Source organism: Prionailurus viverrinus, chromosome X (assembly GCF_022837055.1).
Source record: "Prionailurus viverrinus isolate Anna chromosome X, UM_Priviv_1.0, whole genome shotgun sequence".
In the NCBI taxonomy this organism is placed as follows: domain Eukaryota; kingdom Metazoa; phylum Chordata; class Mammalia; order Carnivora; family Felidae; genus Prionailurus; species Prionailurus viverrinus.
In genome coordinates, this window is record NC_062579.1 from 29,700,898 (window position 1) to 29,816,852 (window position 115,955).

The window sequence follows — 115,955 nt, forward strand, 5'->3', positions numbered from 1 at the left end:
ACTGAGGGAGAGGCCACCAAACTATATTAGCCTTTGTCTGCTGGGCCATGGGCCTTCTCGAACAGCAGCATGCCACACAGTTCCTTTTTGTTCATAGTGGCCCTGAGGCATCTAGTGTATGCTGGGCCCATCCACACTCTGAGATAGGCAAGGTAGAAGCCAGTCCCTCAGGGAGCCCCCCAAAATCCAGAATGGTGGAGACATGTTCCAGTCTTCTCTTCCCCCACTAAAAGAGAGGCTGCTGAGTTATGTCATCTCTGTCTATTGTACTGTAGTTCCCTAGGGTTTTAGCATGCTCCAGCTCATTTTTGTTCTCAGCAACCTGAGAACCAGGCACCTAGACTATGCCAGTTTCCCATCAGTGTTCCAACACAGGTGAAACAGAAGCCAGTCCCTTGGACAGGCTCCTAAAAGTCAGAACGTTGGATGGTTTAGTCTTCTCTTTCACTTCCTAGGTAAACCTGGAGCTAGGAGTTTGCTGCATATTGCATGGCACTGTGCCAGGGAGAGGGACTGTGGCCAGAGCGTACCACAAATGCTCCTATGGACTTCAGTGTCACTGGTTTCATGCTTGTCCTTGGGTGCAAAAACCTCCTAACTGGCTTTCTGAGTTCTCACACGGGGAATTGGTTCATATATTGCTGTGGAATCTATTTCCCTGGGAGGGAGGAAGGTCTGGGGCTTCTATTCTAGTATCTTATTGACATCACTCTGTATCTGTGAGTCTTTTAATAGGTGAGAGAAATTACTGTGCCTAAGTTTTAACATATTTTTCTTCTTAAGCAGCTAAATCTAATCCTAATGGATGCAGATAGATGCCTACTTTAGGTGGTAGGTAATATTATACAAAGTCTTAAAGCTTTATAAACATAGGAAGATATAAATCTAAGATTCAAAGTATTTTTCTTCTCACAAATATTTTATGAAAAAGAAGTTTAAAAGAACAATGAAAATACATAAAAGTGCAGTTCTCAGGAAAGCAAATCCTTCTCTTTGATTTATTTTTGTTTTTACCCATAGGAAAACAATGGTTCTCATGCTGTTTTGGTTAATTAGGAAGAAAAGAACAGACATCCAGATGTTAATCCTTTAGCCAGCCTCAAACTCCACATTTTTTGGGGGGGGGGGTCTGGATACTTAGTCTGCACCACAAACCAGAGTGAGCTTATACTAGATAAATGGCTTCATTTTATTTATATTTAATCATTTGGTAAATGAAATAAAGCCCTTATAAGAGATAATAGACCTCAGATTTAAAAATAAATATTGAGACTAGATAAATATCTCTGCTTTTTCATGACATTTATCTGGCAGCAAGAACCTATTAGACTGTCATGATGTTCTATTCCATTGACTGATCTTCGGGCTCCCTTTTATAGAAGGCCAATCTTTTGGATGCTTTTACACTCATCATTTATATGTACTTACCTACTTATCTCTCCTGAATCCACTAGTATTCTATATCTGAATTCCAATTTTGTATGTCTCAGGCAAAACACAAAATCCAAATGCACAGTGGTTTTGACAAAAAGAGGCTAGGTGTCACCATCTGAATAAGAACCAATTTTACTGAGTAGTGGTGGCCTAGAGATTCAGTTATGTGAAGGTTCTAGTTGTGAATTTCAAGTAACTATGGTGAGCTACTTACCTGCATGTTAAATACAGAGATAACATTGACAACTTTCTGAAACATCTTAATTGAAAGAGAAAATATAATTAAGAGACTGAATAGACTTACTTTTTTCTTTTTTCACTAAGTTTGGGTTGTACAACTTCTAGCCAAGAATAAACAGAATTTCTCTGTCAGTCTTTTCCGAAGTAGTTCAAATAACCAAAGCAACCAAAGACATCTTAGGGTTGTTTCAAAGTTGTGAGAGTTTGGGGAAGTAGGGAGAAAGTTTGGAAAGCTTCCATTGTACTTAAAAGATTGAAAACCAGTGAGTCAAACATCCCCCTCATACAGCGCCCGCTTATCCTCCTTTGCACATCTGTTCTCCTCCATGGCTTTATGTCATATGTTTTTACTTTCCTGCCTACTCTTAGCCCTGCAGAACCAGATAGCTTTCAAAAAGATTAATTTTATTCTGTCTTATGCATCAGCAACAAAATTTGTCAACTTGAATCTTTATTATTAGCAATCACATCAAAGCTGAAAAAACACAGCATGATTTCTTTTTCTACCTTAGAAGTTGAATTTGTCACACTAAAAAAAAAAAAAAAGAAATCTTCAGGCTTCTAAATGGAACATGTTTGACTTAGGAATCATTGAGAAAGAATAGGCAGGCAGAACAAATAAACAAACAAACCCTCCCCCAGCAACTCTTTTCTAAGGAGAACCAACTTAGAAAAAGAGGAAGATACAAGAGGTTAGGTGGTAATCAGGCAGCAGGAACCCACTTCTTGAAGCAACTGCATGAAGAATAATAATGATTTTGGACAAATGCTAACATTTATTCAGAGCTAGACATCAAGATAAACCCTTTATAGGCATTATCCTAACCATCCTATGAGACAGATTCTCTTATTGTCACCAACTTATAGATAAGAGAACTGATGGTAAGGAAAGTTAAATTACTTTCTCAAAGTCACACAGTAAGATTTGGTGGAGCAGGAATTTGACATCAGGTCTCATTTCAACACCTCCACTCATTCATTGCTGAAGAGCTGTTCTCAGTCAGTTCTTGTTCTCAACCATTCCCCCAAACATGACTTCTAACAACCTTTCTAAACATTTTTCTTGCTTCCCTCCCTGCCTACCCAAATTCTCTAAACAAGTCAAAGCAAACTACTTTAAATTATCAAAAACGCCAATTAGTCCAGACTCCTTTCTTTTGTAAGTGACAGACACCCACTTGAGCAAAAGGGACATATGGGATCCCATAACTAAACAGTTCTTCAGGTGAAGCCAGGCATAGGTGTACCAACAGTGTCATTAGGTCACACTTTTTATCTATGGCCCACTTTTTATCTACTGCTTTCCTCAGTGTGGCTTTAGGCTCAGCCTGCATTCTCCTTGCATTCATAGCATGGCCACAAGCAGCTGTAAATTTAATCCTGCTTTGGCAATCCCAGCTTTCCTGATGGTTCTAGTCTCTCATAACTGCTTCTCTGTGGGCAGGTCTGGGATATATGCTCACCCTTGGGGACACGGGAATGGCTTAGCTCCCTTCAAACTACATGTTATGGGAATGAGGAATGGCTGTTTCTCAAAGGAAACTCAAGATATTAAGGTATCATTGATAAAAGAAGGGAATGGAAGCTGGGTTGGCAAGCACAACAGACCTTGCTCTGAAGTCTAGCTGCATGCCTTTTCCCATATTTTCACTATATGAACCCATTTCCAAAGCTTACTCTCCACCTCTCTAATAAGACTGAAAGCCATACTCAAAAGTTTTAAAACTGAATTAGCCACTGGTCTCCTTCTCATACCTCATATCTGTTCTACCACCTATATCCTTTGACCTGGTGTATAGCACCTCCACTGGCCCAATTGGCCAGAGCAGAAACCAGCCATAATCACTGATTTTCGTTCATTTTTCTTCCTTACTCCCACATCCAGTCAGTCACCAAAGCCTGTAAATCCTACCTGCTTAATATCTCATGACTCCTTCTAAGTCTCTCCATCCTTCCTGCAACTGACCTAGCTCAGATTTCCTCATTTCTTGACTATTTGGCTTATCATTCTGATAAATCTTCCACTTTTCAAATATAGCCTATAAATTCCTAGAAAAAAAATCTTTCTTTTTTTAAAACTGTTTTTATGTTTGTTTATTTTTGAGAGTACGCACATGAGAGCGGGGGTGGGGCAGAGAAAGAGGGAGACAGAGGATCAGAAGCAATCTCTGTGCTGGGCTCAAACTCACAAACTGTGAGATCACGACCTGAGCCAAAGTCAGATGCTTAACCAACTGAGCCACCCAGGCACCCCAAAAATTGATCTTTCTAAAGCACAGATATGATCCCATCACTCCTCCTTCCAATCATTCAGTGACTCCCTATCGTATGACTGCCATGGTCCCCAGTTTCCTCATTGTTAGAGGAAAGGATTAAATTGATGATTTCTTGGATCTTTTCAGCTTCACTATTCTGCTCACCTTTGCTAACCCAAAGCACTTAGCTTTCTTTCGTTATCTGGTAATGGATTTTTCTGCCTTTTGGACTATAGGCTAGGACCCCAGTTCCTTCTGGATATCACTCCTAATTATATCTCATGAGAATGCTGGGCCAAGTTATCTTGAGAAGTCATTTCACATTGAGGACAACTGGAAAAGTGTGAGCGTGAGCATTCCAGAGTCATAATCAGTATCAATTATCTAAGACATATCTGATCTTTTAACTACCACTTCTGCGTTCATGCAAATGTTTAGCAATTTTATCAGAGAAAAACTCTATATTTCTAACATCAGAACTTCTTTCAACAATAAGAACTATAGATGTAGAAGTAGAAATATTTTTTATCACAAGACAAAAAGCAGGAGTATTAATTAATTAATACATTATTCATTACCAGGTCATTATTTGACACCTGTTGAACTATACCACCATAGGGGTTCTCAATCACTCCTTTCCTCCTAATCCTGAATATTAGAGGAAACCTTAAAGATGACTACATATAGGAAACTGTTAAAATTTTCAAGTTAAAAAATTTACTCTGGCCAAAGGAACACCCCTATCTTCACTTGCCAATTTAAGGTAACTTTACAGAGATTCATCAGTTTAAAATAGAAGCATTTGTGTTTTAGTACTGCCCTGCACAGCAATAATTGATTATAGTGCATTCTAATCACATATCCACACACATACATTATAGTACCCAAAGGTATAATTGACACGTATTTTTCTCATATCCAGTAAGGTAGGGTGTACATTATTACTTGTTCTTGACCAATGTGACTGATCACACTGGGCTGTCCCTCCTTCAGATAGAGTGATAGGTGACAGTTTACTTACTTGTGCCTGGTTCCTAATCTGCCATTACATTGTGTACTGGCAATCATGTTTGACATACAATAGCTAAAAAAATGCTTAAAATGGATAATGCTGGATGTAGAGAAAAAGAGTCAAAAAAGAAAATCAAATCTCATGTTAAGAATGCACATTTTTTAGGACTGCTTGTAAGAGGAGCACTATCGAGAAATTGATCAAGAAAGCAGACAGCAAAGCTTAGCCATGAATTAGGGATTGGTGGAAGTTTTTGACATTAAGAAGGGTATCACAGACATCAATAAATACTTACTGTGCAAATATTGTGTGCCAGGCATTAATCTAGGTGCTGGGGATAAAGCAGGGAACAGGGACAGAAATTCTTGTCCTTCTGGGGATTACATTCTAGTAGAGGGAGAGATACAAGAAACAACATAAATCAGTAAAAATATATAGTTAGTAGATACTATGGTTGGGGCAAAGGGCTGTAATTTACATGATAAGTTATAGGGGTACCTGGGTGGCTTAGCTGGTTAAGTGTTGACTTTGGCTCAGGTCATGATCTCAAGGTTTTTGAGTTCCAGTCCCACACAGGGCTCTCTGCTGTGAGCACAGAGCCTGATTTGGATATTCTCTCTCTCTCTCTCTCTCTCTCTCTCTCTCTCTCTCTGCCCCTCTCCTGCTCATGCTCTACCTCTCTCTCAAAAATAAATCGACATTAAAAATTTTTAAATAATAAGTTGCAGAAGACTTCATTAACAGAGAGGTGAAGGGGCAAGTATATCTTTTGAAGAGAATTCCAGGAAAATAAAACTGCAAAGAAAACTTTCAAAGTTTAGACTCGTACTAGTTAGTAGGTTTGAGGGCTATCAAGGCAGCCAGTGTGGCTGGAACTGAAGGAGCAAGGGGAAGAAGAAGAAGAGGGTAAGTCAGAGAAGTAACAAGGGCCAGATGGCAGTGGACCTTTTGGGCTGTCATACAGGCTCTGGAGTTTACTTTGAGGGACAGATACAACATTGACATCAATCAGAAGATAGGATCTGACTTATATTATTCCAGCTGCTATTTTGAGAAGGGGCTCTAGGGGGCAAAAGAACAGAAGCAGAAGTCTCTAAGGTTTAGGTAGCTGAAAAATCAGAGATGCATTTCCAAAGAGAAAGTAGTATAATGACTAGACATAGCACTGACTCAGTTATCTAAACCATTTCCATGATGCACCCTTTGAGCAAAAGTTTGGAAAACTTTCTGAAATTTTTTTTAATGTTAATTTATTTTGGGGACAGACAGAGAGAGACAGAGAGCGAGCAGGGGAGGGGCAGAGAGGAGACACAGAATCTGAAGCAGGCTGCAGGCTCCGAGCCGTCAGCACAGCTGACAGGGCTCGAACCCACGAACCCCGAGATCATGACCTGAGCCAAAGTTGGCTGCTCAACCAACTGAGCCACCTAAGCACCCCATCTGAAAGTGTTTTTAAGGTGGTTTATACCCTAAGATGTACTAAACCTTAAGTGTTGAGATCTGACAGTTATAAAATTACTGATGTTTTTTCACATTCAGCCTTAGACGACAATGATTTGCATAAGATAAACCCTTTGATGTTAATATTTTCTTTCTGGATAGTTCGGCATCATTTTTATGTGATTTCCTTGACAAACCCACAAAAACTATTTTTCCATCCAGAGTTTTACATAATCTGAATAAGGAAATCCTGAGGAAGCACTAGGAACTGGGCAATTCAGCAAGATCACAGAAACCATGTGTTGGGAGCTGCTCGTCAGCAAATGCTGCCAGAGATTCTGTAAAGATCAGGACAAATCTCGCAGATAAGGGCAAAATAATTGTCTTTGGCAAGATTTTGTATAGGCTGCATATTTCTTTGTGGGGTCACCGCTACTTCTAAAGAACCCAACTCAAATTATTATTTTGGGACACAATTTTCTGTGTGCCTGAATATTTCCTGTCTCCCTGTCCAGAGTTCCCCCAAATATTCCTCTCCCCAACTATCTGCTGCCCTGTTGCATGAGCACTATTGATTACAGGGGACTTTATGGCATTAGACAATGGGAAGCTAGCAAGATACTCTGGTTACCATTGCCATATAACAAATTACCCTAAAACTTGGCAGCTTAAAACAACTATTTTATTTTGCTCCTACTATTGTGGGCCAGGAATTCTGGAAGGGCTTGGGATGGTGGTTCTCATGGAGCTTCTATCATCTGAAGGTTCAACTAGACTGCACATCCAAGGTAGCTCACTCACCTTGGGTGGCTGGCAACCCAAGAACCTGTAAGTGGCCTCTTCATGTTATCTGCGCTTCTTCACAACATGGCAGCCTCAGACTAGTCAGATTCTTACAAGGCAGTTCAAGGCTCCAAATATGAGTGCTCCGACATAGAAGATGGAAGCTGCATCTTTTTTTTTTTTTCAGCTTTGGATGTCATGTAGTATAGTTTCCATCACATTCTGTGGGTTATAAGCCCACTCAGATTCAAGAAGAGGGGGCACATACCCTACCTCCTAATGAAAGGAATGGCAGGGTCACATTGCGGAGGAGCACATGGCAGAGGAGATGTTGCTAAGGGCGATATCTGGAAGATGTAATCTCCCACACAGAGTTAGTAAAACCAGATTGTGTGAAGTCACTGGAAAGTGTACCGGCCACCAGACTGTGGAGAGACCAAAAAAGGAGGTAGAAACTGCAGAATGTTTACATTCTTACATTCATAACAGCAAAAAGGAGCCAAGAAAACAATGGGTAAACTTTCAACAAAGGCTTCATTATGCATTCTACACTCCAGGTTACTTTGCTATGATGCTCTCATAGTAATTCGTTTACCATTTCACAAACTATTATTGGGTGCCCACTACATGTGCCAAGGACTGTTATAGACTCTTGGTGCATATGAGTAAATCAATGTAACAAAAAGCCGTATGCTCATGGAGAGTGTTTTCTAGTGGAGTCATGATATGAAAATAAAAACTGCTTACAAATTAAGTAAGTGGCAATTGGAGGCAAGGCCTCGTGTGGCCTAAAGAGCTAGCTCTACCCTGAAGGATGCCCTGGACTGAGGTTTTGCCAGGTACAACAGACCAAGTGGTGAGGTCTTTGGGAAAGACATTTGTAGGTAAAAGGGTTAATGTGTCCTGTGAGTTTAAGAGGACTTCCGGATGCCACTAGCTTCCTGCTTCTCCCAAATCATGCTGTTTCACATCCATCTTGTGACCTTTGTTCTACTTGTTGGCATCACTGTCCAAACACCTAGGAACCCCAACACTTCACCCCACCCTGTAAACACACCCGTTGTCATGTACTTTGGAGTTCCATACAGACACCCTGTATTTTTCATGTGATTTGCTAATAAATTAAGGCAGGTAAGAATGTGCCAGTCCTAAGACCAGACCTAAAGAAGTCTTGCATGTTTTCACTTGTGCTCTTGCCCCGGTGCCACTGCCATATAGGCATGCTGGGGTTGGCTGGAGGATGAGAGACATGTGAACTAGACAGAGCCCAGTTACACCAATCACCCCAGGCAACAGCCAGCTCGCCCCCAGACACATGAACGAGCCCAGCCAAAATCCCAGATGCATGAGCAATGAACTTATTGTTACAGGCTGTAAGAGCTTGTGGTTGCTTGCCATGCAGCATTTTGGGGCAACAGAGGAGGTGATGCAACTGGGAAAAGGCAGAGCTCCCTCTCGTGGAGGCCTGCTTACAGTTTTATTTTGAAGTCAGGCGGCACGAATCCCTGCCATTGCTGCCGGGATGTATAAAAGGATAATCAAAGTCAAAGTTAACAGAGTTGCCTCTAGATTCATGACAAGGGGGAAGCGTGGAGAAATGAAGTAGAATAAGGCTTCATTTCTGCCTGTGAAGGTTTTCATTTTATGTCTCCTTGTCTGAAGGAACGAAAGTCACTCCTAAATGCTTCCTACGCCTGAGGGATGAGGAAGAAGCCCTACGGAGAAACTGAACATTTCAGTTGCTTCTTTGATACCTTTAACTCAGCAAGCTCCCTGCCTAAAAGTGGACTTAGCTTTTTTATTGTTATAATTAAAAATAAAACCTGTTGGGGTGCCTGGGTGGCTCAGTGGGTTAAGTAGCCCACTTTGGCTTAGGTCATGATCTTTCGGTTCGGGAGTTCAAGCCTCGAGTCGGGCTCTGTGCTGACAGCTGAGCCTGGAGCCTGCTTCCGATTCTGTGTCTCCCTCTCTCGCTGCCCCTCCCCTGCTCATGCTCTGTCTCTCAAAAATGAATACATGGTAAAAAAATTTTTTTAAATAAATAAAAATAAATGTGTTTTGGCAGCGTTTTACAGGATGGATGGAGGCCATACCATCCACTGTGTGGACGCTTCAGTCCTGGCAGTAATCCTGGCACACAGAGCTCCTTTTCCAGAATGCATCAAGCAAGGACAGAGGGGCAGGCCATTTAATCTCTGCTTCCAGATCATTGTGACAATTAGCACTTTTGAGGAAAAAATTGCCTCCAAACAAAAACTGGCCTTTCAAGTAAGTTGCTCTCCCCACAAAGTGTCAGGAACGTTTCTACCAGTACCAGGAGACACTTATTCTTTTGTGTCCTGCACAGTCCCTATCCAAATGCAAATACCCCTGGGAGAGGAAACCTTTGGCCTTCACTTGTCAACACTTTGGGAAAGGAAGATTTTAAAACAGCTGAGCAAAAGAAAGGCAACTTGTTTGTGTAAGTGCTCATCTTCTTTCTCAGCGGACTACAAGCTCCAAGAGGCCTAGGACCACCTCTACTTTGTTTATCCATCTATTTCCACAGTCCAGGACACATAGGAGACCCTCAATGACCCCTGGTGGAAGGAGTGCAGGAGGGAAGAAACACAGGGAGGAAGGGAGGAAAGAGGTACCTAAGAACAAAGGGTGAAAAGGCCTAATTCAAATTCTCCCGCAGTATTTGCCCTTATATTACCTAGTTACTGACGCTTACTATGCATGCATGGGAAGGAGGGGTCTCTAGAGTAGGAGAAAGACAGAACCCCCTCTCTCTTACCTTAGCCTGGTGTGGGTCTTTGCATTTTTACTCCTGTACGCTCCGAGAAAGGCCACGCGATAACCAAGGCCAACGGGGTTTTCCTATGGGGGCCTTCCACCGATTCCATGCTTGAAACGTGATGGCCCCAGCCTTTGGGATTGAAACATTCAGAATGAGAACTCCAAAGTGACCAAGATGAAAAAACAAGTTTCAGGAGGGCGCTCCGTTTTTTCCTAGTTCCCCCCCTCCCCCAGCTCAGTGGCTTCTCAACCTTTACTGTGCGTGTGAATCACCTGGGCTCCTGCTAAATATGCTGATTTTGATTCAATAGGTTTGGGACGAAGTCTGAGCATTTTTAACACGCTCCCAGGTGGTGCCGATCTGCTGACTCGAGGACCACGCTTTGAGTATACTGGGGACTCGAGGTCTTTCACCTCCACCGCCAGGTGCGTGTGTACGCCCAGCCTCAGCGTTCCGGATCCGTGTCCCGCGCGTCCCTGGCCTTCCGCCGGGAAGGGAGGAGTCGGGGGCGGAGCGGGAGGAGTGGCGCGGGCCCCGCGTGGGTCCTGCCGGAGATCACCTCGGCCCCTTGGAGAGGCGGCCGAGCTGCGGCGGCGCAGGAGGGGGCGGGTTCGGCGAGGGCGCGGCCTCTCGGAGGGGGGCGTACGACGCCATCCCCCGCGGCCGCCTGGGCCACTCGGGAGCTTCGCGGCAGCCGGGTGCCCCACTTGGCAACCCGCTCCGTGCTTCTTCCTCGCGCCCGCCTCCTCTTGTCACCTCCCGTCTCAGCCTCCTTGCTCCATCCCCGCCGCATCCACCGCCGGCCGAGCGCCTCCGAGAGCCAGAGGTGGTGCGCGGGGCTGCAGGGCGCGCCCTCAGGCGGACCCCGGCCCGGCATTGGGGGGCACGGGCGGCAGCATGGACACCAAGCGCTGCTTCGCCAACCGCTTCGATGACTACCAGGGCAGTCTGCTGGCGGGCCAGTGCGAGGAGGCGGTGGCGCCCTTGGTCACCGCCACCATCGAGCGCATCCTTCAGGAGCTGCCCCCGCTCGGGGGCGGCGCTGAGGCCCGGGGGGCGGCGGCCGCGGCCAGCAGCTGCCAGGGAGGGCTGTACGGCGGCGTGGCCGGGGTGGCCTACATGCTCTACCACGTCTCGCAGAGCCCGCTCTTTGCCGGGGCCCGGGAGCGCTACCTGCGCTCGGCCAAGCGCCTCATAGACGCGTGCGCCCGCGCGGAGGAGTGGGGCGAGCCGGACGCCGACACCCGTGCCGCCTTCCTGCTCGGGGGAGCGGGCGTGTACGCCGTGGCCACGCTCGTGTACCACGCCCTGGGACGGTCCGACTACGTGCAGCCGTTGGGCAAGTTCCGGGCTCTGTGCGCCGTCTGCGCGCCGGTCTCCTTCCTGGAGTGCGGCTCCGACGAGCTGTTCGTGGGCCGGGCGGGCTACCTGTGCGCCGCGCTGGTGCTCAAGCAGAAACTCGCCCAGGAGGTAAGAGGCAGCCCCGGCCGCGGGGGGGCGCTCGCCGCCTGCCCGGCCCTTCCCGGGACTCCTGGCGGCGGGAGCAGCGTTCCCTGGGTCTTCTCTTGGCCACTCTGTTTGGCGCTGTCATTTCCTTAGTCTACAGAGGTTCATCTCCGGTGTTTGTCTTCCCTTCTCTCTCCTTCAGTCTCTCATTTGTTGGGATTCCGCGCCTCTGCGCTTTGTTCGTGTTTTGCGCCGAATGTGGTGGCCTCCCCAGGTGCCTCTTTGCGCAACAGCTTTAGGGAAGCCCTTTGAAGTGAGAGAAGAAAAACTCGAAAATGAAAGGGATTTCCCTTTCTTTGACCCTCCTGCCAAAAAAGCTGAAGCACCCTCGAACCTTAAGAGGGCTAGCAAAGTACTGGAAGTTTTGGGGGCTGGATATGCTATCATTGTTTCTATCGCTAACGTGGAGGTAAATTGCTTTGGCGACCGACCTCCCCCATTCCCTGCGCCCCGGGTCTGTAATTCAGAATTCCTGCCCAGCTGCGGGTCTCCTGTGCTTACTGTTTGCTTACTATTCAGTTCATCTCAGGGCTCTTTGAAAATGTGTATCTGATGGGGCTGTCCTCTTTTAAATACATAAATGCAAACAGAATTCTACCCCATTGTAATAGAATGTGCATTTTTTTCATTTTAAAACGCGTAGTTAGGGTTGTCAAGACAACAGCATACTTGACAGGGCAGGTTTTCTTAATGAATAGCTTTCCAGTGGCTCCTTGAAGTGAATTGGATCTCACAACTACATATGGGTTTTTTTTTTTTCTGGATCCACTTTGAATACAGCATGTAACTATTAGAAAAGAATGTGCCAGTTCCTGTGGTGTAGGGGGGAAAAAAAATCCTCCAAAGGATCATAGTAACTAGAACGGAAAGAGGCATTTCATTCATAATCCACTGGAGCCAAATATTGTTTTAGGGAGGAAGTGACACATTTAACTTGACTTTATTTGGGTGAAACAGGCGTTTGAAGAAAACTTAAAGGTGCACAGAGTGTTTTAAAAGTGTAATTAGATAACTTCCAAGATAACAGGAAGACTTGATATTTTTTGTTTATTTATAGCAGGTGAGGTTGATCCAAGTGAGAAAAAAAATCACTAAAGACTGTGCACTGTGCTAGCAGGGCAGCAAAGATCTGCGTGACAAAGTTGTCTTGAAATAGTTCACTCTGCTTCTGAGTCACTGTAGCTGCTAGCAGTTCCCTAAGGGCCCTTCCAATTGTATGAAACCTTTCGGAAGGCCACGGGGCTATTTACATATCATTTGCATTACATTTGCATCTCCTCAGACCTTGCTGTCTGGTGGTAGGCAATTTTCAAATTCGGTTTTTGCTTCTTTCCTTTTCATGCCTTGGGGCCTTCTCTCCAGAATGGAGTGACAGAGTGGGAGACCCATCAGGTCATACAGGTGGAAACAGACCAACAAGGACTCCTTGCCCCAAAACTGGTGACCCAGGGCCAGTCTGAAACGCTGATCCAAAAAGACATTTATTAAGACCTCTCTTCTGCCTTCCTGCCAAGCCAGATGTATCTTTTTATACTAATCAATTTGAGGTGCTTTGGCCCCTGCTCCCAGGAGATAGAACAACCTCTGAGGGTTAACATACATACACACACACACACACACACACACACACACACACACACACGCACTCTTAACCTGAGCAAGGAAGCCAGTCTCCGTGCCAGCCTCAGCTGCAGTAATCTGAGAAATTCAGGCTTGAAAGGTGCAGGGCAGGGGCTAAGCATGCCTGGCTTGAAGCCCTTATGAGGGGAAAATAGAAATCTTCTGTCCCATCCCCACTCGCACGTCCTAGCCAGCATATGGCTTTGCCCTCAGTAGATGATCCATAAACCTTGATTAAATTGAGTTGCGGACTTCTGTCATTTCTCTCTGAAGAATCTGTTCTTCTATCCTGGGTTTCCTTCTTTTCAATGTCACTTATATGCACTTTCCTCTGGCAGTTCCCTCAGTTCTCACCCTAGTCTAGATCCTCCCCACACTACTTGGCACAGCCCTGGCACCTAATAAATAGTTGAACAAATGAATCCCCATTTACTAGGATTAGTGCAGTGTACTCTGGGCTGGATTCTCTCAAGAAATTGCATGTACCTCTGAGAAACCAATCTTAAAAGTACTTCATTATGTTATTTCCCCATTCAACATCCTGCGGTGGCTCCCTATTACCTTTTCTCCAGTGGCTTCTCATCTTTTTTAGAGCTAAGACACTTAAAATGGCTGACAGGGTCCCACATGATCTGGCCCCCCTGCATACCTCTTCCACTTTTGCTCACTCTGCTTCGACCACACTGGCCTTCTTGCTGTTTCAGGCATTTATTGTCTCGTGATATTTGTACTCGCTGTTCCCTTTGCGTGGAATACTCTTCCCCTAGCTATTTTTATAGCTAGCTCTCTGACCTTGTATAGGTCATTCCCTCATCAGTGAGGCTTTCCCTGTTCACCCTGCTTAAAACTGCAACCTCGTCCCCTGACTTCTGCCCTTTTCTTGTTTCATTTTGTTTATGTTCTTTCCCAATTAGAATATAAGCTCCGTAAGTGTGGAGAGTTTTTGTATTATTGCTATATTCCCATATTAAGGTGGCGCCTGGTACATATTTAGTTACCTCAACCTTTCTTCTGGTATTATTGCAAATACTGTTTACTCTGTGGCTTGCTTTGCCACTCATTTTTAATGGTGACCCATTTATCAATATTTTCCTTTATGGTGGTGGCTTTTGGTGTTCCATTGATAGGAATCCTTTCCTACCACCAAGGTCTCAGCAAATCTGTGTTGACTGAATAAGTGAATACTGGTCTGTTAGAAATTTTTTTGGCGTAACCTTTAGACCAGTGTTTGTTGAACTTTAATGTTCAGAGGAATCACCTGCAGATCCTGTCAATAAAATACAGACTGATTCAGCAGGCCTGGCATTGGACCTGAGATTCTGCATTTCTACCAGGTCCCAGGTGCTCCTGCTGGTCCAGGGACCACGCTTCGAATAGCAAGGCAGTCCAGTGCTGCATAGGTTTTGGCGTTATACCAGTCATGCCTGCTAAGAGATAGCATAAGATACCTTTCTCTGAAGCTTGATCTATTTTTTTCTAAGGTTGTAGTTGAGAATACTGATTACTGTCTCTATCATGCTCTTGTTGTAAGGATCCACAAGGGGAATTTCTCTCAGTACTTAGACACAGAAATAGTTGTACTCTTCCTGGAAATTGATTGAATTTTTTAATCTTCAGAATATGTCACGTAACTGACATGTTCCTCGCTTGATGGTGGCTACTGGGAGGCATATGGCAAGAATTGTCCAAATAAGCTTGGGTAAAGTGCCTTATCACATGTACTTTTGTATGCTAGTGTTTACCCGGGGGTTTATAATTTTTTTCTTTCTTTACTATTTTCTGAATTTTCTTTCTTACATTTGATTTTATTGTTGGCTTTTATAAGATTCAGAGAGAAGAAAAAAATGTGTGTATATGCATGTAGAGAAAGACAGCAAAAGGAAGTGTCACTCTTACCAGGTAAGATATTTTTGTTCAATTTAGCTCTCCTGGAAATACTCAAGGGAAGTAGCTTTGATGGTTTGTTAGGCAGATATCCTTGAGCGGTGGGACACTAAAGTCCTGTGAAATCACACCATAAAAATTTGTACTGGGTCCATTATGCTTTCCAGATTGGTGAAAATGTAGCAGGGAAAGGGAAGTTAGAAAAAAACGGTGGAGGGATAAAGGGAAGGCCTAGGGGCCACAGTTAAAATAATTTTGCCACTGGAGACCTTGGACAAATAATTTGACATCTCTGAGCCTCAATTTCCTTACTTGTAAAATGGATAAATGATAGCTTCCTCATTAACTTATTCTGTCGTTTATTCCGTGAATGTCAGGTTTCTACATGTTCCAGGCACCTTGCTGGATGCCAGGAATTAGTAGTGAACAAAAATCAATATAATTATGTTATCGCAAGTGCTCTGAAAGAACTTAACAGAAAATAACTGGGGGCGGGGCAGGAGAGGGGAGGGGTGCTGCTTGGCAGACATTAGCCAGGAAGATTTCTCTGTGGAGGTGATGTCCTGGCTCATCACTGAAGCATGAGAATGAAGTGGCTGCTTTAAGAGCAGGCATTCCACGCAGAGGAGACAGCAAGGACGAAGCCCCCAAGGTGGGAATCCACTTGGAGATTTCACAGAAATGGAAGGCTGCCAGCATAGTGGGAGCAGAGCGAACAAGGACTAAAGGGATGGGGGAGCTCCAGACCAGGTAGGGGTGGGGAGCACGGTCAAATCAGATCCTGCAGGGCCAGGTCAGTCAGGCGTTAGCACATGCTTCAGGTGTAAACGGTAATGTCTGTATCTTCGTTACCTTTGAAAAAGATCACCCTAGTTTTCTGTATGGATAGTGGATTGAACAGTATTAAGAACAGTCATAAAGGGGACTGGTTACAGGGGTCCAAACCCCTTTTGTGCCAAGGACTCCTTTATAAATCTGGTGAAGCCTTAGTATTTTTAGATGGATAAAATTAACACGTAGGACTACAAAGGAAACCAATTACATTGACATCCAGTTACCAAAACATTTTTAAAATTGTGATGCAGTAGCGTATGTGTTTCTTTATCAGCACGTTAAATAACAATATTTTGCAGCAAGCCTAAGGATTGTGGTACCTTTGAAACAGTGATGAGGGTCAACGATGTTTCGAGCTGCCTTCAACAGCTGTGGTGTGACAGGAATATATCTGTGATTTTATAGGTGGCAGAGTCACAAGTACTTTGGTAGTTTGTGGTCTTCATTTGTAATGAAAAAAAAATGCTAAATTGTTTAAATGAGATTTGAGAAAGCCCAGATGTGATTTTATTTCCCCAACCAAAGGGAACTGTTCGGGAAGTTGCTGTGGTGACTCATTTTAGGTAAAGTGCCTAGTGTAGTGCTGGGTGTATAGTAGCTGTTTAATGAAATCAACGTTACTCCCTTTCGTGTCTACTAACAGAAAATCGAAAGTGATTCTGAATAGCCCATAGAAAATTACATGCAGTAATTTGAAGGAATCTATCTTCTTGCCATGATTTAAAAAAATATATATGTATATTGCTGGATTGTTAATTGGGTCCTTGGCTCACTCCTAAGGCGGGTGGTTGGCAGCTGTGTAAGTGGGGATGCTTTTAGCTGCAGATAATAGAATGTCCAGTAAAAAGTGATCTAAATAATGGAGACATTTATTACCTCACTTTCTTGTTTTTTAATTTTTTTTAACATTTTATTTTTTTTGAGAGAGAGACAGAGCATGAGCAAGGGAGGGGCAGAGAGAGAGGGAGACACAAATCTGAAGCAGGCTCCAGGCTCTGAGCTGTCAGCACAGAGCCCGAAGCGGGGCTCAAACTCATGAACCGAGAGATCATGACCTGAGCCGAAGTCAGATGCTTAACCAAGTGAGCCACCCAAGCACCCCTATTACCTCACTTTCTAAAGGGTGTCAAGCTAGGCCATTTCAGGTTGGTCCAGCAACTCGAGAAAGTCATCAGAACCCCAGCCCTTTCCAACCTTTTTCTCTGCAGTTCTCAGCATCTGAGCTATCTCTCTAGGGTTGTAAGATAGTTACTATCATTCCAAACATTATGTTCCCTTACACCTGAAGTAGAAAGGAAGGATCTGAGGCTTTTTTCTTTTTTCTTTTTTTTTTAATTGTATAAAACGTTTTATACTTGAAGAATTTCCCTTCTGTCTCATTGTCCAGCACTGGCCACTTCTGGGTTCAGGGGAGGCTGGGAAGACTAGTGTCCTCCATTTCTAACCTCTGTCATTGGATGAAAGTTCTGACCAGAAAGAAGAAAGGCAAGGGAAATGGCTGTTGAGTGGTTACCAAAATGTCTACCTCTTGACACCCCTCGACAAGGTCTGTCTTATCACCTCCCGCTTCCTTGGCTATTGTGAATACTGTTGTAGTGAACATGGGGATGCGTACATCTTTTTGAGACCCTGTTTTCATTTCCTTTGGATAAATACCTAAAAGTGGAATTGCTTGATCATCTGGTAGTTCTATTTTTAGTTTTTTGAAGCACCTGTTTTCCATACTGTTTTCCATACTGACTGTATCAATTCACATTCTCACCAACAATGCACAAGGGTTTCCTTTTCTCCACATCCTTGCCAACACTTGTTGTTTCTTGTCTTTCTGATGATAGCCATTCTAACAGGGGTGAGGTAAGATACCATAGTGGTTTTGATTTGCATCTCCCTGATGATTAATGATGTTGAGCACGTTTTCATGTACCCGTTTTGGCTATTGGTATGTCTTCTTCGGAAAAATGTCTGTGCAATTCCTCTGCCCATTTTTTTTTCCAACTTTTTTTTTTTTTTAATTTCTTTTTGGGACAGAGAGAGACAGAGCATGAACGGGGGAGGGGCAGAGAGAGAGGGAGACACAGAATCGGAAACAGGCTCCAGGCTCTGAGCCATCAGCCCAGAGCCCGATGCGGGGCTCGAACCCACGGACCGTGAGATCGTGACCTGGCTGAAGTCGGACGCTTAACCGACTGTGCCACCCAGGCGCCCCATCCTCTGCCCATTTTTAAATCAAGTTTATTGAATTGCTAGGAGCTGTTTATATATTTTGGATATTAACTCCTTCTTCAAAATATGGTTTGCAGATATTTTCTTCTATTCCGTAGGTTGCCTTTTCATTTTGTTGATGATTTCCTTTGCTGTGCAGAAGCTTTTCAGTTTGATAGAGTCCCACTTACTGATTTTCACTTTTGTTGCTAGTGCTTTTGGTGTTGTATCCAGAAAATCATTGCCAACACCAATGTCAAGGAGCTTTTTTCTTTCTTTCATGTTTTACAGCTTCAGGTCTTATGTTTAAGTCTTTAATCCATTTTGAATTAGTTTTTATGAGTGGTGTAAGATAGAAGTCCAGTTTCATTCTTCTGCATGTGGTTATTCAGTTTTCCTAGCACCATGTATTGAAGAAACTATCCTTTCTCCATTGAATAGTCTTGTTCCCATGTCCGATATTAGTTGACCATGTATGTGTGAATTTTTTCTGGGCTTTTGATTCTGTTTCGTTGGTCTATATGTCTGTTTTTATGCCAGTACCAGACTCTTCTGATTACCATAGCTTCATAATCAGGAAGTGTGATGCCTCCAGCAGTGTTGTTCTTCCTCAAGATTGCTTTGGCTATTTAGGGTCTTTTGTGATTTCATATGTATTTTAGGATTCTGTTTTTTAGTACCATGTTGACTAGCAGTGGTGAGCATGAGCACCCTTGTGTCTTGTTCCTGATCTTAGAAGAAAAGCATTCAACCTTTTATCATTGAGTTTGATGTTAGCTGTGGGCTTCTCTTATATGGCCTTTATTATGTTGACGTATGTTCCTTCTATACCTAGTTTGTTGAGAGTTTTTATCATAATTGGATGTTGAATTTTGTCAACTGCTTTTTTTCTGCATCTGTTGAGATAATTGTATGATTTTTATATCCTATTAATGTGCTCTATCACATTTATTGATTAGCATGTGTTGAACCATCCTTGCATCCCAGGGATGAATCTCTTTTGGTTATGTTGTATGATCCTTTTGACGTGTTGTTGAATTTCGTTTTCTAGTATTCTGTCGCAAATGTTTGCATCTTTATTCATTAGGGATATTGGACTGTAGTGTCTTTATCTGGCTTTGGTATCAGGGTAATATTCCTTCTTTTCAGTTTTTTGAAAGTGTTCAGGAAGGACTGATGTTAATTATTTTTTAATCAGCTTGGTTGAATTCTTTAGAACCAGTTGGTCCTGGCCTTTATTTGATGGAGGTTTTCAATTACTGATTCCATCTCCTTACTCCTTATTGGTTTGTTCAGATTTTCTATTTTTTCATGATTCAGTCTTGGTAGATTGTATGTTTCTGTGATTTCATCCATTTCTTCTAGATTGTCCATTTTGTTGGTGTATAATTGTTCACAGTAGTCTCTTATCCTTTGTATTTGGGTGGTGTCATTTATAATGTCTCTTTCTTTCTGATTTTATTTATTGGAGTCTTCTCTTTTTCCTTGGTCTAGCTAAAGGTTTGCCAGTTTTGTTTATCTTTTCAAAAAAACAATTCTTAGTTGATCTTTTCTGTTGTATTCCTAGTGTCAGTTTTGTTTCAGCTCTAACCTTTATCACTTCCTTCCCTCTGCTAACTTTGGGCTTTGTTTTTTTTTCTTCTTTCTCTAATTCCTGGAGGTTAGGTTGTTTGAGATCTTTTCCCTCCTGGTTTTTCTTAAAAATTATTACTGTCCTCTGGGCATCTGTGTGGCTCAGTCGGTTAAGTGTCTGACTTTGTCTCAGGTCATGTTCTCATGGTTTGTGAGTTCAAGCCCCATGTCGGGCTCTGTGCTGACACCTCAGAGCCTGGAGCCTGCTTCGCGTTCTGTGTCTCCCTGTCTCTCTGCCCCTCCCCAACTTGTGCTCTGCCTCTCTCTCTCTCAAAAGTAAATACACATTAAAAAAATTATTACTGTCCTCATATTCACAAGGTAAAACCAAACAATTAGAGGATACAGAAGGATACATAACAAAATGAACATCATTGTTAATGATTTTTTCTTTTTTAGACACATTCAATGTAAAATACCTATATCTTTATCCATCTACACAAATGATCATATTATATATATTCTAGAGTTTATTTTCTTTTTTTTTTTTTTAATTTTTTTTTTCAACATTTATTTATTTTTTGGGACAGAGAGACAGAGCATGAACGGGGGAGGGGCAGAGAGAGAGGGAGACACAGAATCGGAAACAGGTTCCAGGCTCTGAGCCATCAGCCCAGAGCCTGACGCGGGGCTCGAACTCACAGACTGCGAGATCGTGACCTGGCTGAAGTCGGACGCTTAACCGACTGCACCACCCAGGCGCCCCTCTAGAGTTTATTTTCTTAATGTACCTTGGACATCTTTACACATGACTGCATAGAGAGAGGTCTCATTCTTTATACTGGTTTGATTACATGGCCATACCATAATATAACCATTATTGATAGACATGAAATGGATTTAAGTTTTTTTATTTTTTTGCTGTCGAAACCAATGCTGTAAAGCACATACACAGATAACAAGCGTCTATACATACACGATACTTACATGTAATGTGCACCTACATACATGTCTTTTTATACATGTATAAAGGCAAAGCCTTCTGTTGCACATATATACATGTAGGTTAAAATTTTTAAAACACAATTGCTTAAAGTTTACAGATACTTTTCATTTGCTAGAGATTATCAAAGCTGCTTTTCAGAAAGATTTCATCAATTTCCTTTCCCTCCATGAGTGTTTGGGAGTGCTGGTGTTTTCCTCATTATTTTTGACGTTGGGTTTTATCAGACTTTTAGTATATGACAGACTGATGGGTGGAAAATGAGGATGGAAGTTTCTAGGGTAGAAAATGAGTCCCCTTATTGTTCCCTTCAACCCCCACCAAACAGAATACATAGGCAGGATTTCACTCAGTCTGGATGTGAGTGGTCTCTGTTTCTAAGCGGCTGTGTACTGCACCCCACATCAGCAAACCCCTGAAGTCTGGCTCGATATGACGGCAAGTTGGGGAATGTGGATTTTTGTAGGCTGAGTCCAGTTCCTAATCGCCTGATCATAGACTGCCTAGGAAGTGGGGCACTTCTGTGGATTATAGCTTAGATCTTTTGTTACTCTTGAGCCAGAACCCTGTAACTGCTAAAAGGATGTAAGAACAGTGATGGATCACTTACTGCTTATGCTGTTGTAAGCACTTTACATATTTTATGTTATTTTATACTACCAGCAATGTTATGACTTAGGTACCATTACACTCTCCATCGTACCCAGTCAGGAACCTGAGGCACAGAGAAGTTGTGGAAGTTGTTCCAGGTTACACAGCTAGTCAGCAGCAGAAATAGGGTTCTACCCTCTACAGGCTGATTATCAAATCTGTGCTATCAATTAGTGCTTCTCACACTTTATTTTTTTATTATTTTTATTTTAGAGCCCAAATCTAGAGGGAAGAGAGAGAGAATATCTTAAGCAGGCTCCACACTCAGCTCTGAGCCTGATGCAGGGCTTGATCCCACAACCCTGGGATCATGACCTGAGTGGAAATCAAGAGTCAGACACTCCACCGACTGAGCCACCCAGGCGCTCCTTTGTTGTGCAGACTTTCATGTGCACACAGATCTCCTGGGGATCTTGTTAAAAATCAAGTTTTGATTCAGCAGGTCTGGGGTAAGGCCCAAGATACTGCATCTCTATCAGGCTCCCAGGTGGTATTGCTGCTGGCTCATTAAGCAGACTTGAGGGAAAGCTCCAACTCACTGTTTTTCTTCCAATTTTATGGGATTGCCTATGAACAGATTTGACCGAGTCCCCCAAAACTTCATGATTTTCATCATTTGTCTTTTGTACTGAAGATGATTTCCATAAATGCCAGAATATTAGCTTTTCAGTTTGCAGTTAATGCTTAAGGAAAAATACCCTGCCTTGGCCCATCCCCTTGTAGGTTTAAGGACTCCGTTAACATCTGTGAATGAATGCATGGATTTCCTTTTTTTTTTTTCTGGTAATTATACTTTCATACTATATACCCCAAAGTTTTTTTTTTCTTAGAATTCCTTTAAAGGCTCAAATAGACCAAATTCCAGCAGTTTTAAATTACTTCATAATAATAGAAAAGATACTTTATTACAACATTTCCAGACGAGATAGAAAATATGATCTTGATGCTCATGGAACCACTCCCATTTTAGAACCATCCAATGTAATTTACCCATGTGATGTATTGCTGCCCTACTCTAGTTCACATGGAAAATGCTAGACCTTTTCCCGTTTATTTTTTACAATACGGTGATTTAACAAACCTACTCAGTAATGCAGATTTTCTTAGATAGAATTTATTCTTAGCTTTCATCCAGTAATCCACATGCCACTAAAACCTAAAATTTCCGTTTGTATTGTAATTATTTGGCAAGAGCATGGTTTGTAATTTTCTTATTAATGAATACATTGGGGAAAATGTGCACAGTAAAAATTCTTTTAAATGTATTGAATTATTCATTTGGCCAATAACTTAACCTCTCTGTGTTCTCTGAGGAGGTTGTTTTTATGGAATTTCACTATATTGATTGGCCTCTGAATGTGAAAGTGATAGATTGTATTAATTTTTTATTAACTTGGCTGTTTTCATTTTTGCTGGTTAATTTAATGAGTGATGTTTGTCATGTGACTGGCTCCTACAAAACACACAGTAGATTTCTTTCGAGTGTCAGGGAGTTCCTTTAATATCTCCACATGGTGATGACCTTTTGGCAAACTGGCCAACAATCCATGATGTGGTCAAGTTAGTGTTTTTCTTCATGATTCACTTGTACTGACTGATCTCTGACCTGTATTCATTAAGTACAACACCTCGGATGTGTGGTTTGTCCCAAAGAAAAAAAACATGTTCTCGTGCATTATTTGTATATGTCTAAGTCCACTTATCTTCTCCTAATTGTTTTCTTTATGGATTTAGTTACTAGGGAAACCTACCAAGTTAACAGACTCATTACTCTTGGGGTGCTAGCCACTTGGACAAATTAAATTTTCAGGAAGTCATTTGATCCATCTTTTAGCAAGCTGAACAAAGAATTTGTTCTGTGTAAGATCATATTTCCTTTTCTGAATAGCTTTACCCATTCAACAGCCCAAAAATATAGGACTTTGACACGTTCAAGTGCGAGTATTGCTACCTGGCCCATAAAGAAGCTGTTTCTCAGATGAGAGGCAGTCTTACATACTTCATGGGTGAGAACATCATCTAAATTAGAGGTGGCAAAACAAATATTGGTCATAGCACTATGTGCAGTTACCTGTCACTGTGCCCATCTGCTGGCTCCATTGCTTTGCATGGAATGTATTTCCCTGTGCTCAGTGGTGTGTTGAAATCTAGTGTCCATGGCAACCAAAACATTACCAGTCTCAAAGCAAGCACTGTGGGGACCAGCTGAATCTCCACTTATACAATGACTTTAGGAGGGAGCTACATTCCTAGCAGACTTTACAGCTATCTAAGGCTGAATAGATCCAGTGCTCAACCAGAAAGGAAGTATTATTCTCATGCACGTTCCAAAAATATAATCTTACTATTTGAAATGTTCTTTTCTTCATGAAGCAAAGAGAAGTGCACATGCATCACGAATCACAACTGCTGAAGTAGGTTGGTCTCTCAATGAAGGCATTAGAACATAGTGGTCAAGGGCAGCCCTTTCAGAGTCCAATAGCTGTGGGATTGAAGCCTGGCTCCACCACAGTACTTGGTTGATCTTAGCCAAGTTTCTTAGCGTCTTTGAGCCTGAATTTCCTCATCTGCAAAATGCGATCCAAGCAGCACTCACCTTGCAGGTGTGTTATGAAGATCCATGGTGGGGGGCACCTGGGTGGCTCAGTAGGTTAAGCATCCAACTCTTGATTTGGGGCTCAGTTCATGATCTCAGGGTCCTGAGATCGACCTCTGTGGTGGGCTCCATGCTGAGAACTCCCCTCCCCCACTCTCTGCCTTTCTCCTGTACTCACTGGCTCATCTCCCCCTTCTCTCTCTCTCTCTCTCTCTCTCTCTCTCAAAAAGATCCACTGAGAATGTGCATGTAATATGCTTAGAGGGTCTGTTAGGCACAGAGTAAAGACTGTAAGTCAGCCATTATTAGTATTTTGAGTATTATCATCATCAATGTGAAGTGATACTCTGTGTTCGCTAAATAACATAGGTATGCTTTTTGGACATTGAGCCAGTCTGTCTAATATTCCCTGTGGTGGCATTCAGAGCCTCTGTGCCCCTCCTCCCCCGCCCCCAGTCACAGCAACAGACCTTTGAGATCTTCATACAGAGGCCATAAAGGGCTGGAGGGATATCTCTGCCATGCCATGCAGGATTAAGCTGAGCAGCTCAGAGAAATTGTGTGTCAAAGTAAATTGAGTGGCTGGTCATCACCCCTAAGACCGGAACTTATGTGTGCTGCCCTCTGCACTTTACTTTCTCTGGGAAAAGGGCTGTCCTTTTCTTAAAATTTCAGGCTCTTTGTGGACTTATTCTAGGAATTGGCTTTCTTGTGTCTCTGATGTGTACTCCTCAGAGTAAATCACCTAATTGGCTTTCAGTGAGTGGAAATTGCTATGCAAGTGATGTTGGAAATTTCTTGGTCTGTTCCCCTAGAATCTGAGTGGCAGATTCAGGGAACTCTCTCTTGCTCTTAAGTTCTCTTCTTCTAAAGATCATTTGCTTGCATGGCACTAATTCAGAATTTGAGACGAATTTCAATAGTTGAATCTCTGGTGAAGTGACAACATCAAATGAGTTTTCCTCAGCAAATGTTCCAGATCATATATATTTGGTAGCTTGTTTCAGAAAAGGATTAATACAATTAAGGATTCTTTCAAGTGTTTCTTAAGCTTCTGGGCCCAGAAATTACGTTTTTCTTGCATTAATGCACTTTTCTATTTGTGTTTCAACACCACGTCACATAGGCTCACTGTCAATTCTACGAACTTAAATCAACCTTTTTCTCCTTAGCTCCCAACTCCTGTTTATATTCATTTATAACATAGTCTTAATATTTACATTGCTCTAATAATAAAAGTATGACTTACTCCTATCCCTGATCATCAAGTGGTTATGTATGTTCATTAGTGGTGCTTACAATCTTCAATACTACCAACTGGCTCTAGGTCTTGGACTTCATCTTTATGGGGGTCTGTTATATTTTTCTCTGATCTGTGGCCTTAGGTCAGTATTTCTCACATGTGAGCATGCATTAGCACCCCTGGAGGGCGTGTTCTAACACACATGGTTGGGCTCCATCCCACTTTCTGATTCTGTAGGTCTGGAGTAGGACCTGAGACTTTGCACTGTTAACAACTTCCAGATGCTGCTGCTCATTTGGAGACCACATTTTTAGAACCACCGCCTTAGACTATTCCCATAACCTTGAGCAGACCTCTCAGAAATGTGGGAACTAGGTGAAGGCATAGGGTGATAGCACCCCAAACCTTTAATCACCACCAGAAAATAGCTCAAGGACAGGACTTACTATATGACAGGCACTGTGATCAGCATATTATATCCATTTTAGGGGAAAAAAATTATGACTGAGGGAGGTTCAGTAACTTCCCTGTCATCACACAGCTGGTAAAGTTGTTGAACCCATGTTTGTCTGACTGTAGAGCTACTTCACTTCCAGGCCTTTAAGTCAGGTAAGACTTGTGCATGTTTTTCTACTGAAGAGGAGAGTGAGTTGTACCCAAACATTTGGAAGAATAGACTCTATGAAGCTAAAGTTGTTACTGAAGTTTAACTTAGAATTGAATAAAAATGGGGGTGCCTGGGTGGCTCAGTCAGTTAAGCATCCGACTTCGGCTCAGGTCATGATCTCGCAGTCCATGAGTTCGAGCCCCGCGTCAGGCTCTGCACTAACAGCTCAGAGCCTGGAGCCTGTTTCAGATTCTGTGTTTCCCTCTCTCTCTGACCCTCCCCCGTTCATGCTCTGTCTCTCTCTGTCTCAAAAATAAATACATGTTAAAAAAAATTTTTTTAAAGAATTGAATAAAAATGGCAGTACAAGAAGGTGTTCTACAATTGTCACAAACTTCCAGAAGCCTCAGCTTTCTGGAACACGAGAAAGGTCCAGGAATGGGAGGTTCTCAAAACCCATGGTGGTAGTGTGGGGGCTTGAGTCAGGTCTGAAATAGAACTAGCTGCAAGTAGCATAGCATGGTTAGATCTCTGGATCCTTTCCCAAACCCAAGCAACTAGATTATGGTCTTGGGCTAGTTCTCCAAGATCTGACTCTGGGATGTAGATTGATGTGGAAGTGCTTCATCAAGAAAGTGTGTCTAGGAGAATCCAGCATGGGGGGGAATGGGGGGTGAGAGTGAAGGACAGGAAGCCAAGCAAAGGTGTGATTTAGGTTAAGTCCCAGCTCTGTCTCCTCCTGTAGAGGAGCTCTGAAGTGTAAGTTACATCACAGAGTTTGTCCTGATTAGAGGCCCACTCTTACACCAGAAATTCACTGCAGCTGGGGATGTGGGCTGGAATCTTCACAGGTATGTCCATTCTGTTGGCATATGGCCAATGTGGCTCTTGTAGCCTAAAAGTTGAACCCTGGAATAAGGCTGCAGGTGAGGGTTGTTAGAAGCAAAACACATGGACCCTGGGGGGGGGTGGATTCATAGATTCAGTGGAAAGGATCTGAGGGGATCTGGTAGGAACACACAGACCTCAGTAGAAGCCTTGATATTCACTTTCTTGACAGATTGAATTAGAGAACTCTAGGCTTTGAGGCCCAGGTCACAGTCAAGGGCAGAGATGAGGTACTTCACTGAAAATAGCAACATTACATGCTGAATGGTGAGACATCTCCCCTGCCCCCCACAACACGCACACACACACACCCTAGCCTCTTCCTTAACCCCCAGAACACTAGGAGACACGCCCACCAAGTGGCAGACTGAAGGAGGGCTTATGGTTGTGAAATAGATTCAGCAAAAAAGAACCACAAATATTGGCATCTGTAGATGTATCCCCTCCCAATGACAAAGCAGTTACACTGCCTTGTCACCCTACGGTAAATCCCACCAATTGGCTAGCATTCTTCCCCACCCAGAGTTCCCAGTTAGCTTTTTAGGTTGAGGCTCTTAAATAAGACCTGTCAGAAGACCTTTGAAGAAAGCATCTGATGTGAAAGACAGTGATCATAACAGGAAAACCAAACTTGGAGTAAATAGTTAATATTGGGAGCAGAAGAAAGTTTCCTGAGTGCCCAAATCTATAATTAATACTGTCAGAGAGGAAAGCGATCACATGTATGAAGTAAAGGCAGGATGTTATTGAAAGCAGTATTCAGAGGACAGAAAAAGAACTCTTTGAAATTAAAAATATGATAGCAGAAGTAAAAATAATTCAGTAGAAAGATTAGAATATTAAATTGGGGAAATGTTCCTTAAAGTTCAGCCAAAAGACAATGAGATTGATAAAAAGAGCAAAGACTGATTAGAGGAAGTCCAGCCTCTGTCTAGTAGTCCCAATAAAATAGAACAAAGTAAATGAAAGGGAAAGATGATGAAAAAGACTCAAAAATAGTTTCAGGTGCAAGACCTGAGTTGTCAGATTTAAGGGGCCCAACAACATGTTGAATGGAAAAAGAAGAAAGAGCTGCTTTTTTAAAAAATTTAATTGTCAGATTGGCTAACATACAGTGTGTAAAGTGTGCTCTTATTTTCGGGGGTAGATTCCCATGGTTCATTGCTTACATACAACTACCCAGTACTCATCCCAACAGGTGTTCTCCTCAATGTCCATTACCCATTTTCCCCTCTCCCCCCCCCCCATCCATCTTCATATGGTTCTCTGTATTTAAGGGTCTCTTATGGTTTGCCTCCTCCCCTCTGTGTTTGTAACTGTTTTTTCCCCCTTCCCTTCCCCCCATGGTAAAGAAGAAAGAGATTCTAAAGACTTCCAAGGAGAAAAAAACAAAACTGGTTCTGTAAAAGGATTAGCATTGGGCTTTGAATAGCAATTGAGGAAGCTACAAGACAATGGAGCAAGGCCTCCAAAATTCACAGAGAAAATTACTTATCGGCCAGAATTCTATAGCAGCCAAAATGATCAAGTGTGAGAGTAGAAAAAAAAATATTTGCAAGGTCTCAAAAACAATTAAAATATTTTTTCTTTCAAAAGCAATTTTTTTTTCTTTCAAAAGCATAAGACCTAAGTACTCTAGGCTCACAGAATATATGTTAAAAGAATTTAGAGGCCAGAGGTTCCAAGTAAACCAGCCACCATCTGGAACACTGCAACAACTTTTTAACTGGTAAAAAAAAAAATTATTTTTGATCTATTGCAAAGGAGGACTGAACCAAGAAATAGGACAATATGGGAATCTCAAAACCTGGAGCCCCAATGCAGGTGGAATCATAGGAAGCTCCCAGAGTGATGGTAAAGACAGCCCAAGATGACAGCTGGGCTTGAAGGCAGCCTTGAAGGCAGCCAGTGAGTACTGAAGCAGGGCTAGAGCTGGAATGTTGACAAGAGAGGGGAAAAAATTAGGTGGCCTACCTGATGTGTTTCCATATACTTAAGGGAGTTTTGTAGGTCAGTTGGAAAGTTCGGGCATGAATTTGTTACAGGAAGAAAACCCAACAACAATAGAAAAAGAAAAGACCATTATTAACCCTGAGGTGGGACCAAGTAGGAGAAAAGAAATGGTAATCACTGTGCCTAGTTTTGCTCAGTGAGTGTCGATTGAACCAAATATTGTTTTGGCAAAAAATGTAATAAAACTATTTTGGGTGTTTGAGAAAGGAAATGTATGTATGGAGAGATAAGAGAGTTAAACCTTCATCTTCCATGTTAGGAGATTAATAGCACCTAAAATGGAAAATTCAGGAAATCGCTGTATAAGAAGAAATATGAAGATAAATAGGTAGCAAAAATACAGGTAATTTTTTGAAGTTTTTGCCTCAGAGGAGCAGAATATGGATGGAGAGGGGCGGGGCAGGAGCCTGATACTCCTTTTTAAAGCAATGCACGTGTTTTTTTTTTTTTTTTTGAGAACTCTCAATACCAAGAAAATAACTCTTTTTAAAATTAACCTTGTGCTTTTGAGTTGTGATCTCTCCATATTCTGTTCTGTTCTTCACATTTATGCTGTTCCTGCTCAATGATTCAAAAATGTGCTGAGAGACCGTTTATGGAATGTTACCTAGTAATGGAAATAATGTCATTTATAGGTAAATTTTGTCAACAAACATTTCCTCGTCAAGAATCTGGCTTGATCTATCCCTTATATCCTTAGAAGTCCTACTAAATTAAGAAATAATGGTGTTTCATTCGTTTGAATGGTCAAATAGCTTTGTGTCTGTTAAAATCTTCATGTGGTTCAATTTAAATAGTCGTGCCTTCCTTAAGCCTAAAGTATTGGCTTTATTAAGGACCAGAGCTACATTTGAGCTTGTACCCAGGAAGGAGGAGGAGGAGAGAGCCCAGTTAAAATAATTACAAGTGAAAAGATGATTAGAATATGATAAAGACTGGTTGAAACACTTATGTAAAGCAGAACAAGAATAAAGTGCTTCCAAGTCATTGCAACCAATAGTAACTAATAATTATATAGACCATTAAGTCTTCTCAGTACTTTTCACATAAGCTATCCCATTTAGTTCTCACAATATCTCTTTAAGTTAGGTATTATTACTACTACCATTTTCAGAATAGAAAATAGAAAACCTTGCAGAGAGGTTAAGTAGACTTCTCAAGGATAAAAGGTTGATAAGTAGGATAAAGATAACATTTCCAAGTCCAATACTTTTGATAGGAACCAACCAGTTGGAAAGAGACAAGAGATAGAATCAGAGTTTACCTATAGGACTTACGGCTCCCAATTGATAATGGACTGAATCTAGTCGAACTCATGTTCTCCTCTGCGGTCATTGTCTGCTGCTGTGGGCTGGCGGTACCATTAATGTTAAAATTCCCCATTCCCTAAATATACTAATCACTGTTCACTGAATGGCAGATCATCATTTCCATTCATGGAGAGAACCCTTGAAGGAGTTGGCAGAGCCCCTAAATCGGCCCTGGGGATCCAGGACTGAATTAGTTGCTCATTCCCACCCCCGGTTCCTCACAGCAGCTTGGAAAGTCAGAGACAGGAGGTGTCTGGAAGGCGTTCAGGTGCCAGTGAGACGTGCCCAAATAGAGCATAGTCCAAGAACTGGTAGTATGATGTTGAAGACCAGCATGGGCAATAACAGGTGAGGATGGAATGTAGATGGCAAATTGTGAGATAAATCATCCTTAGCAGAAAGTTTCTAACACCACATTTGTTATTTTTCTGAGTTTCTTTTGTTATTTTTCTCACAAGCCCTTTTTCTTAATCATTCCCTTTCCGTGGCATGTCTGGCTGCCCTTTTGGGTGTACCGTTCACTGCACATTTCATGTTTGTTTTCATCTTACACGTTTCCGAGGGAACCTTCCCTGCAGCGTACCTGGGGCAACTCCGAGCCGTTAATCTCCACTCCCTTCTTTCTACTACTGAGCCGAATAATAAGCACAATCCTGGCAAACAGAGGATTCTTAATACTTATTTACTGAAGGAAGGAAGTAATGCAGATGAAATGTTTTTAATTTCATAAAAGTAATAACCCCCTTTATTTGAAGCTCAAGAAGGAACAACCCATGTTTTAAAAGCAGCTCTTACCTAAATGTGATGTAGCTTTTATGGGTCTGACAGCAGAGCCACTTAGGATTAAATATTTGATGGACAGGATACTTGGTTACTCGTGAATATTGTCATATTTTCTCTCACAATCAGCTTTGTGACAGCCAGAGGATGGTAAAATTCTACCACTTTCACATTACAAAATGAGAAATTTACCCAGCTTGTGACAGTTCGGAATGATCCACTTCGGCATTTCTGGGCTGACACATAGTACTCTCTGATTGTTAACATTAGACCTTTTAGGAAACTATAATTTTGGACTTGTACAGTACCTGACATCTAAAAAGGTTTCTCTTTTGCTTTTTAAAATAATCTACTTTTATATTCATGTGGGTGATAAAACCTTCTGTATGTTTCTCAATCTTTATCTCCCCCCGTTGTAAGTTTGCTTTGTGCTTGGTAACCACTGACAGATGTAGACACCTGATCAGCTATTAGAATGTCTTTTTTGTTTGTTTTGAAGGACTTAAGCTTTTCCTGTAAAGAAGAAAATAACTTACAGCAGAGAACTGTCACTTTAATTGCATATGAAAATACTGTTACTTAAGCAGTTGTTAAATATTTATGAACCATGTATGTATAAGAGTGGAAGAGTGCAGGCACTTTCTGTAAGTATACTTTTACTATAGCTAAGAAATGAATGCCTCATCAAATCCTTGCATAGTGAATCAACAGATAGCTGAAGAGATCATTGAATCTAAGAAATTAGAAGGAAATATGAACCTGATTTTTTATACAGCATCCTATGACTTAATATTTCTCTTCAGCTTAGTGTGAGCTTTTAATGAGCAAGATGGTACCCGGTATGGCACAGCTGTTTCTGATTTCTGCTGTTGAATATAGACCAACGTGTAACTAACTCCCCATCAGCATTTGCAGCAGAGAAAAACCCTCAGTTCTTCCTCTTGGTGCTTGTGACTTCTTAGAGATTCTAAGTAAAACTGTGTCAAATGGCTTTTAACATTTAACTTTCAAGCTTAAAAGCATTCTGTGTTTTCCATCAGGCAAGCTGTGTTCCTGTCCAAATGTGAATCAAGGGCAGAACAATACCGCTTTGATTTTTGTTACTGCCTGGCATTTTGGTTTTTTTCTAGATTTCAGGCCAAACGTGGTACCTTCTGAGGAGTACCTAGTTCTGAAGTTCTGTTCTCTGGCAGTTAAGATGCTGTGATGCCTTCAGTGTGTTCGCAATGGATTTTGATTGCCAGGGATTTCCGTTTTTAGCTTGGTTCAGTTTCACCATAGTGTGTCCAGAGTAGATTTCATTGTAATTCTCCTACTTGTTTCTGTTGTGCTTCTTGTATTTGTGGATTTTTGTCTTTAATCAGTTCTGGAAAATTCTCTGCCATTGTCGTTTCAAATGTCACCTCTTCTCCATGTTTTAACAACTTTATTGAGAGATAATTCACATACCATACCATTCACACATATGGAGTACACAATTCCATGCTTTTAATATGTTCATAGGGTTGTGCAAATATCACCATGATCAAATTTAGGTTTTTGTCGCCCCAAAAGGAAACTTCGAAGCCAATTAGCAGTCACTCCTCCATTGTACAAAACCCTTCCTCCTACCCCCACTGCCCTACACAGCCACTAGTCAACTTTTTTGTCTTCATGGATTTGCCTATTCTGAACATTTCATCCATACAAATGAAATAATATAATATGTGGCCTTTTGTGACTGCCTTCTTTCCCTTAAAAAAATGTTTTCAGAGTCTGTCCACGTTCTGGTGTGTATCAGTTCTTCCTTTTTATTGCCAAATCATTTTCCATTATGTGGGTGCATCACATTTTATTTATCCTGTCATCAGTTGATGGACATTTAAGTTATTTCCAGTTATTGACTACTGTGAATAATGGTTCTGTGAATATTCTTGAACAGGTTTTTGCTGGACATAGGTTTTCATTTCTCTTGGGTATATATCTAGGAATAAAATTTCTCAGTCAAATGGTAACTTTAACATTTTATGAAACTGACAGCCTGTTTTTCTAAAGCAGCCGCACCATTTTCTATCAACACCAGCAATGTATGAGGGTTCTAGGTTCTCTACAGTCTTGCTAACACTTGTTATTATCAGATTTTTTTTTGATAGCCACGTCAAGTGGGTGTGAAGTGATATATAATTGTGGCTTTGATATATATTTTCCTGGTGACTGTGATTTTAAACATCTTTTCATCTGCTTATTGGCCATTTGCAAATCTTTGGAGAAATGTCTTTTGGCCCATTTTTAATTTGTAATTGAATTATTTTTTATTAGCGAGTTGTAAAAGTTGTTACATATATTTGTGTTGTATATATATATATATATATATTTTTTTTTTTTTTTTTTTGAGGGAGAGTGAGTGCATGACCATGGGAAGGGCAGAGGGAGGGAGAGAATCTTAAGCAGGCCCCATGACCAGTGCAGAGCCTGATGTGGGGCTAGATCTCATGACCATGACATCATGACTGTGAGATTGTGACCTGAGCCAAAATCAAGAGTCAGATGCTTGACCAACTGAGCCACATAGGCCCCCTGATTATATATTTTGAATACAAATACCTCATAGAAATAGGATTTGCAAATATGTTCTCCCATTGTGTGGGTTGTCTTTTAACTGTATTGATGAACCACAGAAGTTTTAATTTTATAGAGCCCAATGTATCTAATTTTTCATTTGTCACTTGTGCTTTTGGTGTTCTAAGATGAATACCTTGAGTTCACGATGCTTCCCATTTTTTTGATACCGGGGCTTCTCTACCTTGGCTGCACATTGGAATCACCTGGGGAACTTAAAAACTCCTGAAGCTCAGGCTGTGCTCTAGAACAATGAAATGAGACTCTCCTGGAGTGGGGCCTAGGCATCAATGGTTTTATAGTTCCACAGGTGATTCCAGTGTGCAACCAAGGTAGAGAACCAGGGCTCTGTATCCCTCTGGGATTGGAATGGACGTACAATATCTTTTGTATCACTTCATATTGCTTATCCTCTCTTTTACATTTGCAATTTAGTTATTTCTCTGTGTTACATTCTAGGCAACCTCTTCAAATCTGTCTTCCAGTTCACCCGTTCTCTTGAGCAACATTTCACCTATTTCGCCCATCCATTCAGTTTTATGTCTGTCAATTTTGTTTTTCTTTTTTGTAAGTTCCAGGTGAGCCTTTCTTAAGATTTCATGTTGCTTGTTAAGTTTTGTGATTTTACTTTTTTTTAGAGCTTTTTTTTCTGTTTTATTTTATTGATCTAATTTAATGTCAAACTGGCTAACATACAGTGTGTAAAATGTGCTCTTGGTTTCTGGGGTAGATTCTAGATTCCCATGGTTCATTGCTTATATACAACACCCAGTGCTCCCAGCAATAGCACTACGTGGAGCTTTTTTTTTTTTTTTTTTAAGTTTATTTATTTAGCGTGAGAGAGAAAGAATGTGAGAGCAGGGCAGGAGCAGAAAGAGAGGAGGAGAAAGAGAATCCCAAGCAGACTCCGTGCTATCCGCACTGAGCTCCATCTTATGAACTGTGAGATCATGACCTGAGCTGAAATCAAGAGTCTGATGCTCAACCGACTGAGCCACCCAGGAGCCCCAACCTTTTTTTGGAGCATTTAATGCATTGTTTTGGTATATAGTATCCGTTAATTTAAGTATTGGAAATCTTTGGTGGTCTAATTTTCTTGTTTGTTGTTTCTGCATATTGTCACTCATGGTGGCTTGTTTCCTTGGGTTTTTACTCTTTTACCATGCACACATATTTGGTTGATTTTAGTAAGTGGTGCCTAAACAGGATGCTTTCTTACAGAGATTTGTGTTTGTTCTTTCTGGGATTCAGGAATACCCCCAGCCTGGAACCACTTTGGCCTTTTTCCTGAGTCCCCAGCTTAATACAAGAGATATCAACATTTGCCCTCAGGGCAACCTTCCCTTGCTTATCACATATACTTCAGCTCATGTTTTTTGTTTTGTTTTACTTTTTTAAGGGGGACCTTGGGACTTCCCCTTATTGTATTTGAGCCTAACTATGTATTGGTAAATAGGTCTTGTGAAGGATATACAGTATTAAATCGATTATAAGACTTTGCCATTTATATGATGCATTTTTCTCATGTACCAGTGAGAAAGAGCAAAAACAGTCCATTAAACTGACAATACTTTTTTATTTCTTAAAGAGTTCTTTTTAGAGTCATTTTAACATTGACTTTTATCATAGATCACTCTTGTGTACATCTAGAAAAATATAAGCAAAATAAATTTGTTACGGTATTCATAAAACTTTCTCACATTCACACTCCAACAGGTCTGAATTACTGTCTCCTTTGACTCACTGATGTCTGTGATTTTTCAGCAAATACAGTCCCCTGTGCCATCAAAAGCATTGCAATGCAACATTTCTTAAAAGAGTGTTCTACTGGCATTTTTTTCCAAATAGTTGACATCCATTTTGGATGTTTTGATGCACATGCACAGACCACGTGAGCCAAGTCCTACTGCCTCCAGACAGAGAGTGATTTGGAGATACATTCTGATTTCAGAGATGTTAAAATGTAGAAAATAGGTGCATCTTAGAATTGATGAAATTACATTGTTCCTTTATTAAAAGGAAAGGCCTTTCTGAGTATTTAGACCAGTGCCACTCAAAGAGTATCTTGCAGGCCAATGCCATTCTGTAAATGTGTTACTGGTCTAAAAGGGTATAAGTACAGAAATTGAAAGTAAGCACTTAGGGACTTCTTTAGTAATTACACCAAAAACTTTTGTCAGTTGGATCTAATAATAAAAAAAATGGACTTGTATTTAATATGTATTGTAATTTAATTTTCTGGCAGTGGATCAGTACGTTATTTTTTTTAATTTTTAATTTTTTTTAAATGTTTTATTTTTTTAAATTTTTTACATTTATTTATTTTTGATAGGCAGAGAGAGACAGAGCACAAGTGGGGGAGGGGAAGAGAGAGGGAAGGAGACACAGAATCCAAAGCAGGCTCCAGGCTCCGAGCTGTCAGTACAGAGCCCAATGAGGGGCTCGAACTCACAAACCGCGAGATAATGACCAGAGCTGCAGTTGGACGCTTAACTGACTGAGCCACCCAGGCACCCCAAATGTTTTATTTATTTTTGAGAGAGGGAGACAGAGTGCAAGCAGGGGAAGGGTAGAGAGAGGGAGACACAGAATCCGAAGCTGGCTCCAGGCTCTGAGCTGTCAGTACAGAGCCTGATGCGAGACTCAAACGCACGAACCGTGAGATCATGACCTGAGCCATATTCGGACACTTAACCAACTGAGCCACCCAGGCACCGACGTATGTTACTTTAGAAATAGAAAAGCAAAATGGGTCCTTCACCACTGATACTCTGAATGGCATTGATCTTAATAGTTCTCAAAGTTTAGCTTCCAGCAAAATCACCTGGAGAGCTTGTTAAAAGACAAGTCTCTGTGCTTTGGGTTAAGTGTGGGATGGGATGTGAGAATTTGTATTTCTACCAAGTTCCCAGTTGATGCTGATGCTGCTGTTCTAGGAACCTCACTTCCGGAAACACTGCCTTGGACCACCACACTGCTAGAAGCAGAAGTATTTCCAGCTCGGTTTATAGGGCAAGAAATCCTGATGTTCTCTTGGAAAATGTCTGCTTCCCGTGAACACTCTTAATGAATTTAAAATAAGCTCTCTCAACTTGAGTTTCATCTCCTTTCCTTGATACACTGTCGAGAACACCACTGACTGACACAATCCATGGAGGCTGCGGGGTACATGTGATTTTATTTGATTAGATGATCACACTCTTAGTAGAGCAAAATGTGCCTTTTACTTTTTAAGCAAAGTGGTACCATGATTTGGGTATACATAAGCTCCCAGTTCTTAAATAATGCTGCGGACGATCTGTCAAAGCATTCTAGGGTCTGACCAAGTAGCACAAGTGCCCAGGATAAACCTTCGTGGTGGCATAGTGGCATAAACCAGACAGCACACCAGGCTTCTGGGATATTTGTGTTGCTTTGTTGAAGTGACAGGAGGAAGCATCTTTATGAGACGCCTGTCTTGCATATCCACAGCATAGCTCCTGGCAACAAGTGTCATCTTGAAGAATGTGTATTAACCTTAGAGACCTTGATAAATGACCTTTTAGGGGAAAATTAATATCTTCAGACCAGTTGAATATATTAATCATTGGTGCCATGGGCAGAGTAAATTTTTTTTCTGGCTGCCATGGCAAATACTATAAATCTTTGCAGCGTCCACAGGCAACATTTATGGCCCACTGAATGTTAGACGCTGCCTGCCATTCGCTGGCATGGGAATACTTTACATCCCCTGAGTTCTGGTGTTGTAACGTGCTAGCGACGTTCTTAGAGTTTTAAATCAGTGTTTCTCCAACTTCGATGCATCTGAATCACCTAGATAACCTATTAAAGATCTAGGACAGGACCTGAGATTCTGCATTTCGTAGAAGCTTCCAGTGATGCCATTGTTCCTGCTCTGAAGACCACACTTTGAGTGGCAAGATGCTAAACGCTTTTGAACCACCTCCTTTCAGAAGGGTACCCCTTCTTTCAAACTAGCAAGTGGGGTCCTGGCATAGCTCTTCACCCAGAACGTTAGCCTCCTCACCCAAACTAGTCATTGCCCACATCCTTCTGTTCACTTAGAACATTCTGCTTACTCTGTGGACAGTCTTCTCATCAGGAACCACTCCTTTTATGTCTGTGTCCTTTAAGGTCTTTTTGCTTTGGTCATTAAAGATGTCAACTTTATTCCCATCAGAAAATGCTGTTGAGCCAAGAGTTGTGATGAGTGTCACCCTGAAAGTAACCCCACAGCATCATATCAAAGGAACAAACCCCCAAGTCCCAAGGAGAAGTGTAGGATGCAGGCTCTGTGCTGTGCCACCTGATGACGTCCTCAGAAGGCTATAGTTTTCACGTGCAAATCCAACTTAGTGATCAGTGGTGCATGGAAGTGAGTACCGCTTTAATAAGATAGTTTCATTGCTTGCTTTGGTCTTGAGGGGGGCAATAGAAGTGATGAGAAGAGATATTATTAGAGTCTATGTGCAGCCATTGCTCACTGTGAGGCCCTCGTATGCTTTTGTTCCCAAGGAGCAAAGGACAGTATTCTAACAGGGATTATCTCAAACAAGGAAATCTACTCAGATCTGAACGTGAAAGCTGGATTCCTCTCCTGGCGGAATGTATCAGTGATGCATTTAGTTGTGGTAGCAAACCTGACTCACAGTGGCTTAGGCAGATGGGGTTTTTATTCTACCATGCAAACAAGTCTGCAGTTAGGTGGCTGCTGGCATGCGTGTGAGAGTTGGTGGCGTACCTCTTTGCCTTTCCCACCTGAAGGTTGCAGGGTCTGTGGTGAAGCTCCAGATACAATGTCTGTGTTCAAGGCAGGAAGCAGAGGAAAGGCTGTCCTATGACTGGACCCACCAAGGAAGCAAAATCTGTCCACGAAATCTCCAGCAAATTTCCCCATCTGTCTGTTGACCAGAACTGTTGGCATGACCACACAGAGGGGCCTGGGAAAGCTCGCGTTTATCTGGGCCACCTTAAAAGCTGTTGGGGTTCTGTTAGGGGGAAACAGACACTGGGTAGGCAACTAACCATATGCCATACCTAACGTAACCAGAAGCAAAATTTTTCTGCCTTCTGTGACTAAACTTTGCTCTTTTCTTAGAATCCGATATTCATTACTAGGAAATAGGAGAAGTGTATGCTGGGAGGGAGGCTTGGTACAGGGAAGAAACAGCCTTTCGACACCCAAACTTGATTCCTTCTGAGTCAGATACATATGCACATTGGGTTTTGAAGGAACAGATTACACCTAAAATTGAAAGGAATGGTAAACGGACATTGTGCACACAAAGTAGCTTGGAAATTCAAAAACAGAATTTCCAAAGTCATAAATATGCAGTACCCCTTATCCTACAGTTTTATTAGCAAGTTCAAGTATTAAACAGCTTGTGTTGTCAGCTTAATGAATCCCTAATGACTCTGAAAGAAAACCTTGTACTATTAATTATAATTAGAATGCCTCTTGGGACCCTTCAAGATTCACTTCTTGATAAGGAGCAATCAATAAGGTGTTTGGATAAAGAATAAAGCAACCTGGAACATGAAAATCGTGAGAGTATATTCCTTTTAAAAATGTTCCTTGGACATTGATTCTTAAGTAATAAACATCTTACCAGTGATGTTACTGTGTTTGCTGTTGATTTTTAGACAACATTTTGTATCAAGTAGAGTTAATTAGACCTGTGTGAGATTATGATTTTCCACACTTTTGAGCTGGGTAACTGCCTTTTCCCCCCTCTCCTTCTTCATTTAACCTTATTAAAATAATTTAGTTGCTAGAAGTTAACTCTTCTTTTGAAGATGAAGAAAAACGCAATTTTGAGGAGAGGGCGATGTATTTCTCTTGATTAAAAACATGGTGCATATGGTCAAGATCAGGCTTTTCAGGTTGGCTTTGTAACATTTTGAAGGTGATTGCCTTGTTTAATCCCCTTTCTCCGTGTTTTCTGGCTCTGAATTAGCTCAGACATTTTTATCTGTAGCCTGGTCACTGGATGAAAGGGAATGATGATTTCTGTCTTGTGCAGATTTTAGAATTTGGAGGAGAATAGTGAAATAAAAGGCAACGTTTAATTTTATTTTACTCATCTAGAGGAAATAGAAGTGTTTCACAGGCTCCTGTACAAAGTCTGGCAGGAGATGGTGATTGTGAAAAGATATGGGTGGGGCCTCCTTTACTCTGTCTCGAATCCGGAGATTAGTTCTTAGAATTCCCTTTCCTGCTTCCAAAAAGAGTATAAAATAGTTCATGTCCAGGTCTAAAGGATGGGCAGGGTCTCGGTAGGATTATGTGGCGGAGATAGAACAAAGGAGAATTTCAGAGTTTTTCATATACTCCTCTGAGTGAATGAACAAGACTCCAGGTCCCTGGGAGCTATGAACAGTGGGAGGCTGGGCTCTAATTTCACATCACATTAGCTCATCTGCCCTTTTGACATACTTGTAAGTGTTATCCCCTCTTTCGTGTTTGCACAGAACTTGGAAACTGCTTCCACCACGGCACTTGGCACTTTGGGTCCTGAGCTGTGCCAGGGCTGAGAGCTCCTCGTGGGCAGACCCAAGAACTCAAACTCTAGGGGGCAAGGAGTCTGTGCTGTCTTATTTTCTGTCTTCCTTGGCACCAAATAAATAGATGCATGAATGGGGACACCTGGGTGGCTCAGTCAGCTGAGTGTCCGATTTCAGCTCAGGTCATGATCATGGTTTGTGGATTTGAGCCCTGCGTCGGGCTCTGCGCTGAGAGCTCAGAGCCTGGAGCCTGCTTCAGATTCTGTGTCTCCCTCTCTCTCTGCCCCCACCTGCTCGCTCGCTCTCGCTCGCGCGCTCTCTCTCTCAAAAATAAACATTAAAAAATTAAAAAAATAAATAGATGCATGAATGCAGAATTCCACTGTGATTGTTTTTATGTCATTTTATGATCCACATTTTCATTGGAAAGTCGGGCCTGCTTTCACTGTACTTACTCAACTTGTTTTGAGAGAATTCTCGGTATGACTTTGAAGGGTACTTGAAATATCTTGACCTTTTCTTTTCAGAGCACAGTGATTAGAGGGGATACCTTGTGCAGCAGTCAAGGGAAAAAATGGAGTTGAAGAGAATGAAAAAGGCGTTGAGGTTGATGGGCATGGACACATTCAGGTTTTGAATTAACCTTACACGTTGCCGCCTAAGAAACATGCAGTAAAATGGGCAGCTCTGTTGTTCTTGGGAGATGAAAATATTCTCTCAGCTCTGCACAACGAGGCTGTAACATTGAAACGCTGCCAGCCTCCCCACCGGGCAGCCTGCCCATGCTTCACCCAGGCACTGAGTTCTTTCTCAGCTGCTCTGGCGTCTGTGCCCTTCCTGCCGTTCCCCGCTTTGCCAAAGGCCAGCCTCCCTGAGCCATGCGAGAATCTGCCCTTTGTTGTACTTGAGCAGAGATCATTTCCAACATTTCAATTGCTCTTCCCCTGGCCAGCCAGAGAGAGAGAAGCAGTGTGACAGCTGTTGGACTCCAAAGTCCAAATGGAAGGGCTGTTTGGAAGTTAAGCATCCCATCCTGGACGTGAGTGGCCTCCCTCCAGGTCCTCCTGGGTTCAAAGTGGTAGTCGGGTGGGCCTTTGTCCTAAGCGATACTGCGAGAGATTCCGCAGTGCTTTTAGCTCTGGAGCTCCTGTTATGAGTCATCTGGAGAATTCTTTCAGAGACACTCAAGCTTGGGCACGTGTGTCAGTTACCAATGCAAAACAAAACTGCTTCACAACTTAGTGGTTTCTGTTTTGTTTGTTATTGCTCCCCAGTCCATCTGACAGTTCTGATCTGGGCTGCACTTGGCTGATGGTGCTGATATATCTGGAGTTAGCCGAAAATATATATGTACTCTGATATATCTGGAGTTAGCAGCTAGAACTGGCTGGTGGGGGATGGCCTCACCTGTGTGCCTTTCTGTTGGCCAGCTGTTGGCTGGAGCTATAAGGGTGACTGGATTCCAGGAGTGGGAGTAGAAACACGCGACGCCTCTTGAGGCTTAGGGTCGAAAGTGGTGCTTCATCACTTCCGCTGCGCGTTGACTAAAGCAGGTCAACCGGTCACATGACCGGTCCACTTTCAAAAGATAGACTGTTGGACTCCCTTCCCCCATTGCTGAGAGGAACTACAAAGGAAAATTGCAAGGGCGTGGATGCAGAGAGGGAAAGGCTTGGTGTCAGGCTTTGTAGTCTGTCACAGTGTGTGATGAGAGAGGCAGCGTGAAGCAGTGTGTTGCGCCTGCATGTGTGGATGTGTTTTCTAAGGCTTCTAGACTTCTGGGAGGCACAGGCAGGTGTGTGTGACAGAGAAGGTGTGGGGCAGGTGCTGAGTTTTCCACACACCCCCACAACCCCTTTTCCCTTAACAGGTCTCATTGAGGCTGCCACAGGTAATCACAAATACCTTTCTTCACCTCACAGGTATCAGACCCTTGATCCCTCTGCCCCTCTACATGGCCAGTGCAGGGTATTAAATGTATGTAACTGTAAGGTGAGGCCTGAATGATGCAGTGGTGCTCAGTGACGTGCCTTTGCTGTTTGCTGCTCACATGAAAAACAAAAAAGAGATAGCAGGTTTTTGTCTTTTTAGAAAAAGTATCTCTAGTTTTAAATTTTTTTAACTTTTATTTTCAAAGAGTGAGCACAAGTAGGGAAGAGGGGCAGAGGGGGAGAAAGAAAACCCCAAGCAGGCTCCACACTAAGCGCATGGCCTGGTGTGGGGCTCGATCCTATGACCCTGGGTTCATGACCTGAGCTGAAATCAAGAGTCAGATGCTCAACCACCTGAGCCACCCAGGTGCCCCTGGATAGCAATTATTAATCCCAATTATTAAGCTATTATATGGTGCTTTGGACATAATTCTTACCTTAAGATTGAAATACAGTGACTCAGCACCTGAGATTTTCCTTCTCAGACCAATATAAATTCACATCCCACCTAATAGCTATGCACGTCCCTGGTATGTGTATTTTTGTATATTCACCTCACCCTTGACTTCCTCTTAGTTATCCTACTCTAATTTTTATTTCTGTTACCCTCATGGTGGCCTATGAGGCCCTGTATAATGGGCATCCTCCCTTCCTGGCCTCACCTCTCTGACCTCATCTCCTCCCTATCTCCCCCGGCTATCACTACTGTAGACACACCAGCCTCCTTCTGTTTCTCAAACACCTGGTCACACTGCCATGTCAGGGTCTTTGTGTGAGCTGTACCCTCGTCTAGAAAGTTCTTCCCTCACACATCACTTTGGTTAATATCCTTACCTCCTTCAGGTCTTTGATTAGATGCCACCTTTTCAATGAAACCTACACTGACCCTCCCGTTCAATACAGTATGCTCAGCCCCTTCACCACAACATCCAAACCTCCTTCCCTGCTCTACATTTTCTTCTTTCCTTAACACCAAGCACCTTGTAGTACACTAGATAATTCAGCCATCTATAGTATTAATTGCATAGTGTCTGAACTTCCTCCTCTTGGGTGTTGGGCGTCCCCAAGACCACCCCAGGACCAATGATTCACTGGGAAAACTCAAAGGACTCAGTGTAATAGTTATAACCATGGCTATGATTTATTGTAGCAAAAGGACACAAAGCAAAATCAGCAAAGAGAAAAGGGGCCTGGAGTGAAGTCTGGAGGGGGAAACTGGATGCAAGTTTCCAAGGATCGTCTCTCAGTGGATCCAAAGGACATGCTTAATTTCCCTAGCAGAGAGTTGTGACAACACGTGTGAAGTGTTGCCCATCAGGGAAGCCCATTAGAGACCAAGTGCCCAGGGTTTTCACTAGGGGCTGGTCACGTAGGCACGCTCTTCCTGGCATGTCCCAAAACTCTAGCCTCCCAGAAGGAAAGCAAGTGTTCCCAAATAAACTATATTGCTTGCTTGCACAAATAGTTTAGGCAGAGCAAGACACTCTTACTAGTCCTGGGAATGGTTGCCCAGAAATCCAAGTTCCCAAACGCCAGACGAGGGCCAGTCTTGGAAGCAGGACTTTCTAATGATGGCAGTCTCAGGCCTGCTGCGATAACTCTTCTGTCCACACCATGCAAGAATATGAGCTCCTTGAGGACAGAGATCTTTGTTTTGTTCCATGATGTATCCCCTGGAACAGTGTTTGACACATAGTAAGGGCTCAATAAATCTTTACCAAACGAAGAGATGGAACCCAGACGCTTGAGTGAACTTTCTCTCCTGATGTACCCTAGTGAGGCTTTACCCGAACCGGCCGATGCCTATACTCCCACCCAAGGCAACTCCCTGTCCGGGAGGCTTGAAATACACTGAGCTTCCACATCCTAATCGAATTGTCTTGTTTCACGTGTAAGTCCATCTCCTCCACAAAGTGTCATTCTTATGATGGGCTCCTGCAGCAGAGGAGCTGGAAAGGACCTTCTCCCCCCACGAGTCCATCTGTGCAGGAGCAACGAGTGCAAAGCAGCCTGGTTAGTTGCTTAGTGAAGACCCCGGTCTCTTGATCCCATTTTGCCCCTTTAACCACATCTGCTTTTTTGCGGTAGCACAGTGCTAAGTAAATGTTATATTGTCCTTGAACATTGTTAGCTGGTTTGGACCAAACAGTGGCCCGGGTTGACCATTTGACTTGTGTCCAGTTGTGACATTTATGCAAGCAATGTCTTAGTTTCTTCTCTTAATGTTTATCCTTGAACGCAAAAGTGCCACGTTAAAGGACTTTTCCCCCCACACCATATACGTATCCTTGCTTTTCTGTGTTTCCAGATCCCGAAACCATTTTTCACTGTGACTCTGTAAGCTCTGTAGTTTACCTATTATCACAGACTCTTCAGGTAAAAACCTCATTTTTCATTTCCCGCTCCCTCAGTAATAGAAAGATTAAGCTAATTTCAAAACTACTTGTGTCAGGATTTCATCCCACCTGGAAAATCTATCTATTTCATCAGAAGCTTGCTTGTCACATTCCGAAGTTTGACAAATGGATGGAATGAATCATTTCTTGAGATTCAGCAAGAGGCTCCCAGCCCACGTTCTGTGTCTCCACTTAGGATTGGTCTCGGCTCAAAAATACCGAACTGAATTTATTAGCAGGAAAAGATGAAAGGTTTTCAAAAGGAGTATCATGGTACCCTCTTGCCATATAAATCGTACGTAACATTTGCTATCAAAATTAAGTTTTGATATTATTGCAAGAATGTGTTGAAATACCATTCCTACTGAGAGAATATGCCAGGTTGGCATCTTAATAACAATCCTACCGAATGCTGAGTCACTTTTGTACAGGAAAATATTCTTCTGTATGGAAGGGGAATTATGAATCTATTTTTAGGACAAATAAAAAATAATTGCACATCAAGGTTCCTGGACTGATCAGATGAATTAATATTTCTGGCTAAGAAATGATAAATTCTGAGGGAGATAAACTGTCAGGGAGCATTCACCAGCAACTTTAACAAATGACTTCATCTTGACAGAAACGTTTTAAATACTGCTTCTAGCTGTTTAAAGTATTTAGTCATTTTGACAAGATTGGGTTAGCCTTTCCTGAAACTTTAAAAAAATCTGACATGAAAAAAAAATGGAATCATATGCCATGACATTACAGTACTTGGCTAGTGCTCTTGAAGGCAGCGACCTTGTTACTTTCTACAAGTGGTAAGGACCTTAAAAGAAGTTCTGTCCCAAGTTCTTCATTCTAAAGGTGAGAAAACTGAGGTCCGGAGAGGTGCAGTGTCTTGACGAAGGCCACACAGTAAACTAATAGCAGAGTACAGAACAGGACTCAGGTCCTTTCAATTTCAGGTAACTGTACCATTCTGATCCAATTTTATGCTCTAAAGCAGTGGTTCTCACAACCCAGCAGGCCTCCAAATCACCTGGAGGGCTTGTTCATACACAGGTTGCTGGGCCTACTACAGAGTATCTATTTCCAGAGGTCTGGGCTAGGGGCAGGGAATTTGTATTTTTGTCAAGTTCTCAGGTGATGTTTGATGGTCCTGATGTCGTGACCATACTTGGAGGACCACTGAGTTAAGGGGTAGAGGGAATGGTCAGGAAACTAAGAATAAATGCAAAATTTTCTTGGGGTCGGGGCGGAGGTGGAGAGAGGAATGATCGATTTTAGCTAGTCCTGAGTATCTTTGTACTCAGACAATGGAAGATCTGGTAGTAATTTTATTTTTCCCATTGCACTTGTAATTATTATTAAATAAGGTTTCTACTGTTTGCACAAATAGCTGGTAAATTGCTTACCTGACTTAGAATTATGATGCACTGGGTGCCTGGATAATGGGTGAAAGGGACCATAGCAAACCAATGCCAAGGAAAAGAAAATACCTAAGATCTATCTTAAAATATGGAATGATGGCTAATTGTAAACAACTCTTCAGAATCTAAGTCCTCACCAGGAAATCCTCAAATTGTCTTTATTCATGTTGAATATTCACATTCATGTCGGAAAAAGGAGAGCCAGAAGTGATGACTGAAAACAAAATCAGGTAATTGAGTTGACAGAGGGAATTGAACTTAAAGCAGAAATTGGATCAAATTGCCAGAAATGCGCTTTAGGTGTTCCTCGGTGCTACAGAATGGGAAGTCTTCCGAATATTAAGATTAAATCTAAAAACTAAATTCGCTCAATAGATTCTAAGACACATCTTTTCATTAACAAAGGTTCTTATTTCCTGTTTTTATCTTTTTGTTGCTATTCATTAGATTTAAATGGATGCTTTTTAATATGTTGAGACAAAATCAATTTTGGTGGTAGCATCCTTCCCTCCCACCTTCTTCCAGAAACCTTCTCCCTGCCAAAAAGAAACACATATTTTTCTGCCCAGAATCCCTCTTTATTGTCCCTCTAACCTTCCTTGAGGGGGTAAAAATTACTCCTTGCTGACCTAGAGGCTAAATCAAGGTTTGGGGAGAAGGGGAGAGAAAAGAGAGCAGGGGGTAGAAAGGAAACCAAGTAGATTCTGGGACTTAAGAAATCTTTGGTGTATAAAAGGTTCTGAAGCATCTGGAATGGACAAAGGGATTGGAGAATGGGGAAGGGGTTTGAGGAAGTATTACTGAGGGTTATGAATGGATTTCTATTATTGTACTTTGAAAGACAAGTAAAGAAAGGAGGTGCTTTTTGATGATCTGTAGCTGCCAAAAGAGATGTGGCTCCAGGATTGGACCACATGGGTCCTTGGATTTATTAGGTTTACCCAAAGTACCTAAGACTCAATCTCTGCTCTAATAAAATTTGTTTGCAAGAGGGAATCCAGGGAATCCGCAGAAAATTAGGTTTCCAAGGAAACTGGCCTGGACAGGATGAGGGGAACACTATGCCTGTCTCTTGGTTAACAAATATTTACAGTCACATGGAAGCTCTTGGCGAGATGGGAAGCTTTCCCTATTGCTCTAGCAGAACTGGTGAAAGAGGTAGAGGTCTGGAGGTCCAGGAGAACACTTGAGACCGCAAGCTTCAGAATGGGGAAAATCTACTCTGGCTTTCAAAAAAGGGTTTTGATTAAACACTCTGAGTTAGCTTTCCATTCTTGGGAAACTACATCAGTTATCTACTGCTGCCTAACAAACTGCCTCATGAGACTCAGTAGTTCAGAACAACAATAATCATTTGTTTTGCTCAAAAATCCGAAATTTGAGTAGGGTTCATCTCAGTAGAGATGGCTTGTTTGTTCTGTTATCAGCTGGGAGGGCTCAACTTCGGACTAAGGGAACCATTATTCAAGATGACTCACTCACAGGGGTGGCAAGTTGGTGCTGGTTGTCTCTTGGGAGCTCATCTGGCATTGGGAGCCTTGGTTCCTCTCCACATTGGCCTTTCCACAGACTGACTGCCTGGGCTTTCTTACACCATGGTGGCTGGATTAAGTGAGCACCCTGAGAATATGGCAGAAGTGCATGGCTGTTCATGAACTAGCCTTGGATGTCATATAGCGTCACTGCTAAAGTACTCTGTTGGTCAGAGCAGTCACAGTGGGCATCGAGGCTCAAGGGGAAGGGGAATGAAAAGGTTCTGGAAAAGCATGTGGATGGGCTGTTGTGGACATTTCTGGGTAATGTAGCCTGCCACACAGGGGAACCTGAGACATGCTTTAGGCTTTAAATTAGTGTCTCCCTGTTTCTCATCTTGTTTCTTTCCCCCCTTTTATCCCTGTAGACAGAATGCTTGGCCCTTACTAATAGTCTAATCCCAGAAACCTCCCCATTCTTTTTCTTGCATCTTTGTTTTAGAAGCCAGTTTTGGCCATTTTTAAACATTTTGGGCCACAGACCTGGAAAGGTGAGAATAAAAAAGAATTCAACAGGAAAAGCAGAAGTTGCAAGTGTTCATCAGTGGCTTTGCCAGCCAGCAGAGCCCCTCCTCACACGCCAAGAGGTCCATCAATTTGAGAACTTCACCTGTAGTTGCCACTATATTTATTGTAAACACTCCTTGTCTTAGTTCAGGTTCCCCTAAAGTATACCCTGAGATAAGGATTTGGGAACAAGTAGTTTACATGGGAGGTGATCCCAAGAAGCATAGTGAGGGAGTACAAAGTGAGGTCAAGGGGAGAAAACCAACAAACTGTGTGATGATAAGCAGGTTACTTGTAGGCAGCTGGGGCACAATGCAATGGGGACCTTTCAGAGCTGGTGTAGAAACACACCATAGCGTTGTCCCTTAGGAGGAGTGAGGAATGTGGCGTGTTTGTCTACCAGTTCCTGTCCCTTATTAGTTGGGTGCATTAACTCTAACACCTCCAGCCTACCCCATGTCCAGACCAAACACACCCATAAAGCCAGGGAAAGGCTTCAGGCAAAGAGCACCAGTCTTTACACGATCTCCCAGATGATCCGGCTGCTTCAGTCCAAGACAGAGAAGCAGAGTGCTGAATGCCAAGTAGTTTTCTCCCCTCTTACCAGCGACCCCCCTGTCCCTTGGCCATCTCCTCTGCTCCGTGGCTGTGGCCTTGTCTTTATCGTCTCCCATCCCAAACCATGGTTTGAGATGTGTTTGCTTACCTGTCTTACCATGATTTGTGTTCTATTCATTCCATCCTTCTCGTGGATATAGACCTAGTTGTCATTTTAAGCATGAGGATAGGCCCTGCGGTCCCCTTCTGATGTGGGAAATTTGAGAGTTCCCTAAATGGGCCAGGTCAAAGTAACAGTAGTTCTAGATAGAGGGTGCAGGAATTGAAGGAAAAGACTGTGTTTTTAGGCCCGTGTTTAACGATGGGGCTCCCAGACCACCAGCATAACTGGCTGTGAGTTCATACCGGAGGGCAGTTAACTGAGGAGCCTCACTGCATAGGCTTTGGATCGAGTGCCCATGTTTGAATCTCAGAGCTACTCACTCGTGTGTTCCTCCTAGGCAAGTTACTGGAGCCTTCTGTGCCTTATTTTCCTCATCTGCAAAGTGTGTTATAGGATTGTTTTGTGGATTAGATGAGATAGGACATGAAATGCATTTAAAATGATGCCCAGCAATCACTAAGCATTCAGTAACGTTGTTGTTTTATTATTCTGGCCCATATCTCATACCTAGTGAATCATAATCTCTGAGGATGGGGCCTGGAAACCTGAATTTTCTCACCAGCCCCTGAAGTTTGAACACCACTGCTCCAGGCTGAGAGGTAGAGAGAGATCAGGTGATGTCAAGACAAGATTGATTAGCACAGTAACACCTCATTTCCCTAGAAGCTTTGGGAAATGAGGAGTTTCCTGTGAGTTCTCCAGATGGCTGATACTTTTCTCTTGCTTTAAACACGCAGTCTTAAAAGTTAAAGCTTGATGTGTTATTCATTCCGAAGTCTAAATTCTATTACATGCTTACGCAGAGAATTCTGTAAATAGTAATGTTGTAGCAATATTTTGGGGGTGACTCAACTTCATCAGACAGCCAGGCAGATAGTAAATATGTACTGACCACTGTGCTATGTCCCTTTGTTGTAGCAGGTACCGGGGATACAATGACAGGCAGGACCAAATCCCTGCCCTCAAAATGCTCACTGTCTAGTGGAGGAGAGGGCCGGCAATGGCAATGATACCGTGAGAGAAGTGATAGACCAGAAGGCTGTTTTGAGCTTTATCACAAGGATGTCCTAAAGGCTAATGAAGTGGGAAGGTCTGTGGCCCTCACGCTGGGTCATCTGAGTGCTTGGACCTGCTGGTGGACAACTCCTGCATCCTTGCCTTATTGTCAGTTGACACTCTTTGCTCTGTCAGTTTGTCTGCCTTCAAATGATGTTCCCGTCCTCATCTAATGCACTGCTTCTAATCTGCTATGAGGTGGAAACCAGATACCTTAAACTTGCTGGAGTGTAGACCTCTCAGAAAGGCCTTCTCTGACCTTGCCATTGAAAATAGCATGCCCCACTGTTGGTGGGAATGCAAATTGGTGCAGCCACTCTGGAAAGCAGTGTGGAGGTTCCTCAGAAAATTAAAAATAGACCTACCCTATGACCCAGCAATAGCACTGCTAGGAATTTACCCAAGGGATGCAGGAGTACTGATGCATGGGGCACTTGTACCCCAATGTTTATAGCAGCACTCTCAACAATAGCCAAATTGTGGAAAGAGCCTAAATGTCCATCAACTGATGAATGGATAAAGAAATTGTGGTTTATTTACACAATAGAATACTACATGGCAATGAGAAAGAATGAAATATGGCCCTTTGTAGCAACGTGGATGGAACTGGAGCATGTGATGCTAAGTGAAATAAGCCATACAGAGAAAGACAGATACCATATGTTTTCACTCTTATGCGGATCCTGAGAAACTTAACAGAAACCCATGGGGGAGGGGAAGAAAAAAAAAAAGAGGTTAGAGTGGGAGAGAGCCAAAGCATAAGAGACTGTTAAAAACTGAGAACAAACTGAGGGCTGATGGGGGGTGGGTGATGGGTATTGAGGAGGGCACCTTTTGGGATGAGCACTGGGTGTTGTATGGAAACCAATTTGACAATAAATTTCATATATTGAAAAAAAAAAAGAATAGCATGCCCCATCCCCCCCCGCCGTGCTCCCACCCCCCCACCCCCCCCCACCACACACTGCAGCCCCTTACCCTGCTTGATTTTTCTTCGTGGTATTTATCACAATCCCAACCTGATGATCTATCACACGTATTTGTTTATGTTCTGTGGTGTGCATTTTCACTAGAATATAAGTGCCACGAGGGCAGGGGCCCTGTCAGTTTAGTGCACTTCTGTATCCAGCACCTAGAACATGGCCAGGCTCAGACGAGGCCTTCGGTAAATACTTCTTGAGTGAGTAATAATAGCAAATGAGTTTTTCTTTATTAAGGTATACCTTGCATACAGTAAAGTGCGCCCATCTTCCGTATTCAACTCAGTGACCAGTGTCTACATGTGCACACGTTATAATGCCACCCAGACCAAGATACAGAGCATTTCCAGCACCCACCCAGCAGGCTCCCTCAGGCCCCTCCCAGTCAGTGCCTTCTCTAAAAGATAACTGCCCTACTACATTCTCTCACCATTGACTGTTTTTCTCCATTCTTGACTTTCATATAAATGTAGTCATGTAGCTGGTGCTTCTGATGTGTCAGCCTTCTCAACATTATGTCTGTGAGATTCACCCATGTTACTAAGTGTAGTGGCAGTTCATGCTTTATTTCATTGCTCGTGATATTCAGAATAAATTTATTGCAATATATTTAACCTGGTCGGCTCACATGAGGGTTGTTTCCAGGTTTGGCTGATAGGGAAAATGAGTTTGAGGAATGGTCCTTGCAAAGTTTTGAGCAAAGGTCATAGGTTTTATGGCAGTTGTTTTGGATGGTTTCCTCCTTACCCCATTTGTCAGTCCTACATTTGTGCATCTGTCCCCTTTTTCCCTCCTACTTCAAGATTCTGATTTCTGCTTGGACCTGTGATGAATGTCTAGTACTAAATCACATCTGCAAAACCTCCAGTTGGCCTGGTAGAGAAAAAGCCACATTTCTGGTGGTTCATCCCAAGACATAGAAACAGAATGCTGATTATCCCTTCTGATAGCCTTCTCTCTCTCTGTCTTTTGTCCTTGATCCTTGTTCACTTTCTGCTGATTCCTTCCACTAACTGGGGGCACCTTTGGGCCTGATGTGTTTTATAGCAGTGTGGCTCAACCATGGCTGCACATTATAACCACTTGGGGAACTTTAAAAATAATACCCATGCCTGAGCTTTACTCCAAAGCAATTAAATCTGTATCTCTGAGAGTAGAGCCTGGGTTTTAGATTTTTTGAAAAGCTCTCCAGACGATCCTCAGGCAGCCAAGTTTAAGAACCATTGCAGGACACACCTTGTCCTAGGAAATAGCGTAGATGTATAGCATCAGGTGAGCCCCTTTCCCCCAGTCGGGCAGAAGCGACTTGTTTCCACAAAACTTACCAGATCGTGCTCTTGTGAATGCTGTTCCCTTTATTAATCTTGGGGAGCAACATAGGAGAACTTCTTAAAAATGAGGAAGCCAAGGAACGTGGCTTTTTCTTCCACTATATTAGCCACTCCATGGTGTCCAGAGCAGTCTTAACTCAAGTTTGGCTCGTGAATTATAATTTAGATCAATCGTTTAAACTCCAGGCTGTGGCATGGATGCCTTGACTACCATTGAATGGGTGCTTCAGAAAGACTGTTACTGTGATTTTTTTTTTTTTAAATGAGTATCACGTGTAAACAGAATTAGTACCAATAGGTCCTAAGTGTCATGAGGTCAAGGTCTAGTTTTAAATCCTGTTTCCTGACAACACCCAACAGTATATTGTCCACTACAGCTAATATTTACCAAGTACTTTCTATTTATTTACTGCCCTCAGCATTTACAACTCAATCCTCACTGTAACAATAGTCTTACTGAATACTTCTGTGCTGTGTCCTTTTATAAGCTCTTCACGCATATTCATTCATTTACTCTTCTCAACAGAGAGTTTTTTTTTTTTATTATCCCTATTTTACGGGTTAGGAAACAGAGGTAGAAATTGGTTAAGTACTGTTTTAAGGAGTCACAGATAGTAACTGGTAGAGCTAGGATTCAGGCAGTTTGAGCTCAAGAGACTGTTTTCTTTCTCTGTTTTTGGTTTAACATATTTATGAAATCTGTCTGAAAACGTGGATTAAAGAAAAAATTACATTATGAAGGACTCTTGGAAATTCAGCCTGTGATTTAGAGACGTTTAAACTTATTTTAATTCCAGTATTGTTAACATAGTATAATATGAGTTTCAGTTGTACAAAACTTCCATACAGCATACCCAGTGTTCATCACACTGAGTGCATCCTTAATCTCCATCACCTATCCCACTCATCCCCCTGCCCACCTCCGCTCTGGTAACCATCAGTTTGTTCTCTGTAAAGAGTCTGCTTCTTGGTTTGTCTCTCTCTCTCTCTCTCTCTCTCTCTCTCTCTCTCTCTCTGTTTGCTCATTTGTTTCTTAAAACCTGCATATGAGTGAAATCATATTGTACTTCTTTGGATGACTTATTTCACTTAACATTATACTCTCTAGCTCCATCCATGTCATTGCAGATGGCAAGATTTCATTCTTTTTGATGACTAATATTCTAGTGTGTGTGTGTATGTGTATGTATGTATGTGTGTGTGTGTCTATGTGCGTGTGTATGTATATGTATACACACACACACACACCACATCTTCTTTATCCATCAGTTGATGGACACTGGACTGCTTCCATAATTTGGCTATTGTAAGTAATGAACCCCTATAGATATAGGGGTACATGTGCCCCTTTGAATTAGTGTTTTTGTGGTTTTTGTGTGAATATCCAGTCATGTGATTACTGGATCTTAGGGTAGTTCTATTTTTAACTTTTTGAGGAGCCTCCATATTGTTTTCCACAGTGCCTGCACCAGTTCGCATTCCCACCAACAGTGCACAAGAGTTCTTTTTTGTCCCCATCCTTGCCAACACTTGTTGTTTCTTGTGATTTTGATTTTAGCCTCTGACAGGTGTGAGGTGATAGCTCATTGTAGTTTTGTTGTCCCTTTCCTTGATGATGAGTGATGTTGAACAAACAGTCCTAAAATTAATATGGAATCACAAAAAAAGCTCAAATAGCCAAGGCCATTTTGAAAAAGAAAAGCAAAGCTGGAGGTATCACAATTGCAGACTTCTAGTTATGTTACAAAGCTGCAGTAATCACAACAGTATGGGACTGGCACAAAAATAGACACATAGATCAATAGAACAGGATAGAAAACCTAGAAACGAACCCACAATTTTATGGTCAACTAATCTTCGATAAAGTAGGAAAGAATATCCAGTGGGAAAAAGGCAGTCTCTTCAACAAATGGTATCGGGAAAACTGGTCAGCTACACGCAAAAGAATGAAACTAGACCACTTTCTTACACCATACACAAAAACAAATTCAAAATAGGCTAAGGGACTAAATGTGAGACCTGAAACCATAAAAATCGTAGAAGAGAGCTCAGGCAGAAATGTCTTGGACATTGGCCCCAGCAACATTTTTCTAGATATGTCTCCCGAGGCAAGGGAAACAAAAGCAAAAATGAACTATTGGGGCTACATCAAAATAAAAGCTTCTGTACAGTGAAGGAAACAGTCAACAACACTAAAAGGCAACTTAGTGGATGGGAGAAGATGTTTGCAAACGACATATCCAGTAAAGGGTTAGTATCCAAAATATATGAAGAACTGATATAACTCAACACCCAAAAAACAAACAATCCAATTAAAAATTGGGCAGAAGACACGAACAGACAGTCTCCAGAGACTGTTTTCTTCTCTGTCCAGTGCTTGTCAACTTTTAACGTGCATAGAAATCACTTGGGGATCTTGTTAAAATGCAGATTCTGGCTCACTCGATCTGGGGTGGTGGCTAAAATTCCACAGTTCTTACAAGCTCCCAGTGGTGTTGATGCTGCAGGTTCATGGTCCACACTTTGAGTAGCAAGGACATACTCTATGAGATCATTTCTATTACTGTCTCCATTTTCAGGTGATTACTCTGAGGCTCAGAGATGATAGTGGTTTCACCAGCTTAGCAAATACACAGTGAAGCTGTAATTAGAATTCACACAGTGGGTTCTCAAAGGTGATTGTTAACCACTGAGCTGGGGTATTCAGTAAGTGGTTCTTGAATGAATAAGTAAACTGACGTTGGGTGCTGGCTCCAACAGATCACCCCTGCAAATTCAGAGGCTAGAATGTATTAAATAGAGCCCAGGTAATTTGTCTTATGTCGGTACCTTTTAAACCTTGGAAATGAATCTATCAGCTTTTATCTTGACTACATTTTCTTCGTACGGCCCAAACAGGTCAGTTCACCACTTCCCTGTTAACAAAGAGGAAACAGCACAACAAATTTTCATTGGGGATATCTTTCTGTGGGACTTTTTTTTTTACCATTGCCTTTGCTTTTGAAAAAGTGACATAAACCTGGCATCCTGCTGACAGGAATATTTCTTATTCAACTGTCTGACTGGCTTTATCCATTCAAAAATAATGCTGTTATTTAAGGTTTGGTCATCAGCAAAGAGATTATTTTCCACTTTGTGGATGAAAGGAAATATTTCCTTCAGTAGCCTCGGCCCCCACACTCAGTGCAATTGTGTGGTGGATGAGATTCAGGCTCCCCCCGCCCCCCCCGCTGACTCTGTCCTAACACCATAGATTTTCTTCTTCATGAGGGGCCTTCTGAGAACCAGGCCCATCAGAAAACAAAATAAGAATCAAATTTAATGTTCCTTGCGACGATTCAACCATTACAGGTTCCAGGAAGAACTCTCTCTGAACTCCCACCATTCTGGGTAATGTTTTCTAACCAGATAATGCATATATGTGACAAAGAGGTTTTGCCTGGAGGCAAATTTATTTACTTATTAGATTATTTTAAGTGGCACTTCTAGGCTTAGAGAACCAGAGGGAACAAAGTGTATAATATAAAATTTATAACTCCTAAAAATACGTGACTTCAAGCAACAGAAACCGGGTGAAGTTCTAGCATCTCTACATTGTAATGGGGTCCAGGGTTAAGAAAAGGACTCTTGACTGCATTTTACTGACTAGAATTCTGAACCTGGGCAGAAATGTCAGTTGAGGCAGTAACTTGTCTCATATTTATCACTGTTGGGAATAAGAAAGGTTAGGAAGCTGTATTCACTTCACTCATTCACTCCATTCAGTTACTCCATAAAGCTTGTAAGCTAGCTACTCTGGAGGTACCAAGGAGCATGAAACATGATCCCTGCCCTCAAGGAGTTTGCAGAGTTACTGGGGATACAATACAAAAAGAGGTTAACAGGAGGTGTGTGACAAGGATAATAGAAATAGTATTCCGTGTCTTACAGCAGTGCTTCCTCAAACGGTGGTCCTGGACCGCACATCTCCATCATTTGAGAACTTGTTTGAGATGTGTATTCTTGAGCCCCACCCCAGAACCACTGAATCAGATGCTCTGTGGCTGGGGCTGAGGGATCTGCATTTGTAACAAGATCCTAAGGTGATTTATATGCCCATTAAAAAAAAGAAAAGCTGTTTTTAATGCCCAACATTTCCTAATCATCTGAGAAATGCAAATCCAAACTATAATGAGATGTCACCCCCCCACACACACACACACACCTCATATTCTAGTCACAATGGCTGGAATAGAAAAGACAAGAAACACCCAGTGTTGGAGAGGATGTGGAGAAAAAGGAACACTCATGCACTGTTGGTGGGAATGTAAACTGCTGTAGCCACTGTGGAAAACAGTATAGAGGTTCCTCCAGAAATTTAAAAAAAAAAAGAACTACCGTATGATCCAGTAATTTCACTACTGGGTATTTACCCAAAGAAAATCAAAACACTAATTTGAAAAGATATATGCATGCTATATTTATTGCAGTATTATTTTACAATAGCCATGTTATTAGAAGCGACTTAAGTATCCATCGATAGACAAATGTATAAAGAATATATGTATGTGTGTACATGTATTAATGTGCGTGTGTGTGTGTATATATATATATATATATATATATATATATATATATGTATAACGAAACATAACTCAGCCATAAATAAGGATGAGATCTTGGCATTTGCAATAGCATGGATGGGGCTGGAGGGTATAATGCTGGGTGAAAGAAGTCAGGCTGAGAAAGACAAATACATGTGATTTTGTTCATATGTGGAATCTAAAAAACGAATAAAACACACCCATAAATACAGAGAACAAACTGGTGGTTGCTAGAGGGGAGGGGATGGGGGGGATGGGCAAAATGGGTGAAGGGGAGAGGGAGGTACAGGCTTCCAGTTATGGAATGAATAAGTCATGGAGATGAAAGGCACAGCATAAGAAGTGTAGTAAATGATGTCATAAAGCATTGTACAGTGACAGATGGTAGCTACCCTTGTGGTGAGCATAGCATAATATAGAGACTTGTCAAATCACTCTTGTACCCATGAAACTGAGGTAACATTGTGTGTCAATTAAAAATTTTAGAAGCACTGTTTTAAAAGACCACTTCTATCAGAGGTGGAACACATTAAGGTCTTGTCCTCATGGGCCTATAATTTAAAGAGAAAAGTAAAATTTGAATATGAATAATCAAATGTGATAAAGAACATTCAGAGCTGTGACTGTAGGCACAAAGAAGATGGAAGTTGAGAAAAATTTTGCCTGGTTGGCATGTGGAGAGATCTGTCCGTGTTTCCTGGAAAAGGCTTGGGAGGATGGGCAACCTATGTTAGGAGAGCATTTGGCTATTACAGATAACCTGATTGGCAGTGAATTGAAGACGAGGGTTTCTTACACAAGAAGTAGTCTGGAGGTGGGTGGCCTCCAGTGCTGATTCAGGTATTCAAGGATGTCAGGGTTCTGGGTAGGTGTCTCTGCAGCTCTCTTCTTTTTTTTTTTAAATTAAGGTATAATTACCAGATAACTTTTTTAGGTGTACACCATGAGGATCTAAATTGGTATATATTTCAAAATGGTCATGATAAGTCCAGTTTATATCCATCATCATACATAGTTACAATTTTTTCCTTGTGATAATTTTTTAAGATTTACTTTATTAGCAAAGCTTTCAAGTATACAATACAGTATTATTAACTATAGATGCCATGCTGTATGTTACATCTCCATGACTTATTTATTTTATAACTGGAGGTTTGTAGATTTGGCACCCTTCACCCATTTTGCCCACTTCCCATACCCTACTTATGACAACTACTATTCTGTCTCTGTATCTGCTTTTTGTTTTTGTTTTTGTTTTTGTTTTTTTAGGGGGTGGTGGTTAAAGATTCTACATATAAGTGAGATCACATGTTATGTTTCTCTTATTTCACTTAGCATACTATATCCCCAAGGTGCATCTTGTTGCAAAAGTGTAGGTCTCTTTTTTTTCCCCTTGTGATCCCAAGATGGCTGTTCTAGCTGAGAATCACATCCTTATTCAACTGTATTCAAATGCAAGAAGCTGGGGTTTGGGTGTGGGGGAGATGAGACAAAGAATTCTCCTGATTTCCTATCAAGGAGGCAACTGCTTCCTTGGGCTTCTCAACCAACCTCCCCTTTGCCTCATTGACCAGAATTGGGGCCTATGACCACCCTCACCAGGGGCTGGTCTACCTTCTATGGTGTTTAGGAGTTCTAGCTCAATATTAAAGTAGAATTGGACTTCTTTTTGCGGGGAACAAGTATTTTTAAGTGGCAAAGCTTTTGGGTAGTCCAGCAACACCCTGTGGCACAGGAGGACATTAGTTGGTGGAATCCGGAGTAAGGGCATTCCCAGGAGAGGGAAAGACATTAAGGCAGGGAGGGCCAAGTGTGTATGAAGAATGGAAACTAGATAAGCTTCACTGAAGGGGTCTTACAAAGGCATTTCAAGGCATTTATCTTTAATCTGTGGAACCCTTTGTTTAGTTGGAATCATATGTGGCAACCCTATTCGGAAAGGAGAGAAAAAGAGAAAAGTTTGGCTGCTTTGGTCAGAAGTAGGATGGGAAACTGGAGCCAGCCTGCTCAGCCTCTGGTCTACTCCAGCTGAGAGCTCCGCCCCCCCCCCCACCCCCGCCTTTTTTTTTTTTAAACTGAGATGTAATTGACATACAGCGCTATATAAGTTTAAGGTATACAGATAAGGGTTTGACTTACATATATTGTGAAATGATTACTATGGTAACTGTAGTTAACATCATCTCATGTAGACACAGAAAAAAAAAAGGAAAAAATGTGTTTTTTTCCCCTTGTGGTGAGAACTTTTAGGATCTATTCTCTTAGCAACTTGAAAATATACCATATAGCGGTGTTAACTTTAGTGATCATGTTGTACCAAAAGGGCTTTTTGAAGGCCAAACTGAAGAACAATGCCCAGACACTGCTACTTTGACCCTACCACACCCAGGGTTCTCTGGGGCCCTCTGTCTCCTTGGAGGAGGAGGCCATGATGCATTCAGCAAGGTCACCATTTGGCCTCAGGCTGGAACTTCACAGGTATCTATGCAAAATATAGTGACCCAGGCTGGGGATGTGTATTTAATGGTATTGCTGTTTGCAAATACCACAGGTGGCCCTGCACCTCTCAATCCTATTCCTGATACTGAATCGCTACAACAGAAGTTAAGGAGAACATCATGGGAAAACAACCAGTGGAAGGGGAGTACTATTCCTTGTAAGAAGTGGTTCTGCTCCTCACCTCTTGCCTTTACCACCCTGTATTCATTTCCTAGGGCTGTTGTAACAAAGTACCATGAACTTGGCTTTATAAACAACAGAAATTTATTGCCTCATAGTTCAGGAAGCCAGAGTCTAAGATCAAGGCATCAACAGAGTTGTTTCCTTCTGATGGCTGTGAGGTACCATCTGTTCCAAGCCCTTCCCCTACCTTCTGGTGGTTTGCTGCCAGCCCTTGGCATTGCTTGGCCCCATAGATCTCTACCTTCATCTTCACGTGGTGTATTCCCTCTGTGCCTTCACACTGTCTTCCCCGTGTGCATGCCTGTGTCCAAATTTCCACTTACCGTGCAGACACGGTCATGGTGGATTGAGGCCCACCCTGGTGGCTGCAACTTAATCATCCATTTCTATATAAGGTCACATTCACAGGTACCGGGGGTTAGGACTTCAAACATCTGTTTTTGGAGGGATACAGTTTAACCCGTAACACATCCCGTATTCCAGACCTTCCACTTCTCTTTCTCTGGGGACTCTCCCTCCCCTTCTTGATCCCGGTGGCCACAGTCCAGTCATTTATTCTTATACCCATGGAATTTACTAGGGAAGGTGGGCTCTTGCAAGGAATATTTCATCCTCTTCTGTTTGAAGAGATAATTGTGTAAGATTAATGCGTGAAAAGAGACACTGGGGCTAAATTATATACCTATATTCAATCTTGTGCATGGGATCCTAACTTTGAATTAAAAAAAAAAGTAGAAGCGAAAGACTCAATAATTATAATTATTACCACTATTATCATTTATAGAGTGCTTTCACACAGATTCTTATTTGGAACTACATTCCTTTCTGCCAATGATGAAAATCCCTTTTTCCCATCCACTTTTACTCCATAATAACTTATCCTCGAGAGTATTTTCTGACAGGATTGTCTGCAGAAAACCCTTTACTTAGAGATGTAACCGGATCTGCCTAAATTTAGCAGAGTTCATGCCACACTGAGCTGAAGCCCAAGTAAGGGAAAATGGAGAGAGATAGTAAATGAGACACTGAAGAAATAAAAAGTGGAATTAAAAAATCATTATTCTTTTTTTTTAAGGGTACTGACACAGGGGATTAAAATTTGGCTGAGCCATTTTTAGATTATATGGTTCTATTTGGTAACGTACATTATTATTAAATCTTGAAACTTGCTAATTAAATACTAGTTATTAGTGACAAAATCTGCCCTTGATCAAGGAAGCAAACTTACTCTGCAGCCTGTGGTCTCTGCACTTTCTTGCATTCAACCGTGTTGTCAGATGCTCTGACCATTTCCTCTTACTCAGTGGAGATTTCCTGCCATTCCATTTTTCCTGGAAATGGAAGACAGCTGAACAGAACCTCCATTCACCCCTCCCTGTACTCAGACCCTCATTGTGTCATTAAGTCTTCTCTCTCTTTTACCCCAGTCTATCAACACACTCTGTTCATTTCTCTTCTTCAGAGTACTTTAAGCATGACACTTGGCCATTGCTCACACTGTCATTCCCACCTAGAATGCTTTTCCCTCTTCATTTATATATCCCTTCTTCTGTCAAGATTTAGCCAAGGAGAGAGCTCTGGGGCAAATAGAAAAAGGCATAAAATAGGGATGTCTTCAGGGTGCCTGTGTGGCTCAGTCACTTCAGTGTCTGACTTCAGCTGGGTTCATGACCTCCAGGTTCATGGGTTGGGCCCCCATGTTGGGCCCCGTATCGGGTTGCACGCTGGCAGTGTGGAGCCTGCTTGGGCTTCTCTCTTTCCCTCTCTGTCTGCCCCTCCCCTGCTTGTGCTCTCTCTCAAAAAAAAAAAAAAACAACTTAGAAAATGGAGGGGGGCGCCTGGGTGGCTCAGTCTGTTAAGCCTCCCACTTTAGCTTGGGTCATGATCTCATGGTTCGTGAGTTTGAGCCCCACATTGGGCTCTGCACTGACAGGATGAAGCCTGCTTGGGATCTTCTCCCTCTCTCTCTGCCTGCCTCTCTCTGTCTCTCTTTCACTCAAAATAAATAAACGTTAAAAAAAAATGGGGATGCCCCCAGAAAGGCAAGTAAACAGATCCTTAGGTGACACAGCTTGGTTGCCTTCTCTTTTTCTCTGTAGCCCTCCTATTCGGCCATGCCTGAAGTGCTCATCATTATTGACCAGTTGGAGTTTTCTGGAACTCTGCTCTCCTAAGACCCAGCTAACTTCTCGGGTGAAATACAGAGTGTGGGAGTCTGCAAAGGATTACAGTCTAAGCCAAAGGAGCAGATGACTCTTGAGGTCTCTGATGTGGAACGACCACTACAACCAACAGGAGCACACATGTAGATTTGGGTACTACTTGGGCTACTGGAGGATAGAATCCTTCCTAAAAAAAGAGAAGGAGGCAGATATTTGGGCCTGTGATGGAGTCAGTGATTTCATCCCCCCACTTCCCATCAGGTCTAGGGAAATGAACACTATCTCCAGTCTCCCTAGACCACTTTGGTGGTCTCACTGAAGCTAGGACACATTGATCTTCTTGCCTGGCCTGTGCAGATCTTAATTGCTGGTGGCCCCACATCCAGAACCACAAATCCCAGCATTATTATGGCTCTCCTACTTTCCACTGCCACTGGGAATTTGCAAATGGGGCCAAGACTGTAGGAATAACCATGAGACCATGGCCAATATGGACAGATTTAGCTATATTCCCTATACCTTTAGACCAGTGGCAACAGATGTTAAAATGTGACAAATGAGCTTTTGTGTCCAGAACAATCATTTGGATCCTTGGTTATTCTTTAACATCAAACCCCACATGCCTGACTTAAAGGAGTGTCCTTGTCAAAGCTGAGAGGCCCTTGCCATCATGTGCACTCTTCTAGTACATTCCTGGAATGACCCAAAAGGCTGAGGAGGTGACGGCAAACTCTTAGCTCACAACTTTCTAATGCTGATCCTCACCACTCACAACCTTGTTTCTGTCACATCAGTCACTCCCCCATCTCATTTAAATCCAGATTAAGGAAAGCTTTTAATACAAGATTTCAACATTTCTAAATTAGACCGAGCTGGCTTTAGATATCTCAGTAACAAGTACTTTTTTCTTTTTTCTCTCCATTATTTTGCTCCTCAGATGATCTCTGCAGCTCTGGTAGGTATTTGCATAGCCCTCAGCCTCTCGTCCAGTTATACATCCTTTGAGGTCATGCGCTGTGTCTCTTATTATTTTTGTAGAGACGCTACACAGGGCTTGATACCGCTTTTGCAGAACATGCATATACTGTTGCTTGACAAGTAAATTTAAGATATTTGGTTGATTCTGAAGATCAGTTATGTAGTCTCTCTCTAGCTGTAGGCATTAAGTTCCACAAAACCCCTCTGCTGAAGGAATTTCTGGGTGAAGGTCACCTTCATGGTGGATCGATAGCAGCCTATAACAAATATTTTCACATTCCCTGAAATCAAACATTAAAAGCAGCTTTCTAAACAGAATACCAGTAACATTTTATCACCTTAAATTAGTATTTGGTGGGTTTTTTTCTATTTTCCTCAGCTCACTTGAGAACTATGTTTTTGTTCCTCCAATGTCAATAAAGTGATTTGTTTCAATTTGTTGCAGAAAATACTCATTTGTTAAGACAGCTTTGGACCGAGTCTAGTCCTATGTCTAGAATTTCTGATTTTATGACTTGAAATTGTTGACTTTGAACTCCAGGTGGTCCACCTTAGTGAACCACTATATCCCAGCAATAGGGAGGCACTTGGAAACTTGAGATGGGAAAAGTGATCTTGGTGTGGATCCAGCTCAAACCCTGTCCCCACTCCCCCCTTCACTGCCTTACCACGTGATAACAGATGATCAGCCGAGGGGAGAAAGGGAGGGTCCTGGTCCTTGGACCCATAGCTCAGGCCAAAGCCGTCCTATCAGCTCCTCTCACACTTGTCTCTCAGGTGCCCCCTGAGGATGGTTTACAGTTCGGAGGCCTAGGCTGATTCTCCTCTTCCTTTGTTTTCCCCAAGACATCCTTGCCAAGCTTCTGCTCCTCTTTACCATCTGTTTTACCTCCTGCTTCTCAGTTCCCTCTTTATTCGAGGAGCCCCCCCCCCCCAACAGCATTGACCTCCCAATAGGAATTTCCTAATATCATACTTCTTAGAGCAGTGAAGAGGTGTCATAATTCTATGTATGGAAGAGGAACTTCAGTTGGAGGGAAACCTGTGTAGTCATAAAGGAGAGTTTATGTTAAGTGTGTAGACCTTGTGCAAGTCCTCACCCTGCTTCTTTGATCTGAAAGCAGGAGAGGTTCCCTGTTGCCTCTGTGTCCTTTCCCAAACAGAGTGTGATACTGGAGATTGTGCAAAAATATGGACTTTGGGTCAAATATTTTCTTTGCAAACTCTAACCCATTCTTGGAGATTCATACTGTGCCGAGAAATCCTATGTTGGGGGAAAAACAAACCTTTTTTAACCTAATATTTAGGTTATCTCATATATGCTTTAAGTTTATTTTGAGAGAGTGAGAGAGAGCATGAGTGGGGGAGGGACACACAGAGAGAGAGAGAGAGAGAGAGGGAGTGAGAGAACCCCAAGCAGGCTCTGTGCTCTCAGTACAGAGTCCGATGTGGGGCCCGAACTCATGAACCGTGAGATCATGATCTGAGCCAAAATCAAGAGGTGGGTGCTCAACTGACTAAGCCACCCATGCACCCCAGTTATCTCAAATATTTAACTGCAAGGACCAGGACCCTCCCTTTCTCCCCTCTGCTGATCATCTGTTAGCACATAGTAAGGCAGAATTTTGGAAGCATGTGGGTAACACACGAATTGCACACTTCCGCATGGCTTCCAGGCCTGCTGCAAAGTGGACTGAGCTTCTCTGTTCAACCTGAATGTTCCCTCTCTGTCTTTAACAGCATGGGGTGCTATTCCACTGGTGTCCATTTTCTCAAATTTGCTGGCACTCCACCTCTGTGCCTTGGCTCACGCTATTTTACTTACCTGGATACTCTTACCTTTAGGCATAGCTTATGTTCCAAATCCTGTGTAAAGCCTTCTCTGGCTTCTTTTTTCTCCAAATGCCAGGAACTTTGCCTTCAGTACTGCATCAATTAAAACCCAACTCTGTCTCCACAACAAAACTGTACATTCCCATAAGGCATGCCCATATCACATCCAGCTGCACTATTTCTCCTTAGCTGCTTTTAAGGATGTAAGAAATGCACTAAATGCCTCGTCATTGATTGACAGGTGATGAGGATATTCATTTGACCATGGAAGTAGCACCTTTTAATAGGCAGGTTTTGTGCTGTCTTCTGTTGTTTTGATTTTTTGGGGGTTTGTTTTGTTTTGTTTTTTACATTGAGTGCACTTTCCTTACCCACGTACAGTGGAGCTACTCTGCATGTACCCCCAAAAAGGCCCCCCACGCACTTCCATTGTATTTTAAGGAGAATGATTGTTAGGGGTTTTTTCACCCAATTTGACAGAAGGGATTGCTTTCAAATTTCATAATGGCTCAGTGCCTCAGAAACACTTTAATCCTCCTGGACCAGTCGTGCCGTAGGTGTGACTCGAGGGTCTTTTCCCTTCGGCCTCTCCGCAGAAGATGAGCCATGAAGATAATGCAGACCTCATCTTTCCTGTGTCCTGTTATGTAAATAACCGTACCTCCCTTACTGACTGAAAAACTGTCATTAGTTTCGTTTTCAGGTCATTCTCTGTCTACTGAATGAAATTCAATAGTCCTTGAAGAGTCAGCCTTCCACAGTCTAATCACTAGATCATTGTTAAAAAAAGTTTTTGCATTGATTTTTCTAGAGTAATAGGAAGGTTATTAGGCTTTCTTTTCCCTGTGAACCTTTAGGGACTGTTCAGTTATTCCATTTATCTGTATTAACTAGACTTTCATTTTAAAAAGTATTGCATGCATTTGGTACACACACACACATACACACACACACACACACCCAAGTGTAAAAGGGGGTATATAAAATGAGAGAAAAGTCTTCCTCTCATCTCAGACTGCCAGTCTCCAGTTCTCATCCCCAGGTGCAAAGTGTTACCTCTTTCTTGTGAATCTTCCCAGAAATACTCTGAACATCTCCACACAGATGGATGTGTGAGTAGAGGATGCTACAAACATTGACATACACCCTACTTTTTAAAAACTTATTTATTTATTTTGAGAGAGAATCCCAAGCAGGCTCTGTGCTCTCAGTGCAGAACCCAACCTGGGGCTCGAACTCATGAACTGTGAGATTATGAGCTGAGCCGAAATCCAGAGTTGGACGCTTAATCGACTGAGCCACCCAGGTGCCCCATGCACCCTACTGTTTTAATCCGACCATGTATGTTGAAGAACTTTTCATGTTAACACATACAGATCTACTTTGTACCTTTCGTGGCTCAACAGTATTTCATTGTATGTGTGTACCCTCTTAACAGGCATTTTGGTCGTTTCTAGTCTTTTGCCTTTGCATATAGTGGTGTAGTGTATTATACCTATATCTTTGCACGCCTATAGCTAAGACAGTTTTTCCCCAATTTTTTTTCCAGTTTTATTGAGATATAATTGACATACATCACAGTATTAGTGTAGGATATACAGGGGTGCCTCGGTGGCCTAGTTGGTTAAGTGTCTGACTTCAGCTCAGGTCATAATCTCGCAGTTTGTGAGTTCAAGCCCTGCATTGGGCTCTGGGCTGACAGTTTATAGCCTGCTTCGGATCCTCTGTCTCCCTCTCTCTCTGACTCTCCTCCACTCGCGTGTGCGTGTTCTCACTCTCTCTCAAAAATAAACATTTTAAAAATTAGAATATATAGTATAGTAGTTTGACTTACATATACTGTGACGTGATTATCACAATGTTTAATTAGCATCCGTCATGTCTTATTGATACAAGAAAAAGAATAAAAAAAAAAGAATTTTATCTGTCTTAAGAGCTCTTAGGATTTACTCACTTAACAACTGTCCTGTATATCCTACAGCAGTGTTAGCTGTAGTCATTACACTGCACATTACATCCCTAGTACTTATTTATCTTCTAACCCCCTTCCTCCAGGTCCCCCACCCCCTCCTCTGGTAACCACAAATCTGATCCCCTTTTCTATGGAGTTTGTGGGGGGTGGTTGTTTTTTTGCAGGGTGGGGGTTACATTCCACGTGTAAGTGAAATCACACAGCATTTATCTCTGTCTGACTTACTCCCATAGCTTAATACTCTCAAGGTCCACCCATGTTGTCACAAATGGCAGGATTTCCTTGATTTTTACGGCTGAATAATATTCTGGTGTCTATACCATATACCACAACTTCTTTGCTATTCATCTGTCAGTGGACTTTTAGGTTGTCTCTGTGTGCTAAGACAGTTTTTGATCAGTGTTGCCAAATTCCCTTTCAGAGAGGTATCATGTATTTACCTCCCGCCTCGGTAGCGTATGGAGTGCTTGTCTCCCCGCCAGTTACCTATGCTATAAATTTATTTACTCGTTTCTGCCACTCTGCTAGATTAAAAATGGTATCTAATTATAATTTGCATCTTTCTAATTGGAAGATAAGTTCTGCATAAGTTGGAAGTCTTTTGCATATCATTATATGCAGATTCCTTTTTTATGTCCTTTTCTGTTTTTCCTTTGAATTGTTGCTCTTTCTCGGTTTGTAAAATGTAAAATATTAGTATCGTCTGTCGTATATTTGGCAACGTCTATGAAATCCTTCCTATGCATTTTCTTCTACTACTTTTATGATTACTTTCTAAGTATTTAAGTATCTTATCCATCTGGAGAGTATTATAAGCAATGATTGCCAAAACAATTCTATGTACATCATTACAAGTTCCAGGAGAACAGAGGCAGAGGTTTTTATTAGCTGTTGCACACCTAGTGTCTGACACCTGTATTTAGTATCAGCTGTGGCCACAATATAATGGGTAGCACATTTCTGGCATTTTCTTTGTTTTTCTTATCGACTTTCTCTGACCTGAAGTTCGTTTTCTTTGTTCTTCTTATCAAAAGATTTCTCTGACCTGAAGTTTAGGAGAGTAAGTGTTCATACCACACTTTATTGAGGTATTAGCAGTTGGGCAGCAACAGTATAGGTAATGGTGGCAGGGAGGGAGTCATTGTCAACCTTGTCTCTATTGCTTCCTCCTTCAGAGTGCTCAGGGCTGGGGGTACCCTAACAAGTGTATCAGCCTACATATAGCACCTTCCTGGCATTGCCATGTGAGGATTAGTCCCGTTTGAACTGCCTCTGGAGGAGAACCCGCTCTACCGTGTACCAGTCAAACTGAGTGGACTGGGGAGAAAGGGCTGTCCTAGTAGATTCTTTGGAATGCTCTTAGTAACTACCTGGGAGAGTACCATGTGCAGATACCCCTGGGTAGTCACAAATGGAAGTTCACTTCTACCATTAGCTTCGAGTCTGGACTTGATAGCCAGGTAGGGCTGGGTAAATTTCAACACACTTTCAACACACTACTATTTTAAAATACGTAACAAACACCTTTAAATCTCAGTGGGTTGAGACAACGAACATTGGTTTGTCCTCACTCGTGGGGTAGTTCTGTGTGGGTTCCGGTTGGCTCCATGTGTGTCCTCATTCTGTTGGGGTTATTGGTTGCCTGGAGGGTGATCTCATGGCACGAGCAGAAGTGCAAAAGGGCAAGCCAAATCATGCCACCATACTGGGCTCACCAAGATCAAGTTGAAGGGACTTCCACGTAGCTTCTGCCTATATATAGATAGAACACAACATAGGGTACTAGTAAAGATAATGGACTTTGGAGCCTGACAACACTGGGATGGCAGATATTGTTGAATGGCTATTCAAAAACGCTTTATCTCCTTTTTCTTCCAGGATGGTGGACCCTCGTCTCCACAGTAGAGGCTCATAATGTCAGATACTTTTCCAGCCTCGCTTGTAGTGTAGGAAGCCATGTTACATGCTTCTGGCCAATGAGACATCAGGAGAGTTCTTCTGCCCCTGGGAAATTACTTTCCTGTTTGAGTAAGCCATTTCTCAATACCCTAGTATTCTCATCTGCAGGCAGGGGCTAGCTATATATAGTTTGCATTGTTGTATTACTAGTCCAAGTTACTTTGTAACAAACCATCCCAAATTTCAGCAGCGTACAATAACAAATACTGATTTTTCTTGCGGATGATCTGCAGGAGGTGGAGTGGATCTGCTTCAGGCTACGGGTAGGGTTCAGCCCAACTCCATGTATTTCAGGACAAGACAAACTACAGGAGCATGTGTGAAGCTTCTACTACGTCACTAAGATCCCTTTGACCAAAGCAGTTCACCTGGCCAAGCGCATCAGTAGGGCAGGGAAATATGCCCCGCCCGCCATGAGAAATACTGCAGTTACATAACAAAGGTACGGATGTATAATCCTACTACAATAGAACAAGGATTTAGAACAAGAATCCAACCTTCCCCCCTTCTTAGGTGTGTGAGCATAGACAAATCACTAGTTTCTGAGAACCTTAGTTTCCTCATCTCAGGATGGCATGGGGCTCTTTTCTCTGGGAGGTTGTGAAGGTTAAATGTAAACCATGTGCTACAGGAGGCCCTCAGCCAAAGTTAGCCCTGCACCCCCCCCCCCCCCCCCGCAAACTCAGTTTACAAAATGGGTTCCTCCCAGAACACAAGTGTATGATTGAATGCTGGTGTTCCATGAGGTTGATGCATGGATGAGAAGTCACCGAAACAAAAAGCTCCCTGAGGGAGGCAGCAAAGTGTTCATTCGTTAAATAAGCATTCATTGAACACCTGAAGTCATTATCTCAAGGTCATTGCCATGCTTTCATGCTTCAGTAAACTGTAACTTTTTCTTTTTCTTTTCTTTTTTTTTTGTGCGAGGTGAGGGGGGGCAAATGACCCTTCACTGACTCTGACAAGAACATATGACCATTGTAATTCAGGGTTGATTTTGGCTGTTTCATAGGCTCCCTCTGCTGGAGTAAAATGGCATCTTTTTTTCTCAAGATGAAGTCCCTTTCCCTTTAATTGAAAGCAAATGTAATAAGCAATTTGCTGCATCGCTCGACTGGCTTTTCATATAGTGTTTCTGCTGCCATGTCCTAAATTTACCTGCCACAGAGCTGTAACACCAACAGGCGCTTCTTGCCTTTTCAAAACAGAGCCTTACAGAAACCACTGATTTTAAAGAATTTACCCGAAATGTGAATTGTTAATAATCAGGTTTGGATTTCCTGTGAGTAATGCCCTTGTTACTTCCATTCTAACCTTCTCAGTTCTAGAACATCTGGGAGTATTATGGGAAGGCTGTGACGGGCCTATTTGGAGGTGCTTGCTAAAAGGAAATTAGCCTGAGTCACCAGGTTCATTATGTAGGTAGACTATAATTTTCTAGAGAAAAAGTGAGGATTGATGCAAAACCAACACCTTCCCTGGCAGGGGTAGCACCCTGTCTTGGGACACGCATGTTTTCAGGGCTATCAAAATGAGATTTTATGCGACTTTATTTTTAGGAAGCCATTATTCATTACTTAATGTTTACAGAGTTTCACTTTATTTCTGGCTTGGCAGTGTGCCAAATAGGCTCCTTTGCCTTTGTCACCTCTTTATCTTTTTAGAGTCACTTTGGGGATTTAAATGATGTAGTAGGGTATTCAGTGAGTTCTGAATTGATTGATTAAAAGCAGCTTCTATGTGGTGGTGTAGCGGGGAGTCTTACAGTAGATGCTGACTCTAACGTACGGGAGGTGCTGTTGGCACATCCATTGCTGCCGTAGCCCAAACCAGTGTTCCCTTACAGCTTTGAAACCCAAAGTATGGTCTGGCATCACGTGTGGACAGATTGGTTAAAAACGTAAAATATCAAGCCTTATCCCAGACCTGCTGAATCTGACTCTGCACCTGTACAAGATCTCCAGGGGATTCTTACGCACATTAAAATTTGAGGAGCACTGGCCTAGAGTAAGGGGAAATCGCACAGTAATGCCACCCCTGAGGTATGCAAGATAGTGCTGGCACCTCAGAATCGGCCATAGCCAGAAACAACCTTACTCCTGCACTCCACTGAGGTCTGTGACTAACACCCACGGGCCTGGAGCCAGCTCCGCTCACTAGCTCTATAGTGCCGGGCAGTGAGCCCACACCCCCTGCCCTGCAGTCAGCGTTTACTGTCCTTGTTGATTGGTGCTTGCAGACTTTGACCTCATGGACTCTGACTTCCAGGACCTACCCCTCTCCCTTCCACTGACTTAGCTGACTTTCCTAGTGATTTATCACAGGTCTTCTGTGGCCCAAACTCCTACTTCCCAGCTGGGATGTCGCCAGGCCTAAGTGATGACACATGTTGTTGTTGAAACCGTATTAAAAGACCCCATGAGTCATCAACTAAACCCTTAGTCATAACTTTTAAAATCTCAGACGATCGAAATTCAACTTGAAGTACCTTACTTTTAAAAGAGGGGCACCAATAGGGATCAAATACCATGCCATGATTTCTGGGATATTCCTGCTCCAAATGCATACCTCGAATCTGATCATGAGGAACACTGTACACATCCTAATTGAGGGATATGCAATAAAATAAATTGCTTGTACTCTTTAAAAATGTCAAAGTCAAGAAAGACAAAGGCTGAGGATCTGTTCCAGATAATGAAGTCTAAAGGACATGACAGTCAATGCAATGTGTGATTCTGGATTGGATCCTGTAACAGGAAAAAAAAAATCCTTAAGGGGAATTATGTGGGAGTATTAGAAAAATTTACACATGGGCTGTAGATTAATAGCATTGTATCAGTGTTCAATTTCCTGATTTTGCTAGTTATACTGTGGTCAGATAAGAGAATGTCCTTGTTTATGGGAAATATACACTCAAGTACTTTGAGGTAAAGGGGCATCATCTCTGCAACTTACTCTAAAGTGCCCCCTGAAGAAACAGAACGAAAAAGCAAACATGACAAAATGTTAACAAAACATGACTGCGCATAAATAGTATATGGGAAATTTTGTACTATTCTCATAATCTTTTGGAATTCTATACTAAAAGATTACAAAAATAAAAGGAAGTTTTACCAACAGAATACTGGGGGACTTCACAGAATTAAAGGAAGATATGTAAGACTCGGGGCGGCACGGGTACCTTCAGAACCAGAGGTGAAGACTTGATGCCAGCTGAGCAAACTCTGATCTGGACCAACTTCTTTAACAGGGTAATGGAAACCTGGAAATTCAGAGTAAGAAAAGGGCTTTTAAGGTCCTTTAATATCTCCCATTTCATGGATGAGAAACCCGAGATCCAGACAGCAAAAGTGTCTTGCCCAAGGATTGGCAGAAAATTAACAGTTTCCAACTGCAGACATTTACAACTCCTTTTCTTATTGGTTGATAAATGGATCCCTAAAGTTTGTGCTTTTCCTCATACTTTTAAGTTAGAACACGTTGAAGCAAAAACAAGATTAACATAAATGAAACTTGCGCTGTATGTGAATTTATGTTCTATGAACAAACATCTAAACAAGATTCCCCCTCACATGTTTAACCTCTCCCCCCAATTTTACCTTTAAATGTGTTTATGATATTTAAATATAAAAAGCAGTGGTAATAGTCTTTTAACACATTTTATTTATATGTGAAAATCAGCCAGAAGATTTGAATTTCTCCACTTATCATGTGGGTGAGTACATTCTGTCCTTTTCCATGGCATTTTTCTCACCTCATAGAATACGTCATCTTCCGGTTGAAAAATAACACTAATCTAGACTTGGTTCTTGGAAATGTCCCCGTGATTTGGAGAAACTCTGATTGCAGTCCATTTGGAAAGGATAATCTCAGGCATGTAGGGACACGTAAAAGCCATCTAGTCCCACCCATTCCTTCTAAAGGTGAAAACTGCCTGCAGTTGGTAACTCAGAGACTCTCTCCCTTCACTTCCTGCACCTGCTTCACACTAAGGAACGGATTTAAAATGGAATAGTATCTATTTATGTATATTGAAATAATTATCTTCGACATCACTTCTGAAATAGCGGTATAGTTAGAGAAAACAGAGCTCCTTTAATCATCCTTCCTATAATCCTGTATTATCTGTATAGAAGAGGCATTTGTGTAGTGGTTGGATAATGAGTCTGGGAGCCGATAAACCTGCCTTGACCAATTACCTCCATGACAGCTTTTGAAATAGAATTCAAATCCTAGCTGAAGGATCCTACGTGATGGAGTGCAAAATTGAATATATATATATACAGTGGCTTAGTGTGTGGTGAGAAGCAATGAATTAAAACAGAAGTATGCTTTCCATCACCTGTGTTCAGACACGATCATGAATGGCTAACATAAATTTTTCAGAGAATATGGATTCCAAAATTCACTATGGTGACAGACACTGTTGCCTACTAGATATCCATTTTCCACACCATCCTTACTAACAGAACTGTAATCTTGTTTGACGTAGCATTGTTCTCAGATAATTACTTGATTTTCCAACCTCTCTGTCAAGGTGGCTAAATCAATCAGTACTAGCTAATAATAATGTCAATGTAAGTCTACTCGGGAGTTCTGGGAAACCTTTTCCTTTCCTGATTATATATATATAAAGAAGAATGGATATGAGTGGTGCCACCCTTCCCCATTTCTTCCTGCTTTGGATATCAACATGGTGTCTGGAGTTACAGCAGCCATTTTGTACCTTTGGGCCAACATGGGGGAAGGAAGAAAGAATTGGGACATTCTGGCTAACTCCCAGTAATCACTGATTCACAAATCACTGATCACAAATCACTGAATAGTATCAGCAGCCCACCACTTCCAGACTTTGTTATATGAGAAAAATAACCTTTTATTTGATGAAGGCACTGGAAGTCAGGTTTTCTAAAAATTTAACTTAAATACATCACTGATACAAGTATTGTAGATTCTTCTGAGGAAGTCTAGCTAGCTCAAAATAACCCCAGTTCTCTGTGAAAACCCTATCCTGCCCCCTCTCTGATTGGACTTTTGCACCCATGTTGAGGCAGTTGGGGTAAATGTACCTGGTCGAGGCTGAGCCAATCACATTCTCTCTCAGGAATTTGAAATTGGGTTTCTTTGTGTCTACTTGATCTTGCAGTGTGGCTAAATTTGAGGAACGTTATAAAACTAGGAAGCCGGTATGTGTTATGGTGTGATGGGAGGTCATCGTCAGCCATAGAGAGGTGGAAAAATGGGTCTGTGGAAAGTGAAAGAGTGAGGCAGAGACCAATGTCACCAAGACGGAGAACACTACCTGGGGCCTGGTGCACTTCTGGGTCCAGGTATTAGTCCCTTCATAGGTTTGGCTGCCTATTCCAGGAGCGGCTCCAGCTTCCTTCCAGAGAGCCAAGCAGCCCTTGGAGAAAGAAGTGAAATCCAGCCTCCACATTTTGGTCACTAAGCCTTGACTGCGGGTTGCATCATCCCAGAGATAATGTGCTTCTTTATGCAATTTGTTTGCCAGAAGGGAGCACACCATTTTTAATTTCATATAAGATTTAAGAAAGCCCTTCTTCAGGATAGCTAGTAAGGTTAGTGTCTTATAATCAAAGGATCTTGACATTCAGACAAAATGTATTAACAAACAGCTAAACCATTTGTTCTAGTGTTGGGCAAATACGCTCATTGTTCAATACCCTGATTTATTTTGCTTTTTAAAATGAAAGCATAGGGGCACCTGGGTGGCTCAGGCGGTTAAGCGGCCGACTTCGGCTCAGGTCATGATCTCGTGGTCCGTGAGTTCAAGCCCTGTGTCGGGCTCTGTGCTGACAGCTCAGAGCCTGGACATTGCTTCAGATTCTGTGTCTCCCTCTCTCTGACCCTCCCCCATTCATGCTCTGTCTCTGTCTCAAAAATAAATAAAAACGTTAAAAAATAATAAAATAAAATGAAAGCATAGTTTCCATATAGCAACATGTACAAATCCTAAGTGCATAGTTCAATGATTTCACTGTATAACTCGCATACTCACTACCCAGGTTAAGAAAAGGAACATTTCCGGGGCGCCTGGGTGGCTCGGTCGGTTGAGCGCCCGACTTTGGCTCAGGTCATGATCTCACGGTCCATGAGTTTGAGCCCCGTGTCGGGCTCTGTGCTGACAGCTCAGAGCCTGGAGCCTGTTTCCGATTCTGTGTCTCCCTCTCTCTCTGCCCCTCCCCTGTTCATGCTCTGTCTCTCTCTGTCTCAAAAATAAATAAACGTTAAAAAAAAAAAAAGAAAAGGAACATTTCCATCATCCCAGAAAGTTCCTCTATCCCAGTTAGTACCACTTGTCCCCCTCCCCCCCCAACATACACACAAAGGACACAGGGAGGTAACCACTCATCTGTAGCACTGTAATTTGTTTTGTCTCTTCTTGAACTTCATATAAATGGAATCATACAGCAAGTACTCTCTTGTTCAACATGTTCATGAGATCCATCCATGTTGTTGCATGTATCAATAATCTGTTCTCTTTTTGTGGAGTAGCATTCCATAGTGTGAACATACAATTTATTCATTCATTTTAGGATGTTTCCAGGCAGGTCTTATGAATACAGCTTATGAGAGGCGCCTGGGTGGCTCAGTCGGTTAAGTGTCTGACTTTGGCTCAGGTCATGATCTCACGATTCGTGAGTTCAAGCCCCACACTGGGGTCTCTGCTGTCAGCACAGCACTCTCTCTCACAAGTATCAAACATTAAAAAAAATGACTAAAGCTTATGAATAAACTCTTATGAAGAAAGCTGTTGTGGACATTCTTATACAAGTGGACCTGGGTACTTATTTCCCTCCGACACTGATGTACTATAGAAGAAGTCCAAGTTATACATCTTACATAGTAAATATATCTATTTACATAGATCTGTAGATACATATCTCACATGCATGCACCTGGATAAATTTTGTCTCTAGTTGTTCCTTTATAGTGTAATTGGGAAACCTTATTTTGTAAGTACCTCTTCATAATTATATTTTAATGTACCTACCCACTTTACATATTAAACATGGGGCTACACTCTCAGTATTATGGGGATTCATGCTTTTTATTTAAAAATTGCTAGGGGCGCCTGGGTGGTTCAGTCAGTTAAGCATCCCACTTTGGCTGAGGTCATGATCTTACGGTTCATGAGTTCAAGCCCTGCATTGGGCTCTGTGCTGACAACTCAGGTTCTTGGAGCCTGTTTCAGATTCTATGTCTGTCTGTCTGTCTGTCTGTCTCTCTCTCTCTCTCTCTCTCTCTCTCTGTCTCTGTCTCTCTGCCCTTTCCCTGCTCACACTGTCTCCCTCTCAAAAATAAACATTAAAAAAAATTTAAAAATTGCTAAATGGTCAGTAGGATTTTGTGTTACAACTAATGAAACAAATTTATGGAGAGGGTACCTGGCATTAAACTTATAATTGAAAGTCTAGTCTGCGACCAGGTATAAATACAGCAAAGCTACGTGAACCACATAAGACAGTTCTTTGTTCCAAACACCTGTGCAATTTGCAATACTAAATAGTACTGGATTTGCAATGCAAAGCCCTATAAAGCAGTGCCTGTGTCCCAGCATCATGAGTGGGGCTTTTTACAAAATGTGAGTGTCCAGTCGTACCCCACCTCCCATAAAATCTTGGTCTGAAGTTGGGGCTCTGTTTTTAAATCCCTTCATATAATTATATGCTATATAGTAGCTGACCAGCTCGCCATTTCTTTCCTATGTTCATCCTTAATTCTGGTGATTACCCTCAGTTGAACATCGGTGACTGTGAATGGCTTTCATTTCCTGTTACACTTTCCCCAGGCAACATGAGATGAGGCACACAATTTACTAAAGATATTTCTTTATGAAGACAGCCACATTAAAATAATAACAAATGATGCAGAGTGGCCGAATAAGACCCGTTTGGGTTAATATAGAGCACATAATTTATTCAGACTAGAATATCATCTCCACTGATGGCAGGGAGTTTTCTCTCTTGTTCAGTGATATTCTTCTGGTGAGCCATAGGAGGGCTCAATAAATATTTACAGAATAAGCCCTGTATAAAGCAAGGATCTTAGTTCCTAACTTATGAGGTTATATATCCTGCTTTGCTTAGTACTGGTTATATATCCCAGCTGCTCACCCCAGCTCCGTTAAGGACCAGGAAAAAGCCTCCCTAGGTCTGTTGATTAGGCAGCAACCCACTTGGAATTTGTGGGAGCTCAAATCTAACGAGGAGGACTTGGGGACCTTCTTGTCCTTAACAGAGGAAAGATGTCGATTTACTTCATTTTCTCTTTTCATCCATAGAGCCAGCTCCTCCTAAGATTCTCTATTCCTTCTCCTTCCTTTAGGAGTAAAATGAAAATCGAAACTAACCACGAAGGCTCTTTTCTTTATCATGGCCACCTGATCCCTAACCAGGGATGATGGTAGCAGCTCCCTTCATGCCCAGGTCACCCAAAAGGTCCTTTTTCAATGTATCGTTTATGTAGAAAGTGATTCTAACTGAATTTTATAGTCTAGCTCTCCTAAGATCGCTGGCTAAAACTTTCTGACTGGAAACCAGAAAACAATAAACCAGAATCACTTTCCCTTTCAAGTACCTGAAAACACAATGTCAACATAACAAAAATACTTTGGACATGATCGCACAAAGGGTTCTCTACCGAAGTGAACACAAAGGGAAGAAGGAAAGTTCTACACGTATGTATAAATCATACAAATCATGAACCAGAAAGGTTGTGAGTCAGTAATGTCATTTTATAGATGAAAACCATGAAGCAAGAGAAGTTAAATCACTTGCTCAGGGGCGCCTGGGTGGTGCAGTCGGTTAAGCGTCCGACTTCAGCCAGGTCACGGTCTCGCGGCCCGTGAGTTCGAGCCCCGCGTCAGGCTCTGGGCTGATGGCTCGGAGCCTGGAGCCTGTTTCCAATTCTGTGTCTCCCTCTCTCTCTGCCCCTCCCCCGTTCATGCTCTGTCTCTCTCTGTCCCAAAAATAAATAAATGTTGAAAAAAAAATCACGTGCTCAGGGCCATATAATGACAAAGGCAGAAATTCTGAATTTCCCAGCCATGGTCAGACACCCCACCTCACCCCCACCACACCAGCTTTAGGTTTCATTTTTGTATACAGAGATGGTAGCACTTATGGTCAAACCCCCACTGCATCACACTGGTTCCTTTAGCCCCAAGGAACAGATTTACTAAAATGTATTTTAAGGTATTGGGGGAAAAAAGAAAAAAAGATCTAAGCAATTTTAAGGAACTCTGCCTTCCCTCCCCTGTTTCTCTGACCTTCAGGGCACCCATCACTCCTGCGGGCCCACGTCAAAAAGCTTGGGGAAGGAAACCCTTTTAGCTTGTTCTGTCAAAAGCATCTAGGTAAAAGAGTGAGCCCTAAAATGTCACAAATTGTTCAGATACTGTTCTTCTAAGGCCATTTTTGTGAACAGCTCTCTAAAGGGACAAGGTAGGCAGTAATCACTTAAGTTGAGGTGACAATGGTTCCTGGAAAAGAAGATAATTGCTTCACAGAACTTGTTGCTAAGGCTCTCATGCACTTCCTGTCTTCCCGAATCGACCTTGAGGATTGGGGGACCTGCTGTCATGGTGGCGGTTTGGAGAGTGCCCATTGTCTCTGATCTGGAGCAGGATACGTTGAAGGAGAAGGGAGATCGCCCAGGACAATGGTAGCAAAGGTGACCATTTGTTTTCCAGGCCTGACCTCTGGGCTCTAGGACAGCACTTAAGAAAGATCAATCACAACTTTGTGAGCGCAGCCAGAACTGGAAGCTGCATTTGCATTTGTCGACTTACACAGTCAGCCTCACTTTAAAGAGCTGCATGGCCAGGGCTTCTGTAGAAACAGAGGTACACGTGGGCAAAAATTGCTTCACCAGGAAATGAATGCTAGCAATGCTGTTAGGTTGGCACTTTATGGCTACCCAGTTGATGGGAGTGTGGCCGTTAAGTCACCCAATGAACAGTGACTTTTAAAAAGGGAATAATTTTTCCCTCCTAACAAGAGTCTGGAGACAGGTAGTCCTGGTTGTGGTACAGATGCTCAATGATTTCCAGAAACTGCAGGATCTTTTTTCCTCCTCCATCATTTGCATGTTGGCCTTTGATCCATGTGATCATTGCCTCAGGATGCAAAATGGTTGCTGTAGTTCTAGGCCTCACACAAACATCCAAAGCACCAAAAAAAGGAGAGGCAGGTAACAGCCAAGTTCATCCACTTTATTTTTGTTTATCACGAAATAGTAAGCTTTCTAGGAAGCTCTTGCCCCAGCAGATATCCCCATTGATCAAAATGAGGCTACATAGCCAACCCTAGCTTCAGGGAAGGCTGAGAACTGAGTATCTGGCAAGAGACAAAAGGATTGAGATGATTGGCTGAGGCTGTTCACTATTTATAACTTGAAGCTAAATACAGTTGTCACTCTAATAAAATTGAGATCTAGTTATCAAGGAATAAGGGGGAGAATGGATGCTTAGTAGCTAACTAATGGTGGAAGGCACAAATATGTAATCAGAATTTCCTATTTGGAAAGGCATTTACTATATACTATTACTATATACTATATACTATACTATTACTATTTACTATATACCTGATTACACTCAACTACTCATCTCTATTTTCTGTACTCTCTAGCACAGTATCATGCACCCAGCAAGTACTTGAAAAAATGTCTGTTGAACCATGATTTGAGAACATTGCAATGATATATTCATTCAGCAGTGGCTTAGAGAAGGGTGTGATGTGAAATGTCAACTATGCATCCAGCCTTAATAACATATGTATGTATGTATGTATGTACGTATGTATGTATGTATGTGTTTAGGTGATCTCTACACCCAATGTGGGGCTCGAACTCACAGCCCTGAGATCAAGTGTCCTGTGCTCTTCCGACTGAGCCAGCCACGTGCACCTCATTCACTTTAGAGACATCAAGAGGCCAGAGACTATAATATTCAAGTAATCAGTGCCAAGAGGCTAAAACAATTTCTAGTTCTTTAAGCTTTCTACTTAGGAAGAAAGTACATAAGAGAATATGCATCTTGATAACATACCTAGGATAGAGGACAGGTTAAACATGCATTAAGATCTCACTGCAAAGGACCTTTGGCCTAGCCTATAAGAAATGAAACCACTGAAACATACCATCTCATCCACATCCCAGAATTAGAGCCCAAATAAGCATAGATAAATTTGTAAATAGTTGTCATGAATCACAAAATAACAAAATTCTATTGCTAAAAGCACATTAAAGACCATTTTGGAGCGCCTGGGTGGCTCAGTCAGTTAAGCGTTTGACTCTTGATTTTGGCTCAGGTCATGATCTCACGGTTGTGAGATCGATCCCGGTGTTGGGCTTTGCGATGGGCATGGAGCCTGCTTGGGATTCTTTCTGTCCCTCTGCCCCTCCACCACTTGCACACGTGCACTTTCTCCCACTCAAAAACAAAAACCAAACCACCAGCTTAACTCCTTATTTTTTCACATGAGGAAACTGAGGTCCAGAGAGGTTACATGCTTGGTCTAAAGTCACATAGTTAGTGAGAGACTTGTCTAGAAACCAGATAAACTTGAGAGGTATTTTACAGAAGCAAAGAAACATGGTTTGGGGTAAGTGGGACCCTGTAAGCTTAAAGTTTGGGGATGAGAAAAATAAATACACACACATGAAGGGCCATCCATTACTAGTATATCAATTATAAATTACAACAACTTAGGGATGTGAGCTGACACAAGCCGGTCCTTGGGTGGAGCCTGGGGCTGAGTGGTGAGCAACAGCAGGGTTATTTTATGATACAGATCCTGAGCACAGACCCCCCCAGGCCTATGGTACTGAATGGTGGGAGTTGAGTCACTAATTAAACTTTGGATGTCTGTTTCAACTATAGCTTATATATCAACTATAGCTTATAGCTTACAGCCTGTTTCAATTTATAGCTTATGTATCGTGCATATGCTTAATGCCAGAAATTGTGCTAAGGGTCTTTGTGGAGTCCTTGTAGCAATGCAGTGAGATGGGTAGGTCTTACTTTTGCTGCTTTTTCCAAACGAGTAAACTGAGGCTTAGAAAGTACAGCAGCCCCCCCCCCCCCACTTATCCACAGGGTATACATTTTAAGACTCCCCAGTGGATGCCTGAAACCATAGATAGTACTGACCCCTATATGTACTATGCTTTTTCCCATACATACATACCTATGATGAAGTTTAATTTATAAATTAGGCACAGGAAGAGATCAATGACAAAACTAACAATAAAATAGAATTAAAACAATATATTGTAATAAAACGTATGTGAATGTGGTCTTTCTCAAAATATCTTACTGTACTGTACTCTTGTGCTGATGTGAGATGATAAACTGCCTACGTGATGAGCTGAAGAGAGGTGAATGACACAATCGTTGGGCGTCTGGGTGGCACAGTCGGTTAAGCATTCGACTTTGGCTCAGGTCATGATCTCATGGTTCCTGGGTTCGAGCCCCGCATCAGGCTCTGTGCTGACAGCTCAGAGCCTGCTTTGATTCTGTGTCTCCCTCTCTCTCTCTCTGCCCCTCGTCTGTCTCTTTCTTAAAAATAAATTCACATTAAAAAATAAATTAAGGAAGGTAGGGGCACCTGGGTGGCTCAGTTGGTTGAGCATCCAACTTTGGCTCAGGTCATGATCTCATGGTTTGTGAGTTCGAGCCCCGCATCTGGCTCTGTGCTGACAGCTCAGAGCCCGGGGCCTGCTTCAGATTCTGTGTCTCCCTCTCTCTCTGCCCCTCCCCCACTTGCGCTCGCTCTCTCAAAAATAGACATTAAAAAATTTTTTTTAAATGACACAGGCATTGTGACTTAGCAATAGGCTACTATTGACCTGATGACTCATCAGAAGGAGGATCACTTCTTCGGGACTGAGTTTGCCCAAGGGTAACTGAAACCACAGGAAACAAAAGCTCAGATACAGAGAGCCTGCTGCGGAAGTAACTTGCTTAAACCCACCATGCTAGAAAGTGCTGAAGCTAAGTCTGGAACTCTGGTCTGTCTGATCTGAAAGCCCCTATGTTTTCTTATGCTGTGCTCCTTCTTTTGGCTCAAGAGCCAGACCCCTTCAATGCCTCGGGAACCAGAGTTTGGAATCCTGAGGAACCTTAGAGGCCACCTAGTACAGTGCTGTTCACTGGGTTGTTTCCAGACCAGCAGCATGCCCACTACCTGAGAACTTGTTAAGAATATAAGATCTCAGGCCCCAGTCCACAGCTATTGAGTTAGAATGTCTGCGGGTAGGGCCCAGGAGGCTCTGTTTTAGCTAGCTAGCTCACTAGGTGATTTTTAAGGCACACTAAAATTTAAGAAGCATTGGGTTAGTAGACAGATTCTAGTCCAGTCTCTTTATGTTAAAGATGAGGAAACAGAGTTGTGCTGACTTAACCATGGTCACTGTAGCTGAGTTGGATCTCAAGCCCAGACCTCCTGAATCCTAGTCCAGTGTGCTGTCTGCTGTGTTCTTTAGTTTCTCTATTACTGTCCCACAATATGTGCATTGGTTCCTGTCTTGGAAACACCGGATGAGGTTCAGTAGACCTCTGACCTGACCTAGTATATCCACTCATGTGGCATATCTGGTTTCTCCCTTCCACTCCTCTGTGATTCAGACCAAAGGTGTTTATCCAGACCTGGGACTATCTTCTGTTTGGGAAGTCTTTTCCTCTTCTTCCCTTTAGCTCTTCTCCTGTCCTCCTTTTCCTTCTTCATCATGTATTATTATTATTATTATTATTATTATTATTATTATTATTATTACCTTGCTTTTGAAAACCATTTTGCATTCATTCAATATTTCATAGCAGTGATTCTCAAATTTTACCATACTTTGGAATCACCCAGGGAGCTTTAAAAATACTGATGCCTGAGTCTCACATCCAGACAGTCTGATGTAATTGGTTGGGGGTGTGGCAGGCCTGCATGATTTTTAAAAGCTCCCCAGGTGATTGCAGTGTGCAGCCAACCACTGGCAACTGCTTTTTTAGGAGTCTCACCATGACTGGAGGAGGTAGGTGGGGCAAGTGTTTGTGATCCCCTTTCCATAGATAAGGAAGCTCAGGCTCTGAGACATCTGGTGTCTTGCCGAAAACAATGAAATCACCTAGTGACACTTGGTGGCTTACCAGGTACTTATAATAAATCTTTAAAGCCAGCTGTCAGTCTGCAAGAATGGAGTAAAACCTGTTTTTCTTTTTTGGTTCCCAGTGTTTTTTGGGCTTGTGTTTCCTGACATGAGAAGGGAAAACACACAACTTTGCAATGGCATCTGGGACCAAATGTTTATAACTGAAATTCCCTGCTCAATGCCTTTAATAACTCGAAGATAATCATGAACTAGCGCACCCCCCCATCCCCCCTGCCATTCATCACCCAACATAACAATGGTCAGAGAACATCAGGAAAACCAGATGGAAGAGACTTGCTCATTCTGCACCAGCACATGTGCCCCATTTGGAGACCAATTAAGAAAATAACAAACCTGGCCACATTGGCTAAGGGAACTCTCCACTGGGGTTTGCAAATTTGAGCACGTGTTTCCCATGCACGGTATATTGGAAGAGAATTTCCCATTGGTGTTTGCTTCTCTTTTCTGGGTATCCTGATCATTTAAATTATGGTGTGCAGTGTTCTTGGCTGGTGCTCCCTTTTATTTCCCTGGATGTCTCTGGGAACTTCCTATAGCTCCTTCAGTCTAATTTCTCACCCTTCCCAGGAGAGATCCTCTGCTGCAACCAGCCTCTCTGTTCCCATAATGCCTTGCTCCTTCAGGTGTGTTCCCTGCACCAGCAGCCACAGCAACAACATTACCACCTGGGAGCGTATTAGAAATGTAGAATCCCGGTCCCATCCCAGACCCACTGACTCAGAATCTGCGTGGGTTTTTTTGGGGTTTTTTTGTTTTTTTTTTTTAAATTTTTTTTCAACTTTTATTTATTTTTGGGACAGAGAGAGACAGAGCATGAGCGGGGGAGGGGCAGAGAGAGAGGGAGACACAGAATCGGAAACAGGCTCCAGGCTCTGAGCCATCAGCCCAGAGCCTGACGCGGGGCTCGAACTCACGGACCGCGAGATCGTGACATGGCTGAAGTCGGACGCTTAACCGACTGCGCCACCCAGGTGCCCCAGAATCTGCGTTTTAACAAGAACACCGAGTAATTGGCACGTGGTGGTTTGAGAGGCGTTGCCCTGATACCCAGAGTTTTTACCCCATCATCCCACAGTTTAAAATGCTCTCCCTCCTGGCTACTTTCATTTATCCACTTCCTAATTGTCCTTCAAAGCTTAGCTCGGATCCCTCTCCATCTGTGAGTCCCCCAATATTTATTCCCTCCACCTTACCGCTATAGGTCATGACTTTTAGAATTTGAACCAATATTGAATGTTTCGTTATTTAAATAGTTCGGGTATTATTAGCCTAATTATTAAGATTACTTCTCCCCCCGAAGTGCCTTGCACAGGCTTTGCACAAACATGAATTGTTCGGTTCATCAAGATCTATTTCCTGCTTGAAAGCTGTCCTTAGCCCTATCCTTTCTCTTTAAGCTCCTTCTACCTTAAAGGAGCTTCCCTGAGTTTTTGTCCCCTCAGTACCTGAAGTAAATCTCCACCCACTCCAGAGATTTTGTGAAGCCCTGGCTCTTCTCTGTAACCTAGTGGGTTCCAACCAAACCACAACTCCAGAAAGTCATAAAAAGTAAAAAACAAACCAAAAAAAACAAAAACAAAAACAAAAACCTAACCAATTGTGGATATTGACTTTCTCCAGAAAAGTTTCCCTAACTTTTTCATTTGAAATTATTTGGACTGGGCATTTTTAAAAAGAAGTTTCCTTTTGGGGTTGGGATGTTTTTCCTGCCTTACAATGGTGCCCATGGGAAACTTAGAATTGTCTCTGGCTCTCTCGTGGGATGTGCCATGAAGTGTTCTCTCTTTTACTGGCCCCAGACCCTGAGGCAAGAGACACATCTTTGAGGCTACCATCTCCCCAAATTGCAGGAGGGAGCAGGGGGCACATATCCTAGCTACCTATAAATCCCAAGACCTATCCCGGGGATTGGAGGCTCTCTCCTGAGGCTTGGCACAAGGGGGTGTAGGAAGGAAAGCAGGAGCTCCAAACGAACTTTGAACTTCCTGGTTTCCTTTCTGCATCAACTTTTCCTACCGTGAACAGCTTTTAGTTCCATCTTGACCCTATATGTCCTTCAAGTCTACTGTTTATGGTATCAACTTAAAGTTCAAAAATACCCAGGTTCTAACAACTCAAAAACCTTTTCCTCAAAGCTGTGGTCCATGGTTATCAAGTCCTTTTAATGTTCACAGGTGGTCAAATGGCTTGTTTCTTTTCTCTGGGAAGAAGCCTCTGCCAGCACATATGGTAGTCAAAGGATTGGAGTCAGATAAATTGCTGATGAAAACACCAAAATTAATATAAGATTTAGTCTGCTACATATTGGTGTGATATAGGAGTGGCTTTCTGCATTCCCTGTAGATGGGCAATCAAATACTCAGGACGTTTTGGACTGTTGGTTACTGACATTGGCACTGGCTGATCTCTAGCTATAGCAGGACTGCCACTTCAGAGGGCCTGTGGGTAGGACACTTGCCCTGGAAAGATATGTGTGGTGAAGGAAGCTTTCTATGGCTTGGTTCATCTCATGGATTTCCTTAATGAAAATCTCTCCTCCACATGGAGGTGGTTCAACCACCGCACAACCTTCAGGTCGGGCCAGGAAACATAGCGTGGGCCTTATTGTTCTCTGTCTTTTCAATCTCAGAGTCCAGCCCAACAGGACTAGTTCACAACAGACACCTGTTTGAAAGCTAGTGAAGGGCATCAGCTAAACTAATGAAACTGCTTAAATCAAACCACAGCTGACTTGCTTTGTATTTTTGAGATATTGTAATTTATTTTAATTCAGTGTAAAAAAGCAATTAAAGAACCAAATCCATCCAAGATATCAGTACACACATAGGCCTTAGGTGCTACAAATACAGGAGAGGGAGTTTGGGTTTGTTTTGGTAAATGCCTAATGGGCAGGGAGCCCCTTTTCTTCCATCCCGTCACCCCCCCTCCCCCCGCCGCCCACCCCACCCCGAAATGTCACTTCCTCATTCTGGGGCCTCCGCATCTCAGAAGCACAGTGGCCATCTTCTCAGAGGTAGAATGTGTGCTCACGTGGGTGTTCCTGTGTGTCAGGTGCAGGGATGGAAGAATACCGGAGGAAGCAGACAGATGCGGTCACGTCTCTTCTTTCTGTGCTGTTTGCTCAGGGGGAAGAAAAAGAGCACACTCTTCATCTGTGTTCCTCCTCCACACACCTTTAATGAGCACTGTTTTCAGTTTTTATTTGCTCATCAATAAACCCAAGGGTAGGTCTTGTCTGTTCCCAGAGATAAAAAACTGCATGCATAACTGGTCTTTATCCAGCCAAACAAGCACAGTTTCTCTTTGTTTGTCACAGTGTTTCAGGGAGATAAGAGGAAACCACCCAGACATGATGCACAGACCCAGGAGGTTTTGAAATCCTTTGTAAACTCATGCTCTATTCTGAGCTGTGGATTAGTGATGGAAAGAAAGGAAAAGGGCATCACATATAACCTAAGTTGATTTTGCTCCTAGGTTTAAAACAAGCAGGTGAATCCCCCCGCCCCCCCCCCACACACACGCAAAGAGACAGAGAGAGGGGAGAGAGAGAGAGAAAGAGAGGAAATCATTAATAAATGTTCAACTGAGGAAAGAATAAGCTGATTCAATTATTAGCACAGGAGTAAAAATAGGGAGAATTCTAGTAATTCAAATGAGAATATACCCCGAAAACAGTGGACCTTTTTCCTATCACAAAAACTTTCTGTCTTATGGATTCAGACCAATATTGGCAGACAGGATCTAAGTTCAGTTGAAGAGCCACATATATTGCCAAGAAAACGTGGGCTGGGACCAGGTTAGAATCCTATTTTAAATTTTTTTCTAGTGTTTATTTATTTTTGAGAGATCAAGAGAGACGGAGAGTGAGTGGAGGAGAGACAGAGAGAGAGGGAGACACAGACTCTGAAGCAGGCTCCAGGCTCTTAGCTGTTAGCACAGAGCCCAATGCAAGGTTCGAACCCATGAACTTCAAGATCATGACCTAAGCTGAAGTTGGACACTTAACCGACTGAGCTACCCAGGTGCCCCAAGGTTAGAGTCCTATTAAGCCCATGCCTTTTGAGGCTCTTGCAGGTTTCTGAGAGCAAGGCAGCCTAGAGGGGTTGATGTGAGACTGGTGATGGAAGCTATTAAGTAGAGTAACACTAATAATAAACATAAGATCAGTTGGCACCGATAGAAAGGCACAAAGGAAAAGATGTTTTTAATAGCAAATGAAAATTTGGGGTAGCAATTTGAGTAGATGCAGGAAATCTCCTAGGAAATCATCTAGGAGAAATTTGCTATTGAGCTCTGGAAAAACCCAAGGTTGAGCCCTGAAATGATGGTGGGAGTGCCTGGGAGGATAGAATCGTCAGGAATTTAAGGCAGAAAGGAGAATACCCAAAAGACAAAGATAGGTAGCTAATGGAAGGAAAACTTAAGTTGAAAGCCACAACACCATTGCTTCAGAGCAACCAGGTAGAAAATGAGGAGATAGTGAAGTCTTAGTGAAGCTGAATGGTGCTTCATGGTCTGTGACACATATTCTGCATTACTGTCTCTTTCCACCCTTAGGCTCATGAACTTAAATTGTCCTATGGTAGACTTTTGACTATATCTCACCTCCAGTTCTGGATAGTGAATTCCCTGTAGGGAAAAGATATGTCCCAGGCTTTCTAGAATTTCCCCTATAATACCGAGTATGGGGCCTCACTGGAATAGTAGCTCAGTAAGTGTTAATTGGCAGAATTAATTAGTTAATGAACAGCCTCCTCTTTAAGAAATTAATTAGGTAATCCCAAATTAAATGCTAGATTTGAGGAGCCAAAACCTGGATTATATGTTACCCTTCTCATGTTGAGTAAGTCAGAAGAGCAAAACCCTGCAGAAGGAAAGAGAGAGAGGAAGAGAGGAAAGAAAGAAGGGAGGGAGGAAGGAAGAAAGGAAGGAAGGAAGGAAAAGAAAGAAATCATTAGTACTTTACTTCAGAAGGAATCGGTGAGTATAATGCTAGATATCAGGCAAAAAGATTTGAGGTGTGAGTCTTAGGAGAGAGGCCAAAATGGAATGGACTTTTCCTTGATTCATTCAATCAGGCCAAGGCTGAACTTTAGGTGATTTTTGGAGGGGTGGGTGTGGAGGTGAGCAGTGGCCATGGTTACTCTGGCTAGTAATTTTCTGCTGCAGGTTTGTGTTTTTGGAAGGTTGACTTTGTGAAAGCAGAGGTCTTGTCTACCTTGTTCGCTGTCATACCTCCAGCATCCAGAACAGCTCTCTTGCCATATAGTAGGGACTTAAGAAATAATTGGGGAAAGAAGAGAAAAAGGGAGGGCTCTGCTTTTCATGCAAGTAAACCTGACACTTACTTGCTCCCTTATGGGTTACCAAAGGCCCCCTCAGGTTCTGTGTTAGCAATCAAAGATACCAAAAAGGTGAGATGCCACAGTCTTTGCCCCCAAATAAGTGATCGTCTAGTGGAGAGAGAGGGAGGGAGAGACAGAGAGAAACATACCAGGTGGTAAGTGCTCCTCCAAAGAGTCATGGTAAAGATAGAGTGGGCCAAAGGGAGCAGGGAGCATCTCATCTGCCCTGAGGAAGAGTGGGCGGCAGAAAACATCTCAATCCTGAGCAGAATTCTAATAAACTCAACGAGGCTTTGTAGGCTTGAGAACGTTTTAATCTCTATAGTCCTAAAACGGACTGTGGGTATATTGAGTCAACTATGGAAGACGGCGAGTCATTGCATTTTAGCCATTGTCTATTCAGGGTCATTTTGCTACTGAAAGTTATTTTGCCTTGGTGCCCACTGGACTTTGGTTTCATTCTGGGAATGCAAAGGCTACAGTGAGTCTGTCATGCGGCAGCGTCTCATAGAATTGTGGCTTTATAAGCGCAGTCTAAATGACACAGACCAAAGGCCCATTGTCTGGTCCAGGCCTGCACCACACACTGGGAGTAACAGCTTTGTTAAGCATGATGGGTTAGGCCCAGTCTTTGTTCTTTTCTGAGCACTTTCTCGTTCCAATGACAAGGATTAATGATACAACCACTGTAAAGTGGTCTTTGCATTTTATAAAAGCCTTTAGCAATAAAAGTGTGTGTTTCCCCATCAACACAGCAAATTTCCTGAAGAGGGTGGATAAACTTGACAACAGAAAGAGCATCAGTTGTTTGAGAAAAAGTTCTGGCTGGCTAAGCTTATTTACACATAGGAAAAGGATGTGTGGGGTGGGGGGTGGATATGCTGATGAACTCTTTAACAAGAAAATCCAGGGTCTGAGGAAAAAAGAAGATCCTGATTGGACTTCTGCTTCTTGATTTCCTTACACAGGTACTGAGCCCAGCACAGATCAAATCAATTTGCCAGGCGATTCTGGACTCTGGGAAGCAGTACGCCATGAAAAAAAGGAAGCCATTCCCTCTGATGTACTCTTACTATGGAACTGAATACTTGGGTGAGTGAAGGTGTTGTTGGCAAAGTCCTGTAGGAAGAAGGGAGTCCCTGATACCCTCACTGACTACAAACTAGATTTTTTTTGGGGGGGGGCATAGGTCATTCCTCTTCATTTCACTAGAAACACTTTAAAATGCCACTTGAATCTCGCGGTCCGGGAGTTCGAGCCCCGCGTCAGGCTCTGGGCTGATGGCTCAGAGCCTGGAGCCTGTTTCCGATTCTGTGTCTCCCTCTCTCTCTGCCCCTCCCCCGTTCATGCTCTGTCTCTCTCTGTCCCAAAAATAAATAAACGTTGAAAAAAAAATTTTAAATGCCACTTGAAAACAAATACTGATAGATACTACAAATCACAATTGAATGTTTTCATAGCTTGACAGAAGGGCAGCTATTGTAATGATTACTTTTACTAAAGACTAAAATCTTTATTCTAGATCGTGAGTTCATTGGCTGAATTTCACTGAAAGTTTGTGAACAGTTTATACACTCATTGCCAATAGTGCCAATGCACAGGGAAACACAATGAATCCAGTAACAGTTTCAAGTGTTTAATGCTAGTGGGTTACTAACAGACTGCTTACTGAATCACAACGGCCCCTTTTGAGCTAGAAGGCATGTAAAGTGAAAATTACTTACTCCCCTTTTGAATCTTTCAGTGGCTCCCTGAAAGAGAGTCCTGAGCATGACTCGCAAGGCCATTTGTAGGTTCCTGTTCCCTTCTCCAAACTCAGGCTTTATCTCCCTCCCTTTTCTGGGTCTGTGCAGCGTAATCTCCTCCAAGCCAAGTGTTCTCATATCTTCAGAATCTCTGTGCCTCTTCCTTTTGCCTAGAAGGCCCAGCCTCCTCCGACCCCTTCAATTCTCTGTAATACTTCTACACAGACTTCAAGACTGATCAGACATCACCAGAGCTATTGAGAAACTTGGTGCTTTTGGAAAATGGGTCTATTGAATCCTCTCTGGAAAAACAGTCACATGTTTCAGGTTTTGCCCTGAAGCAAAATTGGCCTGCCAAGTGTGGTCACCCTGCCACACTTATATTGGAGCCCTTATCACATCACACTCTATTTAGTGGCTTACCTGTCCGACCGCCTCAGCCGGCTTTGTGCACCTTCAGGATGTGGACTTTTGCTTACTTATCCTTGTGATCCCTGGTCGTCTACCGAGAACCTGTGCCTAATGAGGGTAACCAAATGAATGAGTGAATAGCTGATGAACAACTTCAGCAATGAGCATATGGACTGGGAGTTCTCTGAGAGACTTCTCAAAGAACCTTTAAGTTCCTGACTGAGTTTCTCTAGAATCAGACCTTGAGACAAGGATTTGGGTATAAATGGCTTGACCCTAGAAAGTGTTGATAGAGGAATGAGGAAGCGAGAGTACAGAAAAAGGTTAATAGAGGATGTAATAGTGAGCAACTGTGGATAACTCAGGCTTGGTCCCACTGGGGTCCCGGAAGGCTGTATAGAATGTGCCTCAGAATTATCCCACCTAAATGATGAGGAAACTGGAGTATTCATCCACCAACTCCCTGCTTCATGGGTTGAGGGGCTGCTCCCAGACCTGCTAATTCCCTAGGACTTCCACCCTGCTCCTGTGGGCTGGGCATACCCCTGTGGCCAGAGAAAGCCTCAGGCAGAATTATAAATGCTTCAGATGGAAGGTGAGGAGGAGGATAGGTGCACCAGAATGGCGAGTGTACACGAGGTGATGGGCAGGACACTGACAGTGTCTGCTAGAGTTCCTTAATAGAACTATTCTTTCCATTTTTTCATCTTTTTAGAGAAATTAACATTCTAGACATTTACATGTATAGCACAAACCAGATGGCTATCTGATGCATAAATATTTTCCTGAAAAGTAAGCTTTTTTTTCCCTAACAATTTAAAAGCCATTGAAAGAAAGGCACCTTCAAGTATTACAACTGAATTTTAAGAAGAATCATCTTTGACGGGATAAAACTGTAAGGCCTTTTTTGGGCAGTCAAGAGTTCCGAGGGCCTGAGTGCAGAGAGAAAGCTTCACAGTTACAGAGTTGAGTTTAAAGAACAAGCCCTCCAAATATATTGAACCCAGCACCTCCCACCAACCAGCCTTCTACTCATTAGGAATGAGTGAAAACCCCTGCAGGGCTGGGCTGACTTTTACCTTTGTTGAGCTAGCTCCTTCTCTGAAAGCAGGCTCAGGCCTTTGCTAGTACAGTACCCTATGCTGGAACTCCTAGGAATTTTTCAAGACTTGCTCAGATGACACTACCTGTGTAGACAGAACCTCAAGTGCCCCCTCAGATCCTCCCATGGTTCTCTGTTAGCTCCTGGTACACATGTCTCATAACAGCATTTATCACTTCATATTCTATTTGTCTATTTATGAGTCTGGCTTTCTCACTGTACCATATGGGGAGGTCTTCAAGAATCAGACCAGGTCACATGCATCTGTGTACCCCCAGGGTTTAGACAGTGCCCGATATACAGTGCTAAATGTGAAGGATTAAGTAAATTAATACCCGTTATTAGTGTTTAACTTTACAGAAGAAGGGATTTAGTCTGTTTTGTTCATTCATTTATCTTCAACACCGAGAACAGTATCTGGTACGTATTAGGTGCTTAATTCTGATGTGTTGAGTGAATGAATGAATGTTTAGGTACCTAGAACAAATTATTTTTAAGCACTGTAGGAGGATTTTCATAAAAGCTATTGGTATGTTAATTACAAAGTTTAAATTTTTTTAATGTTTATTTGTTTCTGAGAGAGAGAAAGACAGAATGCAAGCAGGGGAGGGGCAGAGAGAGACACACACAGAGGATCTGAGGCAGGCTCCAGGCTCCGAGCTGTCGGCACAGAGCCTGACGCAGAGCTCGAACTCAGGAACCGTGAGATCATGATCTGAGCCGAAGTAGGACGCCTAACTGACTAAGCCACCCAGGTGCCCCACCTTTCTTTAAAAAATTTTTTAAATTACATTTTATTTTTTTATGTTAATTGAAAAGTTTAAAAAAATCTTTTCTCTATAATGGGTTGTCACTAACTATTTTTCTACAAAGGGATAGACAATAAAGATTTTAGGCTTTGTGGGCTATATGTCTCTGTCACAAACACAGCTCTGCCGCTGTAGCACAAAAGGAGCCATAGATAACACACAAATGAATGAACGTGGCTCTATTTCAATAAATCTTTATTTACAAAAACAGGCAGTGAGTCAGATGTGGCCTGCAGGCTGTAGTGTGCTGATCCCTGTTCTAACATATGCTCCCCAGAAGCCTAGTTCTTAGGAGCTTTACTATTATATGACTGTGTGTGCTTTCACATAATATTGCCATTCATTTTTTGATACTCTGTCCTTTCACTAAACAAAATGGGCTCTCTTCCCAATTGTGTGAATTAATTATGCTTTGTGTGTTGATATAGGAGCGGCTCATGGCCTGTCGTCCATTCTCCAGATGCTTCTTTCTTACCACGAGCACCTCAAGCCCTCAGATCAGGAGCTGGTATGGCAGAGTGTGGACTTCCTCATGGAGCAGGAGCAGAACTGCAACTGGCCACCTGAGCTTGGCGAGGCCATCGAGAGGGAGAATGAGCTGGTGCACTGGTGCCATGGCGCCCCAGGTCTCACCCACGCTATTACCTGAAAACATTGCCTTTCACTGGGCTTAGCCAAAGAGAGGTGTTTTTCTCTGAGAAGTGATGGTATTTCTCATCTATGCGATGACTACATGAGATTGAAAGGTCAAGATGAAACTTGTCAAAGCTAAAAAAGTCTTGATCCGTAAAGGATCTCCAGGACTGATCGTGTAGTTTTAAAAATACATGATCAGTGTCTATTTGTATATAAATTAAACTAGCACTGTCCAATAAAATATAAGATGAGCCACATATGAAATTAAATTTTTAGTAGCCTCATTAAAATGTAAAAAGACACAGGTGAAACGAATCTCAGTAAGATATTTTATAACCCAACATACCCCAAGTATTATTTCAACATGCAAACAATTTAAAAATTAAGCTGTTTTATACCTTTTTCATACGAAAGTCTTGGAAACCCAGTGCATATCTTATACTGATACCCCATCGCAATTCTGACTAGCCACATAGAAAGTACTTAATAGGTACATTGGACAGTGTGGATCTGGAAGCTGCTAGTTGAAAATGTGGTCCCTGGACCAGTGGCATGGGCAACATGGAGCTGGTTAGAAATGCAGAGCTTCAGGCCCCACCCCAGACCCACTGAATCAGAATCTGCACGTTCACGAGATCCCTGCGTAATCTATATGTGCATTAAAGTTTGAGATGCACCATTCTATAATTCTTCAAATGAGGATTTTCATCATTACCTCATAAAAAGTCTAGAGAACTGAGAAGCCATTTGCAGTGAACTCTCTGGAATTGAGCCTAGAAACTTATCAGACTCCATCTTTTCTTTCTCTTTTTTTAAAAAAATCCCATTACACTGTTAGGCCTTCTGAGAAGGGGCAGTTTGAAATAAGTTAAATTCAAATAAATCAATTAATTTCAGTCGAGTGGCCAGGGGAGAGATTTAAAATAGCAAAATAACACAAAAAGTTTGGATTAGGAACAGATTTAATTTTCAAGGCTATGCTTCAATGCTGTGAGCACAACTGTAGAATATATTAGATTTCTCTGTAGTTTGTTACCTGATTTTTATTACTTCCTTTCCCCTCCTTCTCTAATTAATGTTCTTTAATCCCACTGTAATTCGGTTTTTTTCTTTGGTCCTGTCTCAGTTCAATAATAACATAAGTTTTGGCTCATTGGCCAGATTTTCTCTGCCGGCCGCATTTACCTAAGGAAGGGACTTCAAAGGCTCCTGTGTGTGCTTGTACCAGCGCCAGGCATTGTGCATTATGTCCAAGCTAATTCCCGCTGGTGGTAATTTGAGTCCATTTCTTCTTGCTTTGAACTTTTTGGAGAAAAACACGGTTGTTGACCATTCTGGAAATGCTCTCTCTTCATGTTACGCTCAGCACTCCACTTCCCATTTCCCGTGAATCATTTTGAGTGATGGTTTCTGGATATCCGCCAAGCACCCCCAGAATCCTTGAATTTCGGAGGTGTCCCATGTTAAATATAGAATATTTTAAAGGGACTCAGTGTGCTGGTGAGAGCCCTATGAAGCATGGGAAGATAATCCATTAAAACAAGTGACTGGGTCAGTTCATTGATGTGGGTGTCTTACAGGGCACTTATTTCGTCCTCTTTATATGCCACATGCCTTCTGTCTTTGTAAATCCTGTGCTGTAACAGTATAGCGTAGGATTCATCACCTTGGGGACTTTATTTGTCCTCATATATCATTCACGTTCAGTGTCTTGGTAAGATTAAATATAGGCTGCAGAGCAAAATCATTTAACCCACGTTTTCACTGGGCTGCCCCAAATAAACCAAGTCACAAATGAATAAAGAACCAATTGGGGCCCGTTATTTATGCCAACCTGCACTCCCAATCAAGGGTATTAGTCTTCCTCTTATGAAATGTGCCCAAAACAGCATAAGAATGATTATAAATCTGATAAGTACAGGTTAAAAACCATCAAGATTTTTCTGAATTCAGCAACAGTAAGCTCTCCCCAAAATTCTAAAACAGATGACTTAGAAAAATAATTTTCACTTGTTCGAGGAAAATATTTTTGAGGCTAGATTTATGAACAGCACAGATGGTTTGGGGCAGCAGACTGATTCTGTGATTAAAAACCTGCCAGAGATAATCCAAATGTGGAATTTCATCAGTGATACCTTATCTCCCCCTATAATTGTTTCCTATTGACTGTCCTTCACCCCACCTCTACAGGTGACAGACAGCCTTAGTTACCATGTATGCGGTGTGGAAGTAGTTCTTGACTCGAAGTGAATAACCTTGGGTTCTAATTGTAGCTCCACCACTAACCACTAAATGACCTTGAGAAAATGCTTTGTGCCTTTTGTGCCTCTGTTTCTTCATCTGTGAAATGAGTGTGTTGAGATTCCTATGACCTCTTCATAGCCTTAATGATTCTGAAATGCAGGATGAGAGTCATTTACAAAATCATTAAAATAAATGCTGTGCCTAAAATAAACTCTGGATTGCATTATGTTATGTCACTACTGTGGTGACACTGACAGTGCATTTCCTTTACTCTGTGTGAAACACAGGTGTGGCTCTTTTTTAACATCATTTCACAAGGGCTCCTGAGTATGTGACCTTGAATGGAGAACAAGGGCTTGTGCAGTGCAAGCGTGTTTGGTCACTAAACCTTGTCGTGCACTGTATAATGCACACCTCTGTGCAATTACGGACTGCACAGCGGACTTGGGTGGTGATTCTCCAATGTGTTGAAACTATGCATGCCAAGTCGAGCTGTCACAGGGCTCTGCTAGATTGCATGCTTGCACAGGTTTGGCTTCTCAAGCCATATTTCTTAAGTAATGATTTCTTCCCCCCCCCCCCCACCTTGTGTTTGGTAAACACATAATCGTCGCTTACTTAGGTTTCTTATCAGTGCTCTGGCGACAAAATGACACGGTTCCTATCAAAAGCAAAGAAACCCAACATCCTTCCTTTTAGATTAAGCAGCCTTATTTTGGATTTCAATGGGATCAGGTTAGAATATGTTTAGAAGTCTTCTAAGGTCCCTTCCATGTACCATTCTGTGATCCAGGCTGCAGGAAGAGGCCCTTTGTCTCTTGCCAGAACCATAGAATCAATGGCTATTAAGCTGCCTTGGGCTAATACATCCGTTGGACCGTATCAGCCCTTCTTGTTTCCACACCTCATTTCCGCTTCAGGGTTGGCCTGTACCGGGGTGGGAAATGAGACGTTCTAAGGTCAGCAGACATTTGTGGAGCCCCTGCCATGTCAAATGCCATGCCACAGACTAGGGGTTTGCACTATCCTAGGGGAGCCAGGCATATAAACAGGTAATTTTAATATGATATAGTGTAAGTGCTAAGATTTGTATAGGGAATGATGGGAACTCAGGAGAGGGATTCCTGGTGCCCCTCCAGGTTTAGGGAAGGCTTCCAGGAGGCAGTGATGCCTGAGGTAAGTTGGCCAAGCCAGGAAAGTTGGGAAGTGTGTTCCAAGAAGAGTCATTCAGAGGCTTGGAACCACATAGTGAAGGAAGGGGAACTGTGGGTGGTTTGGTTTTACTGAAGTGAAGAGCTTCAAGTAGGTAATGGAGGAGAAGAGGAAGAACAGAGTCACAAAGCTCAGTCACAAAGGGCTTTCTGTGTCTCACCTGGATACCAGCTTCACCTGGTCCTGAGGGGAAGCTGAGAAGCACAGATTACACCACAGAGTTGGTCCATCTTGAGGCAGGAGAGCTGACCTTTGGTATCCCTGGGTCAGCCAGTCATTGGCTGAAATCTGCGGGGCTGGTGGGCATATAGCATAGCCTCCCATTTGACTGAGGGCAAATCTCCCAGGAAGAGGGCAGCTGTGAGCTTTATTAGTGGCCAACTCCTAGCAACTGGGAGATGGGGCGCATGCCAGTAAGGTCAAGGGGATCCAGCAGAACACCCAGGGCTTTCAGTTCACCTGGCTAATACCTCCTCATCTTTGGTAGTCAGGCTAGATTGTGTCCCTCCCCCTAGTGGGCCTTTCCTGCCTCTAGGTGTGGGTTAGGAACCTCCCTGTGTGCTTCCCCTCACATAACCTAACAGATGCCTCCAGTTAGGTTATAAATACTATGAAGGCAGGGGCTATTTAAAACCTGGGACACCTACTACTGTACCTGGCATATGGTAGCTACTCAGTATCTTAACAGCCACCAAGTCCTGTGAGCCTTTCATTATTTAGCCTCTTTGCCATCTTTCTGCCAACATGATCAGCTCATAGCTACCCCATTGTACTTCTGGAGGTCTCTCGACACCACTGTGGGACATTTTGTCTGTAATGCTAATCCTGTCATTAAAAATAAAAACCGGGGTGCCTGGGTGGCGCAGTCGGTTAAGCGTCCGACTTCAGCCAGGTCACAATCTCGCGGTCTGTGAGTTCAAGCCCCGCGTCAGGCTCTGGGCTGATGGCTCAGAGCCTGGAGCCTGTTTCCGATTCTGTGTCTCCCTCTCTCTCTGCCCCTCCCCCGTTCATGCTCTGTCTTTCTGTGTCCCAAAAATAAATAAACGTTAAAAAAAAAAAATAAAAACCAACCAATCCCCAACAAAACACTGCACCACTGGTCTTCATGTGGGTTTTTTGTCCTGGCTCCAAACCTTTGCCTTGTTGATCTTGATGCCTAGAATGCTCTAACTCATGTTGGGCCTGGAGTTGCCTATGCATCCTACAAAGTCCTGAAGAAAACCCTACTTCTTTTTTTTTTTTTTTTTTTTTTTTTAGTTTTATTATTTAGAGAGAGAGAGAGAGAGAGCACAAGCAGGGTAGGGGCAGAGAGAGAGGAGAGAGAGAATCCCAAGCAGGCTCCGTGCTGTCAGCGTGGAGCCAGACTCAGGACTTGAAGTCACGAACCATGAGATCATGACCTGAGCTGGAATCAAGAGTCAGATGCTTAACTGACTGAGCCACCCAGGTGCCCTGAAAACCCGACTTTTTGGCCTCACACAACTGTCTCCCTCAGGGAACTTCTATTTTTCTGATCCCAGTAGTGTTATTAACAGCATCATTCATTTTATGCTCCAACAGCATCATGAACTACATGTCCTATTATGTGTCAGTCACATGTACAAATTTTTCTCTCCCTTTCTAGACAGTGCCTTCCTGAAGGTCAGGAATCTTGTTTACCATTTATTTTATATTACCCAGGGCCAGGACTGGCTACATAATTTGGAGGGCCCAGTACAAAGTGAAAATGCAGCCAACTTTTAAAAAATGATTATTCATTTCAAGGTGGTAACATGCCCATGAAGCAAGCCTTGCCTGGGGCTGTATATACAGTAATCAATGAGCACTTACAAATGAATGGATACAAAAAATGAATAAATGTATAAATAAGTTCAGTTCTTTCAAAATCATCTTTCAGCTGGTGGGAGACACTTTGTTCCTAGAACTGAAGAAAGACAATGCTATAGGTGACCATTGTCAGTGATTGACTGGAAAGCCTTGGCTGAGGAGAGCCTGTTGTTATATGCTAAACATAGGAAGTGTTGAAGGATAATTTCTAAAAAGAGATTGAAATCATGACTCATACAAATATAAAATAAACATATATCAATGATTTTATTTAGCTCATTAATTAATGAGGGAACCAGAAAGGTGTTACAGTTGTTTTCAAAGGAAAATCCAAGGAGCAGATGTTACTTCTGCCTATTAGGAATGCTGACATGAATTTGCTTATTAGATGCAAAGCTGGCTGCTTCTGAGGGAAGTCAATCCAACCTCTACCAGACAGAATGTGTTTTCTAGGAATAGGAATTATTTACATTGCTATCAGTTTCCTACAAGGTAATTTCTAACTCCACAGAGTTGTAAAATAGCCTAGTCAAAATGCAATGAAAAGCAGAGATAACCCTAGTTGAGATAGCTGCGAAATTCTAGTCTTTCTCACTTTATGTAGGAGAAAGGTAGAGGGCATTCAGGAGAGAGAGTGATCTTGCGTTACTAATCTCCTCTCTGAATATGAGCACCTGGAACTTGGGGGAAATCGTTTCTATTAATAGCTGTCTCTTCTCTTGTTTCTGTTCCTGCCCGTGTAATTGAGATTGCCTTTGTTGAGGAGTTTTGAAGGCAAGTGTCTTCCTTTGGAACAATTGAGTAGGGAAGGACTGGCTTCACAGCTGGAGTAGAAGTCTTAGCCAAGTCGTTTGGAATCATCATTGTTTCTGGAAGGACTCCCAGTTTTGTCTTAAGAAAAGGTGTATAGTTATAAGTACTTTAACATTACAAATTCTGAACCCCTGTGGGGGAACAGCAGACTGTATAAACACTTAGCCATTTCAAATAGCCAGCTTTACGTAATGCTTACCAGAGTATGCATCATTAAATATTAATCCATTTGTAAATTACGGATTTTATCACTCTATGTACTTGTTGCTCTTTCTCCAGGGGCCAATACCACAATACCATTCAAACAACTTAAACTAAATCTTACAGGTAAAATTCTAGAAGGTTCTATAGCATTGCTACTCAAAATGTGGTTCCTGGAAGGGCATTTGTTAGAAATGTGGTATCTCAGGCCCCTCACCTCAGACCTACCAGATTAGGATGGGTATTATGCACTGGTGATTTGTAAGCCTTTTATAGTTTGAGAAGTTCTGCTCAATAGCATCAAGCCCAAAAGTCACCTCTGATGTCTTTGATGTTTTCACAGGAATTGCCTACCTGTTTGCCAAAGCTTATCTCGTTTCCAAAAAACCACAGTACCTGGACACATGTATCCGGTGTGGGGAACTTACGTGGCAGAAGGGCCTGCTAAAGAAGGGGCCTGGCATTTGCCACGGTGTGGCTGGCAGTGCCTATGTCTTCTTGCTGCTATACCGGCTCACAGGAAACTCTAAATACATCTACCGAGCCCAAAGGTCAGCTTCTCTGCACATGTATTTTTTTTTCTAAATGACATGTATTTTTTTCTAAATGTTAATCTAATTCATGTTCTGAATAGGTAATAGGGTCACATAGTTTGAGAAGCAAAAAAAGAAATACATCGACTGTGCACTCCAGCAACTCGGTTCACTTCCCAGGTGACCATCAGTGTTACCAGTTTCTTAATGATCTTCTCAGAGATATTCTGTGTATATATATAAGCGAATAGGTGTACTATATATAGAGTTTTGTCTTTTTTTTATACCAGTGGTAGCACCTTGCTATCTTAGCGATTACCCTAAGTACATAAACGACTCTTCATTTTTATTGTTGCATAATATTACATCATATGATGAACCAGAATTTAGTCACTGGGTCCCATGGAGAGGGATATGTGGATTATTTCCAATCTTTTGCATTACAAATAATGCTATCATGAGTAACCTTGTGTTTATATCATTTTGCATGTGTATGGGTATATCTGAAAGCTAAAGCCCTAGAAGTGGAATCACTGGGCCAAAGGGTGTGTATATTTGTGATTGCTTTTTTATTGCGGTAAGAACATTTCACATGACATCTATCCTCTTAGCATATTTTTAAGTATATGATACCATATTGTTAGCTATTGGCACAGCATTGCAGAACAGATCTCTAGAACTCATTCACCTTGCATAGCTGAAACATTATGCCCATTGAACAATAATTTTCCACTTTCCCTCTGCCCCCAGCTCCTGGCAACCACCATTCTATGCTTCTATGAGTTTGGCTATTTTAGATACCTCATATAAGTGTCATCATGCAGTATTTGTTTTTTTGTTTTTTGTTTTTGTAACTGGCTTATTTCACTTAGCCTAATGTCCTCATTTATCATTTAGAACGGTGTCTGACACATAACTGCAATGTAAGTGTTTGCTGTTATTATTACTAAGAATTAGAGTTCTATCATTCCAGATATTTCTCTATGCACAAATGCATGTTTGTATACCTGTGGATATCTACCTATCTACCTATCTATATATGTATATATATATGATATATCTATCTATATATGTATATATTAATAATATCCTACTATTACGTATGTATAATAATACTATACATACTGTTCATAGATTATAATTTTAAATGAACAATTTTTAAGGGATATCCTTTGTTTTGGTTTGTATAGATCTATATCTATCTCATTGTTTAAATGACTATATAGTTATTCATTAAAGATGTACCATGATTAATTTAACCAGTCTTTAAGTAATGGACACTTGGTACCTGTGCAATCTTTACTAATAGCAGACAAAATTGTCCCACGTATCTAGTGCATACATAGCTATGCACTTGTGCAAGCATTTCTTGTCAGAAAAATTTAAAAATTGAAGTCATTAGACTCATAGGTCTCTCTAGCCTGTTTTTTTTGTCTTTTGCCCATTTTTTCTATTGTGATGCTTATATTGAGAATTGTAACTCTGTTACAATATATGCTGTAAATATTTTCCTACTTTGCCATTTGTCTTTCTACTTAGCTCATGATCTTTGGCCAGACCAAAATTTTAAATATTTTTCTTGTCAAACTTTCAAGATTTCTGGATTTTGTGTTAAAAAGACCTTTGCCACTCCAAGATTACAATAATATTAATTTACATTGACTTTTAGTACCTTTGTGATTTTAACTTTTAAAAAATAAATGTATACCTCCTTCACCCATTTCTCCGACCCATTTAAAAGTTATCTTAACTTTCAAATCTTTGATTAATCTACAACTTACTTTTTTTTAATGGTGTTATCTGGGTATCTATCTTTGTGTTTTTTAATGAAAAAACAAAACTTTCCATTAATATCTGTTGACCAATTACCTGAATGATTTGAAATGCCAATTTTATCGTAAACAAATTTATATAAACAAAAATTTATATAAATGTTTGTTTCTGGACTTGCCATATTTTATTATTCATTTGTTTCTAGTTTTTCTTAGCTATTTTCTCTCATTTTCTCTTCCAATTGTATTTTAGAATGAATTTTCAAATTTCAAAAACTCCTGTGTCAATTTGACTGGAATTTCAATAAATTTATAGTTTATTCAGTGAGAATTAACATCTTTAGAATGTTGTTTTTCTATCCAGGAATATGGTATGTTTTCCCTTTATTTAAGTTTTCAGAAATATAATTTGGTAAAGCTTTGATCTTATGAAGAAGGTCTTGCATGTTTCTTGTTAATTTTTATTCCTAGATATTTTCTGTTTCCAGGTTTGTGAGTAAAATCTTTTCCTGCATTATATTTTCAGGTCATTTATTACTGCTATTTATGAAAGCTTTTTAAAATATGCATATTATTGCAGTTTAGCAATCTAAGATAGACTTCTTGCCTATAAATCTACATGTATCTTATAAACATCTTGGTTTTGATAGATAAAATGATATATCTGGCCACCTTTCTGAACTCCATTACTATTTCTATGAGATTTTCATTAGAGTCCATTGGGTTTTCTAAACAGACACACATATTTGCAAGTAATTATAATTTTGTTACTTCCTTCCTCATTTGTATACTCCCCCTCCCACCTTTTTCTATTGCCTGGGTCAGAATCTCTATAACAGTGTTCATTAATAAGAGTGATAGTAATGCTGATTTTATTAGGAATGCTTCTGTGTTTCACCCTGACGTTCGAAATTTATCCTTAAGATGTTCATGTCAGATCATGACACTCCTCTGTTCAGGATAATCCAGTGGCTTCTCATATGCCTTAGAGTAAAAGCCAAAGTGTGTCCTCTGAACGAACGGCATTATAGGATCTCGCCTCCCATTACCTCTGTGACTTTATCCTCTACTCTTTTCTTTCTGGTTCTTTCCACGGTGGCTTCCTTGTGATTCTTTTAACATACCAGGTGCAACCTACCTTGTGGTCTTCGAAGTGTCAGTTCCCTCCACCTGTAATGCTCACTTTCTACATTTATCTCCCATCCCCCTCACTTCATTCAAACCTTCACTCTAAAGTCGTTTTCTCAGAAAGGTCTTCCCAAGCCAACTTACTTAATATTCAGTGTTAAAAAACATGATATATTGGGGCGCCTGGGTGGCTCAGTTGGTTAAGCGTCCAGCTCTTGATCTCGGCTCAGGTCATGTTCTCATGGTTCATGAGTTCAAGCCCCACATTGGGCGCTGACGGTGCAGAGCCTGTTTGGAATTCCGTCTCTCCCTCTCTCTGCCCCTTCCCCACTTGCTCTCTATCTCTCTCTGAAAATAAATAAATAAACTGTTAAAAAAACCCATAAAATATCCTCTATGATATTTGCCTGTATGCACTGAGGGAAAAATACTAACGTATGTCAGTCCTCCATTTGAAGCTTCATTGTTCAGGAATTCTGTTAACATATTTTGATTCATGGCTGCCTAATCTGTTTGGTTGCAGCCTGACCCTTTATTTCCTAAATGTAGAAAAAGAAAGTGATTTGGGACTCTGTCTAGACTAATGCAATATCACCTTTGGGATAGATTTCATCAGAGATTGTCATGCCCTAGAAAGCCTATTAAAAAGGGCCAGAATGGGGCATCAGGGTGGCTAAGTTGGTTAAGCATCCAACTCTTGATTTCGGCTTAGGTCATGATCTCAGGGTTGTGGGATCAAGGCTCGTGTCATGCTCCACGCTGAGTGTGGAGCCTGCTTAAGATTCTCTTTCTCCTCCTGCCTCTCTCCCCTGCTTGTGTTCTCTATCCCTCCCTGAAATAATAATAAATAATAATACTAATAATAATAGGGGCCAGAAGAACCCCTCTATTTTTCTGGTAGACCAGTCCCAGCTTACAGAGTCTTAGTTATAAGGTTCTGGGGTCCAGGGCCCTTCAGACAGCTTCCATTTCTCACTTATAGGTAGAGCCTGAAAATGTGCAGGTAATATCTGAATATTTGGGGGTCACTGCATTTAATGCTTTAGTGTACTGAAATTTCCACGTCATTATAATTCAAAGTTAAATATGTCATGGCCCAAATTGGGGAAACTTGCCTAATTTTGGCAGTTCCTAAAACAGTAATGTCAAACAATATGTACCTTTCTTTAATAAACATTACTTGGTCATCAGTTGAATTTTATAGTTGCAAAAAAATAGTTGATAATGATTTCAGATTTTTCTATCATTATTTAATTATTCAGGTTTTCTACCTCTTCTTGAATTAATTTTGGTAGTGAAGAGATCTCTATGAAAATACTTAGTTCATACGGATTTTCAAATGTTTTATGTAAAGCTTTAACAGTAGAGTTCCATGGTATTTTAAATTTCCCATATCTGTGATTATATGCCCTTTTGCATTCCTAATGCCTTTCCTTTCTGGTCAGACACCAGCGTTTTGTCTATGTTGTTCATCCTTTCAAGGAACTGAGTTTTGGTTTTGTTTATTGATTCTTTTTGTTTTTCTTTCACTGCTTATTTCATTACTTTCTGCTTTTATTTTGATTTTTCTAGTGTTCTTTTCCTTTATTTTCTACAGTCAAAAAGGTTAATTAGAATACCTTACACCTTTCTAATAATAGCAATAATAACAATAATAAAATCCTCACATGAATGAATTTTCCCGAGTTCAATTTTTGTCATAATCAATAGGTTTTGATATGTAATGTTCTCAGTGCCTATACTTCTTTTTAGTTCTGTAATTACCATTATGGCTTATATCTTCACAGAATTTTTTAGAAAAATGAATTTGTTATTTTGAATTTTGCATCAGTGTGTAGATTTTGAAACAGTTATTATCATTTTAATATGATAACGCATGATACCATTCAGAACACACTGAAACTGCTACTCTCATACATTTCTGGTACTCTTATAAATTGCTATAAGGCATTTAGGAATTATTTTGAAAAGCACAAAAATGTTTATCATATTATTTTTAGGTAAAAAAAATGTAGGAGACTAAATATTGTACCGACAATAATTTCAATAATAAATAAATCAAAGCTGAGGGGAAAAAAGGTCAGAAGGAGAAAGAGAAAAATTAAAGTATGGTGGAATGATAGTCTCTGTTTTATAAATATTCTGCTATGTTTATGTGAAGAACGATATATCGAATGCTTGTCATATGCTCGGAGCCTAATGTATGGTATCTTTAATCTTGGCCAAGAATCTTTTTTTTTTAGTTTATTTACTTATTTTTTTTAATATATGAAATTTATTGTCAAATTGGTTTCCATACAACACCCAGTTCTTGGCCAAGAATCTTACAGAATTCTGCAACTTCACCATTTTAAAGTCAGATTAAGAAATTTGCCAAAGGCCGTATAACATGAAATTATCAGGGTTGAGTATCTCAACCCCAAATGCTTCCTCTTTCTTAGTCTAGGGTTTGTGAATTTACTTGAGAAAGTATTATGTGTCGAACTGAAATGTCGCATTGTCTTCAACTCTGAATGTGTGTAGTAAGCCACAGGAGAATTAGCAGTGGCTGTGACTCTCACCAGTAGAATTCATAGATATTCTCACATCATATGACTCTTGTTGCAGATATTATGAAATATATTTGACTCTCGTTGCTACTTGGAAATGTCAGCAGCTATTAGACCTGCTACTAGATCTTGTTATTTAATGTGTTAATAAAGAACACATGTATTATTATTCCACAAATTTGCTTTAAAAACTTCTGCTAACTGTGCCTTAATCTAATGAATTTCCTTGGGGATCCTATGCATTTTATTTTCTGAATTTGAAGACTTTCTTCTGGAAGGAGTCCAGACTGCAAAATGATCCGTGGCACTGTAAAGGTTATGATTCCTTGAAGCTATACTTTGAAGTTTCATTGCATAATTACAAATTTTGAATTAACTCTTAAGAGGTGTCATTATTCTACTGTTTAAAATCTTGAACCCCATTTAAAAAGTACATACTCAGGAAAACAGTTGGTAGAAAAATTGTACCAAACAGAATTGCAATGTGTTTCTTGCTGATTTATTTTAAGCTGCTCTTGATAATTCCAAGAGCCCTAAAAAAGATCAAATAAGTAATTATGCTTTGCAGGGCCCCCCCTTACATAGTAGCAATAATCTAAATTTATGGCAGTTTCAGCTCTCAGGCCTTACCAACCCGTGAGTTCCAGCCTCTGAATCGGTGATTGTTTGTGTTGTTGACAGAAACCAATAGAGCAGGTCCCTAAAGAGATGACACAGGTCACAGCATTTTCAAAGCTGTAAACTACTAAAAATGTTACTCATTATAAATAATTTGGATAGGATTTGTGGCAAATACAGGTAGAAGAAAAAGGATCTTTCATGGAGAATCTAGAGGCCAGTGATTTAGTTTTAAGGCAGATGTCCTAAAAATAATCTATCTTGTAGCTGAGTTTGCTATTTGATGTCATGATTATAAAATGTTGCTTGCCTTTTCCCATTTATCTTACTCCTTTGTTTGCCCAAAGCACAGGTTGTATAAAACCTTGCCCATTTATTTTCACAGCCTCTGCTCTCTGTCACATATAAATGAAACCCAGCTCAGAAATGATATGCCTGCAGAAGCACAGCGTATTTACTCTTTTAAAGGAACAGTCATATATCAGCTTGCTTCTATTCAAGATAAATAAAAAATATGGCTATTTATCTGTCTCTTTTACTTTTCACTATTGGATGACAGAAGGAATGAAGTCCTCAGAAAATACCAAACTGCTCTGCTTTCCAAACTGTGACAATAGTTGCATTTGCTTGTCAAGATAATTTATTGTGAAACATACACAGTGATATAATGGATCCTCTTTAAAAAAACAAAAAACAAAAAACAAAAAAAAAGCTTTCTTGAAATATTATACAGTTCCAGAAAGAAAATGGTGCTAAAACTTTAACTTATCAGAGAGGAGGAAGAAGCAATCCAAAACTAATAATATGTTAAAAGTGTTCATATTTCTTCTTCTCTTAGGTTTGCTGAGTTTTTATTTACCGAGGAATTCAAGGCTGGTTCTCGGGTCCTTGAAAGTATATACAGCTTGTATGAAGGCTTCTCCGGGACGGTGTGCTTTCTGATCGATCTGCTGCAACCCAATCAGGCGGAGTTCCCTCTCTTCAGCGTCTTTGTCTAGAAGGCTCCATCTCCCACTGTGGCCCTGCAGAAGGTCCCTGAGATTTCCCAAGCCTACCCGAGGCAGTTTCCACATAAGCCACATTCAATGGTATCACAACCATGAGCCTTAACATTGCCGCCCGGAAGGAAGGGAGGGAGAGAGGGAGAAGGCAGGTGAAGGCAACATGATGCTAGACTTAAGGGAGAACGGTTTGAGAACCTGCAAAATAAAGACACCACAAGTCCTCTAAAAACTGTAGAGATTTAACATTTCAGGGAGTAGATGTGAAACCTGAGATCAGAGGAAAAAGGGAAAGAGAAATCATGGTTTTCAGTTATGGCATAGAAAACAAAACTGAAATGTGGACTAGGGTAATAAAATGGCAATACCTTTGCAATTGGAAAGAGAATTTGACCATTTATGGGTGCCTTCCACCCCTAAATTCAGAAATAAACACAACCGAAAGCTAAAATAATTGCCCAGCTGAAAATTGCTAGCTAGGAGGGATGAAATGTCAGGTTGCTGAAGGACAAAAAAGGAAACTCCTGGTTGTTCAATCCCTTTACTTGTTGAAATTCATGATTTTTACTGAATGGAGAAGTTTGCATATGAATCTCTATTTTTAATCACTACCCTGATCACTTTAAGGGAAACATATCATAACTTTTTTTAAGATTTTATTTTTAAATAATATCTACACCCAACACGGGGCTCAAACTCACAACCCCAAGATCAAGGGTCGCACACTCTTCCGACTGAGCCAGCCGGCCACCCTGAAATATATCATCACTTAGTTTAAATCTTGAAATTCGAAGTTTCTTTAGGCCTTGCATCTCTTTTCCTGGTTCCTTTTTCTTTCCTAAAGCTCAATTAGAATAGTAAAACTCATAGGCTAGCAAATACTGTGACAAGTGTTGCTGTCAAGTGTTTTTCTCAATTTGAAGCGTGGGCTGTGTATTGTCTATTGTTAATCAATATTAAAATGCTTATGTAATCCCTATGAAGCTATCAGCTGAATTGTAAAATACCCTCGTGGTAAAAATCACTCACTCGTCTCAAAGATCAGGGTAGCCACTACAGAGGTATGTCGTTTCTGCCTTTGAAGGAATACTGTGTCCCCTGGGACAGGCAGACCCTGGCTGAGGAAGGGACCTGGTGATGGTGAAAAGAACATTGCTAAAGTTTCTGCTATTAGATTAACACATGAGTAAACTCCCTGGCTAATCACCTTACTTTCCAAGACACAGGCTCCACTAGAAACTGTCTACAGTACCCACTGAGCCAAGTTGCCATATTAAATCCAACGCTCCTGTAAACACACAGAAGTTGTAAAACTACTTCAGGTAAATAGGGGTTTGCAGAACACTGTAGAAGCATTTGTCAGATGAGAACACACACTGACCCTTTCCTAATATTTGGCCACTGGCAATTTCATATATCAGAGGAGGGAATTGTGTACTGTATAAGATTTAAGAATTATTGAAATAGTCATTAAATATTTGCATATGTGATAGATGTAAAAAAATATATATATACATATTCTACATCTATCTCCATGTAAACCTAAACACTAAGTTCAGTTGTTCCTAACTTCTTGATTTATAAACTGAGAGGAGTTGGGGATATTCTGTTGCCTAAGAATATGTGTGTGTGTGTGTGTGTGTGTGTGTGTGTGTGTGTGTGCTGTGCGTGTGTGCTGTGCGTGTGTGCACGCTCATTTTTCTGGGAAGAGGTTCTCTAGCATTAATAAGATTCTCAAAGAATCTGTGGCTGAAGAAAGGTAGGAGGTACCTTTGTATATTTTAAGACTGAATGTTTACACTCAATCAGAACAAGGTTGGACAAAATGGTTCGAAAAGCATGCACCTTTTTTGTTTATTGTTTCCTTTTCATATCCTCAGATATAAATATATAAAATTGGCCTCAGTTGTTCATTTTTGAAGATACTCAGGTTGGAGCAGCACCACATAAATAACAGCTTTCAGATGACTCCCAAAGTTGGGTTCTAGAGGTTCTTTCCTGAATAGTCAAGGCCTCTCAGAAAGCCTTACGTCAAAATGCCTTGTATGGACTAGTCTCCTTTTGAAAGGATGGTGGTATTTGCTTTTCAGCATCTGTTTTTTTTAATGTTTATTTATTTTTGAGAGAGAGAGAGAGAGAGAGACAGAGACAGAGTGCAAGCAGGGGAGGGGCAGAGAGAGAGGGAGACACAGAATCTGAAGCAGGCTCCAGGCTCTGAGATGTCAGCACACAGCCTGACACGGGGCTCAAACTCACGAGCGGTGAGATCATGACTTGAGCCAAAGTCGGATGCCCAACCGACTGAGCCACCCAGGCGCCCCTCAGCATCTGGTTTTAAATTCATTTCCTTTGGCTGGAAGTAATAAGCATCCTATATACAGGGCTTAATGGAAAACATGCTTTTTTCATCATCCAATAACCCCTTGAGGTGATTTAGGCCATTGATCCAAAATCTAGAATCTGGGGATATAGCAATGAACAAAAGTACCCCTGGAAGGTACCTTCTGTTTCTGTTTGCTGACCCTTCTACTATTCATCCGTGAGACCTTAAACCTAAAGCACTCAGAAGTGATCATCTAGTTCAACATATCAGTTTCATTGCTAGTAACTTCAGAACAATTGGACCCATTCCTGCCCACCCCCCCTTTTAAGGTCTAGCAGGGTAACTATGACATTGTGCAGACCCTTATGAAATGACAACCCTTTCGGGTGTCGAATCCAAGCAAAGGCCATGTTCGAGTGTGTCTTTATGAATTGACACCTTGGTAATTTAGAAACAAGGGTAAGCTTGTTTAGCACTTAAACATGCTGAAAGTTTTCATTTTCCTGAAAGAGTAGAATTGTAGGTTTAGGAAGATCCTCTTCTATCTTGTTTTCCCAAGAAGTGGGGAAAAGACCTTTAAGTGTTGCTGTTGAAAGCATGACATGGCACTTCTTATTTAATTAACTAACTTATTCCCTTCTTTTTTATTTATTTTTTTTTAATTTTAAAAATTTATTTTATATATATATATATATAGAGAGAGAGAGAGAGAGAGCGCATGCGATGGGGCAGGGTGGTGGGGGGACGACAGGGGCAGAGGTGGGGAGAGAGAGAATCCCAAGCAGGCTCCACACTCAGCCCAGAACCTGATGCAGGGCTCCATCCCATGACCCTGGGATCATGACCTGAGCCAAAATCCAGAGTCTGACACTCAACCAACTGAACGACCCTGGTGCCCCCAATTTATTCCCTTCTAACCAGTAACACCCTTTTTTGAATAAGTGCTTAGGCAGGTTGCCTCGTGAAGGCTACAGGGGCATTTTCACCACCACTAATGTAACTTTCATATTAGTCATTATATGTGGCATGGACAATTGTAAACCCAGAAGGTAACAGTGGAAATATTTGAGGATAGATTGAAAGAATCTCTCAGCAATGGGGAGACTGCATTATACTTTAAGAGTAGGAAGTTTTGAAAAATATTACAACTCTGTGTATTTTGTTTCATCAACACAATTACGTACCTTCTCTTCCACACATACCCCCAAATAGATATTTTGCCCAATCCCATTTCAGTCATCAGTTTTTACTTTTGTGCTCTGTTTATAACCTAATAACTGAGGTTTGACAAACAGGTTTTTCAGCATTTACACCCCTGTGATTCTTCAGGTAACTGACTGCACTATTAAGATAATAGTATTAACTTTCTGATAATTCGAGAAACAGTCATTTTCTTGGTCTGTGTTAAATTGGAAACTCTTTCATGGCAATTTATAACCTTAACTTTCTTTGACACACTAAGATTGTAATCAAGGTAGTACTCAAATTGTTTCAATTTCTGTAGAGAGCAAATCTCAATAATTTCAATGCAACCAATGTAAGCTTGTGATTTATAACCATGTTAAGGAAACGAATAAAAGGAAAAACATTAGTAATGCAAAGAGACCTCTCCACCTCACAGGATTCTCATGAGAGGTGTCGGTGATAAAACGAATATCAGAGAGTTTTGTAATAGGCAGTTAATTTGTATATTTTAAAGGGAAGCTGTATTTTCAGTACCTACTATGTGCATAGAAAATTGTGCTCAATTTTGACTTCAAGTAAGCATGTCAGCCACATGGAATCTCCCCATGGATGCAGTGCTTGGGGTCTGGATCACATGATGGGTAAAAATGAAGTGCATGTTTTTTATATTCTAGAACCAATCCTGACTATACTATTCGTGCCTCAGTAGGTTCTGGTTCACTGGGGCTTAGTAAATAGGAATAGGCTGGTTTAGCTCCGGAGCTCCTTTTAATGCAAATATTTATTTTGCTTGCTGGAAGCAAAGGATTACAGTGCCAGAAAGGAGCTGACAGGCTAACTCAGCAGAGCAAAAGTGAACTGGAAAATAAAGTATTTTTGGTGGAGTTTGGTCTGCAGTGTAATTCAGGACTCAGAACTGTGCAGCATATAGCGATAGAAATATACTCTCAATTACATATAAGGCCTGCCTTTGGGGATCTGGGTTATTTATTCAACACAGTCCTGGATTAATAGCTAAATGACCAGCCTCAGATTCGCCAAGCCCGTGTTATCTTGGCATAAACTTGGCAAGGAAAGCAAATGATAGGGCAGCCTAGGGGTGGGTGGGGAAGGCTTGCTGGAGCTGGGCATCTCAGTGTGAGTTGTGGACGTACTTTTAATGCTAAGAACCAGTCATCTTACTGGTTCTATTGCTGCTGGGTTACTGGTGGGTTCATCTTACTGGTGGGCTCTATCGCTTCCTGGGACCTCTACACACCCCCACCTCGATCTTGATTCAGCAACTTCTTGTTCTCCCTTTGGTCTTTAAATAGTACATTCTGATGTTTATTTTTTCCTGTGTGTGCTTAATCATGTGACCTCCTTTTGCCTGAGAGGGCAGGCTTTCTCCTTATCTCTTCCATCCATGTCAGTCAGTTCGTAGTTAAAAGCTCCAGGCTGAATAAAGCTGGACTCCCCTCTGGACAGAAGGGGAGGCTTCTGACCTTGAGGTCAGCCACAGCAAGAGTTGGGCCCACTGTGCAGTCAGGTCACAGGTCCAGGACGGCTCACCCTAAGTGCAGCTGTGCAGGAGAATAGAACGGCAGCCGCATTTATCCTGCTTCTCCTCCATAAAGAAGCCTGGTCATTTTATTTGTACTGTTGTGAAAAATGCCATAGTTGATGCTACATTAAGTATCTGGGCCTCCTGCATTATCCTAAATCTCATGGCAGGAGGGCGGCCCTCTCTCCTGTTTCTTTAATAGAAAGTACTACTGAATTGAGTGGATAATGTCTTTAGGGTTAAAAAATAATTTTAAAAAATTAAAAAAAAATTTTTTTAATTTGCTTCAAATACTGAACCTTGTCATTTCCACCTAGATTAGACTCTTCCACAAACGGCAAAGTCCCTTATCTGCAGAAATTCCTGCATCTTCCTTTGCCTTTGTACCTGTTACTTAACACCTCTGAACTGAATTTGGAAAATCACTTAAAATGAAAACCAAATCCTAGTTTTGTTCTTTGGAGGGGTTTGTCGGTGAATAGTATGGTCAAAAGAGCAGACTATCCTTTCTTTTGTTGTCTTTCTTCTCCCCGTACAGTATTGAGGAAGAAGGGAGAGAGGAAGAAAAGATACAGGAGGCGAGGCTTGACTGTCAAGGACTGTGAAAACCCGGTTTACAAGCCCTTCCTGTTTGTTTCCTCTTTGGTTTTTCTTAGTTGTACGTGGGTGTGGGTGTAGGTGTGTGTGTATGTGTGTGTGAGAGAGGTGGGGGGAGGGGGACGAGAGGGAGACTGACTTAGGGAGAGTCAGTATCACATATGATATAAAACCCAACAGTTAGCCGTTAACTGCCTTCTAATAAATTAACACATAATTAACGAGGGCGCTAGTTATACTTCTCATTGTCTATTTTAAGCATTCATTTTCATTAAAACTTCTGCCAGGTTAAAGCCATTAGTAGCCAACTGTAGAAGATAACAGGACTTTCACAAGTAGAGCCGCAAATGTGAGTTTCACGTAATTTTAAAATTGTCTAGTGGCCGCGTTAAAAAAGTAAAAACAAAAAGATGAAATGAATTTTAATAATGTAGTTAATTTACCCCAGTAGATCCAAAATATTATCATCTCAACACAGAATCGGTGTGCAGTTAGTAATGGGATATTTGACTTTTCTTGTATGGAGTCCTCAAAATCTGGCATGTATTTTATGCTTACTGCATGTCTCGAATCAGACCAGCCACATTTCAAGTGCTCAAGAGCCACATGGCCACATGTGGGTTGGCTACCGTATTGGACAGTGCAGGGCTGGCATCCCACCTCTGTTTCAGGATATTGAAAAAGTCTCCCTGCAGCTTATGTATGTTTTTGTTGTTAGGAGAGAAAAGTGGAAACAAAACCCTGCACTGCATGTTGTTTGAGTACTGTCGTGTTTCCTCAAATTTGGGACACTAGTACCAAGAGCTGCCCTGGGAGAATGGATTCTGTGATTAAATGTTAGGAAAGTTCTATTCTTCTACCCCCTTTTGGAGATTTATATGGTGCATTAACATATCACAGACTGAGAAAACTCTCTGTTGCCCAGCCGTCACTATAAAAACGTGGTTAGTCTGGCATGGTACGTTTATGGTATACTTATAAATTTTCTTCTTTCTACGGAGGAGTTTTAATACTCTTCCCCACCCCCTGGCCCATTAAAGATACCAGAACGATGGTTCTGTCCCAGACTATTAATCCCTATTAATTATCTTGCCCTCACAAAGACCTGAGGTCATTCTTTACTACACTTTGGGGAACAAGAATTCTGGAAATTGGCACAAGTGTCTCTACATAGGAAAAAATTTGTGTCTTCCCCTCTTTCTCCACTCTTCTTGGAGCCTATCTCTACTTATTCTTTGGATTTAGAATCACCTGAGAGCCAAGATAGATCTTGTTCTAGAACCACCTACTAAAATTGAAACCAGCAGATGGCTTTAATGTCTTGCACATGGACCTAGATCTTCAGAAGGTTCCCAAATACACACCTTCCTCTCATTCTCTCAATTATGAGCCCTCTAAAAAGATGAGGGTAGAAACATCTGAATGTGAATATGTGTAAACACAGAATACAGTTTCTTAAGTAGAGGAATACTGTTCCTGCTATTGCTTTCTTTTTCTATTTTGTGTGTGATGTTCATTTACATGCTTTAATGTGTACTGTTTTTGTAAAGTGTGTAAAGTAGCTGTTAGCAGTCAGTTTAAAGAACATGTAGACGATACTTAACAGCTGTCAATCTTCAGCAAATTATCTTCTTGCCTTTGTTTTAGTGGGACCTCTGATGCCGCCCCATAGGTTTCGTTTTACTATCTGTGCTTACGTGGCAATTACCAATTATTAACTTCTGTGGCTGAATTTGGTCCAAATTGCAGTAACTCTTACAATGTCGATGTATTCAAATAAGATTGATTTTAATGATCAATTTTGTCTCTGTTTCTTAGGACGTTAGTATTTCAATATGAGAAATGTCTTCTGAAGTTTTATATAGACTCTCCAGGAGTAGGAGTGGAACATTCGAAATGCAACCGTTTGGTTTTAGAATCTGTCTGATAGAAGGACAGCCCCTTCTCTAAAAGGGTAACAGCTTTCCCAACTTTGAACATCTGGGGGAGCTCTAGTTGGAAAGGAAGTCTGAATTTTAATCTCATGGATTTAATGGCGCTAAATTAACATTTTTAAAATGGATTTTGTAGAATCCAATTATTAAGGGAAACACTTTGCAAAGCCATATAATGGGGGAATAGTCAAGCACCACATGTTAGTTTTGGAGTGTGCGTTTACCAAGTGAATAGAATTTACTTCACCAAAAAGATCTTTTGCACAATTCACAACACTTACAGAAATATGATTGTATCATTGGAGGAAAAATTCTCACCCTCCTAATGATACATTTCACATTCTCTAGTAAACTAGCGCAATTCCTTATTATTTTAGGGGATACAAAAGAATAATCTGTCACTAGACTATAACTGCTTATTCCTAATTGTATCTAGGAAGGAATACATACTATTATTTAAAGTAGTATTGAATTTTAAAGAACTGATCAGTAAATTATTATTAATAAAATTGTACTTTTGCAATACATTTGCCTCAGCACAAATGCAAAGTTAACATAAAATTATAAAAAATACACCAAATAATATAGATTAGTTGTTATCACTTTAAACTCCTAATTTCTATTAACATTAAATCCAAGTTATCTGTTGTATATAACTAAAATTTTGGAAGTCTTGCACACAAAATGAGAGGCTTCTTAAAAAATGCGTTTTTGCCAAAAACAGGTTCTAAGACCTCTTGCTAATTATTATATTTCTTTAGGGGTACTTTGAGGCGCTTTCAAAGACATATCTTTAGCAGATAGGTCTAAATTTAGAGCAGAACATTCTGTTAGATATTTTATTATATCACAAAATGTTGTAGTACTGTATTTTATAATGAAACCAAATTCTCGAGTATTCTGGTATGTTACATATTATTATACCAAAAAAAAAACCCACTTTCTATAAGACTATTATTATGTACATAGTATTTTTAAAAATGGGTTGTTCAGTCCCAGGAAGAAAGTAATGCAATACATGACATTAAATTGATCTTTAGTCAAAATCCATTTAGGTATTACAGGGAAAGAGCAATCATAAGCTCGAATGTATACATTATTCTCAAGGACAAAATGGTAACTGATAATGCATAAAGACACGGTCACTGGGGCAAGTTAGCTGGTGTGCACGCTGAAAAGAATCAACTTGCAAATGCTCATCAGATTTTAGCTTTTCGTATTGGTTGTTCCTGGAGGGGGAAGTTTGGTTGATGTTGCCTCCCCTTTACGTGGGGGGTTTTCTCACAGCTGCTGCATGGTATAATGAAATCTCTTTAGAAACAAGATTGAGTCAGAAGCTTAGAGATGCACCTTACTGTTTTAAAAACTGCTGTTACAATGTTCTAAACACTGTGACCTTTCCAAATGTGTTTTCTGTATTAGTTTTGTACTGTAGACAATAGTTCATCATAAACTGGACTCTATAGTGTTTAAAGCAATGTTATTTATTGGCTTATCCTTCCCCATATTTATGTACAGTCTACTTAATCATATGAAACCTGTGATAATCCTTTGCCTTAAAATAAAATCCAATGCTAAATATTGAGTGCGCTCGAATTAATAATTCTAAGCTACAAATTAACTTCTCCTTTAAAGCTTAAGACAGTGTCAAATAAAATATTACACAAATATTCTGCGGAGTGTTGCTGTCTATTCTGTATTTGTGACTGTGTATGTATCTTGATCCAGGGCATGGTGGCCTGCTGGGTTCTATAAATAGATATTAGTAATCCTTTTAGAGAATGGGCCTGCTACCTCTCAGCTGTCGGCTGAATCTTCCTCTTAACCCTTGTAAATAGATTTTCCAATGCCACACAAGAATGAAGAAAAACAGTCCTGTGTGTTCTCTCCCTCTACCATTTTTGTCTTGATTTCTTCTGAATGTTCATATTCTATTTGTGTTGACAACATTTTCCTAAGTAGAAAAATGCCAGATATGCCTTATGATTGATGGAATCACCTAATTTCAGCAGGGAAAGGAACCTTGTCATTATTAAGGTCTGATCCCTTATGGAACAGGTTAGGACCGGAGTTCCAGAGAGATTTAGCGGGTTGCTTAAACTCTGAGGGACAAGGGTGGGCTGACCCCACCCCGACATTCACAAGGTTGTCACAAGCTCAGTGAGTGAAAAGGAATTATGTTAGTCCCGGCCTGGCACACACTAGCAAGCAGAGGTATGCCTTGGGCTAGAAAACCATTTCCTTATTAGGTCCTGGTTTTCACTCTGTGTAGCCATAGTTAGAAAGGAATACATTTTGTAGGCAGTTTTTCTGGGAGAGAAGGTAGTGGCTTCGAAGGATTGTCTGATGCTCCTTCACCACTGGATGCAATGTTTTACACCACTGTGTCTGGAAGACTGAAGGGCACGCTTATTCGGCCCATTGAAATGGTGAATCCTGGGT

The 115,955-nt window shown here is 41.6% G+C and overlaps 1 protein-coding gene across 1 annotated transcript; it reads left to right on the top strand.

Moving 5' to 3' along the window:
* The first annotated feature begins 10,520 nt into the window (after window positions 1-10,520).
* Window positions 10,521-106,620, top strand: LANCL3 (LanC like family member 3). The gene is made up of 5 exons (XM_047843067.1): window positions 10,521-11,416; window positions 88,299-88,422; window positions 91,826-92,023; window positions 98,674-98,881; window positions 105,769-106,620. Exons 1-5 carry the CDS (start codon window positions 10,844-10,846, stop codon window positions 105,926-105,928), a joined length of 1,263 nt encoding a protein of 420 aa, XP_047699023.1. The 5' UTR covers window positions 10,521-10,843; the 3' UTR covers window positions 105,929-106,620.
* Window positions 106,621-115,955: the final 9,335 nt, after the last annotated feature.

Coding starts and splice junctions, on each gene's coding strand:
- LANCL3 (XM_047843067.1), top strand. CDS start 10,844: ATGGACACCAAGCGCTGCTTCGCCAACCGCTTCGATGACTACCAGGGC. Junction 11,417..88,298: donor AGCAGAAACTCGCCCAGGAG/GTAAGAGGCAGC, acceptor TTCCTTACACAG/GTACTGAGCCCAGCACAGAT. Junction 92,024..98,673: donor CTGGTGCCATGGCGCCCCAG/GTCTCACCCACG, acceptor ATGTTTTCACAG/GAATTGCCTACCTGTTTGCC.